We start from the raw sequence: 144,179 nt of genomic DNA, 5'->3' as shown, positions 1-144,179 counted from the left end.
GGAATTCAAAAGGCAAAAGGAGATTTCACGACGAGTCACCGCTTCCGCCTTGGAAGAAGTAAATGTGGGTACGGAGTTGGAACCCCGTTTCCTCTCCATCGTAAAGGAATTAAGGCCGGACTAGAGAAACACGATGATCGCACTACTCACGAAATATAAAGATGTGTTCGCTTGGGCTCATGAGGACATGAAGGGGTTAGATCCTAAGTTCTATCAGCATAAGATCAATTTAGCAACAGACGCAAAACCCGTCCAGTAGCGCTGCTACCGCATGAACCCGAACTACGCGACTCGCGTGAAAGAAGAAATTGAAAAGCTCCTGAAGGCGGGGTTCATACGGCCAGTTAAATAAGCGACATGGTTAAGCACGATAGTGGTCGTTCCAAAGAAAAACGGCAAAATACGGGTATGTGTAGATTACCGAAAATTAAACGCCGTAACTATTACGGACGCATTTCGGACTAAAGACGACGCCGGCAACATTTCAACGGACAATTATGAAGATCTTTGGGGAATACATTCCGGCGTTCATGCAAGTTTTTTTAGATGACTTTGCGATATATGGGAGAACAATAGACCATTTTACGCACTTACAATAGACTTGGAACGTTGCTGCACCGCACGCTTAAGTTTGAATCCCGCGAAATGTGCTTTCGCCGTGACCAGCGGGACTCTCCTGGGCCATATAGTCAGCAAGGAGGGGATATCGGTCGATCCGAACAAGATCTCCGTGATTACACAAGCCAAAACTCCGACAAACGCTAAATCGCTCAGCCGGTTTTTAGGACAAATACGGTGGCACAGTCGGATGATGCGATATTTGGCGGACTTCGCTAGGCCATTACATGTTGCCGTACACCGGACTCCTTTCCAATGGATTGCAATGGAGGATAAGGCCTATGAGGCACTTAAGATAATGCTCACACATGCCCCCGTCATAAAACCCCCAGTTTGGGTGAAGCCATTCCACGTGTTCGTCGACGCCTCAGACATAGCAATAGGAAGTGGGTAAAAGCATGCGAGTGGAAACACTATTATAGCTAATTAGCTACTAAAATGGCCATAGCTAATTAGCTATTTGTTTAGCTAGTCTTTTTTGTGGGAAAATCAAATATTTGAAAAACTAATTTATGAAAAAACTCAAATATTTGAACTTCTGTTTCAGACGTAGTGGAACTTGGGGAATAGCACCATCATCTAAGGTCGACTTCAATGTCATCAATTTCCTGTTTAGCCTAATTTTGATTTTGAACGCAGATGGAGTACTTAGAGCACGAACGCAGACGTAGCTCCCGCAACAGCAGAAAATCGACATTGCAGATTGAGAGCTACAACACAGAACCCGCTCGATCATCGTCCAGGTATGTTTCAGTTACAAAAACCCCAAACATTTGTTTTTTCTTTTTGACTATTGTCTGAACTTTGGTGCCAATTCATATTTCCCCAAAATCAAATAAGGCGAAGTCCTTGGAGTCCCATACAAGGATGTCTCGCAAATCGGGGAGTAGCAACAGGTGTGTTTATATTACTTTTTTTTGTGTTTAATCCTGTCTTTAGTGATGATTGGGGTTTCTGATTGAAATTTCTGATTAGGGTTTTTGTTTATAAATTTCTGATTAGAATTTCTGATTAGGGTTTGTGATTGAAATTTTTGATTAGGGTTTTTGATCATAAATTTCTGATTAGAATTTCTGAATAGGGTTTCTGGTTACAAATTTTGATTACAGATTAGAATTTCTAATTAGAATTTCTGAATAGGGTTTTTTGTTTATAAATTTCTGTTTAGGATTTCTGATTAGGGTTTGTGATGGAAATTTCTGATTAGGGTTTCTGATTGAAATTTCTGATTAGGGTTTTTGATTATAAATTTCTGATTAGAATTTCTGAATAAGGTTTCTGGTTACAAACTTTTGATTACAGATTTTGATTAGGGTTTCTGATTTCAAACTTCTGATTACAGATTTTGATTAGGGTTTCTGATTTCAAATTTTTGAAAACAAATTATGATTAGGGTTTCCGATTTGCTAAGTTAAAGATTTTGCACCATTTTTGTTGTTGTTGATTGGGGTTTCTGATTCTCACATATTCTGATTTTGCACTATTTCTGATTTCTGAAATGATATTTCAGATGGCTCGTTCCTCCGTATACGAGAGTGCTAAACTTCGCAAAATTTTGCGAGACAAAGGAGGACTTCCACAACACCTATGGTCTGTCACTCGAGGGTGTTGACCTTGTTGTCCTAAGTGATAAATTGATCAGTGATGTAGACTGGATGACAGTATATACAGTGCCTAGAGTCAAAGGCAAGGTCAAGCTGAAGCATGTACGAGCCGACTTGTACGATGACTGCATGAGACTGCACCAGAAAGTTCATCAGGAGATCCCAGTCAACAATGAGTTGTCAGTTTCATTTGCTAGAGCATTTGCATATGAGTACTGCAAAACAACGAAGGAATCCAGAGACCCTGAAATGTATAGGGTAGCTTGGGCAGTCTATGGTGAGGCATCGGTAAAAAGATGCCGAAAGATGGGGACCTTGGCACAAGAAATAGACAGATTTTGGAGCATGGCAGCTGTTGATGCAACTGCCGACTCCCAGCAAGACCGGGGGCATACAACACACCGACACCCAAGGAAAGCCAATGTCGATGATACAGGTGAGACATTGGTTAGCTATATGCTAAAAAATGTCCATGAAGCCTGTGAGACATTGGCATTTTTTAAGACTGATTTAGAGAAAGCCACAATGGCTTCTGCAATGGAGAGCAAAGTTACTTCCGCTGTTACAACGATTAGAAATAAGATTTAGGTAACTATTGTTTTGCTGCTATGTGATTGTGTTATAAATAACTTTAAGGGTAAAATGTGCTAATCAAGCATTATCTGGAATAGGTTGCGCAACAGGAGCTTGAATTAGAGGGGCCACTGGATCCCCAGCGTAAAATACAACTGCAAATAGAGTTCCAGGTTCTTTCAATGAACCTGGACCTTCTAGGTGTAAATACTGTTGTAGATTACAATTTGGATAAGCTTCAAGTAAGTTAACGATTCCTGAGCAAAGTTGGTGTATCTTTCAACAATAGGAATAATTAATCGGTAAATTTCTCTGTTGCGTTGAAGGAACAATACATTCATCAAGAATAGGTAGTTAGCTGCCTTAAGAAGCAGCTACATTTTGTGGAGGGAATGGTAAGGACCAGACAGGATTTAGACCTGAACATTCTTGCTCCCTTACCAAATGAAGCAGAACCAGAAAATGATTTATTGACAGTTCAAGCACGTTGCATTGCTTGCGGGTTAGGTGTGGAGGACAAAACTGCGTCTTTGTTGGTTCACCTACAACCATGCAACCACACATACCATCTGCTTTGTTTTCAACATGCCTGTCGAATTGCTGCATTCTATTTGGGAGATTGCAGTACAGCTCTACCAAATGAGTGCAGAAAACTAACAGATATACCATACTGTAGCTAATAAGCTTAGTCTTTTCTAATTAGCTATCCTACTAGCTAATTAGCTACTGGCAGCTAATGAGCTACTAGTTAATTAGCTATCCTAGTAGCTAATTAGCTATGGTACTAGCTAATTAGCTAGTACCATAGTTGTGTAAAAAAGCTAATTAGCTATCCTACTAGCTAATTAGCTACTAGCAACTAATTAGCTATCCTAGTAGCTAATTAGCTACTACCATAGTTGTGTAAAGTAGCTAATAAGCTATCCTAGTAGCTAATTAGCTACTAGCAGCTAATTAGCTATCCTAGCAGCTAATTAGCTATCCTAGTAGCTAATTAGCTAGTACCATAGTTGTGTAAAAAAGCTAATTAGCTATCCTACTAGCTAATTAGCTACTGGCAACTAATTAGCTATCCTAGTAGCTAATTAGCTACTACCATAGTTGTGTAAAGTAGCTAATAAGCTATCCTAGTAGCTAATTAGCTATCCTAGTAGCTAATTAGCTATGGTACTAGCTAATTAGCTAGTACCATAATTGTGTAAAAAAGCTAATTAGCTATCCTAGTAGCTAATTAGCTACTGGCAACTAATTAGCTATCCTAGTAGCTAATTAGCTACTGGCAACTAATTAGCTATCCTACTAGCTAATTAGCTATCATAGTAGCTAATTAGCTACTGCCATAGTTGTGTAAAGTAGCTAATAAGTTATCCTAGTAGCTAATTAACTACTGGCAGCTAATTAGCTATCCTAGTAGCTAATAAGCTATCCTAGCTACTACATAGTTGAGAAAGTAGCTAATTAGCTTTCATTGTAGCTAATTAGCTATCCTAGTAAGCTAATTAGCTATCCTAGCTACTACCATAGTTAGTAAAGTAGCTAATTAGCTATCCTAGCTACTACCATAGTTAGTAAAGTAGCTAATTAGCTATCCTAGCTACTACCATAGTTGAGTAAAGTAGCTAATTAGCTATCCTAGCTACTACCATAGTTGAGTAAAGTAGCTAATTAGCTATCCTAGCTACTACCATAGTTGAGTAAAGTAGCTAATTAGCTAGCTATCCTAGCTACTACCATAGTTGAGTAAAGTAGCTAATTAGCTAGCTATCCTAGCTACTACCATAGTTGAGTAAAGTAGCTAATTAGCTATCCTAGCTACTACCATAGTTGAGTAAAGTAGCTAATTAGCTAGCTATCCTAGCTACTACCATAGTTGAGTAAAGTAGCTAATTAGCTATCCTAGCTACAACCATAGTTGAGTAAAGTAGCTAATTAGCTATCGTACTAGCTAATTAGCTATCCTAATTAGCTATCATACTAGCTAATTAGCTATCGTACTAGCTAATTAGCTATCCTAATTAGCTATCGTACTAGCTAATTAGCTATCCTAATTAGCTATCGTAGTAGCTAATTAGCTATCCTAGCTTCTACCATAGTTTAGTAAAGTAGCTAATTAGTTATCCTAAATAGCTGCCATGTTATTGTAGAATCTTGTGGATTAAGGACGGCACATGATGTGTCTGGTGCTGATGACGCTGCAACAGATGAGGATACTGCTGCCAACGTGGCTGAAAGTAAGAGTCCTGCTATCACATCTCCTTCAGATAAACTCCACGCTATTCTTTTGGAACAGTGTACTGAATTAGGCAACGATGTGAAATGCCATGAAATAGTGGAAACAACATGTAAAACTGAGGTTCACAACAATAGTGTTTATGAACACTTGATGCAACATTTCTTCGAATCTCAAGACCTTGATTCCACCCCACCGAGCCCAACTACTGAAAATGTTCAAACAGATCCCTCTGTACTTGAAAAGCTAGTTCAAGAAATGGCTGATGTGCAATTAGCTGCTGAGGTGATGGGAAGGTTGTCGGAGGAGGACACACTTGCGCATTGGGTGAAAGAAGCAAGGCTAAATGGGGAACCGACTAGAAAAAGGCTGAAGAAGGGGCCACAATCGGGAACAAGACCAGTTACTCGGTCAAGGGGCCCAGACGTAGTGGAGCGAAATACTGTTTAGTTGGATATGATTGTTAGCTTAGGGATTTTGCTAGGGTTTTATGAAGTTTTACTATCCTGTTGGACAAGTAAAACCTCAAATTGGTTGTTGCTTGATCCACATTATGTAATGGAACTCTATGATGTTTTTCCAAGATAATTTGAAGAGTGTTGTTCTATGACTGAAACTCTTTGATTTTCAGGATATTGTTTTGTGAGACTGTTAGTTACTTTGTGAGTGTGAATATGTTGGTGTTTTCTGATGTTGCAGAGTCTAAAGGGTTTGATTCTATTGCTCGTAAGGCCAATGGCAGTGTGGATACTGTTGATGTTGCGGCATGTTTAAAGGGCCCCATCTTGAAAGTAGATGTAGCAACTAACACAAGTGATCTGGTCACACAAGTTGATCAAGCATGTTGCACGGATGACTTGGTGTTGTAGGTAGATGCAGCATGTGATACCAGTGGACTGATATCGAACAGATCAGTAGCTACATGCACCGAGGTAATCCAAGGATTGATAACTAAGTCGACAAAACAAGAGCACCAGAATGTGAAGCCAGGCCCAACACAATCGACTAGGGGTTTGAAGAGGAAAAGGACGCCAGTTGTGTCGGCCGAACCTGAGCTGATTGAGATTGATCGTATCCTACCAGAAAATGGTGTAACAACGGCTCAGTTTCAGGAATGGAAACCTAAACCACTAGAAGTCGAAAGAAGAGCCTTGATCTTGGAGCTTGATAAAGTCTTGATGAGTGTGAGATATATGCAACCAAGGAAGGACGCAAATCAGTTTCTAGAGTGGGCTGTGCAATACTTTGATTTGTTTATTTGGAGTGAAAAACCAAAATCAGATGTGTGGAAGTGTTTGGCAAGATTCTTCCCAAAATGGCGAAGTCGTTTTAAAGGTCAATGGGCATGAGAAAATTGTGAGCAAATGGAAGCTGCAAGATACAAGAGACTTTCTGATTTTTGGGCTACTTGGCCTGAATATAATGCCGACAATACATTGATTTTGGATACAGAACATTTCCGGCACTACTTCAATATTCGGAGATGCTGTCTCATTCTACCCGAGGAAATGCCTGAACAGTACCTGGTGCAAACAGTGAGCTGCCAACTAGGTGCATGGTTGTGGACTCCATACCGAGCTCGATATGTGGATAATATATGTAGACTTGTTCCACTGACTAACAAGAGCTTAGCTGTTTATAGGAGATTTGTAGACATTTCCAATGGTAATTTATAAATATGTAAAGAGATGACATTATTCAATGAAGAATTTAATTACTTGTTCCCATTGTACTTATCTACTGTGTAATTTGAGGAATATGTTGCAGATTGTTGATTTCATGCTATTGATGACTATTTAGCTATTGACAGCTAATTAGTTGCATTTGTACAACTAATTAGCTATTGATGACTATTTCGCTATAACTTATAACTTAAAACTTAACAAAAAAGACATGATTTTATTGAGAAAGAAGCACAGAAAGCAAACTGTATACAAGAAATTGATTCCAAACGAATTTATTTAACTGTTTTCGCGAAATACATGTTTGTTTTACAAGAGAACATGGTAAGTGCTACTTGTAGCTACAAATTCCATGGCATACTATTGTAAATACATTCATACACATTAGCACCAACGGTGTATAAACCTGAGCAGCTATTGTATTCTGACATTGGGACGTTGATGCACCTGACCAAATGAGAGTACATGTACGCCACTGGTTTGTCTTCTAACAGCCTGTACACATATTCGTAGTCATCTAGTTTTGCATAAAAAATGCCTTCGATGTAGAATGTCCCGGCAGATACAAAATTTCCCCATGCATCTACAATATTCTGCCTTGCACATTGTTTACTAACCGTGCACTTTAATATATAGAAATCAGCACCCTCTGAATTGCCTTCTTCAGCATTTACAACGAAGTTATCCCCAACATTCAGGACATCACTCAAAGTATCTCCAAGTCCCTCATATGTGAAGTCAGCATTCTGCCCTGTTTCTCCATCAACTGCTTCCTTATCATTCAGAGTGTGATACTCCCAATTCTGAATGTATGCTTTGTTTAGACAATATCTCCAATTTCCCTGCACACAATGGAAGCAAAAACAAGTCAATTCTCTAACCGCAATACAATGACCATCCAACCTGGAATAACCGCGAACAACATGCAGAGATCGCAATTCGGGAATTCCTTGGCACTCCCAGGTCTTCTCCCTATTTACTTCATCTATCTTCACTTCCCAAAATTCACGTTTGATATCTCGGACTTGCGAGGAATAAACACCTGTGGCACTCGTTGACATATTTGTTCTTAAAAATTCAACTACATGTGATGCACAATTCATGTGCACACCATCTGTCTTTAGTTGTTCATGGGTAAGTGCCTGCTTTATAACAGCCCCTGCACCATCATGTTCACCTTTACCATGGCCAGACCCAAAAAAATTCCATCTCATCTCCAAACCTGTTATAGCAGGATACCTCCCCACAAAATAAAATGGACGTCGAGCCTTGAATTGTGATGCAGCTCCGTCAGACCAGACCCAATGTTGAGTAAGCTCCAAACGTTGAGCTAATAACCACTGCCAATGTAACTTAAAACAGTGTTGGACGAACAAGGTATCATGCTTCTTATCATCGGAAATAAAGAAATGAATTACTTTTTTAACATCACCTGAAACTCGAAAATATGTTATGTGCACAAAAATGGTTACCTGAACTGAACACCAATGCATAAATTGAATTTCATTCTGCTGCTTGAAAGTATAATTCTCTGCGAAATCTACTACTGAGACTACTACATCATTTGGGAAATCAGATATGCAAGTCTTAAACTGATGGGCCTGCCATGAATAAATGAAGTTGTGTTTAATGAACTTTCCTAGAGATACTACAAACAGAGACACCAAATCCCTTGGTTTAAGCATCTTCCGAACTAGATCCTTTCTTTTACACACCTTTCCTTCGAAATTGGTGTTCACTGACTCAAAGAACTTCACAGAGATCAATATTTCACTACTCAATTCATTTGGACACCACCTAAATCTAGTAGGGCCACAATCTTGACATAAACCCATGACACATTTATGAATATGGAAGATAGCGTCAGTTTCTCTCGGACACAATATTGAATCTAATAAATAACTCATGGAAGAGATAACGTGCTCAGATGATTTACACTCCTCTTGCGGGCTTGATCAACAAATTGGGCACCCACATGTGCAAACTGTATTAGTTAGGGATGCGCTATGGTGACGTAGTAGATTAACAGAGTCCTTCAGAAAACCCATCTGTACATGGTAAATGCAACAACATGTGTATCGATCCTTTAAGCGTCTCACAAAGTGTGTCTTAAGAGACTCGAATGTTTGTAGTTGAACTTTGATAGTTGGATGCATTCGTTTGAACCTAGTAAATAAATCGACCTGCGTAATAAAGGGGAATTAGTTATTCTCGTAACTAGCTAACTATCCTAGTAGCTAATTAGCTATTCTAGTAGCTAATTAGCTATTCTAGTAGCTTATTAGCTATTCTAGTGCTAATTAGCTATCATGGTAGCTAATTAGCTGTCCTAGTAGCTAATTATCTATCATGGTAGCTAATTAGCTGTCGTAGTAGCTAATTAGCTATCATGGTAGCTAATTAGCGGGTCTAATAGCTAATTAGCTATCATGGTGGCTAATTAGCTATCCTAGTAACTAATTAGCTATCATGGTAGCTAATTAGCTGGTCTAGTAGCTAATTAGCTGGTCTAGTAGCTAATTAGCTAGTCTAGTAGCTAATTAACTATCATGGTAGCTATTTAGCTGGTCTAGTAGCTAATTAGTTGGTAATAACGAAATAGCTAACTAGCTACCATGATAGCTAACTAGCTACCAGTACAACTAATTATCTAGTAGTACCTAAATTAGCTATTGAGAATAGCTAATTAGCTATCATGGTAGTAGCTATTGAGAGTAGCTAGTTACCTATGTAGTAGCTATCCTAGTAGCTAATTAGCTATCATGGTAGCTAATTAGCTTTCCTAGTAGCTAATTAGCTGGTAATAACGAAATAGCTAACTAGCTACCAGTACAGCTAATTATCTGGTAGTACCTAAATTAGCTATTGAGAATAGCTAATTAGCTATCATGGTAGTAGCTATTGAGGGTAGCCAGTTACCTATGTAGTAGCTATCCTAGTAGCTAATTGAGGTAAATGTAACTGATAAGCTAATTAGCTTTTCTGCTAACTGAGCTAATTAACTTTCCGTGTAGAGTCAAAACAAATGTTGAGATAAATGTAAATACCTGAGGTACATCAAGAAGATGAATGGGATGGTCCTCGTATTGATTTCTTCCAACACGTTTCCTGCATAAATCCTTTTTATTGGGTGAAACCCTACTCTCATTAGTCCAAAACATTGTGATTACATCCTTGATTTCAAATGTTATGGGTGTCATTGGCTTACATCTTGTAGTTAGCTTTAGTAGACTAGTTCCTTCACCCGAGGAAATTATACGGTTCATTGTATTGTACACTGTTTTTCTACTAACACCGATTACCTTAGATAGCTCACTGATGTTTATATCGTCAACATCACTATTAAGTAACATCATTAGACTAGACCTTTTTAAGACAAGATCATCTTCTGACCTGCTCATGGATACGAAACTATTACGAAGATTATTTACTAAAATAGATGATATGTTTGCATTAAGACCATCACAATCAACTAAGTCCTTTATCGATGGATCATTACATATTCCATAAAGTACTACCTTCTTTTCTTCATTGCTGATGTGCTTGGTTTGAACATTGAAATAGTCTACAACCTTTCTCTCTATGATGGTAGTCGCATTACTTACATTCTCAGCTAAACTATCCTTACCTTTACTGAGTGTGGCTTTCGTATCCTTCAACAATTGGCGATGTTTCCTTTTTTTTCTGCCCAATAGTTTCGTATGGCTTGTTGTGTCCTGATAGCATCATCCCTATCCTTATGATCATTGAGGGGTAATTCTAAACACCCTTCTTCCCCTTCCATTTGGCTGGACATGTTAAAACCCTAAATTTCTAGAAAAAAAAACAAGTATTAAAGATGGCTATGGGCAACAACAATACACAAAAATATTCCACAATACACAAGATTAGACACAACAATACACAAGATAATCAATAGACAGAAAAGTTATTGCAATCCAAGACCGAACAGTAGAGGATTTCACTCCGTTGGATCAAACCGTTGAGGAGGCAATCCAAGACCGACCAATGGCGACAACTGAGTGTAGAATGTTACCGTTGGATGAGTGAACTCCGTCAAATCGAAATGTGGAAGCAATCCGGGACTGGACAGTAGCGGCAACTGAGTATAGAATGATGGCAATGGAGGAGAGAATCCCGTCAGATTGAACAGTTACCGATGAGGCTTGGAACGCACATAGAAGGCACCTGAGAGTAGAGTGGCACAGAGAAGAGAACCCCGTCAGATTGAACAATTACCAATGATACTTGGAACGCACAGTAGCGGCCCCTGAGTGAGAGTGGCACAGAGAAGAGAACCCCGTCAGATTGAATAGCTCTTTGATGATGCTTGGAACGCACAGTAGCGGCCCCTGAGTGTAGAGTGGCAAAGAGAAGAGAACCCCGTCAGATTGAACAACTCTTTGATGATGCTTGGAACGCACAGTAGCGGCCCCCGAGTGTAGAGTGGCGCAAAGAAGAGAACCCCGTAAGATTGAACAACTCTTTGATGATGCTTGGAACGCATAGTAGTGGCCCCTGAGTGTAGAGTGGCACAGAGAAGAGAACCCTATAAGATTGAACAACTCTTTGATGATGCTTGGAACGCACAATAGCGGCCCCTGAGTGTAGAGTGGCACAGAGAAGAGAACCCCGTCAGATTGAACAGCTCTTTGATGATGCTTGGAATGCACAGTAATGGCCCCTGAGTGTAGAGTGTCACAGAGAAGAGAACCCCGTCAGATTGAGCAGCTCTTTGATGATGCTTGGAACGCATAGTAGCGGCCCCTCAGTGTAGAGTGGTGGCAGGTGGACTCGATAGGGTTTAGCAACAGTGGTAGCAACTAACCCACAGTACTCAACTAGAGATGGCCTACGTGATGTGGCAAAGGATCATGCATAATGGACCTAGGAATTCGATATATAATTTATGGTACACATTTATGGTGCACACATCAATTTATGTTGCACATTTATGGCATTCATTTACATATGTAATTAAAACACTGTAGTATTTTCAATGGTAGTTTTTTGCATACTTAATTTATTAATGATGGCTTTTTACTAAAATGACTATTTATCAATGGTAGCTTTTTGCATAGCTAATTAGCTATGTCAAGGACATAGCTAATTGTTTCCACTCGCATGCTTTCACCCAAGTGCACTAATGCAGCTCATCGAACCAAACTGGTACCGGCTAGTGTACTACGCTAGTCGTAAATTATCAACAGCAGAGCGTAATTATTCCACAATGGAGCGGGAGGCGCTAGGGATGATCTATAGCATTAATAAATTCCGGCATTATTTACTAGGGAGGAAATTCACGTTCCACGTGGATCATTCGGCGCTGCTGTATTTGGTGGAGACACAAGCCTTGACAGGGAAATTAGCGCGATGGATGCTGCTGCTCCAAGAATTCGATTTCGTAATCCAGCACCGACCAGGGGCGCAACACACAGTGGTAGATTTTTTGAGCAGACTTGAGAATGAAGAAATAGTACAGAAAGATGACGACGATTTTCCGGACGCCGACATCCTGCGGGTAGCAGCACTAGCAGAAAGAACGGAATCGACCTTTCCGGACCGGTGGCTTATGGAAATGACGTACTTTTTGACTATGGGACTGCCTCCAGCACAATTACGCATGGACGAGAAGAAACAACTAGCCGTTCGAAGCCGTCACTTCTGCCTCATAGAAGGAGTTTTATATCACAAAGGAAGTGACGACATTTGGCAACGTGGGGTACGTCAGGATGAGAAGGAAGCAGTTTTACGGGAGGCGCACTGCGGCACGGCAGGTGGCCATTACGCAGGCGATGTTACAGCCTAGAAAGTATGGTAGGCGGGCTTATGGTTGCCAACAACGCAAAAGGACGCATCCGAATATTGTAGAAAGTGTGATTTGTGTCAACGGATGGGCCAGCCCGCGGAGGGCGCAAGGATGCCACACCAACCCGTATTACCGCTAGACCCCTTCCAAAAGTGGGGATTGGATTTTGTGGGCCCCTTCACACCGGCGGCAGCCCGTATGGGCAATAAATACATATTGGTAGTTACGGATTATTGCACCAAGTGGGTAGAAGCAAAGGCACTACGTGAAAATACAACAACCGTCACAGCCAGATTCCTTTACGAGCACATATGGTGCCGGTTCGGCTGTCCGATCGAGCTCATCAGTGACCAAGGGAGTCACTTTCTCAATACGGTGGTTTGGGAACTAACAAATAATTATGCCGTAGTCCATAAAAAGAGTACACCATATTATCCACAAGCGAATGGGTTAGCGGAATCCACCAACAAGACGTTGTAGACCATCTTGAAGAAAATCGTCAATGAAAATAGAACGGACCGGGATACCAAATTACAGAGTGCGTTATGGGCGTATAGAACTAGCTACAAAACAAGCATACAGTCAAAACCATTTCGACTAGCGTTTGGGCTGGAGGCTGTGATGCCAGTCGAATTTTAGGTACCCAGTTTGCGAATTCAGGTATGGGACTGACTATCGAAAGCCAAGTCGGAGGAGGTATGGCTCCACCAGCTACTTGAACTTGGGGAAAAACGCATACACAACATGGCTGTGTTGGAGCAGGAACAACGACGGCGTAAAGCGTTTGTGGATCGACATCGGAACGCAAGAGAAAAGGAGTTCGCCGTCGGTCGGGCGGTGCTGGTTTTCCAAACCCGCATGCCATATGCCAGGGAAGTTAGGCTTCCGCTGGACCGGCCCATACTAGATAATTGGAGCGGAATAGGGCACATTCCAACTAGGTACGCTGGCCGGGGAAGTAGTACGACAAAAGGTGAATGGGTTTCGCCTTAAACCTTGCCTGGGCTCTACGCCACCTAACCCATTCACCGCCAAACAGGACAAAGCCGGAGAACCCGCGGCGTAAATAGGCGGCCCCACTTGTACCATAATGTAAAAATAGGCTGTATATAACCGTTACGAAAAAAAGAAAAAGAAGAAGAAGAAGAAGAAGAAGAAGAAGAAGAAGAAGAAGAGGAGAAGATAGCGACTATTAAAAGGACTAAATGCATGCACAGACTCCTAGTTCAAGAACACGCGGCACCACGATGGCTCACCGCCCAATGAACCCTAAGCCACAAAAAGAAGGAAATAGAAGATCTTCTGCACAAAACAGAAACCCACCTTCTAACTATCAGCGCTCCCATCGCTCCCCCTCACCTTCTCCTCCATCCTATCACAGAGCTTCAACCCACCGCAACCACCAGTCTCCTTCCCACGAACCTACTCTGGCGATGCTGATCTTCATCTCTACTGCCTTACGTTGATGGCTCGTGGAGAAACGCCTGGACGGGTACATCCGGGTCGCAGAGGCACCCCCACACCCGGATGCCATGGACATCGCTAGGAAACTGAACATCGACACGGTCACCAACTCTTCCATCCAGAAAAAGTTGGACCTGTCCTCCCTAGGCGAAAGGCATTTCGAAATCCCTCTTGTAGAGGCACTGCAACGATATTTCGGGCCATACTCCTCCTCCGACCCGCCCAGCCAGACACGCGGACAACACCTCCCGCCTAGCCAAACACACGGGCAACGCAAGAGGAACAGCCGACACGTTCCGTGGCAGCAACCCCAGAGCCCGACACCGAAACATGGCAGGATAGCCCTAGACCAAAACGATGTAGATTGGACAGGAAAGATGGGTGGGGATTGGTCAAAGACGTCCCCACGGTGGTAGAAACAACGACTGACGGCGATGGCTCCACAGCTACGGAGCACAATACCACTTTCAAAATCATCCAAGAGCCACGACCGATCATTACGACCCATGAGTTGGCATATCCAGATATCCTGGATACGACCCATGAGTTCAGCGCCCTCTTACAATTCGGAACCTTTTTTGAGATCATGGAATTCCTGGCAACACAATAGATAAAAGTCTCCCAATGAATGGCCGAGGAGCACGCAGAGTGCCAGATGATCGAGCGCGCCTTGACACAAACGACGGAGAGCGACGTTGAGGACTGGCTAGCCAGGGTCAGCAGATAGAGGAACGCCGGGGTACGCCGAGTAGGGATGGAGCTACCCCCATTAAATACGGACCTAGTCGAAATCCATAGGGAACTGGCAAAGGTCAGCCGGGCGCCAAGGAGATGGCCATTAAAAATAAGAATGTCTGGAAGAAGGTGAAAATGACCCAAGCCGAACTGCAAAAAGCCAACAAACGCATCGCGGAGTTGGAAGCTAACGCGACTACGGCGCAACACACAACTCCGCCACCAAACCACGCCATCGACTCTTTGAAGGAAGAAATTGAGGCTCAGACCGCCATCGCCTCGAAAGCAAAAAGGGCCGTGCAACTTGTGGAATCAGAAATTGACCGCCTTCGAGCTGAACTGCGCCAATCCTCAGACAGAGAAATGGAGATATGGGCTAACGACCAGAAGGCAGTAAAAATCCTTGAAGACAAACTTGCTACGGAGGTAGCTCAGTACATCCGGACAAAAGACGAAAACACCCAATTACAGGATGAAGCGAAGAAATCGGAGGCGGCAATCGTAGGACTTCGGGCCTTATTAGAGAAAAAGAAGGTATGGTTCAACGAGCAACTAGTGGTCGAAAAGGAAAGAAGGCATCAACTCGAAATCCGCCTAAACAATGAAATGGGGAAATTAGAAGAACAACATGCAAAGGAATCCCAGTTATGGGCGGGCCTGAAGGCCACGTACGAAGAAGCGGCGGTGGTTAAACAACAAGAAATTGCAAACCTCTAGAAGTCAATGGAGGATGCACGCAACTGTTGCCAGGCCATCACAGAAAACGTGCGTATCCTTCTCCAAACAAATTGGGAGAGGTTCACAACGCAATTGAAAACGGTGCTGGACAAAGGATGGATGGCGTGGGCAACCCAGGCAACGGAATTGCACGCGTATCGTGCGGACTGGGAGAATCGGCGAAAAGATGGCCGAGGTTTCTATAAACTAAATGACAAGAGCATTGCGGCAGTACGAGAGGACCTAGCGCAAGACTATCGTGCGCTAGCGGACCAACACTCCGAAGAACTCGCGCAACTCTTAGACGATTTTGGTGAAAGCCAGGAGGAGCTATTTCACCAGATCACACAAACCGGCAACACGTGAACAAATGAGGAATCCTGCGCGACGCCAATTCCGGGCACGACCGAAGAACAGGAACCTCAGGCCAGATCACCAGAAATTACAACGACGGTGAACAACGTGGACCGACGAGCGGAGTCCCCCATAGTACCAGAAAATGAAACCACTACCCAAGAGGAGGTTCATCTGCACGAGCCCACGCTATCATCGGACCACACGGAGAACGGTGTGGGCTAGGCGGAATCGCAGCCCCAGTCCCTGGAACGTACAAAGATGGCCGACACTACGGAGGAAGTAACGATTGAGACAGAGCCGCGACCGACCGCAAGCACAACGACGGCGGAGCCCAACCCACTAGCTCAAGAAGAGCCCACCGTACCCGAACCGACCACACACGACGACTGCGACACTGGGAGAAACCATTCCGACCAAATAGGGGAGCCCCACCATGATGCACCTACGGGCCCTATGTCGCCTCCAGACGTGGACACCACAACAGAGCCAAACATCCGGGCCATTTTGGAAGAAGATTAACGGGATGGGTCCGACGTGCCAGGGCACTGTCCCACAGGCGTGCCAGGTGTTGTCCGCCGGAATAGTAACCGACGGACAAGAGCGTAGGAATAAGAAATAATATAAGATCATATAACGCATGTAACGGTTCACGCAGGAAGCGTGAATGGCTAAATAGACCATGCATATATAAAGGGTAGAAAACCTCTGATAGAGGTGTGTGTAATTTTGGAATGTAAAGGAACGTATCATAATAAGAATTCTATCTTCTTTGAAAGTCTGTGTATAGCTACAACTAATCTACTGTATGTCTGGAATACTTGAGCATGTAAGAACATAAGTGTAACCATTGCTAAGGAGTCGTTTGTAGCCGTCTCCCTTATACGCTGATAGGTTACAGGGAACATTCCCCTACGCATTACGCATAGACACCTATTCGTTGTTCGACAACCACTTGGAGGTCTAGGTCGAAGGACTGACCGCAGACCGTGTTCCTAAGCGGTAACAAGCAAGTCATACGCGTTTTGGGCATCTGTTGTCCATTCGAAAGTAGCATCCTTGCGGGTAAGAGAAATGAGAGGTTGTGCGATCACTGAGAATTCTTTGATGAAGCGACGATAAAAATTGGCAAAACCAAGGAATGGTTGCACATCTCGTACCCGAGTTGGGACAACGCACTCTTGGATAGTCTTGACTTTCTGTGTGTCCATTGTGATTCCCTGTGTCGAAATGACATACCCAAGAAACCCTACAGAAGTACGATCAAATTCACATTTTTCAGTTTTAGCATAGAGTCTGTGCTTGCGAAGTTTGGTGAGGATTAACCTGACATGTCGAGTATGCTCCTTGATGTTCGAAGAGAAGACCAAGATATCATCTAGATAGATCACAACAAAGTGATCTAGATATTCTCGGAATATGTCATTCATCATATGCTGAAATACTGCAGGAGCATTAGTGAGGCCGAAGGGCATTACCTTATACTCGAAATGTCCATAGTGCGTTCTAAAGGCGGTTTTCCATTCATCTCCAGGTTTGATCCGTACTAGATTGTATGCTACTCGTAGGTCAATCTTGTAGAAGATCTTCCCAGTCCGGAGTCGATCCAATAGCTCTGGGATGAGAGGCAGTGGGTAGCGGTTGTGAATAGTAATCTTGTTTAGACCCCGATAGTCGACGCAGAGGCGTACAGATCCATCTTTCTTTTTCACGAACAAAATAGGAGCTCCTGTTGGTGATTTTGAGGGTTGAATAAAACCCTTTTCAAGGTTCTCGTTGAGATATGTTCGGAGTGCCTGGAGTTCTGGTTCCGACAACCCATAAATTGGGCCAAAGGGAGGACTGGCACCTTCCTGCAGATCGATCAGACAGTCATAGCGTCGATGCTCAAGCAAGTGATCAACATTCTTTTTCTCAAATACGTCCTTGAAGTCTTCATACTTGGATGGTAGTGAGTCAATAGTTGTCCTCATTGGATTGCTCGATGAGGCACTATGCACTATTTTCCTTGTTGTGACTGGGATGTGAGCATCCGCTTTGGAGTTGATTCCTGCATTAATGGGAAGGTGAGCGCATGCAACAACATGAGATATTGCTTGCACCTCCGAGCTGGTTTGGTAGAAAGTAATTGAGTGATTGCACCAATCAACAAGTGGATTTTGTGCCTTAAGCCAAGACAAACCGAGGATGACTGGATGTCATGATGAAGTGATAACATAAAACATTAAGGTCTCCTGGTGGTCCTTGAGCTGTAAGATAAGTGGGACAGTGGCTCCGGTGACTGCTCCACTGGATTGGCTTGGACATCGGACAACTGGGAATTTGTGTTTAAGAACGAGCATTTTGTCCATAAAACACATTGTTGCCCCAGAATCTAGAAGTGCTAAGGATCTAATTGAAATCGATTTGAAATGGATGCTTACCGGAAAGGAGAAATCTTCTATCGATGTAGCCGAACTATGGGAGCGACATGAATGCGGATTGTCCAACCACATGGCTCCTACTGTAGTTGGACATCGTCGTTTTCCCGTTGTTGGGGCCGTCTTGTCGTATTGTTTGTAGATATTTGTCATTGATTATTCTTGATTGGGCAAAATGAATGAGATGGGTGGATGCACCACAATATAAACATAGTCCGTTGGTTCGGCGATACCTCCGTTCACCCTCGATGAGTGGCGGGGTGCGAGCTCGATCAATTTCCATCGACACAGGGTCATCATATGATGACGATGGAGAAGATCTCGAAGAGGGTTTCCACCTTGAAGTTTCTTGTTCCTCTTGACGAAGCTCAAACAACCGATTGTCACAACTAACTGCTTGCGACAATGACGTAGGCTCCGGAAAGTTGAGTAGTAAATTTTTAATCTCGCTTCGAAGGCCCCAACGAAAATGGTCGCAGAGAGCTTGGCCATCCCATTGAACATCACATGCTAATTGTCTAAATTTAGAGGCATAAACGGATACCGGATGCATACCTTGATGTAATGAATAGAGTTTGGTGATGGCAGTTCGGCGTCGGTCCATATCCCCAAATGTTGTCTCAAACTTTGCCAAAAAGGCAAGAAAATTTTGTAGAAGTGGTGATGAAGTTTCGACCAACGGTGCAAACCAGGCTTGTGCAGCTCTGGACAGAAGGGTCCCGATGAGACCAACTTGATGAAAATCACCCGTATACCGTTGAGGTTGTAGTTGGATAATAAGCTTGATCTGATTTATGAACCCTCAGAAGTGCTTCCTCGTGCCATTGAACTTGTTAGGTAAACTAATATTGGGCTCCAAACTTGTAGTGGGATGGGAAGGAGTAAGAGAAAGCATAGATGAGGAACCAGGCTCTATAGGTAGAATATTTGTTGATGTAGGAGGAGAGTTGTTTTTTTCTTCGAGTTCCATCGGTGTTCCAACTTGAAGCTTCCGTAATGATTCCCAAAGGTTGTCATTCTCAAGTTGAAGTTGATGCATGGCTTCCATGAGGTGATTTATTCTCTCGGTAAGATCCGACATGTTGAGGCTTAGAAAATGGGTAGGTGAATAAAACTGTCACGAACAGGTGGAATGAGGCTAAGTACTAAGAGAGAGCGAGAGCATAAGCAAGATCACAAGATTGTTAAGGACAAGTAGAAGAGGCTCAATATTAAGAGATAGCGGGAGAGAGAGCATAGACAAGAGAATGAGCAAGAGAGAGGATAGACAAATAAACAAGAAATGTATATGCTTTCGTAACTGGTGTTGTTCACCTTGAATGTAATCAAGGTGCACCCCAGTATTTATACAAGAATGTGGAGGTATGCACGAAAGCTAGAAGACTTCTAGAGAGTGCATGAAGATGCATTCTCTAGAAGGTTCTTGAAAGTTCTAGTGATCAATCTATAATGAAATAAGTTGAGTCTTGCACAATACAATGATGCGTAGATGGATGTAGCTCAATTGGTAAGGTTGCCCAATAAGACTAGAAGGTCATGGGTTCAACCCCCACCATTCCATGTGGCATCCTGTCTATGACACCTTTTGCGAACAACATGGTTTCGGCTTGATTGGTGTCGAGGATGAATATCCTCCCTTCACGGCGCCCTTGCACGATAACTTGGTCTTCCTCACGTGAATCGAACTTGCATCCCTTGGTCGATGATCTTACCGATCGACACCAGGTTCTTGGTTATTATCGGGACATGCAACACGTTCGTAAGTTTCCCTTTCTGCCCGACATGGTTGAGAGGAACTTCTCCGACATGTTCGATGGTATGCGGAGTGTTGTCTCACGTTTCGACCACTCCTTGCTTTTCCAGTTTCTCCAAATATGAGAACCATTCCTCATGACTCGTCATATGATTTGACACTCTAGAATCAACATACCACACCTCACTCGATTTCGAGGTGTTCACGGCCATCGAATTGGCCTTGTGCTTCATTATGAACGTTGGGCCCGATCCATTTCCAGCTCATTCGGAGCCTTTGGCGTAGTGTGATTTTTGATGCCTTCCTGTGTCTCTTCTGCTTTATTCAGCTTTGTTCGAATCAGCTCTCTTCTTCCAACACTCGCTCTTCTTGTGGCCTTTCTTGCCACAATACCAGCATTTTGTCGCGACCTTCTCTTGCCGACTTTCGACGCCACTATGACTCCCCCTGCTTCCGGCATTTCGATTATGCCACACGTTCTGCTCTTTTCGGCTGCCTCCACTGTGCGCTGATCCTCCTCGTCCACCATGACCACAGGGCCTATCTTCCTCCGTGTACAACATCCCACCGTCGGCGTGCGTACTTGTAGACGCACCCGCGTGATTTTCCTCCACAAGCAACGACTGAAGCTCGAAGAACAAAGGCGTAATCTCCCTTGTGCAGACCACCGTCTGAAACGCTCCGAACTTTGATGCTAACCAAGCAAGACACACCTGCACCATTTCGTCCTCCTCAACGTTTACGTTGATGGAGGCGAGAGAGTCGCAAATCTCCTTGATTCGGGCTGTGTAATCAGCCACAAATAGATCTTTCTGTCAGACATTGTTGAGCTCCTACTTGAGCTGCAGCTTCCTAGTCGTTGTGCTAGCGGCGAGAATCCTCTTGAGATTCACTCACGCGTCCTTTGGTGTCTTAGCATCCCGAATGTAGCTCAAGAGCTGGTCGCTGACATAGGATGCGAAGCAGTAAAGAGCTCTGCTTGCCGCTTGGTCCCAAGCCGGAAAATCTCTGTGTGTCGATTCAGGTGCTGCATCATTAGCTCCATCGACATAACTCTAGTAACCATGACCAAGTAGATACTGGTGCATCTTGTATGGCCAAGATGCATTGTTGCTCCTGTCGAGCTTCTCAGTCGGTAGCGAGCTTCCCATTCCTTTGTCCATACTGCTGTCTTATCCTTTCCGATAAAAAACAATAACTTAACTCTGTCTTTATCGCAAGCTTTTTTGTCAGTTGCAGAGGAGTTTCAACCCTCGCACTCTGATACCATGCAAAAGAGTACATAGTTTGGAATTACGACAGATAGATAAAACACAGAAATCATAGAGAAGGAGAGGGAGAGAGAGAGAGCAGAAACATAACTATATTAAAAAATAATTCTCTGAATATTCTCTGTACATACTTGGTGCTTAGTGAGCACCTTTTATACAAGCCCTGATGATTGGTCTGACACAAGTACTTACAGTACCTGACTACTCATAAATGAGCATCCTACACTTACACCCAAAATTATTCCTTACAAGTAATAACATTCTAACAGATTCTCGGTTTACATATTGCTATAGACATATTTTGCACACGGTTTTACGCATCCAGTCTAGGCACTGGGTTATGCACCCATTTATGCTCCCAATGTTGAGCTTGTCTCTAAATACATGCAATCCATTAGTGGTGCATTGGTTCATGAGATAGACGGCTGTGGATGCCTCTTCGGCCCAATAGAAGTTCGGCATGTGCTTCTCATGCATCATGGCGTGTGCTACCTCGAGTATGTGCCGATTCTTTGTTTCGGCGTCTCCATTTTGTTGGGGTGTGTGTCGGCATGAGAATTCTCTCCGAATGTCTTCACTTTGGAGGTATGAGGCGAATTCATCGGAGAAGTACTCCTTTCCTCCGTCTAATCATAGGCATCGAATGTGCTGATCAGTTTCTTTTTCGTCTTGGCCCTTGAGTTTTTGGAAGTGGGAGAGCACTTTGCTTTTCTTCTTCATCGGAAAGATCCACGTGTAACGGGATTAGTCGTCGATGAAGGTGATGTAGTATTGGCATCTGCCGATCGTCGACGTTTGAGCTGGTTCCCATACATCTGAGGAGGCCTTTTCTTGCGGAGCTCTCCTTCGGGAATGAAAGTTGATTTTGTTTGCCAAGTTGGCATGCTTCGCACAATCGATCAACTCGTTTCGACTTGAATTTCGGAAGTCTGATGACGACTCCCTTTGATTGCATAGCTCGGAGCCGTTGGAGGTTTATGTGGTCGATTCTCTTGTGCCACAACTCGATGCTTGTCTCGGTTTTGAGGCCTTTGGAATAAATGGCCCATTTCACCTCATTCGAATCAAGGATGAACATGCGACCATCTCTCCGTCCCTTGGCTATGAGTCGGCCATCTTTCTCAATTAAACAACCTTCATTGTTGAAGCACAACTTCCATTCCTTGCTCCACGATTTGGTGTACTGAGACCAAATTCTTCGTTATCGTAGGCACGTGCAAGACATTCTTGATGCAATTGTTCTTGTCGTCGTTGCCGAATGGAACGTTGCCGATGTGCCGAATGGGATGTGTGGCGTACGCAAATGATTGAACCACTCTTTGTGGGATGTCATGTGATGTGAGGCGCCGGAATCGATGAACCACACGTCTTCCGAATTGGAGGTGCTTGCAGAGTCCGAGGCCAACATAGAGTTCACTCTATGCATCATTACGAATAGTCCGCTGTAGTCGTCGTATTCGGAGTTGGTGGCGTAATTCGTGAGTTGTCGACTTGTCGGAGCCAATTCGCTTCTTTTTTTTCGGCACTCCTCCTCGCGGTGGCTGATTTTTCTGCAATAGTTTGCAAGTTGCAGGCCTCATTTGCCGACCTTGTTCAGCATGAAAGCTCCCCCTTCTTCCGAAGGTTCCTCGATGGCTTCCGTGAAGGTTTGAGTTCCCTTTGTGTGATGGACCGAATTGACCTCTTCTACCGTTGTGACCTCATCCGCCATGACCTCGTCCTCGGCCACCGTCCAAACTTGAGGAGAACATTTTTACTTCTGACTTCTTCGTCTTGGTTCGGACGTGGTTCTCTTTGACCAATAACATTGATTGGAGGTCGAAGAATGAAGGAGGGTTTTCTCTCACCAAGATTGCCGTCCGTAATGGATCGAATCGTTGTGTGAGGCCGCCCAAGCATACTTGAACCATCTCGTCTTCATTGAAATTTATTTTGATGGAACCAAGCAAGTCACAAATGGTCTTGATTTTGGCGGTGTAGTTTGACGCAGACATGTCGTTTTGCAGAATGTTGTTCAACTCTTGTCGGAGTTGAAGCTTTCGGGCGGTTGCGTTGGCGACGAACATCTTCTTCAAGTTCCCCCACGCCTCTTTAGGTGACTTGGCGTCTCGAATGTGGCTAAGCATGTGATCGTCGACACATGTTGCCAAGCAATACATGACTCGACTCGCTGCTTGCTCCCATGTTGCGTAGTCGGCATTTTTCAGGTCGGGTCGATGTTCTTGTGCGTTGTTGATGTAGCTCCAATACCCTTGGCCAATGAGGTATTGGGTCATCTTGTACTCCCAAGTTGAATAATTGGTTTGGTCTAGTTTTCCACTAGGGAGCGAGCTACCCATTTGTGTGTTCATTTTGATGTAGTATCTTCCTTTTTCGATTTCCTTCCCTCAATCACGTACTCGTGCTACGTAGCGGCACTATGGTAGTGTATAACTGGAATTTGTCGTCGGCGTTTCAAACACACAATTACGAAGAGGTGGATGGGCTTAGTGGATGTGCTAAACCACACTCTCTGATACCATGTTAAGAATTAGGTAATTAAGCAAAGGTTAACTAGTACCTAATTATGTGTTTAAGTTAAGCGAAAGATTAAGTGATATGTGTGTGAGAGGAAGAGAGAGAGAATTACACTTATGAGCAACACAAGATGGGGGATGATTAACTCTATATTAAATTAGCATCATCAAATACAAAAATACCCACAATGAGGTATATATACAACACATGTGCAACGGTGCACATGTGTGAGTAGAATATAGGTACTGTCAGGAACTCTATTAAGGCAGAGAAGGAATTAGTACTAAAAGAAGGATTAGTACTATTGTTGGGGAATAGTACTAAGACAGAGAAGGATTAGTACTATGAGAGGAGTCGAACTTTGAGAGAAGGAATGAGTGAGTGAGAGAGAGAGAGAGAGAGAGAGAGAGAGAGAGACAGAGAGAGAGATGATGCGAAAGATATATGTATTATATGAAGGAAGATATACAACAGTAGTTAGAAGGCTTAAGACTGGCGTTGAACCGATTTGGTTCGAACTAATGCCTTGCGCCTCCTTTTATAGTGTCTTCAGGAATACTCCTGAAGTTTCTAGAATGTTCCAGAGAAATCTGGAATATACATCAATTTCCAATAAAACCTAAATGAAAATAATATCCTTCAAATTACAATTCATAACCTAATGGTAAAGTCTCGACCCGTGTAACAAAAGGTTATGGGTTCGAGTCTAGTTATGACACTATCCCCCCTTTAAAACGACGAGTTCCATGAGTCGTTTTGGATTGAGGACCCGGTTTCTCGGGATATCGTCGATGGAAGTCTTCTAGAAGAGCACGAGCATTGGTCACATTCTCGATCGGTTCCCAAGTACGCTCGCTGGGACTATATCCTAGCCAATCGACTAGATAGTAGAGCTTGTTGCGAACAATCTTGGAATCGAGGATGGCAGCGACCTCATACTCAGGTCCATCTTCGAGCTCGATAGGAGGTGGTGGTTGTATAGTACGTCCTGGGATAGTGCTCTCGTGATAGGGTTCGAGGAGAGAACTATGAAACACCGGATGTATCCGAAGTTGCGGAGGTAGCTCGAGACGAAAAGCGACATCATTAATCTTCCCGATAATACGGAAAGGACCTAATCGCCGATAATCCAACTTTTCACATGGGCGAGTAGTCTTGATGTGTCGTCGTAGCAGCCACACCCGATCTCCAATGTTAAAACTGGATGGAAGTCGATGACGATCTGCGTAGTCCTTGTGTGATTGTTGAGCTTGCTGGAGTTGAGTAGATAAATCCGCTTGTATCTTGCGTAACCGCTCCAAACGATCCTCCGCGCAAGGATTTGTGGACACTTCTGGGGTTTCAAGGATACACCACCGGGGATGATATCCCGTATAAGCGTAGAATGGCGTGACTTTAGTCGATGCGTGGATAGCGTTATTATAGGCAAATTCGGCGAACTGAAGAATATCTGCCCAGTCATCCTGATGATAGTTGAGAAAGCACCGCAGATACTGCTCCAGTGTTTGATTTGTTCGTTCGGCTTGACCGTCGGTTTGTGGGTGGTAGCCGGAGGAGAGGTTACAAGTGACCTTCAGCATTTTAAAAAGGTGCTTCCAGAATTTTGACACAAACTGGGGTCCACGATCGCTGATGATATTATCAGGGAGTCCATGATGCCGACATACTTCCCGCATGACAATTTCGGCGGTGTCTTCACTAGATATTTCTTTAGTACATGGTAAGAAATGAGCCATCTTCGTATATCGATCCACCACTGTGAGAATCGCACTGAATCCCTTAGAGACTGGAAGATCTGTAATGAAGTCAAGAGCAATGGATTGCCATGGCTTGCTTGGAATTGGTAATGGTTCTAATAAACCATATGGATGATGTCTTGGCATTTTCGCTCTGCAGCATGTATCGCAAGTCCGAACAAAATCTTCGACAAATTGTCGCATACGGGGCCACCAGAATGATCGTTGTACTAAATCTAATGTTTTAGTACTACCAAAATGTCCTGCTGTATATGTGTCATGGCAATTTTGTACTACTCGAAGGCGGCAAGAACCATTAGGAACATACAAAAGTTCTTTAAAGAAGAGTAATCCATCACAGTATTTGAATTGCCGATAATCCGTACCTGGTGATTGTGATTGTGAACATGACGCTCGAGAGGGGTCAATTTGTGCTAGTATAGCTTGGGCGAAAGCGTCAGTCTTCAAGTCCTCACGTATAGTATTGGTAATGTCGGAATCCACGGGTATGTCAAAGACCTGTGCTGCTTGCAGTCGTGCTGGACCCAAGATTACTTGCTTCTGGTTATCGAAAGCTGGCTCACCGGGACGTGGTGTTAGATACGAACGCCGTGATAATGCATCTGCCTTCCCTTGGTGCTTCCCCGGACGATATGTAATTTTGAAGTCGAAGCGTGTGAGGAAGTGGGCCCACCGAGCTTGACGTCGATTCAGTACACGAGCATCTTGAAAGTAGGCAAGGTTCTTGTGGTCACTGAATACAGTGACCTGATGAGGAGATCCCTCCAGGAAATGCCTCCATTGCATAAAAGAATCAACTATTGCTAATAGCTCTTTATCATGAATTTCGTAGTTGATTTCGGCGGCGTCAAACTTACGGGAGTGGAAAGCCACAGGATGTAGCTTCTCGTCGTTACCCTGTTGTGACAGAATGCTCCCCAATGCGAAATCCGATGCGTCAGCTTCGATAATGAATGGTTTTTCCGGATCCACATGACCTAAAATTGGAGCTGATGTAAACGCCTTCTTAAGACTCTCGAAAGCCATGTCCGTCTCTTTAGACCAAATGAATGATTGTCCCTTCCTGGTGAGCTGTGTGAGAGGCAGCACAATTTTTGAGTAATTTTGTATGAACTTCCGGTAAAAATTTGCAAAGCCTAGGAAGCATTGCACATCCCGCACCGAATGCGGAGTGTGCCATTCTATCACCGTTTTGACCTTGGCTGGGTCCATAGATATGCCTTCTGAGGAGATGACATAGCCGAGAAATTCCACTTGGTTGCACCCGAAACTACATTTCTCTAACTTTGCATACAGACCATGTTCTCGAAGTCGTTTTAGTACTAATAGTACATGAGAATCATGTTCTTCTTGGGTCTTTGAATAAACCAGTAGATCATCCAAATAGATGATCAAAAAATCATCCAAGAGATCTCGAAATATATCATTCGCCATGTGCTGGAAGACTGCCGACGCATTAGTGAGTCCGAACGGCATGACCGTATACTCGAAGTGCCCATATCTGGTGCGAAACGCGGTCTTCCATTCATCTCCTGGTCGGATCCGTACGAGGTTATAGGCTCCTCGTAAGTCGATCTTCGTGAAGAACCTGGCACCGTTGATCCGTTCTAAAAGACTTGAGATAAGGGGAAGAGCATACCTATTTCTTACTGTGACCTTATTCAAGCCACGGTAATCTACAACGAGTCGAAGCGAGCCATCTTTTTTCTTGACGAAGAAAATGGGTGCGCCGGCTGGAGATTTCGAATGCCGAATGAAACCGTTCTCCAAATTCTCCTCTATATAGGCTCGAAGGACTTCTAGCTCGGTTGGTGACAAATTGTAGATCGGCCCCCATGGCGGCTCTTTTCCCGGTTGTAAGTCGATGGCGCAATCGTACGGCCGATGATGAGGAAGTGTGTTGGCTTGTACTTTATCGAACACATCAGCATACTGACGATACTTCTCGGGAAGTTGAACGGTGGACTCCTCTTTGGTGGTGCTGGAGGGTTGTACTGATATTGCGAAGAGAAACATTTCCTCCTTGCGCCCTTCCTCACGCAACTGACGTAGCGAAATGGTTGCAACCTTCTGGGTAGGTCCTTGGGTTTGTTGCAACCGGATTTCCCTTGTCCTCCAATCTATGTCTGGGTTATGTAACTCGAACCATGGTAATCCTAAAACTATGGGGTGTTCTGGAATACTAATAATATTAAATGATACTACACATGTTAAGTTATCTAGGACAATATTAACGGGTTCCGACTCTTCTATGATATTACCAGAAGCAATGGGACGACCATCAATGACTACTACTGAGGCTGGACATGGGAGCTTTCTGAGAGATATCTGATGAGCTCGGGCAAAATTCCTATCCATGAAGCAAGAATTAGCTCCGGAATCTAGAAGGGCTAAGGTATGTACTGGAGGGGTACTTTTAGTACTAACTGCTACTTGGGCTACGAACACATCACTAACTTGCTTAGAGGGAATGGAACCACTAATGGGCTGCACAGATCTAGGGCTGTCCAACCAAACGGCTCCTATTTTGGCTGGACTTAGTCGTTTAACTCTTCTTCTAATTGGCTAAGGACATCAAATTTGTTTGCGAGATTATTAGTACTATTAGGACTATTATGACTATGAGGACTATCAGAGATTCCTACTGAAATAGACTCGGGTTTAGTATAGTCAGAACTAACAACGACTTGGTTTACCTGCCTTCTTGGTCTATGGGGACAGTTTATCGCGATATGCCCTGGTCCACCGCAATAAAGGCATAATCGGTTTGTTCGGCGTCGTTGCTTTTCCTCCTCCGATAGCGGCCCACGACGACGTGTAGTGTCAATTTCCATTGGAGTTGGAATACTTACTGGAGGCGCATTATGTGACTCCCTTTGAAAAGGTTTTGCTACCACTGAGGCATAGGTAGGCTCGGATCTTGCCCTTGGCATCTGAAATTGTCGTTCCGAACGTCGCTCGAAGAGGCGGTTGTCACATCTGACCGCTCGACTGATTGCTTCTGTTAATGATTTTGGCTCTTCAGGGAAAGTCAAGAGTAAATCCTTGACATCGTTGCGTAGACCATAGCGGAACTGCTCCATCAATGCTTGATCATCCCAGGGGATATCGGCGGCGAGTAGGCGGAAATCTGCAGCATATGCGGAGGCTGGACGGTCACCTTGGCGTAATCGCCGGATTTTGTTGATTGCAGTCCTTATGCTGTCAGTATCTCCAAAACATGCTTTAAACTCACTTATGAATTCTTCAAAATTATTTAGTACTGGAGATTCCTTTTCTAGTAGCGGAGCGAACCATGCTAATGCTGAGCCATTTAACAACGTGCCTACTAAACCCACTCGTGATGCATCGGTGGGATATCGGGACGGATGCATTTGAATAACTAACCGTACCTGGTTAAGAAACCCTCTAAACTGCGATCGCGTTCCATCGAACTTCGTGGGAAGGCCAATCTTGGGTTCTTTATGAATCCCTTGTGCTCCGTGCCCTTGTTGTTGCATTGCTACGATGGTTGCTTCGAGTTGTTGCACGCGTAACGCAAGTTCCCCATGCTGTTGTTGCGTTTGCTGCTTTTCTAAGGAAATTTGCTGAAGATCCCCCAACAAGCGTTGATTTTCTTGTTCCAAAGCATGAAACTTCTCTTTCAAGCATTGAAATTCCGAGAAAACGGATTGATACTCTTCAGCGCTAACGGTGGCCATGGGATGAAGAAAAAGGGAAATAAGAGACTAGTAGGAAAGGAGGGAGAGAAAAGACCAGACAGGAAATCGGTTCAAACTGTCAGGAACTCTATTAAGGCAGAGAAGGAATTAGTACTAAAAGAAGGATTAGTACTATTGTTGGGGAATAGTACTAAGACAGAGAAGGATTAGTACTATGAGAGGAGTCGAACTTTGAGAGAAGGAATGAGTGAGTGAGAGAGAGAGAGAGAGAGAGAGAGAGAGAGAGAGAGAGAGAGAGAGAGAGATGATGCGAAAGATATATGTATTATATGAAGGAAGATATACAACAGTAGTTAGAAGGCTTAAGACTGGCGTTGAACCGATTTGGTTCGAACTAATGCCTTGCGCCTCCTTTTATAGTGTCTTCAGGAATACTCCTGAAGTTTCTAGAATGTTCCAGAGAAATCTGGAATATACATCAATTTCCAATAAAACCTAAATGAAAATAATATCCTTCAAATTACAATTCATAACCTAATGGTAAAGTCTCGACCCGTGTAACAAAAGGTTATGGGTTCGAGTCTAGTTATGACAGGTACAAGGATGTAAGTCTTATATTCAATATACTTGGTAGTGGAGAATCCTAAATGTATCCCCACTTACGTACAAGTACAAAATCCTATTTAAGGGTTTATAGTCAACACTCCTAACTAGATTCTATCTAGGTAACCACGAAGTTACATGGTTGACTAAATAACTAAACTAAGTTGAGATTGATCTCCCAACATTTGTAAATACTAAGAAGGGCAGTTGCCCTAAGTCAGTCATTATATAAATTGACTTTGCAACCTAGGTTGAGCATTGATGTATTTGTTCATTCTATATATATTGAGCCGTTGAGCCTGAGCAAAAAGGGGTCATCTTGTGCCTAATGTTTTGTTCTCTGTTGGGAAATTGGTCTCTCCGGATGGGATCCGGTGATGAATAAAGAGGACCCGGTGAGAACCGGAAGAGATCCGGAAACCGGAGGAGACCCGTTGAGAACCGGAAGAGAAGACATATCTATAAATATGTCTTGAGCAAGTCTATTGAGGCTATATTTGTAAATAGCCCTAAGTTCATATAAGTATAAATATGACTTAGGGCAATCACTTTGTAAGGTTGTTGATATTATTGTAGGCGTATAACTACTGTACAAAGAGCGACAGAGCGGGAGAGAGAGGTATAGAGCGATACTCTGTTGTAACCGCCGCTTGGCGAAGATACAGAGCTCGAGGTCGTTGCCTACGAGTCTCTGATTGTAACCCTTTTCTTTATAGTGATAGTTCGAAGTCTGTGGGCTCCCGTGGTTTTTCCCTATTAGGGTTTTCCACGTAAACATCTTGTGTTCACTCTTTAGTTCCCATTTATGTGTTCTCCATTCTCATCGAAGTGTTCAAGTCTCAGTTGTGGCCGAGCAATATTCCGCGCTGTTTCTCAACAAACTGGTATCATAGCGAGCAAAATAGGAAATGGAAGAATCATTTGGCGGCATGTTCAAGCTTACAGGCTCCAACTACTCAGTGTGGAAGTCGAAGATGAGGGATATGCTGGTGGTTAAAGATATTTGGTTGCCAGTTCAGTTCGGGGCCAAAAGACCGGATAAGATCGATGCTACAGTGTGGGAGGTGATGCACATGAAGACGACGACATACATTCGGTGTTTCATTGACATAGGCCTGTACAACAACTTCCATGAAGATAGCAAGGCTCATGAACTCTGGGAGAAGATCGACATCATGTTCCAGAACAAGAATGTCATTAATCAGGTTTCGGTACTCCGGAAGGTAGTGAGGCACCGGTACTAGGACGACTCTAGTATGGTGGAGCACATGAATGCCTTCCAGGGGCTGATACACCAAGCAACCTCATTGGAAGTACCTCTCGCCGATGAGGTACTTGCATTGCTCCTACTCAGTTCCCTCCCGGATAGCTGGGAGACATTAGTTGTCACGTTGGGCAATGTCGGGCCGGAGGGAAAACAACTGTCCCTAGCAAGGGTAAAGTCAAGCTTGCTAGATGAAGAAGCTCGCCAGAAGAACCGGGAGTCCGAAACCGATCTGAAGTCCTTGGTCACGGAAGATGACCAGAACCGGGGAAAAGGCCGGTATCAAAGTCCCCAAAACCAGGACAAATCGGGGACGAGGTCAAAGTCAAGGGGGAGGCCCACGTGCTTCTATTGTGGGAAGCCGGGACACTTCCAGAAGAACTGTCGGCATTTCCGGAAAGAGAAGGAAACTGGCACAACCGATTCGAAGAAGAGTTCGGACAGAAACGGTTCGGACCAGAGAGGCCCGGATCGGAAAGGAATGTCGGCGATCGCGACAAGTGAAGAGGAATTGATGCGCATTACCGAAGAGAATGAGTTAAACCTTGTCGGCGATAAGACAATGTGGGTTGTCGATTCCGGAGCCTCTTTCCACTTAACACCGAACCGGATATGCTTCTCATCCTAGATAGTCGGTGATCATGGTTGTGTCCGGATGGGGAAGGAAGGGACATGCCGAATTATCTGACAGGAACTACACGCTCCTGATGAACAACGCTCGGCCACAACCAAGCTTAAAATCAAACACAGAAAAAACGGGAATGAATGTACGACACAATGGAGAGAAGAGTACACAGGATGTTTACGTGGAAAACCCAAACACGGGAAAAAACCACGGCAGTCCACTGACTGCTAACTATCACTATGTAACAATATACAACAGTGAGCGCATGGAGGCAACGACCTCGTGCTCACGATCTTCGCCACAGGCGGCGGTTACAACAGAGATACGAACTCTTCGTCTCTTACTCTCTCTCTCTCTCTCTCTGTACACTGTTGCGCTCTAATCTTGCGCCAACAAGAATGACTACAACTACAACAACAACAACAACATAGTAAGTTTGCCCTAAGTCATATTTATACTAATATGACTTTTCTGCTATTTACAAATATAGCCCCGATGGACTCTCAAAAACATATTTACCCAATATGTCCCTTCATCCGGTGAGCATTCCTCACCAGGCCTGCATCATCCGGCGCTTGCCGGGCACAAGTCATTGGGTTCTCACCGGGTCTTCCGTTGCCAGGTACTCCTCATCCAGTTCTCACCGGGTCTTCCGTTGCCGGGTACTACACATCCGGTTCTCACCGGGTCTTCACCATCCGGTTCTTGCCGGGTACTCGTCATCCAGCTCTCATCGGGTCTTCCATTGTCGGGTACTCCATATCACTGTTCTTTTCACTTCCCATCCGGAGGGACCTGTTTCCTAACAAACTCCCCCTTCACTCCAGCATGGGATGTCTTACTAGTCCGATCCGCTTCCGACATGCATCCAGCTTGTCAGGTATCAGTACTTTGGTCAGCATATCTGACCCGTTCTCGGCCATGTGGATCTTCGTCAGCGCGAACTCCTGGTCATCTACTCTTTCCCGGATCCAGTGATACCTTCGCTGGATATGCTTCGTCCGGGAATGGTAGGCCGCATTCTTAGCAAGGTGGATGGCACTTTGATTGTCGTAATAGAGCCGGTATTCATCTTGCCGGATACCGAGCTCTCTGATGAAGTCCTTCATCCATAATATTTCCTTGCCGGCTTCCACAACCGCCATGTACTCCGCCTTCGTGGTTGACAATGCAACCGTCTTCTACAGCCTTGACTGCCACGAAACAGCTCCCCCTGCATATGTCATTACATACCCGGATGTAGACCGGCTGGTATCCACATCAACCGACATATCCGAATCGGTAAAACCGTCAAATTGAGGTTTTCCGGAGCCGAATCGGAGACACATATTTGAAGTGCCCTTCAAGTACCGGAGTATCCATTTGACTGCGTTCCAGTGCTCCTTGCCGGGATTGCTCATAAACCGGCTCACCACTCTGACTGCATATCCTATATCCGGTCGGGTACACACCATTGCGTACATTAAGCTCCCGACGGCAGAGGCATATGGAACCTTCATCATATCAGCCTTCTCCGCTTTCGTCTTCGGGCTTTTCTTACTGGATAGTCTGCAGTTTGCCGGGAGTGTCGATCTGACCGGTTTCGCTTCTAACATGTTGAACCGCTAAAGCACCTTTGTCACGTATTTCTCCTGTGAGAGCCATAGTTGCTTCGTTGGCCGGTTCCGGATGATATGCATCCCCAACATCTGTCTTGCCGGACCCAAGTCTTTCATCGCGAAGGTTCGGTTGAGAGCCTTCTTCAGCATCCGTATTTTGGCTTGGTTCCGTCCGACAATCAACATGTTGTCCACATACAGAAGGAGTATCAGGAAGTCGCCTCCTTCGAACTTCTTCACAAACACGCCGTGATCGGCCTGCGTCTTGTGGTACCCTTGATCGGTCATGAAGGAGTCGAACTTCCGGTACCATTGTCGGGGGGCCCGCTTCAGTCCGTACAAGCTCTTCTTCAACCGGCAAACCAGATGCTCCTTCCCTTTCTCTACGAATCCTTCCGGTTGCTGCATGTAGATCTCCTCTTCGAGGTCACCATGAAGGAATGCCGTCTTCATGTCCAGATGCTTTACCTCGAGGTCCATGCTTGCCACTATACTCAGCACCGTCTACATGGAGGTCATCTTTACTACCAGGGCAAATATCTCGTCGAAGTCCACGCCCTTCTTCTGCTGGAACCCCTTTACCACGATCCTGGCTTTGTATCTCGGGGGGTTTCCGGCATCTCCCGGTTTCAACTTGTACACCCACTTGTTTCGGAGTACCCGCTTTCCTTTCGGCAACTACACCAATTTGTACGTATGGTTCTCATGCAGGGAATCCATCTCATTCTGTATGGCACTTAACCATTTGCGGCTATTGGTGTCATCCTTCGCTTCTTCGAAGCTTTCTGGCTCCCCCTCATCGGTTAGCCGCACATGCTCTGCATCCGGAAATCCCCAGGCAGTCCTTCTCTCTGTGAGAGGATATCTCCGTCTTTGGGCTTCGGTAACCGGCTCCTCCATTTGCTCTTCATCCGAATCCGATTCGGGGTCTTGGCCGGTTCCGGTTTCAGCTTCCTCTGCTTCTTCTTCTGCCGGTTCGGTATCCTCACAGTTACCGGCTGGTTCCTCGAGTGCTAACCGGTCTCTTGCTGGTTTGGTCTGCTCGTCGTAGAATCGATCCTTACCGGTCGACTCGGAGTTCATTATCTTCTTCACCGACTCCCATTTGGCGAGCGTCTTGTCCTCCATGAAGATAATATCTCGACTCCGGAATACCTTCTTGTCGACCAGGTCCCACACTCGGTAGCCGAACTCATCGTCGCCGTAACTGAGGAGTATGCCTGGCCAGGTCTTTGGATCTAGTTTTCCTCTTCGGTCCTTAGTTACATGCACATACGCAAGACACCTGAATACCTTCAGATGCCGGTAGGACACTTCCTTACCGGTCCAGACTCTCTGTGGTGTGTCTCCGTCCAAGGGTACTGAGGGTGATCTGTTTATCACATATGTCGCCGTCGACAGTGCGTCAGCCCAAAACTTCTTGGGTAGTTTTGCATGTGCCAGCATACTACAGACCCTCTCCATTATGGTCCGGTTCATCCTCTCGGCCATCCCATTTAGTTCCGGCGTCTTCGGCACGGTAAATTCGAGCCGAATTCCCTTCGAGCGACAATACTCCTTGAACTGCCCCCGGTATTCACCTCCATTATTTGCTCGAACCGCCTTCAGCTTCTGGCCGGTTTCTCTTTCCACTCTCGCGTGGAGCTCTTTGAAGACGGATAACACCTGATCCTTCGTCTTCAATGGTCTGGCCCACAGCTTCCGGCTGTGGTCATCTATGAACGTCACGAAGTATTGCGATCCAGCATGTGACTTTGTGTCCACTTGAAATACATCAGTATGCACCAACTCCAGTGGTGCATTACGTCTGATCGGTGGCCTCGATCGGAAGGAGGTCCGGTTTTGTTTACCGGCCAGACAATCAATGCACTTCTCCAAGTGCACGTTCTTCACTGGAATGAGGTTGTCGTCTGCAAGCCTCTCCATCCCCTTCTCGCTCATGTGACACAACCTGTTGTGCCGCAGCTCATCGGCAGTGTTGGATGCCACGTTCACTTCTCCCGGGCATAACTGGGCCTTCATCAGGTACAACGTGTTGACCTTCTGGGCCCGAGCCACAATCAGGCTCCCTTTGCTGAACTTCATAACACCGTTCCGGATGCTACCCGTATAGCCTTCATCATCTCGCCGACCGGCTGATATCAGGTTCAGACGAACCTTCGGAACGTGTTGGACATCCTTCAGCAGCAGCTTGCATCCGGTTGGTGTTGTCAACCACACGTCTCCTAAGATGACAATTCAGATGTACCTTCATTCCCCATCCGGACACAGCCGTGATCACCGGCTGAGTAGGATGACAAGCATTTCCGGTCCGGGGTAAGGTGGAACGACGCTCCGAAGTCGACCACCCAAGTCATCTCGTCGCCGGCAAGGTTTAGCTCACTCTCCTCGGTGATGAGCATCGACTCTTCTTCACTTGCCACGATTGCCGTTGTTCCCTTCCGGTCCGGCCCCCTCCGGTCTTTACCGTTCCGGTCCGGTGTCTGCTTCGAATTGGTACTGTCAGTTTCCTTGTCTTTTCGGAAGTGCCGATAGTTCTTCTGGAAGTGTCCCGGCTTGCCGCAATAGAAGCAAGTAGGCCTCCCCCTTGACTTTGACCGTGTCCCCGACTTTTCCCGGTTCTGGGGGCTACGGTTCCTTTGTCTTCCGCGTTCTGATTCGGTAAGGAGCACTTTGGAGTCGGAGCTCATATCCTTATCTTTCCGACGCGCCTCCTCATCTAGCAAGCTCGAGTTCACTCTTGCTAGGGATAACTGTTTCCCTTCCGGCCCGGCGTTGCCCAAAGTGACAACCAACATCTCCCAGCTATCTGGGAGGGAACCGAGTAGGAGTAGTGCTAGTACTTCGTCGGCGAGAGGTACTTCCAATGATGTTGCTTGGTGGATCAGCCCCTGGAAGGCATTCATGTGCTCCGCCATGCTGGAGCCATCTTGGTACCGGAGTCTTACTAGTTTCCGAAATACCGAAACCTGATTAACAACATTTTTGTTTTGAAACATAATGCCGATCTTCTCCCAGAGCTCATGAGCCTTGCTCTCTTCATTGAAGTTGTTGTATAGACTCATGTCAATGAAGCACCGTATGTACGCCGTTGTCTTCATGTGCATCACCTCCCATATCGTGGCGTTGATTTTGTCCGGTCTCTTGTCCTCGAACTGAACCGGAAACCAAAGATCTTTAACCACGAGCATGTCCCTCATCTTCGACTTCCACACTGAATAGTTGTAGCCGGTAAGCTTGAGCATGCCTCCCAACGATTCGTCCATTTTCTTTGTCGTTTCGCTCTGATACCACTTTGACAGGAACTGCACGCTTTCGATGAACAACACTCGGCCACAACCAAGCTTAAAATCAAACACAGAAAAAATGGGAATGAATGCACGATACAATGGAGAGAAGAGTAAACAGGATGTTTACATGGAAAACCCGAACACGGGAAAAAACCACGACAGTCCACTGACTGCTAACTATCACTATGTAACAATATACAACAGTGAGTGAATGGAGGCAATGACCTTGTGCTCACAATCTTCGCCACAGGCGGCGGTTACAACAGAGATACGAACTCTTCGTCTCTTACTCTCTCTCTCTCTCTCTCTCTGTGTGTACACTATTGCGCTCTAATCTTGCGCCAACAAGAATGACTACAACTACAACAACAACAACAACAACAACAACAACAACAACAACAACAGCATATTAAGTTTCCCCTAAGTCATATTTATACTAATATGACTTTTCGGCTATTTACAAATATAGCCCCGATGAACTCTCAGAAACATATTTACAAATATGTCCCTTCATCCGGTGAGCACTCCTCACTGGGCCTGCATCATCCAGCGCTTGCCGGGCACAAGTCGTCCGGTTCTCACTGGGTCTTCACCATCCGGTTCTTGCCGGGTACTCGTCATCCGGCTCTCACCGGGTCTTCCGTTGCCGGGTACTCCATATCACTGTTCTTTTCACTTCCCATCCGAAGGGACCTGTTTCCTAACATTATCGGCATAGGAGATGTGCTGTTGACGACATCAACCGGATGCAACCTGTTGCTAAAGGATGTCCGACACGTTCCGGAGGTTTGACTGAACCTGATATCAACCGGCCGGCTGGATGATGAAGGCTACACAGGTAGCATCCGGAACGGAGTCATGAAGTTCAACAAAGGGATTCTAATAGTGGCACAAGCCCGGAAGGTCAACACACTGTACGTAGTATCCGACACTACCGGTGAGCTGTGGCACAAAAGACTGTGTCACATGAGTGAGAAGGGGATGAAGAGGCTTGCTGATGACAACCTCATTCCGGTGAAGGATGTGCAACTTGAGAAGTGCATCGATTGCTTGTCTGGAAAGCAAAATCGAACCTCCTTCCGGTCAAGACCATCGATGAGACAGAATGCACCACTGGAGTTGGTGCATACCGATGTGTGTCAAGGGGACACGAAGTCACATGCCGGATTGCAGTACTTCATGACGTTCATTGATGACCACAGCCGGAAGCTATGGGTCTTGCCGTTGAAGACGAAGGATCAGGTGCTATTCGTCTTCAAGGAGCTCCACGGGAGAGTGGAAAGAGAATCTGACCCGAAGCTAAAGGCGGTTTGAGTACATAACGGAGGAGAATACCAGGGGCAGTTCGAGGAGTACTGCTAGTCGAAGGGAATTTGGCTTGAATTCAGCGTGCCGAAGACGCCGGAATTGAATGGGCTGGCTGAAAGGATGAATCGGACCATAATGGAGAGAGTCTGGAGCATGCTCACACATGCCAAGTTACCTAAGACGTTTTGGGCTGAGGCGCTGATGACAACGACCTATGTGATAAACAGATCACCCTCAGTACCCTTGGGAGGAGACTCACCTCAGAAAGTATGGACTGGTAAAGATGTCTCTTACCAGCATCTGAAGGTGTTCAGGTGTCTCACATATGTACATGTGGCAAAGGAAGCTGGATCCGAAGTCCAGGCCATGCATATTCCTTGGATACGACAATGATGAGTTCAGTTACCGGGTGTGGGATCTGGTCGACAAGAAGGTGTTCCGAAGTCAGGACATAGTCTTCATGGAAGACAAGACCATTTCCGACTGGGAGTCGGAGAAGAAGATGACTAACTCTAGATCATCCAATGAAAACTGGCCTGAGGACACAAGGACCTACCCAGTTGGAAACCAGATGTTAGCCGGAAACCAAATGACACTCGACGAGTCGGGCGGATAGGGACAAGAAACCGAACCGACAGAGGAAGAAGAAGAAGAAGAAGAAGAAGACACCGGAACTAGACAAGATCCCGAATTGGATTCGGATTCGGAACAAACGGAGGAATTGGTAGTCAGAAGCCAAGGACGGAGATATCCTCTTTGTGAAAGAAGAGCCCCCCGGAGATTTCCGGATGCAGAGCATGTGTTGCGAACTGAGGAGGGGGAGCCGGAAAGCTTCGGAGAAGCAAAGAGATACACCCACAACCGCAAGTGGATGAGTGCCATGCAGGAAGAGATGGATTCCCTGAATGAGAACCACACATATGAACTGAAGGAGTTGCCGAAAGGGAAGAGAGCACTCCGGAACAAGTGGGTGTACAAACTGAAACCGAGAGACATCCGGAATCCACCAAGATATAAGGCCCAAATCGTGGTGAAGGGATTCCAACAAAAGAAAGGAGTGGACTTTGATGAGATCTTTGCGCCGGTAGTAAAGATGACATCCATCCGAACGGTATTGGGCATAGCAGCAAGCATGGACCTCGAGGTAGAGCAACCGGACGTGAAGACAACATTCCTCCATGGTGACCTCGAAGAGGAGATCTACATGCATCAACTAGAAGGATTTGAGAAGAAAGGGAAGGAGCACCTGGTGTGCCGACTGAAGAGAGCCTATATGGACTGAAGCAAGCCCCCCGGCAATGGTACCAGAAGTTTGACTCCTTCATGACCAACCAAGGGTACCACAAGACGCAAGCCGATCATTGTGTGTTTGTGAAGAAATTTGATGAAGGAGACTTCCTGATACTCCTATATGTGGATGATATGCTGATCGTCGGATGAGACCAAGGCAAGATTCATATGCTGAAGAAGGCTCTAAACCGGACCTTCTCAATGAAAGACTTGGGTTCGGCAAGACAGATATTGGGAATGCACATCATCCGGGACCGGTCGAAGAAGCTATTGTGGTTGTCACAAGAGAAGTATGTGACAAAGGTGCTTCTAAGATTCAACATGTCGGAGGCGAAACCGGTTAGATCGACGCTTCCAGCAAACTGCAAGCTATCCGGGAAACGAAGCCCGAGGAAAAAGGCGGAGAAGATGGATATGATGAAGATACCATATGCTTCTGCCGTTGGGAGTTTGATGTACACGATTGTTGAGAATCAAGCTCAACTTGGTCTATTGTGTGAACTCACCTTGAGAGTGAATAGACACTCCAACGGTTAGGAGTCACCATTATGTCACCACTTTGTATTCTAGCATTTAGTATGAGTCATAGAATCATATTCTATGACACATAACTTATGAGCTTTCACATTCCCCATGCTCTATGAGTCTTGTAGTTAATGAAGAGAGAGGGTGACTATATAAAGCACCCTCCTCCCACCTTGTATAATGTTGAGTCTTTGTCCTTTGTTAATATACTTTACCTTGCGTATTCTCTATGTCTTACTCCTTGTCTCTCTCTCTCTCTCTCTCACTCTCTCATACATACACAGAGTTCATATCTATTCCGCTGCACAGAATCCATCTCTTGATTCTTTACATGGTATTAGAGCGGCTTGGTAGCTCGATCTAGCCCATCCGCGTGCGTTGTGTCCTATGCCGACGACCAAGAACCAACCCATCGCTATTGTAGCTTTGCTACATAGCTCACATTCGAAGAGAGAAGAAGAAGAAGAAGAATCGACATAATGAATACTCAAATGGGGAGTGCTCTCCGTACTGAGAAGTTGGATTGAAACAATTTTGCATCTTGGGAGTACAAGATGCACCAATACCTTGTCGGACAAGGCTATTGGAGCTACATCAAAGGAGCGCACAAAGACCGACCCATTGAAACGGCTCCCGGATACGCAACATGGGAGCAAGCCGCAAGCCGCATGATGTATTGCTTGGCGACATGTGTTCACGATCACATGCTCGGCTACATTCGCGAAGCCAAGACACCGAAGGAGGCATGGGAAAATCTACGAAAGATTTTCGCAGCGAACACAACCGCAAGAAGGCTTCAACTCCGCCAAGAGTTGAACAACATTAAACAAAGGGACATGTCCATCACGGCATACACCTTGAAGATCAATGAGCTTTGCGACTCGCTCGGCTCAATAAGTGTAAACATTGATGTTGATGAGATGGTGCAAATATGCCTCGGCAGCCTTGCACCATGGTTCGGCGCGATACGAACCGCCGTTCTAGCAAGGGAGAAATCTCCCTCCTTCTTCGCCGATGAGAAGCGTCAAAAGCTTGACACGGTGTTGGAGAAATGTATCCTCATAGGATACTCACTGGAGCAAAAGGGGTACAAGTGCTACAATCCCTCAACTCGAAAATCTCGAGTAAGTCGAGACATCGTTTTTGACAAGTCCGCATCCTGGTACGCACCAGAGACAACTTTGACTCCGACTTCGCTCGACCCAGAATCCGCCGAACAAGAGATAGAGGATGAAGATCGCCTTACGCGCATGTTCGAAGAAAGTCTGATCACGACCCGACTAAGCGGACCACAAGAGCCTTTGAGCGATCAAAGCACATCACGGCCTAGCCCGAAGATGGACAAAGGCAAGGCAAAAATGTCGGAACACGAAGATGATCGCTTCGATGACGATGAATTGATTCACTCACTTGACAGTGACTTCGGCGGCTTCGATGTACCAATCGGAGCTAAGAAAGCCCTCATCTTTGCAAATGAAAAGCTCTGTCGCTCCACCCATGATAAGAATACAGTCAGCCGATTTGGCTACAACGACTACATGGCATCTCACTCTGCCTTTATGATGAAGGTGGCGACAGTACGTGAGCTGGAAACATTATCCGAAGCAGCCAAGGATCTGTGATGGATCGAAGCCATGAACGAGGAGATGTAGGCACTACGCAATAACGAGACATGGGATCTCGTTCCCACCTCACCACACAAAAAGGCAATCAGATGCAGATGGATTTACCAAGTGAAGTACAACGTCGACGGTTCCGTCAACCGCTACAAAGCGCGAATCGTAGCGAAAGGCTACGCACAAACACACGGGAGTTGACTACGAAGAGACCTTTGCCCCGATGGCAAAGATGACGACAGTACGGACCGTAATTGCGCTTGCCGCGGCGAAAGGGTGGCACCTCCATCAAGTGGACGTCAAGAACGCCTTTATACAAGGTGAATTAGAAGAGGAGGTGTACATGATACAACCACCCGGCTTCAACTTGAGCACCCATCCGAAAATTGTATGCCGACTCAAAAAGCCACTCTATGGCCTCAAGCAAGCACCATGTGCTTGGCATTCGAAGATAACGCAATATCTTCATGAAATTAGCTTCCGTATGTCAAAATCGGACAACTCCCTCTACATACGAAGCGATTCCACAAGTCCGATCATTCATCATCTTATATGTGGATGACCTAGTCATTGGAGGTGAGCATCTCGTTGAAATCAATAAGGTCAAATCCCTCCTTTTCGACAAGTTCGAGATGACGGACATGAAGGAGCTCCACTACTTCCTCGGTATCGAGGTAATTCGGATTCCGGCCGGAATTATGATCTCTCAACGACACTACATCCTCACCTTGTTATACAAGTTCGGTATGGTTGAGTGCAAATACGTGGAAACTCCGCTCGATCGCAATCTCAAACTAGATGCGAACTCCGGCACCAAAGTGTGTGAGCCGACTCAGTATCGGCAACTCATCGGGAGTCTCATCTACCTCACGATCACACGACCCGATCTCAGTTATCCGGTCGGTCTCCTTAGTCAATTCATGCAAACACCACGTGATACTCATTTGGATTGCGCTAAGCGAGTTCTACGATACGCGAGCGGCACAATGGATTGCGGCATCCTCTACAAGACCGCGATGCCAATACGACTCGAGGGGTACACAAATGCCGATTGGGCCGGCTACAAAGCTGATAGAAGATCAACCTCTGGATTTGTTTTTTCCCTCGGCAGCGGAGCAATATCCTCGAGCAGAAAAAAGCAACCAACCGTCGCTCTTTCGAGCATAGAGGTGGAATACAGGGGCGCGGCAATGGCCGCATGTGAAGCCGTATGGCTCAGAAGGATACTCAAGGATCTGGGCGTACCCATCAAGGATCCAACTTCCCTTTATTGCGACAATATGAGCAATATCTATCTGGCTTGGAACTCGGTGTTCCACGCGCGGACAAAGCACATCGAAGTGCACTATCACTTCATCCGAGAGCGCGTTCTACCTAGCGATGTTGACCTACAACACATTAGCACAAATCTTCAAACGGCTGACATCTTCACTAAAGCCTTAGGAGCCGACAAGCTATGGCAATTCATGACTGATCACGGATTGACGATCCCTGACTTGCCGAGCTTGAGGGGGAGTACTGAAGACACTACGCAATAACACCTGGATTCCGCAACCGCGCAACGGATCCGAGAAGATCTGATCTACCGCGCAAAGCCGCGAAGAAAGACGCAAGCCGAAGCAAAGACTTCGCAACTACGCACAATGCAAGCTGGAGCACGGATTCCGCAACTCCGCATAAACGCGAGTTGACGAGGACTCTGGAACGCGAGTCGAAGCGGATTACGGATATTGTCTGAAACCAACCCGACTTGAGCTTGAGGGGGTGTGTTGAGAATCAAGCTCAACTTGGTCTACTGTGTGAACTCACCTTGAGAGTGAATAGACACTCCAACAGTCAAGAGTCACCATTATGTCACCACTTTGTATTCTAGCATTTAGTATGAGTCATAGAATCATATTCTATGACACATAACTTATGAGCTTTCACTTTCCCCATGCTCTATGAGTCTTGTAGTTAATGAAGAGAGAGGGTGACTATATAAACCACCCTCCTCCCACCTTGTATAATGTTGAGTCTTTCTCCTTTATTAATATACTTTACCTTGCGTATTCTCTATGTCTTACTCATTGTCTCTCTCTCACTCACTCTCTCTCTCTCATACACACAGAGTTCATATCTATTCCGCTGCACATAATCCATCTCTTGATTCTTTACAACGATGGTATGTACTCGACCGGATATTGGATATGCAGTCGGGGTGGTGAGCCGGTTCATGAGCAATCCTTGCAAAGAGCATTGGAACGTGGTGTCGTGGAGAAAACCGTCCCTAGGAGGAATTGGAGAATAATGTGCGCGAATTTGCCCTTATACGTAGGCACACGTTTTGTTGTAATATATATATTTAGGTACAAGTCGGCAGATGTGAATATCCTAGGTAGCACGCATTTGTTAGGTAGAAAATTGAGGCGAATCTCTGTCCGAAAGGTATGTACTCCATCGCCATCCATGGGAAGCTCGAAGAGATTGGATGGCCTAAAGAACTCGATTGGCACCAATCGATCTCTGTTACCTTTGACATCAATGATGCAGAGGTCAATGTGAACACGATGATATCACTAAAAAAGATGGCTTTCTACACTCAAGATCTTGACGAAAGTCATGAAGTTCCAAGTCTCTCAAAATTCCTTTTTTGAGACCTGTTGACTACTATGCAGAGATGCTGAAGAGCGGTGTCCATATGGTGGAGGTGAAAGAGTTGCTTTTGTCTGAGTAGAAGCAAATAAAAAGGATGGTGGCCATAGCCATGTGGTGTGCACATCCACAACTGAACATACGGCCATGGCCAGCCGGTAGAGGCCGTCGGACAGTCTGTGAGACAGTTGGTAAAACGAAGGTCCAGCAACCAGCAACCGACGAACGACGATGGCAACGGCCGGATAGAAGGTTTGACAGCCAACCGAACAGAGAGAGGGTCGGCAAGACAGACAGCGACGACCTAGAGACATTCGGCAAACAATGAATGACGACAACCGACAATCAACGACGACAGAGACGGTCTGACGGTCTGACAGCAACGGCCAGAAAGGCACGGCTGAACCAGAGAGCCGGCCGAATAGAAAGACGACCATGACCAGAAGGCGGAGACAGTCGGACAGAACCGACCGACGGCAAACGGTCACAAGCAGAGCCGACCAGCCGAGCTGACCAGTGAACCAGACGGCGTCGACTGACGTCCGACAGAGAACGGCCGGAGAAACGGTGACAACCGTCGAACAAAGGGTCCCATAGGTGGCCGCAGGACAGAGCGGACAGAGACAACCCACAGAGAGACGACTATGGACAGCCTACGAACCGAGACGGCCAGAGATAGACAACAAGCGGGAGAAGAAGGTGATCATCAAAGAATGAAGAAGAAGAAGATGATGATCATGACCACCGCCACCACAGAAGATAGAGGGCATGACTGAAGCAGAGAAGAAAAAGAACAAGAAGAAAGGGTATACATGAGGGAAATCATTGATGTCACCACAAAATCAATTCCTTTAGCAAACTCTCTACACTTGTCTCTCTATGATATCAATTCGATCCAGACAACCTAGGCAAAACCATATGAGGCCTCACATCAAGCGCAAAGTTCTGGACGGAAGATAGACTGCAAGTGGGCGGCCATAGTAAAGCTCATCCCGAGCAGACAGCCACACGGCCGTGATGCGCGACCAAGAGTACGGTCGAGTGACAACCGCGAAGACAGCCAAGCAAAAGACGAAGAGATAACACGAAAGAGAAGAGGGGTATGAAGAGAAAATTCCAAAAGTTGGAGGGCAGAATACAAAATTTTGAATATTAAAGGGCCAAAAATAAAATTTCAAAAAAATTAAGGGTAAAAAATTTTAAAGACCAAAAGGTTAAAAATATAAAACTCACTTCACATGATGAAAGAAAGAATACACAAAAGCACAACATGATTTCACGACCCATGCCACATTGTACTAGCCGATTGATGTATGATGCAATCGTGACTTGTGATGACTGAACGAGAAGGTTCGAGTCAAGCAAAGCTCCGATCGAAGTTATCGATCATAGAGCAGTGATCCGGTCGAGGGATTTCCGACCGTTGAGACGACCGATGCAGTTCCAGTCGAGAAGAGTTGCCCTAGAGAGTGGGTTCATCCTGCAATGCACTGTCCCACAGGTGTGCCATGTGTTACCCGTAAGAATATACGGGGAAGCATAAGGGTATGTGTAATGATGTGGTTGATGTGTATGTGTAAAGTAAATGAGTGTGTGAGGATGAGTATGTGTATGGACACATGCACAATTATGTGCATGTGTACAAGAATGTGTAACGGTCTTATTTATAACGGTCATGTAATCGTTACATTGGATGTATTATATAAACCCCCTATGGGGTATCTAATGAATAACTTTTTCCCTCTTATTTTGGTGTCGTTCTTATTTTCACTCTCTCCTTCTCTCTCTCTATCGTAACCCCCTTGGGAGGGGGGTGAAGCCATTCTAGGCTTCACCCCCCACCCCAACAACACGGTGCTCCTCCTGGAGTTTGAAGAACGCTTCGCGTGTCTTTCGGCGCTGAACCAGACCGTACTGGATACAAGTCGTGTCCTATTGTTTGTTAAATTGGTGGACGTGAGGGACCGGGAGCAAGTGGGCCTCCTGCTGGAGACCAACGACGGGCTGACGGCCGACTGGACCGTGGTGAAGAGAGTCTGCGGCCATTTCGACAAACGACGAGATTGGGTCGATAAAGGCTCGGCGGGAGCAGGCTCTGTTGCGGCAAGGAAGCTCAAGGTACCCCCATCGACGCGAAGGGAGGAGACCCGAGACTGGCTTGAGGCTGGCTCGACTTCGACCGGCGTGGTCAGAGGCCCGTCCGGAGGAGCGGCTCTGGAGGAGCTGACTCAAATGGTGAGGGACCTCTAGATTGCACAGGCATAGAGGGACGACAACGAACTAGCCCGTGATCGAAGGCATCCGACTGGGCATCGATGCTTGTGGTGCGATGCGGTCGGCCACGCCTGAAAGGACTGCAGAGACTTCGCCGAAGCGATAAGGGCCAACGTGGTGTACCTGTGGAATGGACGGATACACGCTAGCGAAAGCCGGAGGGCCCTGGATTTGAACGTCGGACGAGGGGGAATGAAACGGCTGATGGAGGAAGCGGCGACTCGCCACACGGAGACCATCCACTACTCGGCGTCAGTAGGAATCCGAGTCGGGAGTGATGAAGTCCAGAGAACAAAGGACTTCGGGTTCTGGTAGCTGGTGCTGGAAGGCCTAGCCGGCATACGAGGCATACGACTAAGGAAAGAGGAAGCGGACCGCGCGGAAAGACGGGTCCGGGAGGTAATCGGGTGGAGTGATCCGGTCGAAGAGAAGACGAGCTTCGTGGAAGCCGCATGCTAGAACTACGAGGTTCTGGTGGAAGATAAGCGCGTGAAAGGAGGGGGGGGGGGGGGGGGCTGGGCCCTCACAACTGTATGAGACCCGGTTCGGGCCGAAGCAGAATGATGTCAGTGCATCCGGCGCACCGGACAAGGCTAAGAAGGCCGATTACCGGCTGAGCACAGAGATTGAAAGGACCACGGACCTACAAAAGGTCCTGGAGGAACGGATCCTCGATAGCAAAGTGGAGTTGTCGCTGAGGGAGGTGCTCGGTATTGCGAAGAAGGAGTTCCACGACTCCATCGTAGACTTGGTGAAGCGGAAAAGGCTTTCGATGGAGCCGGTGCCAGAGAAGCCGGTGGAGGTGCAAATGACGCACCTAGAAGACATGGCCCTGGAAGACGAGTTGGCGGAAAGCCACTACTCGAGGCTACATTGGGCTAGGGCCACTACGGAGACCCCCATTAAGATCGGAGATGTCTAAGAACCGGTGGTGGCATTGGTAGACTACGGTTCGGAAATCAACTTGATGTCCATGGACTTTTACAAGAACGGCAAGGGGCCGATCAACACCAAGCACGAGTGGAGAATACGAGCGGCGACACGCGCCACGAAGGAGCTACACGGAGCCTGCTCGAATGTACGAGTGAAAATCGGTGATGTCGAGATCGATCATCACTTCTTTGTGCAGGAGACATCCTCGCATCCGGTGATACTCGGGGAACCGTACATCACAACGGCACGAATGGAGATGAAGGTGTTGGACAACGGTTCAGCGTACACACGAGTCAAGAGCCAGGACGGGCATCACTCCGTCCAGTTTCTGACGGTACGACCGAACCATGAGCGGAACCGAGAGACCCTCGGCGGCGAAAGCCGAGGGGATTTTTAGAGAGGGCTATCAAGGCGTGGGGCCGCGATAGTCCGAACACCTCGAGAAAACCCCATGGATGTACTGTAGGGAAGAAACCTTGTACCATAGGTAGGAAGTTTTGGTTCTCCGACAGCGGAGGTTGTACAATAACCGGCGTCATTGGCCGGGAGAAGAAGCGGGCAGAAGAGCGATTCAGGGCATGTGGAGTCCTCGCCCCTGAAGAGGAAATCAACGGAGCTGTGGGGGCGATCTCTCTTGACAACACCTTGGGGAAGTTACGGAAGGTATTCGGAGAGGGTCTTAGTGAAGACCAAACAATTCCGGTATGTTCGGAAAAGATGTACGAAGTCATCGCCGACTTCGGTAGAGGACTCGAGTCGGATCGGACGGCCCGAGTCGACACGAAGTAGAAGACTGTGGACCGGAAGGTGAGGCCAGTCGTGGCACCCTTGCCGGAGGGCAACGAGTTACAGATGAAAGGGGTCGCGTTGGACCCAACTTTACGCGATCCGGACAGCATAGGACATCGATTCACCGACATAACGCTACATCGGAGTGTATAAGGTCGAGCTGGTTCTGGCTCTGGTTTCGCTCGTTGGGGAAAGGAAGTCGGTGTTGCTTCCCGAGCTGGCAGGCTTCACAAATTTGTGCCTTTCGGCCAGTAAATTTTGGCAATCCGAACACTACCTGTTTTGATTGCAAATCTTGAAGTCGCTGGTAGTTGACATGGCCTATCCGCTTGTGCCACAAGTTGATGTCTGACTCGGATTTTCGTCCCTTCGCGAACATTGCGGTGCCACCGTCAGTGGAGTCAAGGATGAACATCCTCCTGTCTTTGCGCCCTTGCGCAATCACACGGCCTTCTTCCTCAATGAAGCACCCGAGGTGTGTAAACCAAACCTCCATCCCTTGGTCGACGATCTGTCCGACCGATACCAAGTTCTTTGTGATTGTCGAAACGTGCAGCACGTTCATGAGTTTCCCTTTTTGCCCGACATGGCTAAGGGGAACTTCTCCAACATTCGCGATCGGATGCGGAGTGTCGTCTCCAGTTGCGACTACTCCAGGTTGTATCGGTTTTTCAAGGTACGAGAACCACTCCTTATGGCTCGTCATGTAGTTTGACGCGCCGGAGTCTACGTACCACACCTCGTCCGATCTCGGGGTGGTCCGTTTCATTGAGGTTGTTTCGTGTCTCGTCACGAAGGCAGACCCTTCTCCGGCTCTCCCGGAGTCTTCGGCGTAGTGCGATCGCTGCCGATTTCCCTTGTCGGTATGTCCGGAGCCGTTTCCAGAACCGGTCCTCTCCGAATCGGTGCGCTTCTTCCAGCACTCACTTTCCCTGTGGCCGTTCTTGCCATAGTACCAGCACTCCGCGATGGCCTTCCCTTGCCGGTTCTCATCGCTTCGACTCCCCCTGTTTCCGGAGGGTCCGGAGTTGCTGTCGGCATCACTTCGGTGCCTTCTTCCTTGATCTCGTCGGCCGCCTCCATTGCGCACCGACTCGCCTCGTCCTCCACGTCCACGGGGCCTATCTCCCTCCGCGTACAACATTTTGCTGTTGGTGTGCGTGCTTGTAGACGCACCCACGTGGTTCTCCTCTACCAGGAGCATTGACTGTAAGTCGAAAAAGGACGGCGTATTTTCCCGGGTACACACAGCCGTTCGGAACGCTCCGAACTTCGACGCCAAACCTCCGAGACAGATCTGGACCATCTCGCTCTCCTCGATGTTCACCTCTATGGAGGCAAGGGAGTCGCAGATATCCTTGATCTTCAAGGTATAGTCTGCCACCGACAAGTCGCGTTGTCGTAGGTTGCTCAACTCCTGTCGGAGCTGAAGCTTCCTCGCTGTTGCCAACTCATGCATCTTCGCCAAAATCAGGTGTGTAGCAATTGCAAATAATAATGGACTCAATGGGCACCATTGTCTAAGTGATCTTTTCAATGGTATTGCCTTAGTAACTCCACCATTTAACATAATGTGTGACTCTACATCTAATCCCACCAACAGTGATATTCGAGACATCCTTTCCCCAAAACCCATATAAGACATAAGTTGAGTAATAAAAGACCAACTTAAATTATCATATGCCTTTCCCACGCACCCTTCGACGTCTTTGCATCCCGAACATAGCTCAATAGCTGTTCACCCACACACGACGCGAAGCAGTATAATACCCTGCTCGCCTATTGCTCCCACGACGGGAAGTCTCTGTGTGTCGATTCGGGTGCCGCGTCATTAGCTCCTTTGACATAACTCCAGTAGCCGTGCCCGAGCAGGTACTGGTGCATCTTGTAGGACCAAGACGCGTAGTTGGTTCTGTCGAGCTTCTCTGTTGGAAGCGAGCTCGCCATGCCTCTATCCATCGTTCTTCTTGTTCTTCTTCGTCAAGCTCTGTCGGCTGCAGAGAGGTTCTCAACTCTCGCGCTCTGATACCATGTAAAAAGTAGCGTGCGGAAGCAACTATGAAGACCGAACAAAAGGAAGAACACTCAGGTTTAATGGAGAGCTTGAGCTTACGCAGTATACGCGGGAGAGACAGAGAGAAAAACACAAGAACTATATTCAACCTCTATTCTCGACTCTATACATATGTGTGTTCAATGAACACTTTTATACAAGTCCTAGAAGGACTGACCGAAGTACTGACAGTACTTCAATGCTCATTGAGAGCTCCTACACTAACTCCCAAATATATTCCTCACGGAATATCTTTCCTAACAGCCTCCCGGTTTACGCACCGATCCGGCCCTACCTACGCACCGGTCTGCGTATCGGTTTACGCATTCGGCCTAACCGATCGGTCCCAACCGATCCGGTCCTCGGCTTCTTCAGCCGATCCGGCCGATGTTGAGCTTGTCTCTCAACATATATGATAGCAACCTCAATAACCAGCACAAGGCAATGCGGAAGTTCGCAAGGAGATGGTTCGGGCCTTACGTGGTGACGAGTGCCAATGACAACGGGACCTACCATCTCGCGGAGCTTGACAGGACAAGGATGGCAGTAAGGCGTCCGACGACTAGATAAATAAATATATAAATATATATACATATTTACATATACAAGGAGGGCAAGTAAGGATTCAAACCTTGCACCTCCAAGTTAGGAGTCAATTGGCTTACCATTAAGCCATGCTATTTAGTTGAAATTATATTTCTATCATTGTACTTTTACATGTAAATTCTCATACATGAGAACTAAAATGAGTGACATGGTTAGCATGCACCACATGTAATACTTAAGCGCCAAATGGCAAACATGCAATTTATGCATGTCTTGTACCCTCACATGCATCATATGCATGAGAGCATCTATAAAAGAGGGAAGGGGGAGGAGAAAAAACACAGTTTTTTTTATGAAAATTAAGAGGAAGAAATTCGTTTTCAAATCAATCGTGTAATCTCAACTTCTCTCTTTCCCAATCTATCTTAAGTACTTTCTCGCCAAATCTTGTATCGACTCTAAATCCTTCTGGTCCAGAACCCCGGCGGTTCCGCCTCACGATCCGCGCATAGTGACGGATCTTCACGACATAATGAAGTGGTGAACCCGAGGTGAAAGAGGCGGTAGGAAGGATCAAGTCGAGATTAATACTTGGAGATGGCGTCCTCAAGCAACCAAGCAGGAGAGCTCGAAAGGATGATGCTAATCGTCGAGCAAATGATGAGATCTCGGGACAACGACGCGAGCGTGGAGAAGGCTGTCGATCGTGTCGTAGAGCTCGAGGGCCAATTCGATGGAAGGAACGTTACGAAGTTCCTTGATGCATATAAGAGGGAGATGAATCAAAGGGACGTGTCCGAGGCACGTCAAATCGCAAGCTTCAAGAGAGTTGTCGCCAACAACATCCAAAGACGCGTCATCGAGCTTCAAGAAGGAAAGACAACATGGTCCGAGTTCGAGAAAACGATACTAGCGGAGTTCGTGACTGAAGACTCAACGAGGATGACTCGACATGCCCTGATGAAGTGGATAGAGAAGAAGAATAATAAGATGAGCGTCTCGAGGGTGTACGACGAATTCGACCAGATGTTTAGTCGTCTCCCCAATACGGACCAAGTGTTGCTTGAAGAGGACAAGACTTTGTACTTCTTGAAGGCCGTGGACATAAAGGATAGACGGGAGTTGGGGACTCTTCTCGAAGATGATACCCAAGAAAATGGGCTCGTAGCGAACTAGATCGCGGTGAAGCGGGCATGCAATAGGCTCGACAAGCATCGCCAATGGGTTGATGACACCGACTTGACGGGACCGACTACCACGGAGAAAGTAAGACCGCCGAAAGTAGCTGAGCTGCCAAGACAAAGTAACGTGGAAGAAAAGAAGATTGATGACGACATCATTGAAGAGCTAACGAAGAAGTTCGAGAAGGTCACTCTAGCCAACATGAATCGTCGGGGCCCTAAAGGAAAAGAACCCTTTAGATGCGTGTGGTGCGATAGCATGTAGCACATGAGAAGGGATTGTGCGAGCCTTCGAGAGGCGATTCGACAAAATATCGTATACATAGAGGACAACATGATCTGCTCAAGCGAGACTAGAAGACCCCTACGGGTGAATTTCGGAAGAGGAGGAATGAAGAGATCTATGGAGGATGCCGATGCGACTCATGTGGATGCGATGCACTATGCTGCGTCGGCCGGAATAAGAGTCGGGAAAGACAAGACTGAAATTGTTAGAGCGGGAGCAAAGTTTTGGACTTCCGTTCTCGAATATGAGAAGAAGAGAAAAATCACATCGAACGAGGTAGAGCTTGCGAACCGAAGCGTGCAAAGCATAACCGGGTGGTCGGATCCGGTGGACGACAACACCATACTCGCAGAGGTGATGTGCGACAACCACGAGGTGTTTGTCGACGAAAAGAGAAAGAGAATAGATGAGCAAGGGCCATCAAAAAGACATGAAACAAGGAACGCGAAAAAGAAGGACGATGCGGAGATGAGTCGACCTTTACAAATGGAGGAACGAGAATCAAGCCGAAAAGGGGAGCCGAGCATACGAGTTGAAGAAACGGTTCGGCCCGTGAAGGTTGGTGTCGAAGACCCCGCTCGGAGGACAAGGACCATACCTACTTATAAGCTAAGGTCGGACATAGAGCAGACGATGGACCTAAAGAAGATTCTCGAAGAACGAGTTCTTGATAGCCACGTAACTCTATCCTTGAGGGAATTGCTTGGCATTACGAAGAAGAAGTTCCATGACACGATCGTGGACCTTGTAAAGAGAAAGAGACAACAATCGGACGAGGAAGAAGAGAAGCCGCAGAAAGCAAAAACGAATGCCATAACAATGGCAAGAGACGAAATCGATGAAGATATGGTGGACAACCACTACACTCGACCTCATTGGGCACGAGCGACAACGGAGACGCCGGTGAAGATCGGGGAGAAGAAAGAGACCGTCGTAGCCTTGATCGACCACGGCTCGGAGATCAACCTCATGTCAACCGACTTCTACAAAAAGGGAAGATGGCCAATCAATACAAACCATGGATGGAAGATTCACGTGGCAACAAAGTCTACGGAGGACTTGTACGGAGCTTGTCCCAATGTCAAAGTCACGATCGGGGATGTGGAGATGGATCAACACTTCTTCGTACAAGAATCGGCGTCACATCCTGTCATCCTAGGGCAACCTTATATCACATCATCTCGGATGGAGACCAGAGTGTTTGATAATGGAGCAGCCTTCGCACGAATAAAGAGTCTTGACAACCAAAGATCAGTCCAATTCCTAACGGTGAGAGCCAATCATGAAAGGAATCGAGATAGTCTCGGAGGCGAATCCTCGGATTTTTAGAGCGGACTATTGAAGCATGGGGCACAAATAGTCCGAGAAATCACAAGACCCCACAAGAAAGAAGAGTGCGTGGATTGCAAGGAGAAGCAACATGTGTCACACCTAGTGGCGCATGTAAACTAGTACTACCCGACAAGAAGCACAAGCGCCGGATACAAGAATTCGAGAAGATGCTGAAAGAAGAGAATATAATAGAAGAAGGAGAGTTCATGACTCATATTATGGAAGAAGCCTCATTTAATGACACCATCGGCGAAATCGAGGACGTCGTGGACTTGAGCTATCTTCACAACCAACGCGCGATTTCGGTTAACTCCGTCAACATGTACGCTATCATCGATGAATACTGTCGTGGCATCTCGATGAAGGAAGCTGACATCAACACGAAATATAAAACGGTGGATAAGAAGATCAAGCCAGTTGCGGTTCCGCTACCGGAAGATAGCTGGCAAAAGATGAAGGAAGTCGCTAACGATCCAAGCTTAAGAGATCCGAAGAAGATAGGTCATGACTTCACCAAAGAGAAGAAGGGGAAGCTACGAGTTGGAAAGGAGGATTTCCTTCTCCCTAAAGAGGAGTGAATGTTTCGCGATATGCTTGAGAGACATGGGAAGGCTTTCGCATTCTTCCCACGAGAAATCGGATGCGCCGACCCAAAGGTTATAGAGCCGAGGGTGATCTTCACGGTGCCTCATGTGCCTTGGAACTTGAAACCGATACCGGTTCCGAGAGCACACCTTCCGAAGCTGATCGAGCTCTTAAAGGAGAAGGTGAGTATGGGAATTCTAGAACCGTCGAATGCTCCTTATTCCAATAGGTGGTTCACGGTGCCGAAGAAGAATGGATCATTGCGATTCATCCAAGATCTTCAACCCGTCAACAAGGTGACAATTCGAAATGCCGGAATCGGTCCGAGCGTGGACGAATTTGCCGAAGCGTTTGCGGGCCGGTCCATCTACTCCATTGGCGATCTCTACTCCGGATATGACCAATTCCAATTGGCGATCGACAGTCGGGACATTACAACCATGAGGACTCCGCTCGGGCTTGTGCGGATGTGTACCTTACCCCAAGGCGCAACGAACTCGGTGGCTCATATGGTGAATGCCATGAATAAAGTCTTGAAGGATTGCATTCCGGACATCACGATGCCATTCTTGGATGATATTCCGATAAAAGGATGTTCAGATGAGGAGAAAGATGAATCAAAAGATAAGGAAGGTTGTAGAAAGTTCGTTGCGGATCATATGAAAGATTGCGAGAAGGTGCTTCAAAGGCTCGAAGATGCGAATTTGACATTTTCGGGAGAAAAATCCGCATTCGGGCAACCGGAGATCATGGTGATAGGTCACTTGTGTGGAGCATACGGCCGAAAGCCCTCGCCATCCAAAGTGAACACAATCCAAGACATGAAAGAAGAATGCGAAAACCAAACGGAGGTTCGAAGGTTCCTTGTGTTAGGAATCGACGCTTCGATTCTCCTTCTTCTCTCGGCCACAACCGAGTAAGCGCGAATCAATGCAGCAGAAAATAGGAACCACAAAGAGAAACAAAACGCGAACACACAGGGATTAACGTGGAAAACCCTGTACGGGAAAAACCACGGGAGTACAAGACTCCAAACCAACACTATACAGAGAAGTATACAATGGCGAGCTACAAGGCGACGACCTTGAGCTCGCTATCCTCGCCACAGACGGCGGAAATACAGAGAGGCGTCTACCTCTTCCTCTCTCGCGCTCTATCTCTCTCTCTCTCTCTCTCACGGCTGCTCTCTCTTCACTCCTCTTGAGTGGAAAAACAAGAAAATGAGAAGCAACAGTAAAACTGTTTGCCCTAAGTCATATTTATACATATATGACTTTGGGGCTATTTACAACTATAGCCTCAGGGGGCCCTTAGCAAACATATTCACGGATATGTCCCTGCATCCGGATCTCTTCTTCGGGTACATTCGTCATCCGACTCCGAAGTCGGGGTCTTCATCATCCGGTTCCGAAACCGAAACCGGGCTGGTCGGTATTCATCTCCGATATCCGACCATCCCATCCGAAGGGACCGTAATCCCAACAAACTCCCCCTTCACTTCGGCATGGGATGTCTTTCCAATCCGATCCTCTTCCGGCATGCGTCCAGTTTGTCGGGTGTGAGCACCTTGGTCAGCATATCCGACCCGTTCTCGTCCGTGTGGATCTTCGTCAGCACGAACTCCTTGTCTTCTATCCTTTCCCGGATCCAGTGATATCTTCGCTGGATGTGCTTCGTCCGGGAGTGATAGGCCGCGTTCTTCGCAAGGTGGATTGCACTCTGACTGTCGCAGTAGAGTCGGTACTCCTCCTGCCGGATACCGAGCTCTCTAATGAAGTCCTTCATCCATATTATTTCCTTGCCGGCTTCAACAGCCGCCATGTACTCCGCCTCCGTGGTCGACAACGCAACCGTCTTCTGCAGCCTCGACTGCCACGAAACGGCTCCCCCTGCATACGTCATCACATACCCTGATGTGGACCGGCTGGTATCTGCATCAGCCGACATATCCGAATCGGTGAAGCCGTCGAGTTCGGGCTTACCGGAGCCGAATCGGAGGCACACGTTTGCCGTGCCCTTCAGGTATCGGAGTATCCACTTGGCCGCGTTCCAATGCTCTTTGCCGGGATTGCTCATGTACCGGCTCACCACTCCGACTGCATATCCGATGTCCGGTCTCGTACACACCATGGCGTACATCAAGCTCCCGACGGCTGAGGCATACGGCACTTTCATCATATCCTCCTTTTCAGCCTTTGTCTTGGGACTTTGCTTGCTGGACAGCTTGCAGTTTGCCGGGAGGGTCGATCCGACCGGTCTTGCTTCCGACATGTTGAACCGTTTAAGTACCTTTGTCACGTACTTCTCCTGTGACAGCCACAACTGCTTCTTGTTCCGGTCCCGGATGATGTGCATCCCTAGTATTTGTCTCGCCGGACCCAAGTCCTTCATTGAGAAGGTTCGGTGAAGAGCCTTCTTCAGCATCCGTATCTTGACCTGGTCCCGTCCGACGATCAACATGTCGTCCACGTACAGGAGGAGTATTAGAAAGTCTCCTCCTTCGAACTTCTTCACAAACACGCAGTGGTCGGACTGCGTTTTGAGGTACCCTTCGTCGGTCATGAAGGAGTCGAACTTCCGGTACCATTGCCGGGGAGCCTGCTTCAGTCCGTAAAGGCTCTTCTTCAACCGGCATACCAGGTGCTCCTTCCCTTTCTTCTCGAATCCTTCCGGTTGCTGCATGTAGATCTCTTCTTCGAGGTCACCGTGAAGGAATGCCGTCTTCACGTCCATCTGTTCTACCTCGAGGTCCATGCTTGCCGCTATGCTCAGCACCGTCCGGATGGAGGTCATCTTCACTACCGGGGCAAATATCTCGTCGAAGTCGACGCCCTTCTTTTGCTGAAACCCCTTCACCACGATTCTGGCCTTGTATCTCGGGGGGTTTCCGGCATCTCCCGGTTTCAGCTTGAACACCCACTTGTTTCGAAGTGCCCGCTTTCCTTTCGGCAACTCCACAAGTTCATATGTGTGGTTCTCATGCAGGGAATCCATCTCGTCCTGCATGGCACTCAACCACCTGCGGCTTTGGGTGTCATGTTTTGCTTCTTCAAAACTCTCCGGCTCCCCCTCGTCGGTTAGCAGCACGTGCTCTGGATCCGGAAATCTCCGGGGGGCCCTCCTCTCTCTTAGAGGATATCTCCGTTCGGGAGCTTCGGTAGCCGGTTCTTCCGATTCTTCTTCTTCATCCGAATCCATTTCGGGATCGGGGCCGGTTCCGGTATCATTTTCATCTTCTTCAGCCGGTTCTGTTTCTTCACCGTCTTCGGCCGGATCTTCGAGTGTTAACCGGTCCCTTGCCGGTCGGGACTGCTCCTCATAGAGTTGATCCTCACCGGTCGACTTGGAGCTCTTCATCTTCTTCTCCGACTCCCAGTCGGCGAGTGTCTTGTCCTCCATGAAGATGATGTCTCGACTCCTGAATATCTTCTTGTCGACCGGGTCCCATACTCGGTAGCCGAACTCGTCGTCGCCGTAACCGAGGAATATGCATGGCCGGGTCTTTGGATCTAGCTTTCCTCTCCGGTCCTTTGCCACATGCACGTATGCGAGACACCCGAACACCTTCAGATGCCGGTAGGATACTTCCCTACCGGTCCACACTCTCTGCGGCGTGTCTCCGTCTAAAGGTACTGAGGGTGATCGGTTTATCACATATGTCGCTGTCGACATTGCCTCAGCCCAAAACCCCTTGGGTAATTTCGCATGCGCCAGCATACTCCGGACCCTCTCCATTATGGTCCGGTTCATCCTCTCGGCCAGCCCGTTCAGTTCCGGCGTCTTCGGCACAGTAAACTCGAGCCGGATTCCCTTCGAGCGACAGTACTCCTGGAACTGTCCCCGGTATTCCCCTCCGTTATCCGCTCGTATCGCTTTCAGCTTCTTGCCGGATTCCCTTTCAACTCTCGCGTGGAGTTCTTTGAAAACGGACAACACTTGGTCCTTTGTCTTCATCGGTGCCGTCCACAGTCTTCGGCTATGATCATCTATGAATGTTACGAAGTACAGGGCTCCGCCATGTGACTTCGTTTCTACTTGACACACATCGGTGTGCACCAACTCCAATGGTGCGCTACGTCTCGTCGGTGGCCTTGAGTGGAAGGAGGTTCGGTTCTGCTTACCGGCCAGGCAATCGGTGCACTTCTCCAGGTGCACATGCTTCACTGGAATAAGGTTGTCTTCTGCAAGCCTCTTCATCCCCTTCTCACTCATGTGACACAGTCTTTTGTGCCACAGCTCACTGGCAGTGTCGGCTGCCACATTCAGCTCTTCCGGACATAACCGGGCATTCATCAGGTACAGTGTGTTGTCTTTCCGGGCCCGAGCCACTATCAGGCTCCCCTTGCTGAACTTCATTACGCCGTTCCGGATGCTACCTGTGTAGCCTTCATCGTCTAGCCTCCCGGCCGAAATCAGGTTCAATCGAACCTCCGGAACGTGTCGGACATTCTTCAGCAGCATTTTGCATCCGGTCGGGGTTGTCAACCACACGTCTCCTATGCCGGCAATCCGGCACGTACCTTCGTTTCCCATCCGAACACAGCCGTGCTCACCGGCTGTGTAGGATGAGAAGTATCTTCTCTCCGGGGTCAGGTGGAATGATGCTCCGGAATCGACCACCCAGGTCGTCTCATCGCCGGCAATGTTTAGTTCACCTTCTTCGGTGATGACCATGATTTCTTCCTCACTTGCCGCGAGTGCCGTCATTCCTTTCCTGTCCTGTCCTCGCCGATCCGAACCTCTCCGGTCCGTGGCTCCCCGGTATGCACCGTTTCTCTCCGGTGACTTCTTCGAATCGGTGTCGTCGGCTCCGTTGTCTTTTCGGTAATGCCGACAATTCTTTCGGAAGTGCCCCGGCTTCCCACAGTGGAAGCATGTGGGCCTTCCTCTTGACTGCGACCGGGTCCCCGACTTCTCCCGTCTTTGCGGACTCCGGTTCCATTGTCTTCCCCGATCCGATTCGGTAAGCAGCGCCTTCGAGTCGGAGGCCGGTTCTTTATCTCTCCGACGCGCTTCTTCGTTCAAAATACTTGTCTTTACCGTTTGTAAGGACAAGTTATCTTCGGTACAGGAGGTGCTGAGAGTCACCACCAAGTTCTCCCAGCTCTCCGGCAAAGTACACATCAGGATGATGGCTTGCATTGCATCCTCCAACGGGAACTTGATCGCCGCAAGCTGATTCACGAATCCCATGAACGTGCTTACGTGTTCCACCATACTCTCGCCGTCCCAGTACTTGAGATTCACTATCTTCCTCATCAGGGAGGTCCGGTTCAATGCATTCTTCCTCTCATAGAGGCCCGACAGCTTCTTCCACATCTCATATGCGTTGGTGTCGTTCGCCACATGTTGTAGGACGCTTACATCGACATATTGTCGGATCGTCGCTACGGCTTTCCGGTTCAGGAGCTTCCACTCCGACTCAAGTACCCCCTTCGGTATTTCTGACCTGTCAATCGGTTCATACAGGTCCCGAACAATCAGAAGATCCTCCATCTTGATCTTCCAGTCGGCGTAATTCTGCGCAGTCAGCACCATCATCCCCGGCTGCCCGCTGCCGCCGCCTTCCATTTTCTGCAGCAACCCGCTCTGATACCAGTTTGTTAGGAATCGACGCTTCGATTCTCCTTCTTCTCTCGGCCACAACCGAGTAAGCGCGAATCAATGCAGCAGAAAATAGGAACCACAAAGAGAAACAAAACGCGAACACACAGGGATTAACGTGGAAAACCCTGTACGGGAAAAACCACGGGAGTACAAGACTCCAAACCAACACTATACAGAGAAGTATACAATGGCGAGCTACAAGGCGACGACCTTGAGCTCGCTATCCTCGCCACAGACGGCGGAAATACAGAGAGGCGTCTACCTCTTCCTCTCTCGCGCTCTATCTCTCTCTCTCTCTCTCTCACGGCTGCTCTCTCTTCACTCCTCTTGAGTGGAAAAACAAGAAAATGAGAAGCAACAGTAAAACTGTTTGCCCTAAGTCATATTTATACATATATGACTTTGGGGCTATTTACAACTATAGCCTCAGGGGGCCCTTAGCAAACATATTCACGGATATGTCCCTGCATCCGGATCTCTTCTTCGGGTACATTCGTCATCCGACTCCGAAGTCGGGGTCTTCATCATCCGGTTCCGAAACCGAAACTGGGCTGGTCGGTATTCATCTCCGATATCCGACCATCCCATCCGAAGGGACCGTAATCCCAACACCTTGGAGCGTGCGCGTTTTATCATATATGGATTCCTCACTACGCTCATGTCGCCAAACCGTTATATGGACTACTAAAGAAAAGAATAAAGTTCGAATGGCGAGACGAGCACACAGAGGCGATGCGAAGATTAAAGAAACTGCTTCTTGAAGCTCCGGCACTAAGGAAGGCCGACTATGCTGAAGGGAAACCAATTTACGTGACCGTAGATACGAGCCCAACCGGAATCGGGTGGGTCATCAATCAAGAAGGTGAAGATAATGCGCGATATGCCGTCCGGTTCGGAGCAAAGGTTCTCAGCGAACAGCAACAAAGATATGCCCAAGTCAAGCGGGAACTTTGGGGTATTGTGTCGGCAGTGAAGACGGACAAAGATTACCTGATCGGGTCAGAAGTGATAATAGAGACAGATTGTCTCCCAATTCTCGGAATGGTCTCGGGATGTGCGACCCCAGATCTTGCTATGCTAAGGTGGATCGCCTACATCAAGTCTTTAAACCCAGAGATCCGTCACATCGCAGGGAAGAAGAACGCCATGGCTGACATGCTGTCGAGGGCAAGATTTTCAAATGGAAGTAACATGGTTTCGGAAGATGAAGATGTCGCCCTCGACTTCTTCAAGATGGCTCGATTGTCGGCGGAAGACCAGGACACGCAAACCCTCCACGCCTTCAACGAGAACGAGTACGAAGGAGAGTGGTTACTCATCGGTAGATTCCTAAGAACATTGACGACAGATGCTTCGTTGACAAAGGAGGAGGCCCTACGAATCCGAAAGAAAGCTTATTGATACTTCTTGAAGGGAGGATTCCTTTGGCGACATCCAAAAAGAAGGATAGGAATACCACGTCGAGTGGTGGTAAAGAAAGAAGAGCAAGAGACGCTGATGACCGAATTCCATGAGAGTGCTTGGGCAGGTCATAGAGGAACATGGGCGACGTTCGAAAAATTGAAGGAGAAGTACTGGTGGCCAAGCATGTACAAAGATGTACTCCATTTCGTGTCCACATGTGAAACTTGCCAAATATATTCAAATATACGTCATCGTGATGAGTTAAAGCCGACATACCCACTCACCATTCACTTCAAATGGATGGTGGATCTGGTCTCGATGCCAATGGGAGTGGGACAAATGAAGTACTTAGCGCTCGCAAGGGAAGACTTGACAAATCAAGTGGAAGGACGAGCCTTGACAAATAAGATGACTTCAGCCGTTTGTAAATTTTTACTTGAAGACGTTGTTTGCCGATATGGATGTGTAGGGAAGATAGTGGCCGACCGAGGGGAGTTGGACGCGCACGAAGCGACGGAGCTCTTCGAAAGACTAGGCGTGAAGCTCTCCCTCACGACTGCCTACAATCCGGAAGCAAATGGGAAGATCGAGCGAGGGCATGGACCTATCGTTAAAGCCATCGTACGGGCATGCAACCGTCGAGTCGGGAATTGGCCACGATTATTACCCTATGCCTTGTGGGCCGATAGAACGACACATAGCTCGGTGACAGGGTATATGCCGACAGAGCTTATGTATGGACAAAAGCCGATTATGCCCATCGAAAGGACGATCGCCTCATGGGTAGCGATACCGTGGGAGAATGAGATGAGCCGAGAAGAGTTATTAGCGGCGCGGATAAGGCAACTTGAAAGAAGACCTGAAGATTTAGAAAAAGCGCAAAAGATGATGAAGGCAGCCCGAGTAAAGAACAAAGTTCGGTTCGACAACACGCATCGACTTCGTCCCAAGAAGATTGAAGAAGGGGATTGGGTTTTGGTTTACGACAGCACCCTTGACAATCAACACAGTACAACAAGGAAGTTCGCAAGAAGATGGTTCGGGCCGTATGTGGTGACAAGTGCCAACGATAATGCCACATACCACCTTGCGGAACTAGACGGATCAAGGTTGGTTGTACCCATTGTGGGAAAAAGAGTAAAGATTTTCAAGAAAAGACAAGACAAGGATCCTGACCTCGATTACCTCGACGATGAACATAATAGGGCGGATGAAAATGAAGACATGGAGGAATCTAATTGATCATCGTAGCCGAAATCTCACTTCTTCTCTTCTTGGCACGTACCGGAGGACGTGCGGTTTGGTGGGGGTGGATGTCGTGAAGATTTTCGGCAATAGTGTGAAAATCCCATAAAACGTACGAAATCGAGTATGAATCATGTAATACAATAATTGTGAAGATAACATTTTTAATATCTAAGTACAAAATGATGGAGGTTTCAAATGCACTTTATTACACGAGAAATGGACAACTAAATGTCAAGATATGAGGGTATAAAGTTTGTGAAAAGAAAAGAGAAAATTGTGAGATATCCCACATAGGCACGACAAATACGGCTCTCATCATATATAAGGTGGAGCAAAAGATATTATCTTTGTGTCTATGTGTGGAGCATAGAGAGTTCAAGGTAACTTGAACTAAGAGTGGAGGTGGCTAGCTACTCGTAAAGGGTTTTGGCCAACCAAAACTGGACCGGCGATGGAGTCGGTGATCTGACAGCATCCGACCGCAATCCGACGGCGGCATCCGGCACCGGTATCCGGCGAGGCACCGGTATCCGACGGCATCCGGCACCGGTAACCGACGGCATCTGGCGGCGGCACCGGTATCCGGCACCGATGTCCGACGAACCGGCGTCCGGCGACTAGATAAATAAATATATAAACATATATACATATTTACATATACAAGGAGGGCAAGTATGGATTCGAACCTTGCACCTCCATGTTAGGAGTCAATTGACTTACTATTAAGCCATGCTATTTAGTTGAAATTATATTTCTATCATTGTACTTTTACATGTAAATTCTCATACATGAGAGCAAAAATGAGTGACATGGTTAGCATGCACCACATGTAATACTTAAGTGCCAAATGGCAAACATGCAATTTATGCATGTCTTGTACCCTCACATGCATCATATGCATGAGAGCATCTATAAAAGAGGGAAGGGGGAGGAGAAAAAACACGGTTTTTTTTATGAAAATTAAGAGGAAGAAATTCGTTTTCAAATCAATCGTGTAATCTCAACTTCTCTCTTTCCCAATCTATCTTAAGTACTTTCTCGCCAAAGCTTGTATCGACTCTAAATCCTTCTGGTCCAGAACCCCAACGGTTCCGCCTCACGATCCGCGTGTAGTGACGGATCTTCACGACAACGCATTTGTTAGGTAGAAAATCGAGGTGAATCTCTATTTGAAAGGACAGAGAGTAAAGATGATGTAACGAGTTGTGACTGTCTCCCTCCTTGGGCTATAAAAGAGAGGGAGAGGAATCGTAATGGGGATTGCTGTTGTCGAGGACAAAGTGTTGTCGGACTAGGACCGAGCTCTTCTCCTCCGACTTTCTCTGTGTTTGCGTTGTGTAGGTTTTCGGGAGGCTGACTCTGCTCTGCGGAACGCCCGAGTGCTTCCGGTAGAGTCTCCATGTCACGTCTGTGTGCGTGTGTGCGTGTAGGCGTCAGTGTTTGTCGCTCATCGGCCCGCCGGTTGTAACCCCTTTCATCTGATATATATATATATAAATATACATGCATTCATCTTGTTCTAATGGATTGCGGTTTCTGTGTATTTGTGTGAGTGTGAAGCACGGTTGTTGTTTTTTCGCTCCCCTCCTGCTCTCTTGCTCCCCGGTCCAAGACCCCCGTGGTCCCCCCTCATGCTACATGCACGCGCGTAACAAAGCGACATCGGTCAAGTGGATACTCTAGTATCTGAAAGGCACTTCGAGTATGTGCCTCCGGTTTGGCTCCGGTAATCCCCAACTTGACATATTCATAGATTCAGATATGTCGGCTGATGCGGATACCAACTGGTCTACATCCGGATATGTCATGACTTATGCAGGGGGAGATGTATCATGGCAGTCGAGGCTGTAGAAGACGGTTGCGTTGTCAACCCACGAGGCGGAGTACATGGCAGCTGTAGAAGCCAGCAAGGAGATAATCTAGATGAAGGACTTCATCGGAGAGCTAGGGATCCAACAGGAGGAATACCGGCTCTACCGCGATAGTCAAAACGTCATCCACCTTGCAAAGAACGCGGCCTACCATTCTCGGATGAAACATATCCAACGTAGGTACCATTGGATCCGGGAGAGAGTAGAAGATCAAGAGTTCGTGTTGACGAAGATCCACACGGAGGAGAACGGGTCGGATATGCTGACCAAGGTCCTGACAACCAACAAGCTGGACGCCTGCTGAAAGCGGATCAGGCTGACAAGATATCCCATGCCGGAGTGAAGGGGGAGATTGTTGGGAAATTGGTGTCTCCGGATGGGATCCGGTGATGAGTAAAGAGGACCCAGTGAGAACCGGAAGAGATCCGGAAACCGGAGGAGACCCGATGAGAACTGGAAGAGAAGACATATCTGTAAATATGTCTTGAGCAAGCCTATTGAAGTTATATTTGTAAATAGCCTTAAGTTCATATAAGTATAAATATGACATAGGGAAATCACTTTGTAAGGTTGTTGATATTATTGTAGGTGTATAACTACTGTATAGAGAGCGACAGAGAAGGAGAGAGAGATATAGAGTGATACTCGATTGTAACCGCCGCCTGGCGAAGATACAGAGCTCGAGGTCATTGCGTACGAGTCTCTGATTGTAACCGTTTTATTCATAGTGATAGTTCGAAGTCTATGGGCTCCCGTGGTTTTTCCCTATTAGGGTTTTCCACGTAAACATCTTGTGTTCACTCTTTAGTTCCCATTTCTGTGTTCTCCATTCTCATCGAAGTGTTCAAGACTCGGTTGTGGTCGAGCAATATTCAGTTGTTCTCAACATTCTCTTCCTCTTGCATTCGTGCTGATCTTGTTACATATTTTAGTTGCTTGTAATCATAAATAATCTTGACTTGTACTTGTTAATGATCTCTCAAAGGAGGAGTACTGACATTGTTCTACTGTAGACAACAACGTTCTCAACATTGGGTATTAGAGCTTGGTGTTTTCGATTCTACCACTGTTGTCTACTTAGTCTCCGTTGGTAACTCTTCCTCAGTACACCTTGAAGATTTTGGCTGGAAACTCCTTACAAGATCATCCTGTTTCTATGAAGAAACATCTGCAAAACCTGCACTCCACTATTCTAAATCACCATTAAAGTAAGCCAGTTAGTTGGTTGTACTTTACCCCTGTGATCGTAGCCACTCAGAGTGAAATTTTGTTTTTTGAAGACCCTATCTGAATCATGCTACATCAGATTAGACAACAATCGAATAGGTCAATCAACGCTATTTACTCACTCGTCGTAATCACTTGTAGTATCTTGGGTTCCAGGTAACAACCCCAATCTGTGTTTCATTCGGTTGAACGACATTCAGGAGGACCAGTTGGTTCTGTCCCTCTCATCGTTGCAATCAGCCGAAATAGGATCAACCTGGATAATCGGCAGATAATCTGTGATCGGCATCTTAAAATCGACACTCGAAATCGAAATCAGCTAATTCGGCTAAGTGAATTGACTACAGTCACTTCGGACCGAACTTGCCAATAGTCGAAGTTCATTCGACTAGTGTCCAAATCCGACTAGAACGATATCGGGTGAGCTAGTCGGCTGCACTCCACCACTATTCGTAGTCGAACTTCGAACATAGTCTGCCAAAACCGCTATGGATGGCATCAACATCAACATCCAGCTCGTTAGAGATGAGTCTGAGGAAGTTCAATGGATCGAACATCAACTTCTAGAAGGAGCAAATGCAGGACTATCTAATAGTGAAGGGTCAGATCAATCCAATAGAGAACGAAAACTCTCCTGAAGGATACAAGCTGATTGAGTGGCAGAAGCTGGACAAAATTGTTCGCGCCACAATTCGGATGCACTTCTCGGAGTCTGTGTATTTCACGGTGCAATCGTGTTCGACTGCCTTCCAACTGTGGAAGATATTCTCGGACACCTACGAGAAAAAGGTAGCCGCCACAAAGATATATCTGATTCAATGCCTTTGCAATCTTCGGCTGAAAGAATCGAACTCGGTCCAGACACACTTGAATGAGTACGAAAGGTAAAGCTCCCAAATTGCAACTTAGGGGATGAAAATCAAAGATGAATTAAGAGCAATGTTGCTCATGAGCAGTCTCCCCGCCTCGTTGGAAACTTTCATCACCACAGTGTGCAATGCGTCGACTATTGCCATTAAATATTCCGCAATCACGAGCGCAATTTTGACTGAAGTAGTTCGGAGGAAATTGTTCGCAAATGATTCGGCCAATGACGCGTATGGAGTACAAGGTTCGACTGACCAATCAAACACAACCTAACAACCAGCGAAGTCGGAGCAAGTCCCAAGATAATTGTGTCTGCAATTATTGCAAGAAACTCTGACATATCAAAGCCGATTACCGTGCACTCAAGGCAAAAAATGTTAAGGCTCAGTGAGCTAATCCGAAAAATGGCTAGCATGAGGAGGTCAATTACGTTGGCTCTGCAGCTGAAGTACTGTCGAACGACCCGAACATACTATCGATTGAGAATCCAGTTGAATAAGAAGTTCTACTTACGACTGAGGAATCAAGCACATGGCTCTTGGATTCCGGCGCTTCATATCATGTGACCCCTCATCGATCTCAGTTTCGGCAATACTCGACCTGACATTCCGGCTTAGTTTGAGTCGGAAACTCGCAACATTGCGTTATCATCGGAATCAGCACAGTAGAGCTCAATCGTCCGGGTGGCTCTACATTGGTACTACACAATGTCCGACATGTACCTGAGCTCTCAAGACCATTGATCTCAGTCGGACAATAGATGTCATCACTATGGCACAGACGACTCAGACACCTTAGCAAGGCCAACATTACGCATCTATCTAGAGCCGGATACATCCCTAAACTCTCCTTCTCTAATCATCAGTTCTGCGAGCATTGCCAGTACGACAAACAGATAGCTGCATCACATCCGACATCAGCACTGAGAGAATCGAATCCACTCGATTTGGTCTAGTCGGACGTGTGTGGCCCTATGCCACATCAGTCTCTTTGGTGGTGCTCTGTACTTCGTCAACTTTATTGACGACTCGACTTGAAAGGTGTGGGCTTATCCTATCAAAACCAAAGATCGAGTGTTCTCGATTTTTTCCGATTGGCTCGCTATGGTTGAGAATCAGTCTGGTTGAAAATTGAAATGCTTTTGGGGCTGACAATGAGGGAGAGTTCAAATTTGAAGAATTTGTCAGATTCTACCGACAATGTGGCATTCGACATGAATATATGGCACCCTATTGTCCGGAGCAGAATGGAATTGCTGAGCAAATGAATCAGACAATTCAGGAAAGGATATTATCCATGCTCCAACACTCTATATCGTCGGATGGCTTTTGGGCGGAGGCCCTACTAACGGCAATACACATAATCAATATGTCGCCCAGCAGGCCTCTAGAACTTCAAATACCTTAGGAATTATGGACAGGCAATAAGCTGAATTACGACAAACTAAGGATTTTTGGGTGCGAGGCGTACGCCCTCATACCGAAAGATGATCGCCGCAAACTTTCACCAAGGTCCAAGAAATGTATTTTCCTCGATTATGGACCAGATGGAGAAATCGGATACTGACTCTGGGACCCTAACCATAGACATATCGCCCGAAGTTCGGACGTAGTGTTCAATGAGTTGGCTATGTATAAGACGACCGAAAGGCCTATTGAAGTCCAAAGGGAAACTTTTTCCGAAGAGCCGACCCTTCATGAAGGCTCAAAACACACCACAAGGTCAACCTCACAGGTAGCCAAAACCTCCAGCACTGACTCAACACAGTCGAATGCTTGGTTATGGAACATCCGACCCTAACACCTGATGCGACTAGTCCAGTCATACCTCGAAGATTCGAGAGACTGTCGTAGCCCCTAGAGAGATACTCTCTTGGAATCTTCTTTACGGACGTCAAAGAACCGACGTCATACGAAGAAGCATTAGCATCCGCTGATTCGGCCACATGGCATCTGTCTATGGAGTCGGAAATGAACTCCATTCAACAAAATAAGACTTGGGACTTGGTCGAATTACTGAAAATCAACGTGCTCTTCCATGCAAGTGGGTCTATAGACTAAAAGAGACATCCGATTCGGCCACTCCAAAATTCAAGGCCAGATTAGTTGCGAAAGGGTTTTGACAAGAATATGGCGTTTATTTCGACAAAATCTTTTCCCCAGTGGTAAAAATAACAACCCTGCGATTCATGCTCGGCATCGTGGTAGCTGAAGTTTTGGAGCTGATCTAGCTAAATGTAAAAATGGCCTTCCTCCATGGTGACTTAGAAGAGGAAATTTGCATGGAGTAGCCAAAAGGCTTCATGGCACCCGGCCAAGAACATCTAGTCTACCGACTTAGGAAGAGTCTATACGGCCTGAAACATGCACCGTGACAGTGGTATAAGAAGTTCGATGACTTCATTCAGTCGGTCAGCCCCTCGAAGAGCGATGAGGACCACTATCTCTTCATTAAAACAACTCGAGATGGGTGATCCATCTTCCTCATCATCTACGTGGACGACATGCTAATCTCCGGTCGGCAAGCCGGAGAGCTTGCCGAACTCGTTCGACAATTGCGGTTGAAGTTTCCCATGAAGGACCTCGGATTGGCAAGACACATTCTCAACATGACGATTAGTCGTAATTGAAATCAAAGACAATTGTTTTTGTCCCAATCTAACTATATGAGACGTGTCGTCGAATGTTTTAATATGCAATCGGCAAAATCTGCTACGACCCAGCTCCCCATTAGCACTCGACTGTCTCAACGAGACTGCCTGACATCCGGTTTGGAGGGGGATATTATGAACTCGGTATCGTATGCATCGATAGTTGGCTCCCTGATGTACGCGATGGCCGTGACATGGCCTCACATTGCTCACGTCGTAGGAGTCATCATCAGATTCATGCATAACCCTGACTGAGCACTGCAATGAAGTAAAGCACGTGTTCAGATATCTAGTGGTTACAAAAGACTATGGCATTCTTTTTGACCCGAACAAAAACTCAGGCGTAGTCGGTTACACCGACTTAGATTTCGTTGGCTATGTGGACAATCGAAAATCAACAACTAGATACTGCTTCAAATTCGGCAATGGAGTAATCTGGTGGAAGTCGAAACATCAGGAGTGCATTGTCACATCAACAACCGAGGCTGAATACATAGCCGTGTTCGATGCGGCGAAAGAGGCTCTATGGCTCGGTCGGCTAGCGCACACGTTTCGAGAAGTCAAATCTGACTTGGCTCCAATTTTCTATAGCGACAGTTAGGGCGCCGTCGCTCAGTCAAAAAATCCAGTCCAACACAACGCCTCGAAACATATCGACGTTCGATATCACTATGTTCGGGACTGCATCATTCTAGGGAAAATCGGCCTCGAGAAGATATCTACACCCAATAATGTCACAGATGGAACGAATAATCGGTCTGATTAAGTCAGACATTTGTAATGGTTTCGAACAATCATCATCAATAGTTCAAAGTTCGGTCTTAGTTCTTACGACTTCTATCGATTCGGCCTTCTGTTTTTCGGAGTTTTTTGACTTGAACTAAAATCCGATTTGTTTGACAACTTTGTGCAAATCTGTATCATTCACATATATTGCAGATTCCGGATGTATACGCCCAGTACAGGGGAGTGTCGAATACAGGTCTCTAATGGACGTATTCACATTTTCCTATTTGTACACACCAGGTTTAGGACATCTTTGTAAATACTAAGAAGGGCAGATGCCCTAAGTTAGTCAGTATATAAACTAACTTTGTAACCTATGTTGAGCGTTGATGTATTTGTTCATTCTATATATATTGAGCCGTTGAGCCTAAGCATAAAGGGGTCATCTTGTGCCTAACTTTCTATTGTCTTCCTCTTGCATTCCTACTAATCGTGTTACATATTTTAGTTGCTTGTAATTGTAAATCATCTTCACTTGTACTTGTTAATGATCTCTCAAAGGAGGAGTACTGACATTGTTCCGCACTAGATGGCAATGTTCTCAACACTTAGTAGCTACCTAGATAGAATCTAGTTAGTGTGTTGACCTTAAAGCATTAAATAGGATATTGTACTTGAAAGGGATACATTCTAGATCCTGCACTCACATGTTCATTTAATATAGGACTTACACCTTTGTACCTATATTCTCCTCACAAATGTGCACCCTTGCACATGAGATGTATATATACCTCATTGAGGCTATCGTTGTAACTTGATTATGCTTATTAATATTGAGGAAAGGTCTTTAACTACACTCTTGTTAATCATCCCCCATTTATTGTTCATAAGAGTATCTTTCTCTCTCTCTCTTCCTCTCACACATACACACATACACACACACAAATCACATAATCTTTCATTGCTTTATCAATACTCACATAATTAGACCCTAATTACCCCTAGTTAATTACCTAATTATTAACAAGTGTCAACGTAGAGGATGATGGGATGGTGCAAATATGCCTAGGCAACCTTGCACCATGGTTCGACGCAATGAGAATTGTAGTCCTAGCAAGGGAGAATCCTCCCTCTTTCTTTGATCTTCAATCAATGTTATTGGTTGAACAAAACCATGTTCGAACAAGGAGCAATGCCTCAGAAGGCTAAATGCTCTTCACACATTCGGACAGAGGAAGATGACGCGGTCGAGCAAGAAGAGGCCGATTCGGCCAAGGATGAGGCGGACATGGTCCGAACTATGAAAACAACTCCCAACTTCGGCAAGAAAGCGGAAACAATCGAGGAACATCTGGAAGAAGAGGGAGCTTCCATCCCGGTCCAAGCCGACAAAACTGAATCGAGTGTGGATATTGTGGCAAAATCAGCCACCACGAAGAAGAATGCCAAAAGAAGACGCGTGAGTCGACCTCCAGAAGCCGACAACTCACCTATTATGCCACCAAGTCCGACTACGAAGACAATGGCGGAATGTTCACGATGAGAGATAGAGCAAATTCTATGTCGGCTTCTACTTCAATTAGTGCCTCCGGTCCAGAAGATGTATGGTTCATCAACTCCGGTGCTTCGAACAATATGACATCTCATCAAGAATGGTTCTGAGACTTATGAGAGTCGGATCGATCTGGTTATGTCGAAACCGGAGACGACACTACACATCCGATTTGGCATATCGGCAATGTCCCATTCCGGGAAAGAAGGTAAACGAACTTGCATCAAAAACGTCTTGCATGTACCGACCATAACAAAGAATTTGGTCTCAGTCGGCCAAATTGTCATATATAGGATGCCACATGGAATAGTGGGGATTGAACCCATGATCTTCTGGTCTTATTGGGAAACCTTATACATTATTGTATTGTTTAAGAAATTCAACTTATTTCATTATAGATTGATCACTAGAACTTTCAAGAACCTTCTAGAGAGTGCATCTTCATGCACTCTCTAGAAGTTTCCATGCACTCTCTAGAAGTCTTCTAGCTTTCATGCATACCTCCACATTCTTGTATAAATACTAGGGTGCACCTTGATTACAATCAAGGTGAACAACTCCAGTTACAAAAGCATAATTCAGTTCTTGTTCATTTGTCTATTTTATCTCTCTCTCTCTCTCTCTCTCTCTCTCTCTCTCTCTCTCTCTCTTGCTTGTTCTCTTGCCTATGCTCTCTCTCCCGTTATCTCTTAATATTGAGCTTCGTCTACTTGTCCGTGACAATCTTGTGATCTTGCTTATGCTCTCACTCTCTCTTAGTACTTAGCCTCATTCCACCCTTACGTGATAGTTTGTTCACCTTCCCATTTTCTAAGCCCCAACATGTCAGATCTTACCGAGAGAATAAATCAGCTCATGGAAGCCATGCATCAACTTCAACTTGAGAATCATAACCTTCGGTAATCGTTACGGAAGCTTCATGTTGGGACACTGATGGAACTCGATGAAAAAAACAACTCTCCTCCTACATCAACAAATGTTCTACCTATACAGCTTGGTTCCTCGTCTAGGCTTTCTCCAACTCCTCCCTATCCCAATACAAGTATGGAGCCCACGATTAGTTTACCTGACAAGTTCGATGGCACGAGGAAGCACTTCTGAGGGTTCGTAAATAAGATAAAGCTTATTATCCAACAACAACTTCAACGATATGCAGATGATTTTCGTCAAGTTGGTCTCATTGAGACCCCGAATCGGATTCAGATGAAGAACAAATGGAAGAACCAGTGCTCGATATCCTCTAAGAGAGAGAAAGGCCCCCTAGAGATTTTCGGATGCCGAGCATGTTTTATTGACCGATGATGGGGAGCCGGAAAGCTTCAAAGAAGCAAAGAAAGAGACCCATAGCCGAAAGTGGTTAAGTGCCATGCATGATAAGATGGATTCCCTGCATGAGAATCACACATATGAACTAGCGAAGTTGCCGAAAGGAAAGAGAGTGCTCTAGAATAAGTGGGTGTACAAGCTGAAACCAGGAGAAACCGGAAATCCATGAAGATACAAAGCCCGGATTGTGGTGAAGGGGTTTCAACAGAAGAACGGAGTGGATCTTGACGAGATCTTTGCCCCGGTAGTCAAGATGACATTGATCCAGACTGTGTTGAGCATAGCGGCAAGCATGAACCATGAGGTCGAGCAACTAGACGTCAAGACGAAATTCCTACATGGTGACCTTGAGGAGGAGATCTACATGCAGCATCCAGAGGCATTTGTCAAGAAAGGGAGGAGAATTTGGTGTGTCGGCTAAAGAAGAGCTTATACGGATTGAAGCAAGCTCCCCGACAATGGAACCGGAAGTTTGATTCCTTCATGACTGACCAATGATACCACAAGACGCAAGCTGATCACTAGGTGCTCGTGTAGAAACAAATAGTGTGCGGAAGCAATAGAAAACAGAAAGCAGAAAACAGGTTTAATGGAGAGCTTAATAGTATGCGGGAGAGACTGAGACAGAGAGAGAGCACACAGAAACTCAATTCAAAAAATACTACTCAATCTATACATAGTATGTGTTCAGTGAACACTTTTATACAAGTACATCCAGATTGACAGAAGTACGGTGTACTTTAATGCTCACACGAGCATCTGACACTAACTACGAGATATTAACTCCCTAGTAGACTAGATGCTACTTGGCTTCCGGTTGCTGCTTGATCTAGCTAACCGGCTCCCCAGCTCACTTGCTCACCAGTTCACCCTTCTAGATGTCGATCCGGCTCAGGCTTATTCAGGCGATGTGGATCTGGTTGAGGTTGCCGCTCAACACTCCCCCTCAAGTTCAATTTGAGGTCGGATAGTAGTGTCAGTCTCTATGGCAGCCGGTCCTTCCACCTGGCTCCTTCTGGCGTCACTCCGCCTCGCTCACGCTCCTCGACTGTTCTTGCGCACCTCGACTTCCTTGGTCGGCTTGTCTGCTCAACAAGCCCAATTCAGCTCCCTCGCTGTTGTGACTTTGGCTTTTGCCGATTTGCCGATCCCTTCGTGTTGGCGTCGACTTTTGCTGCCTTCTTGTCCTCTTGGCCTTGAATTGATCCGGTTCTTTCGACTCCTTTTGTAGAACCGAATCGGTTGTCTCCGATTCGTTCCAGCTCTTGTCTGAATCAATTGCTCCCAATTTGTCTTCTAGTTCCAGGCCCTTCACCACATCGGACCATGTCCAGGTCTTGGCCTTCTTCCGGTCGACTCTGTCCTTCTTGGCTCTGCCTCCGCTGCCGCTTGTTCCGACTTGTTCGGATGTGTCAACTTCCTTTGTCGATTTGGCTCCTTTCTTCTCCATGTCTCTCCCCTTGTCGGTTCTTCCCCCACCGGCGCAATCGGTAGTCTCTTTGCCTTTGCCCGTTCCAGTGGTGTCTTTGCCCATTCTCCCCCTCAAGTGTGGCACATCGTAATGCTGAACACCAAGCATTTCGGTGAAGTGCTACAACTTGTTTGATTCGAGTGGTTTGGTGAAGATGTCGGCAACTTGCCGATTCGTATGAACATACCGAAGTTCGAATTCACCGCTCAGGACACGCTCACACACAAAGTGGTAGTGCACTTTGATGTGCTTTGTGCGAGCATGGAATACAGGGTTCTTGGCGAGTTGCATGCTACTTATGTTGTCGCAGTAGATCAGGATTGGGGTTGGCACCTCGATCCGTAGTTCCTGCAGCAGTCGCTGAAGCCAAATGGCTTCACAGGTGGCAACGGTAGCGCCCCGGTATTCAGCCTCAGTGCTTGACAGAGCCACTGTTGACTACTTTTTGCTGCTCCACGCAACAACTGCACTACCAAGGGAAAACATATAGCCAGAAGTGGAGCGGTGATTTGATGCATCGCCGGCCCAGCCGGCATCCGTGTAGCCGACTAGGTCTTCGGTCATACCTCGCCGGTATAACAGTCCCCGGTCCTTCGTGCTGCTCACATACCGCAGTATTCGATGTGCGCACTGAAGATGATCGACGGTCAACGTCTACATTAATTGACTAATCATACCGACAAGATAGCTGATGTCGAGTTGGGTGATGGTCAAATATATAAGGCGTCTGACAATTTGTCAGAACCGTTTCTCATCGCAGGCCAGTCCGGAGTTGGGACAGAGCTTCTGTTTCCGGTCCAAGGGTGTAGAAATAGGGTAGCATTCCGTCATGCCAAACTTGTACAGCATATTCAACACATAGTGTCTTTGTGAGAGCAATATGTCGTCGGGGGTTCGGATCACCTTGATTCGAAGGAAATAGTGAAGGTCCCCTAGGTCCTTCATCTCAAATGCGTCCGACAGCTGGGACTTGAGTCGGCTGATTTCATCGAGTCCTGGTCTGGTGATGACTAGATCATCAACATACAACAAGATGCAAATTGGACCGTCCGGACCTTGCGGGATGAACAACGAAGAGTCGGAATTGGAGGCCGCAAACCCCAACTTACGCAACCGGTGCGTAATCTTTGCATTCCAAGCTCGGGGGCTTGCTTCAGGCCATAAAGTGACTTCTTTAGCCGGCATACAGCCGACTTGTTCATGTCCGACTGAAAACCGGGAGGTTGGGTCATAAAGAACTCTTCTTCTAGATCATCTTGAAGAAATGCATTCTTCACGTCCATCTGGTGAAGATGCCACTCCCTTGCCGCAACAATTGCCAGCACTACACGAACCGTCGTCATCTTCGCTACCGGAGCGAAGGTCTCGTCATAGTCGATTCCGTGGGTCTGCGTGTATCCCTTTGCCACTAATCGGGCCTTGTACCGGTTAACTGAACCGTCAGCGTTGTACTTTACCTTGTACACCCAGTTGCATCCGATCAGTTTACTGTGACGGGGAGGGTCAACCAGGTCCCATGTATCGTTGGCATCAAGTGCCCGTATCTCTTCCTCCATAGCGGCATGCCAATTTGCATCCCTTGTTGCTTCTGCGTAGCTCTCCGGCTCACGCACTTCCACCACCTGGGTCATGTACGCATAGTGATGCACCATGTACTCATTGTACCCGTACCGCTTAACAGGTTCCTTTTGGCGAGTTGACCGGCGTAACCCACGTTACCCAGTTTGAGGCCCTTCTTGGTCGGTTCGGTCTTCGGTGCCGAAGAGCCGTCATTTTCCTTTTCGGAGTCGGATCCGCTCTGATCTGACTCATCATTACCGGTTTCATAATCCGGCATCTTCTTCTGCCCTTTCTCTTTGCGCGTGAATCGTCTCCTTGGTTCCTTACGCGGGGAGAGCACGACAGAGTCTTCACTACTCGCCGGTTCCTCTTTTGACTGGTCGGATTGACCCAGTCTCTCGTTCGGCCACTCAACCGAAACGATTCCAGACTCTCTTCTTGAGTCCCGGATTCATCATCTTCTATCTGAACCGGTTCAGGCTCACTAGCCTCATCCTCCGATATTGGGTCGGGGTTCAAAGTCGGAGCCGGTAAGGCATACCATAATGCTGTCTCATCAAACTCAACATCGCGGCTAACTCGGACCTACTTCTTCCGGGGGTTATAACACTTATACCCCTTTTGCTCATGTGAGTAGCCGACGAGGATGCACTTCTTTGATTTTGCATCCAACTTCCTCCCATTCTCATCTGGCACATGCACATATGCTATGTTGCCAAAAACCCGAAGGTGTCTCAAATTTGGCTTGCGCCTGAAATATAGCTCATGCGCGGATACCTTGTCACCAATCCAGTTTTGGATGTAGACGGCCGTACGAACCGCCTCCGCCCAGTAGAAATGGGGCATGCTCTTCTCTTCCAGCATTGCCCTTGCCGCGTCGACAAGCGACCGGTTCTTCCTTTCGGCCACACCATTTTGCTCCGGTGTGTATCTGCAGCTGAACTCTCTCCGAATTCTTGTTTGTTGCAGATAACTGTTGAACTGGCCGGAAAAATATTCTTTTCCGCCATCTGACCATAGGCACTTGATCTTCCTCTTCGATTCCCGTTCCATCATGCTTTGGAGGTTCTGGAGACAGTTAAAGACTTCGCTCTTCCGCTCAATGAGGTAGATCCATGTGTGTCGGCTATAGTCGTCGATGAAGGAGACGAAGTATCGACTCCCGCCAAGACTCATGTTCTGTGCCGGTCCCCATACATCCGAATGAATAAGGTCGAGCTTGTTATGGCTACGGTTTTGTTCGGTGGGGAATGGAAGCTGGTGTTGCTTCCCGAGTTGGCAGGCCTCACATACTTGGCTCTTCCGGCCACTGAACTTCGGCAAACCGAAAACAACTTGTTTCGTTTGCAAGTCTTGAAGCATTCGGTAATTGACTTGGTCGATCCGCTTATGCTAGAGATCGATGTCCGATTCAATCTTCTGTCCTTTGGCGAACAAAGCGGTGCCGACATCATTGGTGTCGAGGATGAACATCCTCCTATCTCTGTGCCCTTGCGCAATAATCTGGCCCTCCTCCTCGATGAAGCACCCGAGGTGCGTAAACCGCACCTGCATTCCCTGGTGGATGATCTGTTCGACCGACAGCAGGTTCTTCGTGATAGTCAGAACGTGTAATACGTTCATGAGCTTCCCCCTCAGTCCGACGTGGCTCAAAGGGACTTCACCGATATGCACGATTGGGTGAGGAGTGTCGTCTCCGGTTTCGACAACTCCTAGTTATTCCAGTTTCTCCAAGAAGGAGAACCACTCTTTGTGGTTCGTCATGTGATTTGATGCACCGGAATCAATGTACCACACTTCCTTCGATTTGGAAGTGGTCTTCTTTATCGAATTTGCCTCGTGCTTCATCACCAAGGTTGGCCCCTTACCGGTCATCCCGGTTCCGGATCCTTTTGATCCTTGCGCGTAGTGCGAGCTTTGCCCGTTCTCCCGACCGGTTTTGTTGGATCCAGATCTGTCCGAATCGGCGCGATTCTTCCAGCACTCGCTTTCTCTATGGCCCTTTTTGCCACAGTACCAACATTCTGTGGCGGATTTGTCTTGCCGGCCTCCGGTGCCACCTTGACTCCCCCTGGTTGTGGAAGTCCCGGAACTGTTGTCGGCACGGTCTCTGTGTCGTCGGTCTTGCCCTTGTTGGTCGCCTCCATTGTGTACCGACCTGCCTCGTCCACCACGCCCACGGGGCCAATCCGCCTCCGGGTATAACATCTGGCTGTCAGTGGGTGCACTTGTTGACGCACCGGCGTGGTTCTCCTCTAGAAGGAGCATCGACTATAAGTCGAAAAATGATGGCGTATTCTCCCTCTTACATATTGTTGTCCGGAAAGCTCGGAACTTAGAAGCCAGGCCCCCAAGATAGACCTATACCATCTCGTCTTCCTCTACTGTGACGTTGATAGAGGTAAGCGAGTCACATATCTCTTTGATTCGGGCCGTGTAAACAGCCACCGACATGTCCTTCTACCCGGACGCAAAGCAGTACATCACTCTACTTGCCGATTGTTCCCACACTAGGAAGTCCTTGTGTGCCGCATCAGGTATTGTGTTGTTAGCTCCATCGACATAGCTCCAGTAACCATGCCCAAGCATGTACTGGTGCATCTTGTATGACCAAGATGCGTAGTTGGATCTATCGAGCTTCTCCACCGGGAGCGAGCTAGCTATTCCTCTATTCATTTGTTTTTTTTTGTTCTTTACAAAGGTTAGGTTTTCTTCTTGCGAAAGCAAATGTCGGCTGCAGAAGTTCTCAACCCTCGCGCTCTGATAACATGTGGAAACAAATAGCGTTCGGAAGCAATAGAAAACAGAAAGCAGAAAACAGGTTTAATGGAGAGCTTAATAATACGCAAGAGAGACAGAGACAGAGAGAGAGCACACAGAAACTCAATTCAAAAAATACTACTCAGTTTGTACATCGTATGTGTTCAGTGAACACTTTTATACAAGTCCATCCGGACTGATAGAAGTACAGTGTACTTCAATGCTCACACGAGCGTCGGACACTAACTACGAGATATTAACTCCCTAGTAGACTAGCTGCTACTTGGCTTCCGGTTGCTGCTTGATCCAGCTAACCAGCTCCCCAGCTCACCGACTCACCCTTGTGGATGCTGATCCGGCTCAAGCTTATTCAGCCGATCCGGATCCGGTTGAGCTTGCTGCTCAACAGTTCGTGAAGAACTTTGACAGAGGCAACTTCCTCATACTCCTATTGTATGTGGACGACATGTTGATCGTCGGACTAGACCGAATCAAAATCGGGATGTTGAAGAAGGCCTTGAACCAAACCTTCTCAATGAAAGATTTGGGTCCGACAAGATAGATACTGGGGATGCCCATAGTCTGGGACTGGACGAAGAAGCTATTGTGGCGGTCACAAGAGAAGTATGTGACGAAGGTGCTCCAACGGTTCAACATGACGGATGCCTAGCCAGTCGGATCGGCACTTTTGGAAAATTGCAAGCTGTCTAGAAAACAAAGCCCGAAGATGAAGGCAAAGAAGTTGAAGATGATGATGGTACCATATGCCTCTGTAGTCGGAAGCTTGATGTACGCAATGGTGTGTACTCGACCGGATATCGGATATGCCGTTAAAGTGGTAAGCTAGTTTATGAGCAATCCGGGAAGAGAGCGTTGGGCTGCCGTCAAGTGGATCCTCCGATATCTGAAAGGCACCTCGAACATGTGCCTCCAATTCGACACATGTAAACCCCAACTGGAAGGCTTTACGGATTTGTACATGTCGACTGATGTAGATACTAGCTGGTCCAAGTCTAGATACATCATGACCTATATATGGGGAGCAATATCATTGTAGTCAAGATTGTAGAAATCTGTGGCAGTGTCGACAACGGAAACAGAATACATGGCGGTTGTAGAACCCAACAAAGAGGTAATCTAGATGAAGGACTTCATCGGAGAGCTAGGGATCCGATAGGAGGAATTCTGACTCTATTGTGATAGTCAAAGAGCCATCCACCTTGCAAAGAACGTTGTCGCGGTATTCCACGTGCATGTGTCGGATCGGGCGGGACCACCGAGGTCACGTACCAAGAAGAGATGGATATCGAGAGACCGAGTCTCTCCGGAACTGGCTGCGTCGGCCGTGACACTAACCGGAGCGATTCCGAACGCATTGTTGTGGAGAAAACCACCCCTAGGAGGAATCAAGGGAGGGGAGGCATGGCCCAATCCTTTTCGCGCGTGTGTGTGTTTATGAATTGTACATAGCTAGGAATAGATCAGCTCATGTGCATATGTACTAGGAAGGGTATTAATTGTCTAGGGAATCGATGCAAATCTCTATCCGAGGAGATAGAGAATAAAGTTGAGGAGATTGATGTAACAACGTCCTGAGTGACCTATAAAAGGGAGGGGAGAAGACGGAAGGACATGGCGTTTTTGGGGGGAGGACGAAGTGCTGTCGGATTGGGAACCGAGCTCTCTCCTCTTGAACCATTACTCTCCACTATGTTTCTTTGTCGGTTGCCTCTACTGTGTGTAAACCCGTGTGCTTCCAACAGAGGCCCCCACCATCGTTCTCTGTGTCGTCTCGGTGTGTGCGTGGGACCTCCGTTTTGGGTCTGTTACCGGCTTGCCAGTTGTAATCGTTGTTGACATTGTAATTGAATCTTCCGTTCCCATCTCTCTCTATGTGTTTCCTGCGAATCACTCTCCCTCTTCTTTCTCAGGCTCCTTGGTTCAGGGCCCCCGCGGCCCTGCCTCTTTTCACACATGAGAGTGTAACAACATGACATATTTGGTGAACCCAATGTGAAAGAAGGCGGCTTCCTGCGAATCGCTCTCCCTCTTCTTTCTCATGCTCCTTGGTTCAGGGCCCCTGCGGCCCCGCCTCTTTTCACACGCGAGAGCGTAACAACATGACATATTTGGTGAACCCGACGTGAAAGAAGGCGGCAAAGGAGTTGAAGATGAGGGTATCTGAGCTTGCTAAAGCTATGGCAGTAGTTGTCGACCGGCTAGTGAGAGCTCGTGAGGGAACGGGTGCCCTTGATAGGGCCATAGAATTGATTGTCGGCACCATAGGCCAATTCGGTGGGAAGAATGCCACGAGCTATTTGGAGGCCTATCGGGCCGAAATGATCATGAGGAACATCCCGGAGGACAGAGGGCTATCCGGATTCCCTCGAGTGGTGACGTTAAGCATCCACGCGGAGGTGCTCGAGGTGCTGGTCGGATGTCAGGCTTGGGTGGAGCTCGAGGGGCGGCTCCTCGAGAAGTACGGGTACGACGATTCGCTTCAGCTGTCAAAGCGAGACTTCATGGCTTGGGTTGTGAGCCCTGGGAAGGGAAGCAACACGTCGGTGCTCCTCCAAGAATTCAAACAACGGTTCGCTCGGCTATCGGTCCTAGATCGGACCATGCTCGACACGAGCAGGGTCTTGCTGTTCGTCAAGTTGGTGCACGCGTTGGATCAGGAGAAGGTGGGTCTCCTATTGGAGACAAATGAAGGCCTCACGGCCGACTTGGACGTGGTCAAAGGGGTTTGCGCCTGCTTTGACAAGCGGCGCGAGTGGAGCGATGAGGGCTCGTCAGCGTCGGGACCGGTCCCGGCGAGGAAGCTCGAGGAGCCGGTATCGGTGCCGGCTGGGAAGGAAGAGACTCGGAATTGGCTCAAGACGGGCCCAACCTCAAGCGGAGTGGTCAAAGGCTCTTCCAAAGGAGAGGCTCTGGAAGAATTGACGCAAATGGTGCGCGACCTCCAGATCGCACAAGAACGGAGGGACATCGGCGATCAACCACGTGACCAGAGGCCATTGATGGGGCAGCGATGCATGTGGTGTGACGTTGTCGGTCACATTCGGAAAGAATGCACGGATTTCGCAGAGGCACTTCGGACCAACATGGTGTACCTCTGGAATGGGCGGGTGCATGCCGACGACACGCAAAAAGCCCTAGAATTGAACAACAGGCGCGACGGTATGAAGCGCTTGATGAAAGAAGCCGCAACGCGGCATGCAGAGGCCGTCCACTACTCCACATCGGTGGGTATCCGGGTTGGTGGTGACAAGGGCCGGAAAGCGAAAGACTCCGGATTTTGACCGCTGGTGCTGGAAGGCGTCTCCGGGGTACGGCTAAAGAAGGAGTAGGCGGAACAGCGGATTCGGGAGGTCACCGGATGGGACGATCCGGTTGAAGAAAAGTCTGGCTTCGTGGAAGCCGCATGCCAGAACTACGAGGTTCTAGTAGAAGACAAGCGCGCGGGAAGTACTGGAGGGGCCGGTCCCTCACAATGGTATGAGACCCGGTGCGGACCAAAGCAGAACGATGCTAGCAACACCGGGGTGCCGGATAAAATGAAATGGGCTGGTTACCGATTGAGCACAGAAATTGAGAGGTCAACGGACTTGGGGAAGGTCCTCGAGTAGCGGATTCTTGACAGCAAGGTGGAGTTGTCGCTAAGGGAGGTGCTCAGAATCGCCAAGAAGGAGTTCCATGACTCCATTGTGGACTTGGTGAAGTGAAAGTGGCTCTCGACGGAGCCGGAGTCGGAGAAGCCCGTGGAGGTGCGGACGACGCACCTAGAAGACACGGCCCTAGAGGATGAGTTGGCGGACAGCTACTACGCGAGGTCGCATTGGGCTAGAGCCACTACGGAGACCCCTGTTCGGGTTGGGGACGTGTAGGAGCCGGTGGTGGCATTGATAGACCACGGCTCAGAGATCAACCTGATGTCCATGGACTTCTACAAAAAGGGGAAGTGGCTGATCAACACCAAGCATGGGTGGAACATACGCGCGGCGACACGCGCTACGGAAGAGCCAGGACGGACAATGCTCCGTTCAATTTTTGACGGTGAGGCCGAACCAGGAGCGTATCCGTGAGACCCTTGACGGTGAGGGCCGAGGGGATTTTTAGAGAGGGCTATCAAGGCGTGGGGTCGCGATAGTCCGGACACCCCGGAAGAACCCCACACATGTACCTTAGATAGGAAATTTTGGTTCTCCGATAACAGAGGTTGTATTATAGCTAGCATAAGTGGCCGGGAAAAGAAAGACTTAGGGCGTACGGAGTGCTCAGCCCTTGCGAAGAGATTGGCAGTGCCGTGGAGGCGGTCTCCTTCGATGACACCTTGGGGGAATTACGCGAGGTTGTCGAAGGAGGCCTTAGTGGAGACCGGGCAGTTCCGGTTAGTTTAGTGGAGATGTACAAAGTCATCGCTGACTTCGAGGAAAGGGTCGGGTCCGGTCGGGCGGCCTGCGTGGATACCAGGTACAAGATTGTGGACCGGAAGGTGAGGCCAGTTGCGGCACCCTTGCCGGAAGGCAGCGAAGGGCGGATAAAGGGGGTCGCGTCGGACCCAAGTTTACGGCAACCGGTCGGCATAGGGCACCGATTCACCGACATAACGCTACTGGAGCTCAAGGTCGGTGGGGGTGGGTTTCTATTGCTGACAAAGGAGGACCTATTTCGGAGGATGCTCGGAAGGCACGGGAAAGCCTTTGCATTGTCACCAGAGGAGATCGGGTGCGTAGACCCGACGATCGTGGAGCCGATGGTGATATTCACGGTGCCGCATGTGTCGTGGAATCTCAAGCCGATTCCGGTACCCAGAGCTCACATCCCGAAGTTGATGGAGCTACTGATGTAGAAAGTGGAGATGGGCATCCTCGAACCGTCGAGTGCCCCATATTCGAATCGGTGGTTTACTGTGCCGAAGAAGAACGGCACGTTGCACTTCATTCAGGACATGCAACCGGTCAACAGGGTGACCATTCGTAATGCAAGTATTGGACCGATGATAGACGAGTTCGCGGAAGCCTTCGACGGAAGGTCAATCTATTTGGTCAGTGATCTGTATTTGGGGTATGATAAGTTTCAACTAGCCGTGGAGAGCAGGGATATCACGACGATGCAGACCCCTCTCGGCTTAGTGCAAATGTGTACCTTGCCGCAAGGAGGGACAAACTTGGTGGCGCACATGGTGAATGCGATGAACAAGGTGCTGAGGGACTGCATCCCGGACATCACCATGCCAATGCTGGACGACATCCCGATCAAAGGATGTCTGGTGGAGGATAAGGATGAGGCGGTTGGGCTAGACGGATGCCGGAGGTTCGTAGCGCACCACATTAATGACTGCGAGAAGGTGCTGCAAAGGCTGGAGGACGCGCGACTCACCTTCTCCAGAGAGAAATCGACGTTCGGCCAATCGGAGATCCTTGTGGTTGGTCACCTGTGTGGGCCCTACAACCGGAAACTGTCTCCGGAAAAGATAGAAGCCATCTTCGTAATGAAGGAAGAATGCAAGTCGGTTATGGAGGTGCGGTGGTTCCTGGGTGCGTGCGCATTCTACCACATCTGGATTCTGCACTACGCACATGTCGCGGAACCACTCTACGGGTTGCTGAAGAAGGGGTGCAAATTTGAATGGGGCAAGGAGCATACGGAGTCAGTCTGGAGACTGAAGGAGGCGCTTTCTGCAGCACCGGCTCTCAGGAAAGCGGTTTACGGCAAGGAGATCCCCATCTACATAACCGTTGACACAAGCCCGACCGGAATCGGATGGGTGATCAATTAGGAGGACGAGAGCGGCGTGCGGTTCCCGATCCGGTTCGGGGTGAAGGTTCTCAGTGAGCGACAGTGAGGATACACCCAACTTAGGCGCGAACTATGGGGTATCGTTTCAGCGGTTAAGGCCGACAAAGATTATCTTATAGGGACGGAGGTAATAATCGAGACGGATTGCCTACCGATTCTCGGTATGGTCTACAGATGTGCGACTCCGGACCTGGCAATGCTCAGGTGGATCGCGTACATCAAGTCCCTAAATCCGAAGATACGGCACATCCTCGGGAAGGACAACGCCATGGCCGACATGCTGTCGAGAGCACAATTCGACGACAAGGAAGTCGGCGTAGACTTCTTCAAGACGGCATACATAGCAAGGGAGAGGAGCACTCTGGCGCTTAATGTATTTCATGAAGACAAGTATGACGGGGAGTGGCTCCAGATTGGTAGGTTCCTGAAGACAATGACACCAGACGCAGCGTGGACAAAAGAAGAGGCTAACCGGATCCGAAAGAAAGCTTACCGGTTCTTCCTACAAGATGGGAATATATGGAGGCACCCTCAGAAGCGAGGCAGTGTCCCAATCCCCGTAGTAGCGTTGCTTACGGCGTACCATGAGAGTCCCTGGGCCAAACACCGCGGGACGTGGGCCTCGTTCAAGAAACTAAAAGAGAATTATTGATGGCCGGGGTTGTATCGGTATGTGTACCAGTTCGTCATGACATGTGAAAATTGTCAGATACACTCCGCAATCCAGCATCGAGACGAGCTGCACCCAACCTACTGTTACGAAACAGGTCCCTCCGGATAAGGAGTACCCGGCTACGAATGACCCGGTGAGAACCGAACGATGAAGACCCGGTGAGAACCGGATGACGAGTACCCGACTACGGAAGACGAGTACCCGGAAACAGAAGACCCGGTGAGAACCGGATGAGTGCCCGGCAAGCGCCGGATGAAATAGGCCCGGTGAGGAGTGTTCACCGGATGAAGGGACATATTCGTAAATATGTTTCTAAGAGTCCATCGGGGCTATATTTGTAAATAGCCGAAAAGTCATATTAGTATAAATATGACTTAGGGCAAACATTAGAGTTGTGGTCTTTCTTGTTGGCGCAAGATTAGAGCGCGTAACAGTGTACAGAGAGAGAGAGAGAGAGAGAAGAAGAGGTTGTTGCCTTTGTTGTAACGACCGCCTGTGGCGAAGACAATGAACAAGAGGTCGTTGCCTCTATGTTCATCTATTGTATATTGTTACATAGTGATAGTTAGCAGTCTGTGGACTACCGTGGTTTTTCCCGTGTTTGGGTTTTCCACGTAAACATCCTGTGTACTCTTCTCTCCATTGTGTCGTGCATTTATTCCCGTTTTTTTGCTGTGTTTGATTCTAAGCTCGGTTGTGGCCGAGCGTTGTTCATCGGGAGCGTGTAGTTCCTGTCAAAGTGGTATTAGAGCGAAACAACACAGAAAATGGACGAATCGTTGGAAGGCATGTTCAATCTCACCGGCTCTAACTATTCAGTGTAAAGTCGAAGATGAGGGACATGCTCGTGGTTAAAGATCTTTGGTTGTCGGTTCAGTTCGGGGACAAGAGACCGGACAACATCGACGCCACGATATGGGAGGTGTTGCACATGAAGACAACGGCGTACATACGGTACTTCATCGACATGAGTCTATACAACAACTTCAATGAAGAGAGCAAGGCTCATGAGCTCTGGGAGAAGATCGGCATTATGTTTCAAAACAAAAATGTTGTTAATCAGGTTTTGGTATTTCGGAAGCTAGTAAGACTCTGGTACCAAGACGGCTCCAGCATGGCGGAGCACATGAATGCCTTTCAGGGGCTGATCCACCAGGCAACATCATTGGAAGTACCTCTCGCCGATGAGGTACTAGAGCTACTCCTACTCGGTTCCCTCCCAGATAGCTGGGAGACGTTGGTTGTCACTTTGGGCAACGCCGGGCCGGAAGGGAAACGGTTATCCCTAGCAAGAGTGAAGTCGAGCTTGCTAGATGAGGAGGCGCGTCGGAAAGATAAGGATACGAGCTCCGATTCCAAAGCACTCCTTACCGAATCGGAACGCGGAAGACAAAGGAACCGTAGCCCCCAGAACCGGGAAAAACCAGGGACACGGTCAAAGTCAAGGGGGAGGCCTACTTGCTTCTATTGCGGCAGCCCGGGACACTTCCAAAAGAACTATCGGCATTTCCGAAAATACAAGGAAACCAACGGTACCGATTTGAAGCAGACACCGGACCGGAATGGTAAAGACCAAAGGGGAATGGACCTGAAGGGAATGATGGCAATCGCGGCAAGTGAAGAAGAGTTGATGTTCATCACCGAGGAGAGTGAGCTAAACCTTGCCCGCGACGAGATGACCTGGGTGGTCGACTCCGTAGCGTCGTTCCACCTTACCCCGGACCGGAAATGCTTCTCATCCTATTCAGCCGGTGATCATGGCTGTGTCCGGATGGGGAATGAAGGTACATGCCGAATTGTCGGCATAGGAAACATGTGGTTGACAACACCAACCGGATGCAAGCTGCTGCTGAAGGATGTCCAACACGTTCCGGAGGTTCGTCTGAACCTGATATCAGCCGGTCGGCTAGATGATGAAGGCTACACGGGTAGCATCCGGAACGGTGTTATGAAGTTCAGCAAAGGGAGCCTGATTGTGGCTCGGGCCCGGAAGGTCAACACGTTGTACCTGATGAATGCCCGGTTATGCCCGGAAGAAGTGAACGTGGCATTCGACACTGCCGATGAGCTGTGGCACAAGAGCCTGTGTCACATAAGCAAGAAGGGTATGAAGAGGCTTGCAGACGATAACCTCATTCCAATGAAGAACGTGCACTTGGAGAAGTGCACTGATTGTCTGGATGGTAAACAAAACCGGACCTCCTTCCGATCAAGGCCACCGATCAGACGTAATGCACCACTGGAGTTGTGCATACTGATGTATGTCAAGTGGACACGAAGTCACATGCCGGATCGCAGTACTTTGTGATGTTCATAGATGACCACAGCCGGAAGTTGTGGGCCACACCGTTGAAGACGAAGGATCAGGTGTTATCCGTCTTCAAAGAGCTCCACGCGAGAGTGGAAAGAGAAACCGGCCGTAGGTTGAAGGCGGTTCGAGCAGATAACGGAGGAGAATACCGGGGGCAGTTCGAGGAGTATTGTCGCTCGAAGGGAATCTGGCTCAAATTTACCGTGCCGAAGACGCCGGAACTAAACGGGCTGGCCGAGAGGATGAACCGGACCATAATGGAGAGGGTCCGGAGTATGCTGGCGCGTGCAAAACTACCCAAGAAGTTTTGGGCTGAGGCACTGTCGACAGCGACATATGTGATAAACAGATCACCATCAGTACCCTTGGACGGAGACACGCCATAGAGAGTATGGACCGGTAAGGAAGTATCCTACCGGCATCTGAAGGTATTCGGGTGTCTTGCGTATGTGCATGTAGCTAAGGACCGTAGAGGAAACCTAGATCCGAAGACCCGGCCATGCATATTTCTCGGTTACGGCGACGATGAGTTCGGCTACCGAGTGTGGCACCTGGTCGACAAGAAGGTATTCCGGAGTCGAGATATTATCTTCATGGAGGACAAGACGCTCGCCGATTGGGAGTCGGAGAAGAAGATAATGAACTCCGAGTCGACCAATAAGGATCGATTCTACGAGGAGCAGACCCAACCGACAAGAGACCGGTTAACACTCGAGGAACCAGCCGGTTATGGTGAGGATACCGAACCGGCAGAAGAAGAAGTAGAGGAAGCAGAAACCGGAACCGGCCAAGACCCCGATTCGGATTCAGATGAAGAGCAAATGGAAGGGCCGGTTACCGAAGCCCAAAGACGGAGATATCCTCTCAGAGAGAGAAGGCCCCCCCGGAGATTTCCGAATGCAGAGCATGTGCTCCTAACCGATGAGGGGGACCCAGAAAGCTTCGTAGAGGCGAAGGATGACACCCACAGCCGCAAATGGTTAAGTGCCATGGAGGATGAGATGGATTCCCTGCATGAGAACCATACGTACGAATTGGTGGAGTTGCCGAAAGGAAAGCGGGCACTCCGGAACAAGTGGGTGTACAAGTTGAAACCGGGAGATGTCGGCAACCCCCCGAGATACAAAGCCAGGATCGTGGTGAAGGGGTTCCAACAGAAGAAGGGCGTGGACTTCGACGAGATATTTTCCCCGGTAGTAAAGATGACCTCCATCCGGACGGTGCTGAGTATAGCGGCAAGCATGGACCTCGAGGTAGAGCAACTGGACGTGAAGACGGCATTCCTTCACGGTGACCTCTAAGAGGAGTTCTACATGCAGCAACCGGAAGGATTCATGGAAAAAGGGAAGGAGCACCTGGTTTGCCGGTTGAAGAAGAGCCTGTATGGACTGAAGCAGGCTCTCCGACAATGGTACCGGAAGTTCGACTCCTTCATGACCAATCAAGGGTACCACAAGACGTAGGCCGATCACTGCATTTTTGTGAAGAAGTTCGAAGGAGACGACATGTTGATCATCGGACGGGACCAAGCCAGAATACGGATGTTGAAGAAGGCTCTCAACCGAACTTTCGCAATGTAAGACTTGGGTCCGGCAAGACAGATGCTGGGGATGCATATCATCCGGAACCGGTCAACGAAGCAATTGTGGCTGTCATAGGAGAAATACGTGACAAAGATGGTTGAGCGGTTCAACATGTTAGAAGCGAAACCGGTCGAATCGACACTCCCGGGAAACTGCAAATTATCCGGCAAGCAAAGCCCAAAGACGAAAGTAGAGAAGGCTGATATGATGAAGGTTCCATATGCCTCTGCCGTCGGGAGCTTAATGTACGCAATGGTGTGTACTCGACCAGATATAGGATACGCAGTCGGAGTGGTGAGCCGGTTCATGAGCAATCCCGGCAAGGAGCACTAGATCGCAGTCAAATGGATACTCCGGTACTTGAAGGGCACTTAGAATATGTGTCTCCAATTTGGCTCCGGAAAACCTCAACTTGACAGTTTTAGCGATTCGGACATGTCAGCTGATGTGGATACCAATCGGTCTATATCCGGGTATGTTATGACATATGCAGGGAGAGTTGTGTGCGTGGCAGTCGAGGCTACAGAAGACGGTTGTGTTGTCAACCACGGAGGCAGAGTACATGGCGGCTGTGGAAGCCGGCAAGGAAATATTATGGATGAAGGACTTCATTGGAGAGCTCGGTATCCGGCAAGATGAATACCGGCTCTATTGCGACAGTCAAAGTGCCATCCCCCTTGCTAAGTATGTGGCCTACCATTCCCAAACGAAGCATATCCAATGAAGGTATCACTGGATCCGGGAAAAAGTAGATGACCAGGAGTTCGCGTTGACGAAGATCCACACGGCCGAGAACGGGTCAGATATGCTCACCAAAGTACTGACACCTGACAAGCTGCATGCATGTCGGAATCGGGTCAGACTAGTAAGACACCCCATGCCGGAGTGAAGGGGGAGTTTGTTAGGAAACAGGTCCCTCCGGATGAGGAGTACCTGGCTACGGATGACCCGGTGAGAACCGGATGACGAGTACCCGGCTACAGAAGACCCGGTGAGAACCGGGTGAGGAGTACCGGGAAACGGAAGACCCGGCGAGAACCGGATGATGAGTGCCCGACAAGCGCCGGATGATGCAGGCCCGGTTGCTTGCCGGATGATGCAGGCCCGATGAGGAGAGTTCACCGGATAAAGGGACATATTCGTAAATATGTTTCTGAGGGTCCATCGGGGCTATATTTGTAAATAGCTGAAAAGTCATATTAGTATAAATATGACTTAGGGCAAACATTAGAGTTGTGGTCTTTCTTGTTTGCACAAGATTAGAGTGCGTAACAGTGTACAGAGAGAAAGAGAGAGAAGAAGAGGTCGTTGCCTTTGTTGTAACCACCACCTGTGGCGAAGACAGTGAACAAGAGGTCGTTGCCCCTGTGTTCATCTATTGTATATTGTTACATAGTGATAGTTAGCAGTCTGTGGACTGCCATGGTTTTTCCCGTGTTTGGGTTTTCCACGTAAACATCCTGTGTACTCTTCTCTCCATTGTGTCGTGCATTCATTCCCGTTTCTTTTTTATGTGTTTGATTCTAAGCTCGGTTATGGCCGAGCTTTGTTCATTGGGAGCGTGTAGTTCCTGTCACCTACCCACCGACCATCCACTTCAAATGGATGGTGGACTTAGTGACAATGCCGATGGGTGTAGGGCAGATGCGGTATCTGGTGCTTGTGCTGGAAGATTTAACGAACGAAGTGGAAGGCCACGCACTGACGAACAAGACGACTGCAGCGGTGTGCTGGTTCCTAATCGAAGAGGTAGTGTGCCTGTACAGATGCGTAGGGAAAATCGTGGCGGATCGGGGAGAGCTGGATGCACAGGAAGCTGAGGAGCTCTTCGACCGGTTAGGGGTCAAGCTCTCCCTCACTACGACGTACAATCCGGAGGCGAACAGGAAGGTAGAACACGGACACGGACCGATCGTGAAGGCTTTGGTACGAGCATGTGAAGGGCAAGTCGGGAATTGGCCGCGGCTTCTACCCTATGCGCTGTGGGCAGACCGGACTACGCATAGTTTGGTGACAGGGTTCATGCCGGTGGAGTTGATGTACGGGCAGAAACTAATTATGTTGGTGGAATGGACGATCACTTCATGGGTCACGGTGGACTGGAAGGATGAGATGAGCCGGGAAGAGTTGTTGGCGGCGCGGATTCGACAGCTCGAGCGAAGATCGGAGGACGTGGAGCAGGTGATGGCGAAGCTACGCACGACGTGTGAAAGGAACAAAAGCCAGTTTGACCGAACACACCGGTTGAGACTGAAGAAGATCGAGGAAGGCGACTGGGTGTTGGTGTACGACTGTAGTCTCGATAATCAGCACAAGGCGGTGCGTAAATTTACGAGGAGATGGTTCGGGCCCTACACGGTGACAAGCGCGAACGACAACGACACGTATCATCTCGGGGAGCTCGATGGGGCACGAATAGCGGTACCGGTGACCGGCAAGAGGGTCAAGATGTTCAAGAAGTGGCACGAGGGTGAACCGAACCCGGTGAGCGATGGTGGCAACGACGCCCGAATCGGGGAAGGCGAGGGTTCGGAAAACAACGAGTGATCTAGGGCCGGTTTCCGCCAAGGTTGTTCCTACTTGACATGTACCAGTGGACGTGCGGTTTGCTGGGGGTGGATGTCGTGGAGAAAACCGCCCCTAGGAGGAATCAAGGGGGGGGAGGCGTGACCCAATCCTTTTCGCATGTGTGTGTGTTTATGAATTGTACATAGCTAGGAATAGATCGGCTGATGTGCATATGTACTAGGAAGGGTATTGATTGTCTAGGGAATTGATGTGAATCTCTAATCCAAGGAGACATAGAATAAAGTTGAGGAGATTGATGTAACAACATCCTGGGCGACCCATAAAAGGGAGGGGAGAAGGCAAAAGGACATGGCATTTTTGGGCGGAGGACGAAGTGTTGTCGGACTTGGAACCGAGCTCTCTCCTCCTGAACCGTTGCTCTCCACTATATTTCTTTGTCGATTGCCTTTGCTATGTGAGAGAAATCTCGAATATACAATAATTTTCTATAGTAAAATTTAAATGAAAATATATCCTATATATTACAATAGATAATGTAATGGTCAAGATCTTGACCCATATAACATAAGGTTATGGGTTCGACTCTTGCCATATCATTACACTATCTCCCCCCCCTTAAGACGACGAGTGTCATGTCACGAGTCGGCGTTGATTGTGGACCGGTTTTGTCCGGATACTTTCGGTGGAAATCAACAAGAAGATGTTGAGCATTGGCGACATGCTCGACAGGTTCCCAAGTATGTTCCCTCGGACTATAGTCGAGCCAATCGACGAAATAATAAAGTTTGTTGCAAACAAAACTTGGAATCGAGGACGGCAGCAACTTCATACTTCGGGCGGTTGTCCAACTCAAGCGGGGGCGGCGGTGGTGTAACACGATCAGGAATAGTGTTGGCATGATAAGGTTCAAGAAGAGAACTATGGAACATCGGATGTATCTGAAGGTGCAAAGGAAGATCAAGGCGGAATGTCACATCATTAATCTTGCCGGTAATACGGAAAGGACCGAGGCATCGATAATCCAATTTGTTGCACGGTTGAGTTGTCTTGATGTGACGATGTAAGAGCCATACTCGATCTCCAATGGCAAAAGCGGAGTGAAGCCGATAACAATCTGCATAAGTCTTCTGAGTGTGTTCAGCATGACAAAGATGACTAGATAGATCCGTCTGAACCTTGCGTAGCCTCTCCAGATGATCCTCGGCACGAGGATTGGTAGGTAGCTTCGAAGTGTCGATCACAGACCAACGAGGATGAGAACCGTTATAAGCGGAAAATGGTGAGACCTGAGTCGAGGAGTGAATAGCGTTGTTATGTGCAAACTCCTCAAACTGGAGAATATCAGCCCAATCGTCTTGTTGATAACTTAGAAAACACCGAAGATATTGTTCAAGTGTTTGATTTGTTCGTTCCGCTTGCCCATCGGTTTGGGGAAGGTAGCTAGAGGACAGGTTGCAAGAGACCTTGAGCATCTTGAAGAGATGCTTCCAAAATTTGGAGACGAATTGAAGTCCTCGGTCACTGATGATATTGTTTGAGAGGCCATGATGCTGAAATACCTCACGCATGACAAGGGCTACGGTTTCCTCACTAGTGATGGCCTTAGTACAAGGCACAAAATGTGTCATCTTAGTATATCGATCGACGAAGGTTAAGATAGCATCAAAACCCTTCGAGACTGGAAGATCTATGATCAAATCAAGACAAATGGACTGCCACGGCTTACTTGGAATTGGTAAGGATTCCAACAAGCCATATGGATGATGTCGTAGCATCTTTGCTCGGCAACAAGCATCACAAGTCCGAACATAGTCGTCGACAAAACGTCGCATATGGGGCCACCAAAAGGATCGTCGAACTAGTTCCAACGTCTTAGTACTAACAAAATGTCCAACTGTATGGGTGGCATGACAATTTTGGACGATTTGAGAGTGATAGGAGCAATCGGGAACATACACGCGCTTTGTAAAGAATAATAAACCATCATGATATTCGAATTGTCGGTAGTCCATACCTGGTTGAGATTGGGAACAGGATGCCAAAGAGGCATCAATTTGCGCTAGAATGGCTCGAGCAAAACTATCTGTCTTCAAGTTGGCACATATGGCATTGATAATCCGGGAATCTAGTGGAGTGTGAAAAATCCGCATTGTGTGCATACGTGTTGGTTCCAAGATTACTTGCTTTTGATTATCAAATGCTGGATCACCCAGACTAGATGCAAGGTATGAACATCGCGATAATGCATATGCTTTTCCTTGTTGCTTCCCCGGCCAATATGTGATTTTGAAGTCAAAATACATGAGGAATTGGGCCCACCAAGCTTGCCGTCGCTTTAGTACACGAATGTTCTAGAAGTGACCAAGATTTTTGTGATCACTGAAGATGATGACCTGATGAGGAGAACCCTCTAAGAAGTGCTGCCATTGCACAAACGAATCCACGATGGCTAATAACTCTTTGTCATGTATCTCGTAGTTAATTTCCGCGGCATCAAATTTGCGGGAGTGGAAAGCCACAGGATTTGCGGCATCAAACTTGAGGGCGAAATCCAATGCGTCGGCCTCCATGATGTATGATTTGTTTGTATCCACATGAGCTAGAATAGGAGCTGATGTAAAGGCTTTCTTAAGATGCATAAAGCCATGTCCACTTCATTGGACCAAAGAAATGATTGTCCCTTCTTGGTAAGTTGTGTGAGAGGTAAAATAATCTTCGAGTAATCTTGTAGAAACTTGCAGTAGAAGTTAGCAAAGCCTAGGAAAAATTGTACATCTCATAACGAACGTGGAGTTTGCCACTCTAGCACGGTTTGGACTTTAGCTAGATCCATGGAGATGCCTTTTGAGGAGATGATGTAGCCTAGAAATTCCACTTGCTTGCAATCAAAGCTACATTTTTCTAGTTTGGCATAAAGACCATGCTCTCGGAGTCGTTTTAGTACTAATAGTACATGAGAATCATGCTCCTCCTGCGTCTTCGAATAAATCAATAGATCATCCAAATAGATGATCAAACAAATATCCAAGAGATCTTTGAATATATCATTTGCCATGTGCTAGAAAACTGTGGGTGCATTGGTTAGTGTTACCCGGACCCGGACAGTCAGTTTTACCGAACAAGTGGGAAAGCGTCGAAAACGGAGTCGGTTCGGATCAACTGTTCGGATCAATGACTCAGCAGTAAACAAAGAGAACTAAGTTAGTTAGATAATTTTGTAATTCTTGATAGTAAGTAGGAATAGTTCTTGATGAGAAAAGACCTTCGGTATACCTATAAAAGGGAACCGAAGGCATTGTAAGAAAGGTCGTTTTATTTAGTAATATAAGTTTAAGTTAGGAATATCCTGTACGGATTCTGTGTTCTTTCTATTGTCTATGTTGTTAAGTGCAAGCTTCCTAATTTATAACTAAGTAACGATCACGGTAATTACCGATTAATATAGTATAATTCCGTTCGTAAAACACAATTCCTTGTTAGAACGTTGAGTAGCGACGTTCACTCTTCTGTATCGGTAGTAGTTAGTAATTAGCCGATTAACACAGAAGAATTTTGGCACGCCCGGTTACATCTGCAATTAAGCAGAGAACAAATCGAATGGATGTCGTATAAAGAGGAGACACCGGTCAGTTGTAAGCGCCCTCGTACAAGGTCAGTTACGAAGGCAGTGCAGGAAGCGTTCATTGCGCAAGAACAGCCGGAATCAAGCACAAAGTGGTCGAAACTTCCTGACTTATCCGATCAATTACCTTCAGACGAAAAACAGACGGAAGAGGTATCGTTTTACGACATTTGGGACGATATGCCTTATACTTATTCTAAGTTCCGGGAAGGAACAGATGCGGAAGCACATGTTAGGGATTTCTTAACGACATGGGAGATTAACCATGGAGCTCAGCGATTGTCGGTAGATGCCGAAGATAAGTCAAAAATCGCTGAGTTCGTCTTATCATTAGACGGATATTCTGCCAATTGGTTTGCGCAGAACGGTCTTCAAGGATTTCCATCCTTTGAAGTGTTAACTAGTAAATTTTTACAATTATTTCATCAACAAATTCCGCAGAAGGATTTGATTGCGCAATTTTATGCGTTATATCAAGAAAAAAATGAAACAGTATCTCAGTTTGTGATACGATTTCAGAACTTACAGCTTCAGATTTCAAGGCCGATTCCGGATAATGAATTAAAAGAAGTCTTTCTGGAAGCTGTAAAAGAACCATTAAGGACGACATTGAAAGTGTTCGATTTTCGAAATCAGACTGTCGAACAAGTAATTGATAAAGCAATAGAAATGGGTCGACCACCGGTCAATGTTCAGAGTATGGACATGTCGGCATTACACCGTACATTACCGACAATAGAGGAGTTACAATTTCGACAAGCAGTTCAATGCACCACTTGTTTAAATACGGGGCATTCGGCAATTGAATGTACTTTAAGAACACATTGTACAATATGTCATTCAAAATTACATTCAGTAGAACAATGTGAATATAATCTGCTTAATAAGACTACGGCGTCAGTACGACAAATTTTTACTGACAATGGTTACCAAAATAACACTAATCTGTTCAATGGTTATCAAAATAATAATTTTTCACAAAATCAGCAAAATGTACAACAAAATCCGGTTCTACAGACAAATCAGATCTTTTCACAACAAAATATGCAACCCACTCAAGTGACTCAAGCATTTCAACCAGGTTTTGCTCAATCCAACCCACCATTCGTACAGAATCCGAATCAATATTTTCAACAAAATAATCAAAGTTTCCAACAAGGTAACCCACCATTTCAAGGGTTTCAACAGAACTGTCCGAATGTGCAACCGAATTCTACATTTCAACCAAATCCGGCATTTCAACCGGGTAATATGACCTTTCAACATAATACTCAAACCGTTCCACAAAATAATCAAATGTTTCAACAGAATAATTTTCCGCCAAATCAGGAGTTCGGGATAACACAAAATGTAGCACAACCAAATGATAATACTGAACAATTTAGGCAGAATCGGTATAAAAACAAGAGATTTTACAAACCAAAAGCTACACGTCAATACCAACAAAACCCGAGTGGTAATGAAGAGCAACAATTTAATAACGGCCAATTTGCACATGGAGAGACCAGTGCAACATTTGTACCCACTTGTTATATTTGTCGACAACTAGGCCATTATGCTAATCAATGTCCGGTTAAAGGAAAGGGTCCATCAGTTAATATGGTAATACCGGAAGTTCAGCAAGTAACGACACGCAGCAAAAGCAAACAATCAGAGTGGGAAATTCAGGAAGAAGTTCGGAAGGCGGCAAAAGAATGGGTTGACGAAGCAAATCAAAGTAATGTGAATCGAATGTTACAAGACAATAACATTGACCAGAACATCGTTGTACAACAGTCATTGGGGAATAAGGAACAGGAAGAAACTTGGAAACTGTTGGCTGATTGCCAAGTGTCATTGCCACTTACGGGCTTACTTAAGTTAGTACCAAGGTTTACAGAAAAAGTGGCAGCATTAATTGCATATAAAGGTTCCAAACAAATAGCAGTACACTACAATTAGCCAAGTAATAACCCTTCGATCATGGATGAACAGAATCCGTCGATTAAGGTAATACTTTACGGGCAAGAAATCGGAAATGTGATTATAGATGGAGGCTCGGGAGTTAATGTGATCAACAAAGCTACATGTGAAAAAATGGGAATCACGGAATGGGAAGCATGTCCGTTTTGGTTACGAATGGCAGATACAAGTACGGTACGCCCGATTGGTTTGCTTCGACAATTGGATGTAATAATCGGGGGACACAGTTTTCAGATTTCGGCAGTAATTTTGCAGTTAGAAACACAGGGAGCATACCCCTTGTTATTGGGGAGACGATGGTTAAAGACAGCTAATATTAAACAAAATTGGAAACAAAATGTGCTAACATTTAGGAAAGGAAAAACTAAGGTCAGGATTCCGACGCACAACAAAGTGACAACAAGCAAACAGAGTTTACCTATACATGCAGAAGCAGTTAATATGATGGAATGATAATCAGAAAATCATCCCTCTATTTGAGGTAGATATTTTGCAAGCATTAACACCATATGTAGACTCACACGAAGAAGTGCCAATAGATGAGCAAACAATGAAAGAAATACGAATGCAACAAGAAGCTACAGATAAGGAAATGAAGGTATCTCAGAGAGTGCAAGCCTCAGCATTGGAGGAGATCGATTTGGCAGGAGTAGAGGATGCTGAAAGAAAAACAGTCTTGATTGCTAGAGATTTGGCGGAAAATGACAAACGGACATTAACAACATTACTATTACAATATAAAGATGTTTTTGCATGGTCGTTTGACGATATGAAAGGTCTGGATCCCGCTTTTTGTCAACATCAAATCAATTTGCATAAAGATGCAAAGCCAGTACAACAACGCAGGTACAGGTTGAATCCGAATTATGCTATCAAAGTAAAAGAAGAAATCGATAAACTCTTAAAAGTAGGATTTATTCGACCCGTCAAAAAATCAACATGGCTGAGTCCGATAGTAGTAGTCCCGAAAAAGAATGGGAAAATTCGCGTATGTGTGGATTACAGAAAATTGAATGCAGCGACAATTACGGATGCGTTTCCGTTGCCATTCACAGATGGGATATTAGATGCAGTAGCGGGACATGAAATTTATAGTTTCTTGGATGGGTTCAGTGGGTACAACCAAGTACGGATGAATCCGGAAGATCAGGAAAAGACAGCTTTCGTCACAGAATGGGGTGTCTTTGTGGCAGTAGTAATGATGTTCGGTTTAAAAACAGCTCCAACTACATTTCAGCGGGTAATACAGGAAATATTCGGGGAATATATTCCAGCTTTCATGCAGGTGTTTTTAGATGATTTTGCGGTATATAGTCGGAAAGCTGATCATTTTGAGCATTTACGGCTATGTTTAGAAAAATGTCGAAAAGGGCGTCTTAGCTTAAATCCAGCCAAATGCGCATTCGGAGTAATGAGTGGTACGTTACTTGGGCATATTGTCAGTCAAGAAGGGATTGCAGTGGACCCAGCCAAAGTTAAAGCAATTATTGAGGCAACACCACCAACAAATGCTAAAGCTCTAAGTAGATTTTTGGGTCAAATTCGGTGGCACAGTAGAATGATGAGATATCTAGCAGACATTGCTATTCCGTTACACATAGCAGTACACAAAGTTCCTTTTATATGGACAAGTATAGAACAAGATGCATACAAATGTCTCAAGAAGATGCTGACAAAGGTTCCGGTAGTTCAACCACCGGACTGGAACAAACCATTTCATGTTTTCGTCGATGCGTCGGACATTGCCATAGGCAGTGCTTTAATGCAATTATCCGAACCAAACTGGTATAGGCCGGTATACTATGCCAGTAGGAAACTTTCGTCGGCCGAAAGAAACTATTCAACAACCGAAAGAGAAGCTTTGGGAATGATATATAGTGTGAACAAATTTCGACATTACCTTTTGGGTAAGAAATTTACATTTCATGTGGATCATTCGGCTCTACTGTATCTAGTTTCCAAACAAGAATTGACAGGCAAGTTAGCCAGATGGACGTTATTGCTTCAAGAGTTTGAATTCGTCATTATACATCGACCAGGAGCACAGCACGCGATTGCTGACTATCTCAGTCGGCTTGAGTCTGGAGAAGAAGCGGTTGGGGTTAAAGATGATTTTCCAGATACTCAATTATTTCGGGTTGAGGCAGTAAAAGCACAAGAAGTGAATGAGGAAAAAGAGGATGAATGGATTTCCGAAATGACGATATTTCTATCAACAGGAATTCCGGCCGAACACATGTCGACAGATGAAAGAAAAAGAATTGCAGTACGAAGTCGAAATTTTTGTTTATTTAATGACATGTTGTATCATAAAGGAGCGGATGGAATATGGCGAAGGGCAGTACGGAAATTTGAAAAATCAGCCATATTAACAGAGTCACATTGTGGAATTGTTGGCGGTCATTACGCAGGAGAAGCAACAGCCAGAAAAATATGGAATAGCGGGTTATGGTGGCCAACGGTGATGAAAGATGCTAACGAATACTGTAAGAAATGCGATTTGTGTCAAAGAATGGGGCAACCGACCGAAAAGGATCGAATGCCTTTTCAACCGGTTTTACCTCTTGAGCCATTTCAGAAATGGGGCTTAGATTTTGTTGGCCCATTCAAACCAGCAGCTGCAAGAACCGGTAATCGATATATCATAATTGCGACTGACTATTGCACAAAATGGGTTGAAGCAACAGCTCTCAGGGACAATACAGCAGCATCCACAGCAAAATTCCTATATGAAAATATATGGTGTCGATTCGGTTGCCCAATAGAATTGGTAAGCGATCAAGGCACTCATTTTATTAACAAGTTAATTAACGAATTAACCAATTACTATGCCGTAGTTCATAAGAAAAGTACGCCTTACTATCCCCAAGCTAATGGATTGGCAGAATCGACAAATAAAACAATTCAAACAATTTTAAAGAAGATAGTGAATGAAAATTGTACTGATTGGGATCAAAAGTTAAATAGTGCATTATGGGCATATCGTACTTCGTACAAAACATCCATTAAATCAACACCTTTCCGAATGGCATTCGGACTTGAAGCCGTTATGCCGATCGAATTTCAAATTCCGACACTTCGTATCCAAGCGACGAATAAGTTAAATGAAATAGAATCGGAGCAGATACGCAAAGAGGCTTTATTAGTATTAGAAGAAGAACGGATTCAATCAATGTCAGCACTAGAACACAAGCAGAGACAAATCAAGGCATTCGTAAATCGACATCGAAGGAAATCGGAAGAGCAATTCGAAATTGGGAAACCGGTATTGGTATTCCAGACGAGAATGGGACTTATGCCTGGGAAACTCCGGTATAGATGGACAGGTCCAGTATGGATAATTAATAGTAAAAATGGTACGTATCAGCTGGGATCATTAACCGGAGAGGTTTTACCGAAATGGGTAAATGGATTCCGGCTTAAACCGTATTTGGGAGATATGCCGGTGAATTCGTTTATTCAAACGGAAGAGTAAAAAATAAAAAAAATAAAAAAAAAAACTAACTAACTCACTCAATAGTTCTTGTCAAATGCAGAAATACAATCTTGCCATAACAGTCTGAATCGACTATAAATAGAAAGAGGAATTGCATGATTATTAGTAAGTAGTACAACCACTACACGTAGAGTTAATACTACTTAATTCCTACATTAATAGCAATTACTATTCTTTAGTCATAATGCATAAGTTAATATCTTTAAAGCATATTTCTGTATCGTCTGTGTCGCCAAAACAACAGAAATGAGTGCAGATATCGAAACAGTTTGAACCTTCGTGCCCTAGTTCGCCCAAACTCTTTTTTTCTGATTTTCATCGCTACAGAAGCTGTGCAGATCTCCAACCCGCATCAACAAGTGATTCAGAACAAGCAAACACAGAAGTCATGCCGATTCCTGTGTCTGAAGAACTGCGACTATGGCTTCATGAGAGAAACTTACAAGGTTTCATCAAAGTAGCAGAAGCGGAACCTCATCCGCAGGCGGAAGAATTGGTACAACAGTTAGACATCACCAAGGTCACCACAAAGAAAATACGAAATGCATTACAGATGCCAAGAGGAGGCTTTGAGGCAGTTAAAAAACCTTCATCAGAAGCACTCCAATCGTATTTCGGGGAATACTCACCCTCGGCAAAAGCATATCAGACTTATGGAGGTCGGTATGAGTTTTTCCATGAAGTGGCTAGATTTTTACTAGAGGTGGGATTTGTCAGTCCCCGTTTTTATTGTATGCCGAAAAAAAGGGTTGGGTTTATCATAGCCGCATACGAAAAGGAGGATTTCAACTGGCCACTATTGTCGGGGGAAGCTCTGAGAGAGCAGCTACAAGGGGTGAAAACAGGAAAACCAATGAAGCAAATTTTTGGTCGTTGGCTATCGGTATTGTTTCCGATTCAAGAATCGGAAATTCCTGTTCAGTCAAGAAGACCACCGATAGTACAAGCACCGCGAAGACACCGACAGGTAGTACATGAAGAATGGATAGAGGAAGAATCGGCACATGCCGATAATATACAAACGAATACGCGTCAGTCGGAACCACCAAGACCAGAGAATTCCGAAAACAGGCAACCAGCAGCCGAACAAGAAACAGTTGACCATTTGATAAACAAGCAGCAGCCGACAGAAAATCGACAACAACCAGAGAAGATGCGACAAAGGACAAGGGTTAAACAAAAGGCTAATAGGCAATTCCAACCAGAAAACAGTGATGGGTCAGCACCGAAAAGGCAACGCACAAAGGAAAATTCGAATACGACTGTAGTAGCAGAAGTAATAAAACCAGGGAATGAGAGCGTTTCGACACAACCTCAACAAGGCCAATCTTCAAAAGTAGCAATTCGGGAAGCACATGGGTACTTGGATATTCCACCAGCAGCACATGAATTAGCTGCCATTTTACAGTTTGGAACTTCATACGAACCGGTTGAATGGTTGGCTAAAAGATTGACAGAAGTATCAGAACGGCTGGCTCAAGAACATAATGACCGAATAATGATACAGAAAGCCTTACGAGGAGTGTTGGAACCTCAAGAAAAAGCAGAGATAGAGAAAATCGGCCGGAAAAGAAGTGCACAGAATAGAGGGGAGGCTATTGAAATGCCACCATTACATGAAGCACTGGTCGAAATTCATAAAGAATATGAAACGGCACGCAAAGCAGCCAGTGATATGGCTGAAAGATACAAAAGTGTATCAGCATCGGCGGAGGTGTTGAAACATCAGTTTTGTAACATACAGGCAGAAAATAAAGAACTAAAAGAAAGTCTAAACAAATGGGAAACGCAGGCACGGCTTATGGCGTCGGAGTCAGAATGGCAGCAGAAATTGGAGGATGCTGAGAAAGCACGACAAGCAGAAACAACAAGGGCCAACAATGCTGTATTTCGAACTACAGAATTAGAAAAACAAATAGAAACCATTCAGAATGGCCAATACAAAGTTCTCGAAGAAAAAAATCAATTAATAAACGAATTACAGAAAAATCTGGAAGAAGCTAAGACGGCCAATCATACATATACCGAACAAATTGAAGAATTCGAAAGGTATATAGTGTCACAGGAAAGTCAATTGACAGAAAAAGAGCGGAGTCTTGAAGAAGTCAACAGAAGAATTACGGAACACCAGGAGGAATGGAGCAAAGAGAAATCGACATTCGAACAACAACTAAACGAAATTCGGAAGATATCGGAACAAAGGCGGCTGGACATATATGTAGTCGAATCCAAACTAATGCGGGCTGAAAGTGAAAACCGAGCCACTATTACGGATTTACGGAAAGAGTTGCAAGCTGCTCAATTCGTCGCAAGCATCACTAGGGACAAAGTGCAGCGCATCATAGGGAAACATCGAAACCTAACAAAGGAAATGATCAATGAATCCCTTGCGCAAGGATGGAAGTTATGGACGGCACAAGCGGCGGAATTACAGTTATTACGTGCCGACAAAAATAACCGTCAGGTCCAAGGTGCAGGTTTTTTTAAAATAGCACAAAAGGATATTGACAATATCCAAGAGGATATCATGAAAGATATGGACGAAATTGCGGCATTTTACAGAGAAGAAATTCAACGTATTATGCAAGAATTCGACAAACATGATATAGGCACTTCCGTTCAGTTGGATAAAATTGAAGCTGAAAGAACCAGCAAGACTCCTGGTCTTCAAACTCCTGGAAGAAGTGAACCAAAGCAGCCAACCGAATCACAACATTCAAAACCTGCTCCGAATGACGACTGTGACACAGAAGAAGAGGAAGATATAGAGGGAATACATCCAAGGCCAGAAGAGCCTTCGATTTTTGATATTCTGAACGATTCGGATGAAGAGCTACAGGAATAGGCGTGGGTTCGCTGGACAAGGTCCTGGCCCACGGACGTGCCAAGTGTTACCCAGACCCGGACAGTCAGTTTTACCGAACAAGTGGGAAAGCGTCGAAAACGGAGTCGGTTCGGATCGACTGTTCGGATCAATGACTCAGCAGTAAACAAAGAGAACTAAGTTAGTTAGATAATTTTGTAATTCTTGATAGTAAGTAGGAATAGTTCTTGATGAGAAAAGACCTTCGGTATACCTATAAAAGGGAACCGAAGGCATTGTAAGAAAGGTCATTTTATTTAGTAATATAAGTTTAAGTTAGGAATATCCTGTACGGATTCTGTGTTCTTTCTATTGTCTATGTTGTTAAGTGCAAGCTTCCTAATTTATAACTAAGTAACGATCACGGTAATTACCGATTAATATAGTATAATTCCGTTCGTAAAACACAATTCCTTGTTAGAACGTTGAGTAGCGACGTTCACTCTTCTGTATCGGTAGTAGTTAGTAATTAGCCGATTAACAGTTAGATTGAACAAGATAACGGTATACTCGAAGTGCCCATATCGGGTGCGAAACACAGTCTTCCATTCGTCTCCCAGTCGGATCCGCACGAGGTTATATGCCTCGTAAGTCGATTTTTGTAAAAAACTTGGCACCATTTACACGTTCTAATAGACTTGATATAAGGGGAAGTGCATACCTATTCCGAATGGTGACCTTATTAAAGCCATGGTAATCAATGACGGGACGAAGGGGTCCATCTGTCTTTTTGACAAAGAAAATGGGTGCACCAGCTAGAGATTTCGAATGACGAATAAACCCGCTTGCCAAATTCTCTTCTATGTAGGCTCGAAGGACTTCCAACTCGGTTGGCGTCAAGTTGTAAATCGGTCCCCACGGTGGCTCTGTTCCTGGTTGTAAATCAATAGGACAATCATAGAGACGATGATGAGGAACAGTACCAGCTCTAACCTTGTCAAATACATCGGCATAAGGATGATATTTCGCGGGAATTCGAACTAAGGATTCCTTTTTAATAGTGTTGGAAGGATGTATTGATACTGCAAATAGAAACATTGACTCCTTGCGTCCTTCTTCTCGTAATTGATGGAGCGAAATGGTCGAAACTCGATGAGTAGATTCTCGGGGTTGTCGATACCGGACTTCTCTTGTTCTCCAATCTATGTCTAGATTATGTACCTCAAACCAAGGTAATCCCAGGACAATGGGATGGTCTAGACTACTGATTATATTAAATGATACCACACACACAAAGCTATCTAGGACAACCTGAATGAGTTTTGACTCTTCTACGATATTCCCAAAAGCAATGGGATGACCATCAATGACTACTACAGATGTGGGGCAAGGAAGTGTTTTTAAGGATATCTAACAAGCTTGGGCAAAATTCCGATCCATGAAACAGGAATTGGCTACGGAATCTAAAAGTGCTAAGACATGTACTGGTGGGGTACTTTTAGTACTAATCATATCTTGGGCTAAGAACACATTGCTAACTTGCTTAGAGGGAATGGAATAACTAATGGGCTGCACAAATCTAGGGCTGTCCAACCAAACGACTTCTATTTTGGCTGAACTTAGTCGTTTAAATCTTCCTCTAATTGACTAAGGATTTCAAATTTGTTTAAGATACTTGGGCTATCAGTACTATTAATACATCAGACACTCCTAAGGGAATTGACTCGGGTTTAGTACAAGCTACGATTTGATTTACCTGTTTTCTTGGCCTATGGGGACAGTTGATGGCGATATGCCCTGGTCCACCACAATAAAGACATAATCGATTTGCATGTCATCGTTGCTTTTCTTCTTCCGATAATGGGCCACATCGACGCATCGTGTCGATCTCCATTGGCGTCAGAGTATTTGCCTGAGATACATCTCATGCAACTGGTTTAGCTACGACTGAGGCGTATGTGGGCTCTGGCCTAGTCCGTGGCATTTGAAATTGTCATTCCGAACGTTGTTCGAAAAGGCGGTTGTCGCATCGGACCGCTCGATTGATTGCTTTTGTAAGAGATTTTGGGTTCTTCAGGAAAGGTTAAAAGTAAATCTTTGACATCGTTTCGCAGGCCGTAGCAGAACTACTCCATTAGTGCTTGATCATCCCAGGGGATATTTGAGGTGAGTAGACAGAAATCCGTCGTGTAGCTAGAGGCTGGACGATCGCTATGACGCAATCTTTGGATTTTGTTGATCGCTGTCCTAATGCTGTCGGTATCTCCAAAGCAGGCTTTAAACTCGCTAATAAAGTCTTCAAAGTTATTAAGCAAGGGCGATTGTTTTTCCAAAAGCGGAGCGAACCATGCTAAGGCTGAGCCGCTGAGCAACTTGCCTATTAGGCCTACTCGGGATGCATTAGTGGGGTATCGGGAAGGATGCATTTGCATGACTAAGCATACATGATTAAGGATATACTCTGAATTGTGAGCGCGTTCCATTGAATTTCACAAGAAGACCAATCTTGGGCTCTTTATGAAGTCCTTGGGGACTTGATCCTTGTTGTTGTAACGCTACGATGGTTGCTTCTAGTTGTTGTACGCGTAATGCTAACTCCCCATGTTGTTGCTACGTTTGCTATTTTTCTAAAGCAATTTGTTGAAGATCCCCTAACAATTGTTGGTTTTCTTGTTCCAATGCAACGAAATTTTCTTTTAGACACTCTAGCTCGGAAAAAAAAGATTGATATTCTTGGGTGCTAACAATAGCCATAGTATTGGAAAAAGGGGTAAGAGGATGAGGGAAACCGAAAAGAAGACCAGATAGAAAATTTGGTTCAAACTGTCATGAATAGTACTAAAATAGAGAGAGAGTTAGTACTAGAGAAGGGAAGTACTATTAGTACTAAGAGGACAGATTGCGTAAGACTCACGAGAGAGAGAGAGAGAGAGCGAGAGAGCGAGAGAGAGAGAGAGAGAGAGGATGATGATAACAGATGATATATTATGTGAAGAGTAAGTACAAATAGCTATGAGGCTTAAGACTGGCGTTGAACCAATTTGGTTCGAAATAATGCCTTGTGCCTCTTTTGATAGTGTTCTCAGGAATAGTCCTGAAGCTTCTAGAATGTTCCAAAGAACATCTGGAATATACAATAATTTTCTATAGTAAAACTTAAATGAAAATAATATCCTACGTATTATAATAGATAATGTAATGGTCAAGAGCTCGACCCATATAACATAAGGTTATTGGTTCGAGACTTGCCATATCATGACACTGTTTTGGCCATGACCTCCGCATCCTTGTCACCAGTTTCCGTCTCTTAGGTCTTCCGTTGGTTCTTAGATGCAACCGCCTAAGTCTCGGGAACGAGTGTGAAGGATCCATACTTCGGTCTACCGTCTCTCCCCGTCACCATCGATGCCCTCCGTGCTCACTACTCAGCCCTTACACGGCCATATTGCACGAACCTCGTTCCGCTCTTCATTGTGTACTTCTTCGGGTCAACACTCATTTTCCCTGACTCCCAAGTCAGTCCCCTCTGGTTTGGTGTCGTCCGCATCCTTTGATAACGTTGCTCTGCTACGAGGAAAACCCTCTTCGCTCGATTGGCCCTCATGGCCTCCATTGCAGTCCGCTCGATTCTCCCGGTGCCTTCGCCTACTGCAACCTATGTTAATCCGCAATGGCCGAAGTCCCTAGGTTAGGTGTGGAGGATCCCTATCGGGTCTTCTATTCGGGCCATTGACTTCGCTCATTCCCTTTTTGCTTCTCTCCGGATAGGTCATCTGGAATTCGGCATTCCCGTTTCTCGTCCGGACTTGTCTCCTACCGATCAGGCTCAACTGCCTCTATGTTGTCTTCCACATCTCGGCCCAGTTTTGGCCGAACGATCCATGCGCGGATCGTCCGAATCAAAATTCTGACCGGATCAGCTCCTGGTTGGGCCGACTTCCAACTCTACTTCTTTCGGCACCTTCTCTTGCCTCTATACTTCGCTCTACCGTGGCTTTTTCCTTGGCCTCCTTGTAGACCATCTCCCATCCATCTTCGCTGGCATTGTGCGAGGACTCCTTGCTACCGCCTTTCATCTCTCCAGTCTTACGCTGCCCTGTCGGCCGAACTTCCGAAGTCTCCGGAAACGATGTGGAGTGCTCTTCTCCGCATCCGTCTTTGTCTGGGCTCACCGGCCCTGGTTGCATCTTTCTCCGGCTGGGCCGACTCATCATTTGCTCGAATCGGTCTCAGTTGATTTCGTCTTCCGCATTCGCCATGGTTTCGTCTTTGGCCGCCTTGCCGGCCTCATCCTCCCTTTCACGCATGCTGGCCTCAGGCCATGTCCTCTCACCGCCACCTTCCATCTCTCCGGTCTCTCGCCGGCTCTCGGGCCCGACTACTGAAGTCTCTGGATCCGGTGTGGAAGGACCATTCCATCCGCGCTTCGCCGCATCGTCGATTCCCGCTCTCCAGCCGCCACCATCCATCTCTCCAGTCTCACATCGGCTCTTGGCCCGACTACCGAAGTCTCCAGATCAAGTGTGAGGAGACACCTAGGATCATCCTTCATTTCACCACTTCCTTTTTTACTTCTCTCGAACCGAGTTGCCTCGCTACCACCTTCCTTCTCTCCGGTCTCACATTGCCACGTCGGCTGAACTGTCGTAGTCTCTAGAAATGGTGTGGAGGGATCTCTCCGTCCGACCTCCAACTCTTCCATAGCCTACGTCTCTTCAATGGTTTTGTCGGTGGCTTTCTCCTCTTCGATCGCCCAAGCCCCACCTTGGCTTGCTTCTCCAATGTCCGGAGTTTTGGGTAGTCATGCCCGGAACTATCAGTTCCGTTCCAAACTAGCAATTGTCTTCTTCCCGACTCCGACCTTATCCTCTGTCGGTCTTTCTCCAAGAGCCGAGAGGGTGACTTGGTCCACACCCTCTCCCGTGGTACTGTGGTACTGCCTCCACATGGGCCACGTCCGCCTTCCCTCGGAAGGCTGACTAGCTCCGAGTATTCGGACTCCGGCCGCGTGCCGGATCTCTCCTCCTTTTCGACATTCATCTTCAGAGCCTCGAACGCTTCTCAGACAAGGGCTTCGATATCAAGCCTCGCCGCTCCGTCTCATCGTGCGACTGTTCCCTGCTGTGATGGCGTGCCATCGCACGTCTTCTTCCCTTTTCCTTTCGCAGGCCGTTCCTTATCCAACCTTCGGCATACCTGTTTGACTTCCAACTAATCCTCCGTAAGGCCATTCGCTCCGTCGTCATCTTTGAGCTCGATTCCGATGGCCTCCCATTCTGTCTGGTCGATCGACCTAATGAATAGTAGGAATTTGTCCACCCCCACCAATCTTTGTTTCCGTTCCAGGAGCTGAGCAAAGCGCCGCCCAAACTCTAGGAACATCTTTCTTGTGCCCTAGTGGGTCTTTGCCGATGCAACCCACTAGTCGAATTCACGCCATCCTCCGTATGCCTGTAGGAGCGCCTCTTCGAAGGCCTCCCATGAACTATGAGCTTCTCAGAGCTCTTTTACTTCCACGTGCATCTGGTCCGTTGGGACGCGACAAAAGAACTCCAGCCTCAATGCCTCGTTTATACCTTGCACCTCCATTTCCGCATTGTAGACTTCCAAGTAGAATGGGACTTTGTCCCCATTGAAACAACTGACTCTTTCTACCACACCCCTCACCGCTTGTTGCATTGCCTCTCGTCTCATCGTCACTCAGTCGAACTCCATCACCACTTTGACCACCATCTGTACGAAGTCATCATCTTCCAACTCCATCCTCCCTTGCCGCCCTTTCACGTTGGGTTCACCAAAGATGTCGCGGTATTCCGTGTGCACATGTCGGATTGGGCGGGACCATTGAGGTCACAGATTAGGAAGAGATGGATACCGAGAGACCAACTCTCTTTGGAACGGGCCGCGTCGGCCGTGGCACTAACCGGAGCAATTCCGGACGGGTATCAGAGGCTACCGAACAGAAGAGAGGGAGAGAGAGAGGGCACACGCGCAACACCGACTCAACACACGCTTCCTATGTACAGAAGCCGAAAAGAAGGAAATGCACCCGACACCAATAGAGAAACAGATATGCACAACTTCTTATGAATGTATATACAAGACCACAAAATTACAACGCCGGTTTCAAGCCGGTCCAGTACCGAACATATACAACAACCATCTACACGCATGCACCAATCGGGGAGCACTCGGGCTCACGTACGCGAGTGGAAGCCTTGCACTGAAGATGAGCCTTCTAATCAAAGGGCAACAACTGTCTGCTGCCAAGCTGCTAGTCGAGGAGCACTCGGGCTCATCTACACGAGTGGGGACTTGCATAGGAGACAGAGCTACGAATAGAAACCCTCAGAGCATGTGAGCTCTAAACCGTACAAAACCCTAACAAAGAAGAGAGATAGGAACTGAGAGAAACCCTAAACCTCCACTCCAAGAAGAACACCCAAAAGAAAGAAGAAGAAGAATGCTACTAAACCCTAAAGGAAAGTAAAAGGAATATACAAGACTATTGTACCTTAGATCGAAGTGGTATACCCTCCTAACTCAAAATGGACAACCCCTTCACAAGAGACCCCTCCCTCCTTTTATAGTCCAAAGAGGGAAGGATGTTACAATGTGGAATAATTATCCCCCTTATTATTTGTATACATTTCCTAATGTACATGTGCACATGTTGCACATTGACAACTTGGCCCATTCCATCTAGTTTTCACACCATAGCCAGAAATCTTCATGACAACGCAACCTACCACTCCCGGACCAAGCACATCTAGAGGAGATATCATTGGCTTCGGGAGAAAGTAGAAGATAAAGAGTTTTTGTTGATGAAGATCCATACGGAGGAGAACAGGTCGGACATGCTAACCAAGTTGTTGTCAACCGACAAGCTGGACATGTGTCGGAGATAGATAGGATTGGTGAAACATCCCATGCAGGAGTGAAGGGGGGGTTTGTTGGGAAACCGGTCCCTACGGATGGGATGCAGATGAGAACCGGACAAGCCGGATTGGACGAGTCGAAGGAAGGAATCGGATCGGATGGACCTGGAAGGAGTCTGGTCGGATCCAGTATGAAATGGAAGAGAGACAAAATCTCATGTTTCTCATGGGGTGTTGAGACTACATCTGCAAATAGCCCATAAGTTATGTAAGTATAAATATAACTTAGGGCAATAAATATGTATATTGTTGGTAGTTGTTGTGGTATAAATAGAGACAGAGAGAGATAGAGATATAGAATGTTGTTTTTGTTTGTATCCGCCAGTTGTTTATGTTTATGACTATTACTGTAATACCTCCTTCCTATACTGATCCTGTTCGGAGTTCCAAGAACTCCCATGGTTTTTCCCGATTAGGGTTTTCCATGCTAATATTTTGTGTCGTCTTTTTTCTATTTTCTATTTCTTCCATTGTGAGAGTGAGACTCGGTTGTGGCCGGGCACTATTATTCGTCATGCCTCTCTCTCAATAGAAACATGAAACTCTTTAAAAACATCAAATACTTGATCTTTTGACTTCAACATTCAAACCTAAAGCTTCCTAGAATGATCATCAATGAAAGTAACAAAATAAAGTGCTCCACCTATTGACCTTACCTTCAAGGGTCCACACATATCGAAATGCACTAGCTCGAGTACACTTTCTTGTCGAAGAGAAGAATGCTTAAAGGAAACCCTTTTAGCTTTGATGCCAAACAATGATAGCATGTATCGAATTTCATATCTTTTAAACCTAGCAGTATGTTCTTCTTAGCTAGAAAGTCAAGTCCCCTTTCACTAATATGGGACAATCTCTTATGCCACAATTTTGAAACATCTGGATTCTCAACTACTTGACAAAGTCAGTGGAGATAGAAGCTTGCAAAAGATATAAACCATTGTGACAACATTTATTAGCTTTAGCAACAATCAAAGAACCCTTACATACTTTCCACTTACCATTTTGAGACGCATGGCTATAGCCCTCGTCATCTAATGTACATGTGGAGATTAGATCCAATCTAATATCGGGCATGTGTCGTACTTGATGCAAAATCAACTTAAATCTCGAGTTGGTTTGCAAGCAAATGGTTCCTCCGTTGATTACCTTTGCGAATCCATCATTCCCCATCTTCACAACACCATAGTTAGTTGGAGTGTAAGATGAGAAAAAATCCCTTCTAAACGTAACATGGTGGGAGGCACCACTATCAAGAATCCAAGTGGTTTCATGGCTACTTATGTTAATTTCATTGTAACTATTACATACAATAAGTAAATCATTAAAGGAACCAACATTAACAGAATCAATATTGTCATTTACATTCTTCTTATCTTTCACGTAGTTCGACTCTTTATTCTCCTTCCATTTGAAGCAATATTTCTTTATGTGACCTGTCTTACCACAAAAATGACAAACTAAATCTTTGTATTTAGACCTTCACTTACTTCTACTTCTACCTTTGTTGTTTCGGCCATCACTTCTGTTTTGGCTTCTTCCTCTAGTTTTAGCAACCAAAGCTTCCGAGTATGATATTGTTCCTTGCGTCCTCCGTCACATTTTCATTTAGAATTCCATTCTTCACATATTCCATTGTCACACCTCCCTTAGGAGCCGTTGTCGTGATGTTTTTGACAGATAGTGTGAAACCACCCTTAAAAAGAGAATAAAATAGTAGTACAAATAAATTAATGTTGTTAAGTCAACTATAGTAATAAATGAAAGGATAAAAAGTTAGAAGAGGTTTTCAAAAGTAGAGAAAAAGATGGGGAGAAAAAAAGAAGAAGCACGCGTGGATATGAGGAGCAAAGTAGAGAAAAAAGTTCATAATTTCCTCGTCAGATGTCCAAATTAGAAAAGAAAAGATGCATAAGAAAGCTTTCCAAGAATATATTGCATGTGAAATTTGAGGTTAGAAAACAGAAATAGTGAGGAAAAGAAAAGTCGACTCATATAGACAAGCTTTTTTTAGGGGAAAAAGGCAAGCAATCCTAAACCTATAAATAAGAGCCTATTCTAGTGAAGAGAGGGGGAGGGAGAAGGGATGCAGAAGCTCTACTCAATTGGAAAGCGGAAGAAGAAGGATCAACAACATCGAGAGACATCATCAACAAGGAAGCTCCTTCTATACTCCACTCTCTTCTTTCCTCCACCTCTCTTCCCCATTCATTTATAAACAATCCTTCATATTCGCATCCAACCCATTGTAACCTGATTCTTATATTATAAAAGAATCTATTATATGGATATAATAAACTAATGTTTTCTTTCATCTACTTGTGTTATGTGTAAATCTTGATTATGCTTATTTGTTATCGTCATTTGTGCTTATTTGTTGTGTCTTGTGACAATGGAGCATTTCGGGCTTGCCCATGTACCTCTCCTTTCACAAAGGCATTCAAACCTATGTGTCTTATATGTTATCGTCGTTTGTGCTTATTTGTTTGTGTGTCTTGTGACAAGGGAGTGTTTCGGGCTTGCCCATGCACCTCTCCTTTCACAAAGGCATTCAAACTTATGTGTCTTGCGTGTTAGTGTAAATCTTGCTTGTGTGTTCGTGCTACTTGTGGCAAGGGAGCGTTCGGGCTTGCCCATGCAACTCTCCTTTCACAAAGGCGTTCGAAATCGTGTCTTGCGTGTTAGTGTAAATCTTACCTGTGTGTTCGTGCAACTTGTGGCAAGGGAGCGTTCGGGCTTGCCCATGCACCTCTCCTTTTACAAAGGCGTTCGAAATTGTATCTCCCGTGTGTAAACCTTGGTTGTGTGTTCGTGCGACTTGTGGCAAGGGAGTGTTCAGGCTTGCCCATGCACCTCTCCTTTCACAAAGGCATTTGAAATTGTGTTTCCCGTGTGTAAACCTTGCTCCGTTATCCGGTATGGATATAATGAGTACATGGCACATCATGACCAAAGTGGAGGAGATATTTGAGCCAGAGAACTACTTGGAGGCGGCACAAGATGCCAAGTGGAGAGCAACCATGGAGGAAGAGATGCACGCTCTAGATGACAACGACACATGGGACTTGGTTGACCTAGTTGACCTCCCCAAAGAAGTTACGTTGATTGGATGCAGGTGGGTATTTAAGGTAAAATACAAATTATGTCGATGGATCGATCAATAGGTACAAGGCTAGACTAGTGGCCAAGGGCTATGCGCAGTAACACGACATTGACTACGATGAGACGGTTGTGCCGGTCGCGAAGATGATGACCGTTTGTGTCTTGCTAACGGTAGTCGCAGCAAAGGGGTGGCATTTACATGAGATGGATGTAAAGAATGCGTTCTACAAGGCGAGGTTGAGGAACATGTGTACATGGTACAATCCCCTAGATTTCTATCCGAGTTGAACACATCAGTAGTTTGCCAGCTGAAGAAGTCCTTGTATGGACTCAGGCAAGGCCCCAAATCTTTGAATGCCAAAATCACGCAACATTTGCGTAAGATGGGCTTTGCACCGTCCAAGCTAGACTCTTCATTATTCATTCGGCAAGGACAAAATGGGTTGGTTAGCATATTGCTATATGTTGATGATCTAGTCATCGCCGACCCCAACTTGGAACAAATTGGTCGCGTGAAGCCTCTATTAGCGGCATCATTGGACATGAAGGATCTTGAACAAGTTAGGTGCGGAGGCGTAGACACAACCGGCTCAGCCGGACAACAACAAACAATACGCAAGTTTAATGGAAACCTTCATAATACATTGTACATGGGAGAGACAGATAGAGCAGAACATAAACTCTGTTTCAAAATAAACTCAAAACTCTGTACATCGACTGTGCTCAGAGAGTACTTTTATAAAAGGAGTGACACAAGTACTATAAGTACTTGAATGCTCATAAATGAGCCACTACACTAACTCCTAAATATTTTCCTTCACAGAATATCTTTCCAATGGCCTTTCGGATCCCACCAATCAAACCTCGCCGATCGGTCTCCGTCCGATCTAGCTCCAGACTTCTTCAGTCAATCTGGGCCTAACCGATCGGTTCAATCCAATCCAGTTCTCGACTTCTTCAGTTGATCTAGCCCAAGTTGAGCTTGCTCGTTCAACAGATATGGGGGACCTTCATTACTTCCTTGGAATCGAAATGATCCGCACCTCGGAAGGCATATAGATCAGCCAAAGGCACTATGTGATGAGTATGCTCTTCATGTTCGGGACGATAGATTGTAAATCCGTCATAACTCCTCTAGATCGAAATGTGAAGCTTCGCCAAGAATTAGGAATGGCATGCAACCCGACATGATTTTGATAGATTGTTGGAAGCCTAATATACTTGACCATCACTTGGCCGGACCTGAGCTATCTAGTCGGACTAATTAGTCAATTTATGTTGTAGCCAAAGACCGAACACCTTCAGTGCATGCAAAGGATATTGAGATATGTTAGCAGCACTAACAACAAGGCATTGTTATATCAAACCAGTGTTGTTGAACAATTGGTTGGCTACATGGATGTTGATTGGGCTGGAAATGTTGGCAATCGCAGGTCTAGATCAGGGTTTGCCTTCTCACTTCGGAAGCATCACGATCACCTGGAGCAGCAAGAAGAAGGCGACAATAGCACTGTTGAGCACCGAGTATCGAGGAGTGGCTATCGCAACATGCAAAGGCATATGGCTAAAAAGGCTCTTGAAGGATTTGCATGTGGAGGTGTCTGAGTCGACAGTTATATATTGCGAGAACCTTAGGATCATTCAACTAGCAAAGAAGCCATTTGCCACGCCCGGACCAAGCACATTGAGGTGCACTATCCTTTTTTCTATAAGTGTGTCCTCCCTGATGAAATGGAACTCATATATGTTCTAACAGATCAACAAGTAGCCAATATCTTCACTAAACCTCTTATCCTAGACAAGTTGTGGCAACTCTCGAATATGCTTGGTCTACAACATCTCGACTTGCTGAACTTGAGGGGGAGAAGCAAAAGCCGAAGCAAGGGGAGAGATGACCAAGGAGCTAAATGAGACAAAGAATTCGATTTCTGAATGACTCAAGAAGTCAGAACATCCGGACCGGCTGAAGAAGTCGAGTACATGACAGATGGGTGGACAGATGTAAGGAGCTAGCTAGAAGTAGGGGGAGTGGCGCCAAGAACGAGCCGGAGTCGGGGCCAACCAAACAAGGGGGAGACAGAGCTGAAGCAGGCAGAGCAGGTGGCATAGCCAAGAAGGGTAGAGCTGACCTGAAGATAACGACTAGGACCAAGACATGGTCAGATGTGGTCAAGGGCCTGAACGAGGACAAATTGGAGACAACCAATTTAGTCGAGTGTGGCAAGAGATCGGAGACAACCGATCTGGGAGAGAGAAGCGAACTGACAAGACAGATCTTATACAGGCTAGATGGACAAGGAGGCAACTGAAGTCGATGCCGATAAGGAGGAGCCGATGGGTCGAAGGGTGCCAATGTCGTGACAACGAGGGAGCTGAGAAGGGCCTAAAGAGCCGACGTACCAACTATAGGGGTCGAGGAGCATGGAACCAGATGGGTCAAGGAGCATTGAACCAAAGGGGTTGTTGGACGCGGGACTAGACCGGACAAGGAGCGCGAGCAAGGCAAGAAGATGCCAGGAGAAACAGGAAGCTAGAACCGGTAGATGCTGAAACAACAAGCCAACCTCAAGTTGAGGTTGAGGGGGACTGTTGAGCGAGCAAGCTCAACTTGGGCCCGATCGGCTAGGCCCGGAATAGGTTGAATAAGGCGAAAGCCGAATCAGCTGCTAGGCCGAGTCGGATGGAATCTGACAGGCTGTTAGGGGCCTATATTCCTATGTTAGTAAATAGGAATATTTGTTGGGAAACATGTCCCTTTAGATGGGAAGAGAAGTACTGTGTTGGTGAGTATCTACAACTGGAAAGCTTTGAAGAAGCTAAGGAAGATACCCACATCCGAAAGTGGTTGAGTGCATGCAAGAGGAGATGGATTCCTTGCATGAGAACCACACATATGAACTGACCGAACTGCCTAGAGGAAAGAAGGCACTTCGGAATAAATGGTTATACAAGTTGAAACTGGGAGATGGCGGGAATCCATCCAGGTACAAAGCACGAATCATCATGAAAGGCTTTCAATAGAAGAAGCGTGTCGATTTTGACAAAATATTTGCCCCGGTCGTAAAGATGACGTCAATCCAAACCGTGCTGAGGATCACGGCCAGCATGGACCTCGAAGCGGAACAACTGGACGTCAAGACTGCCTTCCTCCATGGAGATTTGGAGGAAGAGGTATACATGCACTAGCCGGAAGGATTCGTGGAAAAAGGTAAAGAAAATCTAGTATGTCAATTGAGGAAGAGCTTGTACGGGTTGAAGGAAGTTGCTCGGCAATGGTACCAAAAATTCGAATCCTTCATGATCGACAATGGGTACCACAAAACGCAAGGTGATCATTGCGTATTTGTGAAGAAATTCAACGGAGGATATTTCTTCATCCTCATGTTGTACGTGGATGACATGTTGATTGTTGGATGGGACCATACGAAGATCTGAGTGCTGAAAAAGGCCTTGAGCATATCATTCTCGATGAAGGATATGGGTCCAGCAAAGCAAATACGTGAACAAAGAAATTGTTGTGGCTGTCACAAGAAAAATACGTGACAAAGGTGCTCTAGAGATTCGGCATGGAATGCGCGAAACCGGTCGGCTCGACACTACCGACGAACTGCAAGCTAAGCAAAGAACAACGTTTGAAATCGAAAATTGAGAAGACTGAGATGTCAAAAGTTCCTTATGCCTTGGCAGGTTGAAGCCTGATGTATGCGATGGTATGTACCAGGCCGGACATAGGATACGCAGTTGGCCTGGTTAGGCGATACATGAGCAACCCTGGAAGAGAGCATTGGGCTGCCGTGAAGTGGATACTTTTGTATCTAAAAGGCACCTCGAACGTGTGTCTTCGTTTCGGTTCAGGTAACCCCACACTGGAAGGTTATACTAACTCAGACATGTCGGCTGATGTGGATACCAACTGATCCACATCCGGGTAAGTAATGACTTATGCAAGGGGAGCCATTTCGTGGTAGTCGAAGATGTAGAAGGCCGTGGCGTTGTCAACCACGGAAGCCGAATATATGGCCGCATCGGAAGCCGGCAAGGAAATCATATGGATGAAGGATTTTATCGGTGAACTGGGAATTCGGCAAGAGGAATTCCAACTCCATTGCGATAAACTAAGTGCCATCCACCTTGCGAAAAATGACGCCTACCACTTGAGGACCAAACACATATAGAGAATATATCATTAGCTTCGAGAGCGAGTCGAAGAAAAAGAGTTTGCTCTAGTGAAGATCCACACAGCCAAAAATGGATCGGATATGTTGACGATCAGCCAAAAAGCTAAACGTGTGCTGATAGAGAGTTGGTTTGGTGAAGTACCACATGCTGGAGTGAAGGGGGAGTTTGTTGGGAAACATGTCCCTCCGGATGGGAAGAGAAGTACCAAAACCAAAATCAAAAACCAAAACTATTTCAGAAGACTATAATTGTAAATAGTCTAAAATGCCCATTGTGGGCTATACTTGTGAATAGCCAGAAAGTTGCTTTTGATTATAAGCAACTAGGACAAACTTTAGTAATGTGGTAGTTGATCACTATTGTAAAGTTAGAACGAGGTAGTTGCCTCTGTAACCGTGAGTGAGAGAGTGAGAGTGTATTTCACTCTGTCTCTTTCACTATGTATCTCCATTCTCTATGTTTACTTAACTGTTGTCTGTTATTCAGCATAGCCGACTGTGTGGTTAACTCGCAAACTTCCACACGTAATCTTTTGCATGAACCAACTCGCAACAACAAAGTTTTTGTTGTCTTTACAAGTGGTATAGACAAGTATCCTTAACGAAGAGACAAGAAGAAAGGACAAGGGCGTTCCATCCCAATCGGAAGCGAATGTGGCACAAAACATTTGTATAGGAAGAAGCAAACATATAAGTCCACAAAATAGAGACAAGTCTCATGCCAAGTCCAAGTCCATAGGAAGACTCACATGTTTCTATTGTGGGAAACCTGCTAGACACTTCCAAAAGTATTGTCGATATCTTAAGAAAGACAAAGGTGTTGCTAATGATGTCGAACACAAGAAGATATCTGAGGAGAAAAGCACTTCAGCCAATTCTATCAGTGAAGAAGAGCTTTTATACATTTGCAAGCAAGGGAGTGTAAACATTGCAAATGAAGAAAAGAATGCTCTTGGGTGATTGACTCTGGTGCATTGTTCCATTTAACTCCCGCAAGAGAATGTTTTTCTTCTAACACAACTGGTGATTATGGTTATGTGAATGATGGAGAGATATCGAAAAAAGATAGAGAAGAGAAGATGAAGAGAAAGGAATACTTTAATATACTATTAGGAAAACAATACCATCTCCTTAGACTCCAAAAGTAACAACCACAAAGAATTACCTTAATCTCAATCCCACTAATTCATAATAGTCTTCTTTCTTCTCTCTTTCTTCTACTAAAATGTCTCTCACTTCTTCTAGCCTTCTTCTTCCTCCTCCCCAATAGTTAAGAATACCGTCCTATTTATAGGTTTTTAGTTGTGTTATTCTTCCTTTTTTCTTTTCTTTTCTTTTTACATATCCTCGAATATATGTGAGACGTTTTTTATATCACCATTTATGCTTTGTCATCCCAAATTTATCATATACAAGAAAGACCTCTTCATCAACTTTGTTATGATTAATCTTTTCTTTTGAAATTTGGATATGAGATGAAGAAGTTATAAGCTTTTTCTCTGCCTTTTTTCTACGTCTTTTTTTCTTTCTGTTTTTTCCTTCTTTTTCTACTTTTGAAAAATGCCTCTAACTTTATGTCCCTTCAAGTTCCTTCTTCTTTTCACTCTTGAACCTTTCATATTGTGCTTTATTCTTATACACCTTAGCATCCAATGTATTTGCCAAAGTCTTTTCATATGAGCAAAGATTGACTCCATAGTGAAGATGGGAGATAATGGAGCATGAAGATCTCTAGTATTCAGAGTGTGTTTGACAACATAAACCGGTTGTGAGTTAGTATTGAAGGATGTATGACATGTGCCGGATGTTAGACTAAATCTGATATCAACCGAAAGACTAGACGACGAATCCAACTATGGTAGCTTTCAAAATGGTATGTGGAAGTTTTGCAAGGGAAGTCTCATAGTGGTCCCATCACGAAAATAGGGTACACTATATGTGATGCATGCCAAGTTGTGTAAAGATGAAGCAAATGTGGCAGCGGGCTCAGATGGTGAGTTATGGCATAAGAGGCTTGATCACATGAGCGAGAGGGGCCGAGAGAGGCATGCATATCCTGGTCGAGAAGAAACTTCTTCCAAAAGTAAAAGGGGTGCATTTTGAAAAATTTATGGATTGTCTAGCCGCAAAACAAAACAGAGTTGCATTTGACTCTAGGTCACCAGAGAGAAGAGAATGTGCAATAGAATTGGTCCACACGAATGTATGCTACATGGATGCTCAATCACATCATGGTGGACATTAATTTGTGACATTAATTGACGACTACAACAGAAAGTTGTGGGCTTTCATGCTAAAGTCTAAAGACCAAGTGTTGTCGGTCTTTAAGGAGTTTCAGGCTAGAGCAGAAAGAGAGTCGGGAAAGAAGTTGACAGTTGTCCGGACAGAGAATGATGGAGAGTACAAAGGACAATTCAAAGAGCATTGCAAGATCCAAGGCATAAAACTCGAGTATACAATGCCAAAGACCCCTAAATTGAATGGTCTTGCAGAGAGGAGGAATCGAACGATAATGGAAAGGGTGAGGAGCATGTTGTCACATGCAAAGCTTCCAATATCATATTGGGCTGAAGCTATGATGAAAACGGTCTATCTTATAATCAAGCCTCCCTCAGTGCCCTTGAAAGGTGATGTCCCATGGTGTGGACAGGTAAAAGTGTGTTTTGTCAACACATGAAAGTGTTTGGATGCTTGGATAGCAAGTTGAAGCCATGCATATTCCTGGGGTACTCTGAAGATGAATTCGGCTACATGATGTAGGATTTACTTGATAAGAAAGTGGTGAGGAGTCGAGACATTGTATTCATGGAAGACAAGATTATTAAAGACTGGAAACAACAGAAGTCAGGGTTGTCTTCCCAATTGACTCCAACCACTATGGACTTAGCACTAGCCAACTCTAGACATTCGGCTCATAGGAGACAATTAGTCGATACAACAAAATCTGAATTGGTTGACTCTGAGCAACCAGTTGATATATGAGTCGGATTTAGTTGACCAACTGAAATCGACTAAGGCATATGAGTCGGAATTAGTCGACCTTCAACAACTGATTGACATGTATGAACCCAAGCTGAATGACACATCCGAACATAAGCCAACCATGGGAGGTAGAAGATATCCACTTAGAAAAAGGAAAGCATCCTCTCGAAACTCCAAGCAATATGTCCTATTGATTGATGATGATGATCCGGAATGTTATGAAGAATCCATCAAAGGTGAGCACAAGGAGAAGTGGGAGAGTGCAATGCAAGATGAAATGAACTCCGAGCATAAAAATTATACTTACGACTTGGTAAAGCTACCGAAATTTAAGAGAGTCTTGAGAAACATATTGGTCTTCAAGCTGAAAAATGGAGAAGATGGCCTCTCACCCAGATAGAAGGACTGAATTTTACTAAAGGGATTTCAACAGAAGAAGGGGGTTGACTTTGATGAGATATTTGCACTAGTCGTAAAGATGACATCCATTCGAACTGTACTGAGTATAGTAGCTAGTATGAATCTGGAAATAGAGCAATTGGATGTAAAAACAACACTATTGTGAATTGGACGAAACTGTTGAGATCTAGATATGAGATATCTTCTAAAAATAAGTCTTATTGAATGGTGGGGGTAAGCCCCCTTTATATAAGATGAAGCATGCGAGCATGTTCGCCACATGCTCACCACATGGCTTCATGTATGCATGACATTCTATGCATTACATGCTAGTATGTTTATCGTATAATAATAAATGATACATATCATTATTATAAGTTCTATAATATATAAAGTAAAGGTACAAGGTTCAAATCCCAATGTGCTTGATCCTCAACACTCCCTCTCAAGCACATTAAGATCATAAAGACCAAGTTTTCTTCTAAACTTGAAAAACTTCTCTTTTGGTAATGGCTTGGTGAAGATATCAGCAACTTGATCCTCTGTTTTGATATGTTTCAAATCAATAAGGCCTTCGACTATCTTTTCACGAACGAAATGATAATGAACCTCAATATGTTTTGTACAAGCATGAAAAATAGGATTCTTTGCTAACAAGATTGCACTTATGTGATCACAATAGATAACTAATGGTCTTTGTATTTTGACTCCAAGATCCTTTAATAACATCTCTGACCATGTAGCTTCACATGTAGCTTGGGTTGTAACTCTATACTCTGCTTCTGTGGTGCTCAATGCAATAGTTGGTTGTTTCTTTGATAACCATGACACAACTCCACTACCAAGTGAACAACAATATCCACTTGTACTTCTTCTTGTCTCTTTATCTCCAGCCCAATCTACGTCACAAAAGAAACTAGGAGACACCTCATCATTAGAATACAAAAGACCATATTCTAATGTTCCTTTTATGTATCTTAGAATTCTTTTTACTATCACCATGTGCGCTTTCATAGGCTCTTGCATATATCTATTGACAATACCAACAAAAAATGCAATATCTGGTCTTGTTATTGTCAAGTAGATAAGCTTTCCAACTATCTGTTGATACATCTTGAAATTTGTAAGAGCATAATTTTTAGTAGCATCTAATGTGATTCTTCCTTGCATTGGTGTTTGCATCAGCTTACAATCGTACATACTAAATTCTTTTAGCATATCAACCATATACTTTTTCTGAGAAAGCATCCAACCATTAACACATCTAATCACTTCAATGCCCAAGAAGTACTTAAGCTCTCCTAAATCCTTCATCTCAAACTCATTTGACATATTATGTTTTATTTTTTATACAAGTTCATCATTATCACTTGTTATAATTAGATCATCTACGTATAAAACAATAATGATTTTACCATTTGTACCTTCATTCATAAAAACTGATGCGTCTACACAACTTTGCTTAAAATTCATACTTTTCAAGTAGTTTCCCAACCTTTCAAATCATATACTTGGTGATTGTCTTAATCCGTATAAGCCCCTCTTCAATTTGCACACATAATCAGGGTTAACATTATCCTTAAAACCATGTGGTTGTTCTATGAACACTTCTTCCTTCAAAATACCATTCAAAAAAGCATTTTTTACATCCATCTGATATAAATTCCATTTTAGAGATGCTGCTAAAGAGATAACAACCCTAATAGAGGCCATTTTAGCTATTGGTGAAAATGTTTCTTCATAATCTAGACCATATGTTTGAGAATAACCTTTAGCCACTAATCTTGCTTTACATCTATTCAAAGTACCATCAGAATTGAACTTAGACTTATATACCCACTTACAACCAATTACCTTTTTATCATTCGGTCTAGGCACTAGCTCCCATGTATCATTCTTGTATAATGCATCAATTTCTTCCTGTATAGCACACTTCCATTCTCTATTTTTATATGCATCTTCAAAACAATTAGGCTCAATAAAATCATTAACTTTTTCCATAAACAGATAATGTTGTGCAATGCAACTATCATATATTAACCTCTGAACAGGTTTTCTTATTCTACTAGATCTTCTTAATTGTGAAGTTGTCCCACAATTTATGTCAGCTTCTTCAACGTAATCATCTATTTTCCCATTCTCGGTATCAACATCATTTTCGTGATCCACGCTACTTAGCTTACTTGACAAATGTAAATGATTACTTGCAGAAGCGTTAGAAAACAGAGAAAGTAGGGAATACACAGAGTACACAGGAGAGACAAGGAGAGCAGAACGTAAAAGCTATATTCAAAACGATATAATCACTCTGTCCCATACAACTGTGCTCAGTAGCACTATTTATACAAGTCCGCATGGGACTGACAGAAGTACCACATACTTCAATGCTCACACGAGCTTCTGACACTTACTACGAGACTATAATTGCCTAGTAGTCTAAACTAATTCTAGGCTTCCGGTTACCGATTGGATCCGGCTAACCGGCTCCCCAGCTCACCGGCTCTGTTGCTTGCCGGCTCCGTTGCTCACAGCTTACCGATCCGGCTCTAGTTGAGCTTGCCGCTCAACACTCCCCCTCAAGCTCAACTTGAGGTTGGATCCTAGTGTCAGTCTCTGTGGCAGTTGGTTCTTCCAACCGACTTCTCTTGACGTCGCTCCGTCTTGCTCGCGCTCCTCGTCCGGTCCGGTTGTGTTTGCCACGACCCCTCTTGTTCTGCGCGCCTCGACCTTCTCGGTCGGTATGTCTGGTCAATAGGCCCCTCTCAGCTCCTTCGCTGCTATGCCTCCGGCGCTTATCAATCCGTTGGTTCCTTCGCGATGGCATCGACTTCCGTTGCATCCGTGTCTACATGGCCTTGAATTGATCCGGTTCTTCCGAATCTGTCTTTTGAACCGAATCGACTGTCTCTAATTCGTTCCAGCTCTTGTCCGAATCGGTTGCTCCCGATTCTTCTTCTGGTTCCAAGCCCTTCACCACATCGGGCCATGTCCAGGTCTTGGCCTTCTTCCTTCAGTCGGCTCTGTCCTTCTTGACTCTGTCGCCTTCTGTTCTTCCCTCACCGGTGCAATCGGCAGTCTCTTTGCCTTTGCCCGTTCCGGTGTCTTTGCCCATTCTCCCCCTCAAGTGTGGCACATCGAGATGCTGAACACCAAGCATTTCGGTGAAGTGCTACAACTTGTCCGATCCGAGCGGTTTGGTGAAGATGTCGGCAACTTGCCGATCCGTGTGAACATACCGAAGTTCGACCTCACCGCTCAGGACACGCTCACGCACAAAGTGATAGTGCACTTCTATGTGCTTTGTGCGAGCATGGAATACGGGGTTCTTGGCGAGTTGCATGCTGTTGATGTTGTCGCAGTAGACTAGAGTTGGGGTCAGGACCTCGATCCGTAGGTCTTGCAACAGTTGCCAAAGCCAAATGGCTTCACAGGTGGCAAGAGTAGCACCACGATACTTAGCCTCAGTGCTCGACAGAGCAACTGTTGGCTGCTTTTTGTTGCTCCACGCAATAGCCGCGCTAGCTAGGGAAAACATGTAACTAGAGGTTGATTGGGGATCTAATGCATCACCGGCCCAGTCGACATCCGTGTAACCGACGAGCTCTTCGGGTATACCTCGCCGGTATAACAGTCCACGGTTCTTCGTGCCGCTGACATACCGCAATATCCTTTGCGCACATTGAAGGTGCTCCACGGTCGGCTTCTGCATGAACTGACTTATCATTCCGACCGGATAGCTGACGTCGGGTCGCGTGATAGTCAAGTAAATAAGGCTTCCGAAAATTTGTCGGAACCATTGCTCGTTGCAGGCCGGTCCGGAGTTGGGACGAAGCTTCTGGTTCCGGTCCAAGGGTGTGGATACAGGTCAACATTCTGTCATGCCAAACTTGTACAACATATTCAAGACGTAATGTCATTGTGAGAGCAATATGCTGTCCGGGGTTCGGATCACCTCGATCCCTAGAAAATAATGGTCCCCCAGATCCTTCTTCTCAAATGCATCCGACAACTGGGACTTGACGCGGTTGATTTCTGGAACACCCGGTCCGGTGATGACTAGATCATCAACATACAGCAGTATACATACCGGACCGATTGAGCCTTGCCGGATGAGCAATGAAGAGTCCGATTTGGAGGCCACAAACCCCATCTTACGCAACCGGTACGTCATCTTCGCATTCCAAGCTCGAGGGGCTTGCTTCAGGCCGTACAACGACTTCTTCAACCGACATACCACCGACTTGTTCATCTCCGATTGAAACTCGGGAGGCTGAGTCATAAAGACTTCTTCTTCAAGATCACCTTCAAGAAATGCATTCTTCACATCCATCTGATGAAGATGCCACCCCCTTGCCGCAGCAACCACCAGCACTACTCGAACCGTTGTCATCTTCGCTACAGGAGTGAAGGTCTCGTCGTAGTCGATTCCGTGGGTCTGCGCATATCCCTTCGCCACTAACCGGGCTTTATACCATTTAACAGAACCGTCGGCGTTGAACTTTACCTTGTATATCCACTTGCATCCGATCAGTTTACAGTGACAAGGAGGGTCAACCAGGTCCCATGTCTCGTTGACATCAAGTGTCCGCATTTCTTCCTCCATAGTGGCACGCCAATTTCCGTCCTTGGCCGCTTCTGTGTAGCTCTCCAACTCACGCACTTCCGCCACCTTAGTCATGTACGCATAGTGATGCGCCATGTACTCATTGTACCCATACCGCTTGACGGGATCCTTCTGGCGGGTGGACCGGCGTAACTCACCGTTACCCGGTTTGAGGCCCTTCTTGGCCGGTTCGGTCTTCGTTGCCGAAGATCCACCTTTCTCCTTGCTAGAGTTGGATGCACACATATCCGACTCATCGTTGCCGGTTTCGAATTCCGACATCGTTGCCGGTCTCCTCGGTTCCTTGCGTGGGGAGTGCACAACAGAGTCTCCACTATTCGCCGGTTCCTCATCGGACTGGTCAGATTGACTCAATCTCTGATTCGGCCCGCTCAACCGGAACGATTCTAGACTCTCATCCTGAGTCGACGCTTCATCATCCTCTACCTGGGCCGGTTCAGGCTCACTAGCCTCATCCTCCGGCATCGGGTCAGATTCGGAAGTCAGAGTTGGTAAGGAGTACCACGATGCCAATTCATCAAACTCGACATCTCGACTAACTTGGATCTGCCTTGTCCGGGGGTTATAACACTTATAACCCTTTTGCTCTTGAGCATAGCCGACGAGGATGCATTTTTCCGATTTTGCATCCAGCTTCCTCCGCTTCTCATCCGGTACATGCACATATGCAATGCTACTGAAGATCTTAAGGTGTCTCAAATTCGGCTTACGCCCGAAATACAGCTCGTGAGCTGACAGCTTGTCACCGATCCGGTTCTGGATGTAGACAACCATTCAGACTGCCTCCACCCAGTAGAATTTGGGCATGCTCTTCTCCTCTAGCATTGCCCTTGCCGCATCGATAAGCGACCGGTTCTTCCTCTCGGCAACACCATTCTGTTGTGGTGTGTATCTGCAGCTAAACTCTCGCCGAATTCCCGTTTGCTGCAGATAACTGTTGAATTGGCCAAAAAAGTATTCTTTCCCGCCATCCGACCGCAGGCATTTGATCTTCCTCTCCGATTCCCATTCCACCATGCTTTGGAGACTCCGGAAACACTCGAAGACTTCACTCTTACGCTCAATGAGGTAGATCCATGTGTGTCGCGTATAGTCGTTGATGAAGGAGATGAAATATCAACTCCCGCCAAGACTAACATTCTGTGCCGGTCCCCACACATCCGAATGGATTAGGTTGAGCTTGTTACGGCTCCGGTTATGTTCGGTAGGGAATGGAAGCCGGTGTTGCTTCCCGAGTTGGCAGGCTTCACATACTTGGGTCTTCCGGCCGCTAAAGTTCGACAAACCGAAAACAACTTGTTTCGTTTGCAGGTCTTGAAGCCTCCGGTAATTGACGTGGCCTATCCACTTGTGCCACGGGTCGATGTCCGATTCGACCTTCTGTCCTTTTGCAAACAGAGCGGTGCCAACGTCATTGGTGTCGAGGATAAACATCCTCCCGTCTCTGTGCCCTTGCGCAATAATCTGGCCCTCTTCCTCGATGAAGCACCCAAGGTGCGTAAACCGCACCTGCATCCCCTGGTTAACAATCTGTCCGACTGACACTAGCTTCTTCATGATTTTCGGAATGTGTAATACGTTCATCAGCTTCCCCTTATGTCCAACGTGGCTCAAAGGAACTTCTCCGACGTGCACGATTGGGTGAGGAGTGTAGTCTCCGGTTTCAACTACTCCTGGTTGATTCGGTTTCTCCAAAAAGGAGAACCACTCTTTGTGGCTCGTCATGTGGTTCGACGCACCAGAATCAACATACCACACTTCCTCTAATTTGGAAGTGGTCTTCTTCATCGAGTTCGCCTTGTGCTTCATTACCAAGGTTGGCCCGTTACCCTTCTTGGATCCTCCCGATCCCTTTCGGCGTAGTGCGAGCCGGATCCAGATTTGTCCGAATCGGCTCGTTTTCTCCAACACTCGCTTTCTCTGTGGCCCTTTTTGCCACAATACCAGCATTCCGTTGCTGACTTCTCTTGCCATCTTCCAGTGTCGCCATGACTCCCCCTGCCTGTGGGAGTCCCGAAACTGTTGTCGGCACGTTCTCTGTGCCTTCTCTCTTGGTCTTCCCAGACGCCTCCATTGCGTGCCAACCCGCCTCGTCCACCACGCCCACGGGACCGATCTGCCTCCGTGTACAACATCCGGCTGTCAGTGGGTGCGCTAGTTGACGCACTGGCGTGGTTCTCCTCTACAAGGAGCATCGACTGTAAGTCGAAAAATGATGGTGTATTCTCCCTTGTACACACCGCCGTTCGGAACGCTTTGAACTTAGACGCCAGGCCCCCAAGACAGACCTATACCATCTCGTCTTCCTCTACGGTAACGTTGATAGAGGCAAGCGAGTCACAGATCTCTTTGATCCGGGCCGTGTAATCCGCCACTAACATGTCCTTCTGTCAGACATTGCTCAACTCCTGCTGGAGTTGTAGCTTCCGGGTTGTAGTGCTCGCGGCGAAAACCTTCTTCAAGTTCCCCCAAGCCTCCTTCGGCATCTTGGCGTCTCGGATGTGGCTCAGCAGCTGGTCTCCGACACTGGACGCGAAGCAGTACATCACTCTGCTTGCCGATTGTTCCCACACTGGGAAGTCCTTATGTGCCGCAATAGGTGTTGTTTCGTTGGCTCCTTCGACGAAACTCTAGTAGCCATGCCCAAGCAAGTATTGGTGCATCTTATACGACCAAGATGCATAGTTGGATCTATCGAGTTTCTCCACAGGGAGCGAGCTAGCCTTCCCTCTATCCATCACTTCTATGTCTACTGTTTTACGACCTGTTAGGGTTTGCCTTCAAGCATTTGTCGGCTGCAAAGGAGGTTCTCAACCCTCGCGCTCTGATACCATGTAAACAATTACTTGCGGAAGCGTTAGAAAATAGAGAAAGTAGGGAATACACAGAGAAAACGGGAGAGACATGGAGAGCAGAACGTAAAAGCTATATTCAAAACGATATAATCACTTTGTCCCATACAACTGTGCTCAGTAGCACTATTTATACAAGTCCTCATGGGACTGACAGAAGTACCGCGTACTTCAATGCTCACACGAGCTTCTGACACTTACTACGAGACTATAATTGCCTAGTAGTCTAAATTAATACTAGGCTTCCGGTTACCGATTGGATCCGGCTAACCAGCTCCCCAGCTCACCGGCTCTGTTGCTTGCCGGCTCGGTTGCTCACGGCTTACCGATCCGTCTCGCTTACCGGCTCAGGCTTATTCAGCCGATCCGGCTCCAATTGAGCTTGCCGCTCAACAACAAAGGCATTTGCACATCACATTCTAATGTTTTCCTATTTTGCATTTCATCAAATTTTACACTCTTTGAGATGTATCTATATCCTTTTTTTATGACATCAATAGGAAAATACACTTTATAGCCTTTTCATCAAGCTTCTTCCTTACTTGACTAGGAACATATACATAGCAAATACATCCAAAAGCTTTTAATGTATCAACTCGAGGCTTTTTATTATAAAACAATTCATAAGGAGTATTATTAACAATTATGGTTGTTGGCATTCTATTTATCAAAGTCACTGCATAGTGACAAGTATCAGCCCAAAACCTTTTTGACAAATTTACTTCAAATAGCATAGCTCTAGCTGTCTCTAGTATATGTCTATTTTTCCTTTCTGCAACTCCATTCATTTGAGGAGTGTATCTAGGTGTGACTTGCCTTATAATACCATTTCTATTAAGAACTTATCAAATTCATTTGACATATACTCAGTTCCTCCATCACTTCGAAGCATTTTTATTTTTCTATTACATTGATTTTCAACCATTTTCTTGAATTCAATGAACTTTGTAAAAATGTCACTTTTCTTTTTTACAAAGTATATCCACACCATTGTAGAATAATCATCAATGAATGTTACAAAATACCTTGATACTCCAATGCTTGTTACTGTGAAGGACCCCAAACATCCGTATGAACCAACTCCAATGGGTGCTTGAAAGTTGGATTCCTCATCGGCATTACCGTCCTTGTGAACTTTGCTTTACTACACGGCTCACAAAAAGGTAGAACACAATCTCTATTAATCTTTGGCAATCCTTGAACCAAATCATTATTACTCATATTTAACAATCTTTTTGCACTCACATGTCCCAATCTTTTATGCCACAACTCAAACTCATTTTTTTTATTTGCAATCATGCATTTCTTTTCTGTGTCATTCAATATGAACATTTTTCCTACTTTTCTTCTGGTTACAAGCACTTCTCCCGTGTTTGAACTTGTTATTGTACATCCATACTTATCAAACAATACATCCATATCTTTCTCAACTAGTTGACCAATAGAAATTAAATTCTTTTTAACACCAAGTACGTACCACACATCTTTTAGCTTTTTGGACATGTCATTCGACAAATGCAATTGAACATCTCCACAACTTTTTACATCATAATATGTATCATCACCCATACAAATTTCAATTGGAGTGGACAAACCCTTTGTTGCATCAAACAAACCACAATCTCCTGTCATGTGATTTGAACAACCAGAATCAAGATACTAAGCATTATTTGCATTCTTACCAATTGTAACTGCAAGTGCATTTTTATCACATGTATTCTCATCATGTTCATCTACTTGAGTAATACTACTGGATGCATAATTACTTTCACTATATTTTCCATTCTTTATATCACTTTGTCGAATCCAATAGTCTTGCACATGATGCCCAATCTTATTACAATAAAAACACTTAATAGTTGAGGCTGAATAACCATGAAAATTACCTTGATTATTCTGAAATTTTCGTCCTCTTTGCATTCTCCCTCTCCCTCTATTATTATTGTTATTGTAGTTCTCACCTTCTTGTTCATTTTCATTGTAAATTTGTTCATTTTGCCATCTTCCACGAGCTTGATTTCTTCCTCGTTGTTGCCACCTTCCTCCTCTTCCTCTTAGAGATTTTCCTCTATTAGCATAGAAAGATGGTTCTTCACTCCAATCCTTACCACTCTTTGATAACCTTGTAATTTGTTCTTCTTGTAGCAAATGATGGTATTCCAGCAACATAAATGGATGTTTTAAATATATTAAAGTTTGATGACAATCCTTTCAAACATACACGCACAATATCATCATCATCCACAATACAATCTATCAATGCCAAATCATCCACAATTTTCCTAATTTTTCCAACATAATCCATGATTGTCATGTTTCTATCCATTTTAACATTTTGTAATTGGCACTCTTTTAGTTGCATTTTTCTAGCCGAATATACATTCGAAAAAATCTTTTCTAATGTATTCCACATTTCCTTAGTAGTATTACAATGCTTCATATGTGGAATCAAAGATGATGAAAGAGTGTTTGAAAGTATTACCATGGCTTGTGCATCATTTTTATTCCAATCCTTTGCATCCTCAATAACACCAGATTCTTTTTCCTTTCCCTTTCTATCTTCTTCTTTTATTGTAGGACTAGGTTTATCATTAACAGCTATATGCCACAATTCTTCTACTTTTAAAAACAACATGACTTTATACTTCCATGATGCATAATTATCTTTAGTCTAATTTTGAAGTTTCGATACTTGAACAGACATATTGAATGCAAGTACGTAAGGATCTTAATTAAAAGTGTTTACCAAAAAACTATTGTTGTTGAAGAGCTTGCGTGTTTGTGATAGCTTGATGCTTGACGGCCTTTCGATGTGTCGTTGCAATAATCGTAGAAGAAATCGCTTATTGTTGAGATGTTGATATTGATAGTTGAGATGAGGAAGAAAAGGTTGTACAAAAGTTGGCTATGGTGTTGAGATGTTGATATTGATGGTTGAGTTTGTGGAGAAGTAATAGAGAAATGATGGGAGAATCTTTGGCAAAGAGAAACGGTTGATTATGGCTCTGATACCATGTTGAGATCTAGATATGAGATATCTTCTAAAAATAAGTCTTATTGAACGGTGGGGGTAAGCCCCCTTTATATAAGATGAAGCATGCGAGCATGTTCGCCACATGCTCACCACATGGCTTCATGTATGCATGACATTCTATGCATTACATGCTAGTATGTTTATCGTATAATAATAAATGATACATATCATTATTATAAGTTCTATAATATATAAAGTAAAGGTACAAGGTTCAAATCCCAATGTGCTTGATCCTCAACAGAAACCTATATGCAACAGCTTGAAGGTTTTGTGGAGAAAGGAAAAGAGAATATAGTATGTTGACTAAGGAAGAGCTTGTATGGTCTAAAGCAAGCTCCACGTCAATGGTATAAGAAGTTTGAATCCTTCATGTTGGAACATGGATTCCATAAAACACAAGCTTATCACTGTGTTTTTGTCAAAAGTTATAGTGAAGATGACTTCTTGATTCTCTTACTCTATGTGGATGACATTTTGTAGTCAAACAAGATATCAAAAGGATTGCGAGCTTAAAGAAAGCTCTAAGTAAATCGTTTTCCATGAAGGATCTTGGTCCAGCTAAGCTAATCTTACAAGCCAAATTGACCATCCTACGCCAACCATCTATTGCAAATCACAAAGTGCAATACACCTCATTAGAAATCATGTCTACCACATGAAGACAAACCATATTGAGCTGCGGTTTCATCATATTCGGGAGCTGGTAAATGCGAAGAAGCTCGACATCTGGAAGATCGACACCGAGGTGAACATCATCAATTGCCTAATGAAGCCACTCCCAAATCAACACTTTAGAGCACTGAGGACAACAATGGGACTATTGAATATGGGTATATAATGGTCGTATTCAAATTGTCCCATTGGACACACTATGTTTAGGCTATTTCAGTAAATTGTTGAAAGGGCAGTTGCCCTAAGTCAGTTGGTATTTAAACTGACTCTTGTAACCTAGTCTAAGGTTGGTTGTTCATTATGTACATTGGGCTATAGTAACTCTCTGAGAATAATATAATTACATCTTGCTTGTGCCTAATCTATTGTCTCTCTTCCTTTGTTCCATTACAGTTGATCTTGTCTCATGTTTCAGTCGTCTATTGTTATCAATATATTTGTTTGTACTCAGTGAAGATCTTCAACTCAAAGAGTGTTGAGATTGTTCCGCACTAGACGACTGATTCCAACATCTGGTTTCAACGCATGGTTTTTTGATTTTTTCAGCCAATCATCCTTTTGTCTTCATCATCATTTCACCTTTTGGCAACCCTTGAAGATCTCTTTGTTACCTTACCTTCACCTTGATAAAACAAATTCTGAGATTTCAATCGGACTAAAATTTCTCAATTAGCAACTTCTACAAGATCATCTTCAAATAAGATAAAACACCTAGAAAGTCTGCACTCCACAGTTCTAAATCATGCTTGAAGTAGGCCAGTTGGTAGTACTTTACCACTGTGATTGTAGCAGCTCGGAGTGAGACTTTGTTTCGCAAGTTCGGCCTCAATCGTGATTCATCAGGTTAGACGGCAATCAAATAGGTGATTCGATTTTATTCACTCACTTATCGTAACCACTTGTGGCAGATTGGGCTCCAAGGAACAACCCTTATCGATGCTTCATTCAGCTAGACGACATTTGGGAGGACCAATCGGCTCCATCCCTCTCATCGTTGTAGACATTCAAAGCAGGATTGGCCTAGAAAATGGCACAAAGGCATGTAACCTATGATCGGCCAACTGAATCGGATTGATAGTTAAATGTGCTCAATTTGGTTAGGTGATATTCAGGAAGACCAGTTGGCTCTGTCCCTCTACTCACTCAGTCACTCTGAGCAAGTTTTGTACCTAGCTATCATCCGAAATTCAATCGGCTAACTAGTTGGTGCTTTCATGTCCAATTCGGCGAAGTCGATCGACTGTAGCCACTTCGGACAAAACCCACAAATAGTCGAAGTCGATTCAACTCGTGTCCAAATCCGACTAGAACGATATCAGGTGAGCCAGTTGGTTGCATCCCATCACTAATTCCAATCGACTTAGGACAAAGTTTAGTAGCCCAACACAGATGGCATCAACATCTGACTCATCAGAGATGAGTCTAAGGAGGAGATGGAAACACTCTATCTAGAAAAGAGGAGATGCGGGACTATCTAATCGTCAAGGGTCAGATCGATCCAATCAAGACAGAAAACACTCTAGAAGGATACAAGCCGAATAAGTGGACAAAGCTAGACAAAATCATCATTCGGATGCACTTTTCGGAGTTGGTTTACTTCAGAGTCTAATTGTGTTTGACTGCCTTCCAACTCTAGAAGAAAATCTCTGACACTTACAAAAAGGACGTTGTTGCAACAAATATATACCTGATCCGATGACTCTACAACCTTCGGATGAAAGAATCTGACTCATCCAAGGACACCTCAATGAGTACGAAAGCTTATGCCCCCAAATTTCGGCTCAAGGGACAACAATTGAAGACGAGCTAAAAGCAATGTTGCTCATGAGTAGTCTCCCCCCTTTGTGGGAAACTTTCGTTACAACTATGTGCAATGTGTCGACTGTTGTAGTGAAGTACTCTGAAGTCACGAGTGTTGGGGACAAGGCCATCAATGCGGAAGTGCAAGCAACATTCTGTGATGAAGCAGAACCTGTGTATGCGCATAAGCAAGATAGACACACACAGAGAGAGAGAGAGATAGGCACAAAACAAGTCGTTATATTCCAATAGCAACAGTTACAAAAGAATGACAGCCAACAACAACAACTAAAGGTTACAAAGTCACTTTATATAGTGACTGTCCTAGGGCGACTGCCCTTTATGCTATTTATAGAAATGGCCCAAACTTGGGTTGTCCAAAGGTTTTTCTTCTCTCTTCTCTGTTCTTCATGAGGTTACAAAAACAGAATGTTGTGTGGTGTACTATGACGGTCGGCAACGCGTTGAAGAACCTCCAACGCTCTGATACCAAATGTTGGGGACAAGGCCATCAATGTGGAAGTGCAAGCAACATTCTATGATGATGCAGAACCTGCGTATGCGCATAAGCAAGATAGACACACACACACACACACACACACACACACACACACACAGATAGGCACAAAACAAGTCGTTATATTCCAATAGCAACAGTTACAAAAGAATGATAGCCAACAACAACAACTAAAGGTTACAAAGTCACTTTATATAGTGACTGTCCAAGGGCAATTGCCCTTTATGCTATTTATAGAAATGGCCCAAACTTGGGTTGTCCAAAGGGACAGTGTTAATACGGCCATTATACACTCGTATTCGACAACGAGCTCAATCCTAATCGAAGCAGCTTGGAGGAAATTGTTTGTAAACGATTCAGCCAACAACGCTTATGTAGTACAAGGTTCAAACAACCGACTGAACAGTCGTGGGAGAAGTTCTTCCCAACCGCCGACAAATCAGTGAAGCCAAAGCAAGTCCTAGGACAATCAAATCTGCAACTATTGCAAAAAACTCAAACACATCAAGGCTGATGGTCGCGCCCTTAAAGCTAAGAATGATAAAGCTCAACGGGCTAATCCGAAGGGTGGTTGGCATGAAGAGGTCAACTACATCAGCTCTTCAAGCGAAGTATTGATGGACAACCTGAATATCCTTTTCATAGAAAAGTCAAGCGAATCAAAAGTTATGCTTATGACTGAGGAATCGAGCACATGCCTCTTGGATTCATGACCCCTCATTGATCCCAATTTCAGCAATACTCGGCCCAACATTCCAACTCAGTTCGAGTCGGAAATTCACAGCATTATGTCATAATCAGAATTGGCACTGTAGAGCTCAACCTTCCAGGTGGCTCTACACTTGTATTATACAATGTCCGACATGTACATACCTGAGCTCTCAGGAGCGTTGATCCCAGTCAGACAACTTGACGAAGACAACATCTGTGTCGGTTTCTCATTAGGAGGGTGGATACTCCATAGGGGGAACCTCCTACTTGCTTGAGGACCAAAAGTACATTCATTTTACCCGTTATATGTTACACTCAGAGAGGGTGACTTGTTCTTGGTTGATGTCCCTATGTCATCACTATAGCACGAATGATTCGGACACCTCAGCAAGGCTGACATAATGCATTTATCCAAAGGTCGATATATCCCCAAACTCTACGTCTCAGATCACCAATTCTGCGAGCATTGCCAAAATGGCAAACAAGCCACAACCTCACACCCTATGACCACACCGAGAGAATCAAGCCCGCTCGATCTGGTCCACTCAGACGTCTATGGCCCTATGTCACATCAGTCTCTCGATGGTGCCTTCTATTTCGTCAACTTCATTGACAACTCGACCGGAAAGGTGTGGACATATCTGGCCAAAACCAAAGATCAGGTGCTCTCAATCTTCCAAGAATGGCTCACAATGGTCGAAAATCGGTCCAGTAGAAATCTGAAATACCTTTAGACTAACAACATGGGAGAATTTAAGTTCGAAGAATTCGTTAGATTTTGTCGGCGGCGTGGCATCAGACATGAATACACAACACCATATAGTTCAGAGCATAATGGAATTCCCAAGTGGATGAATCGGACAATTCAAGAACTGATAGTATTGATGCTCCAAAACTCCGGATTGTCGGATTACTTCTAGGCTGAGGCCCTACTTATAGCAGTACACATAATCAATATGTCACCTAATAGGCCTCGTGGACTTCGATTACCTTAGGAATTATGGAACAACAGTAAGCCGACTTGCAACAATTCGAGGATTTTCGAATGTGAGGCATACACCCTCATACTGAAGGACGATCGCCGAAAACTTGAATCAAGGTCCAAGAAATGCATGTTCATTGGTTATGGACAAGATGGTGATATCGGATACTAACTCTGGGACCCCGAGCACAGACTGATCATCCAAACTTCGAACGTGGTGTTCCATGAGTCGACTATGCATAAGATGGCCAAAAGGCCTACTAAAGTCCGAAGGGTAACTTTCTCTGAAGTGCCAGCCCTTCATGGCGGCCCAACCCATAACATGAGGTCGGCTTCACGAGTAGCCAAATCCTCTAGCACTGACTCTGCACCGACCAATTAAGCACAATCGAATGATTTGGCTTTGGACCATCCGACTCAAACACCCGATGGGACTAGCCCAATCTTACCTCAAAGATCTGAGAGACTGTTGCAGCCCCCGAAGAGGTATTCTCTTGGAGTCTTCTTCACGGATGCCAGCGGACCGATGGCATACGAAGAAGCATTGGCATCAGCCGATTCGGCCACATGACATCTAGCAATGGAGTCGGAAATGAACTCTATTTAGCAAAATCATACTTGTGACTTTGTCAAATTACTGAAGAATCGACGTGCTCTTTCATGCAAGTAGGTCTATAGACTAAAAGAGACATCTGATTCGACCATGCCAAAATTCAAGGCCATACTAGTAGTAAAAGGGATTTGACAAGAATATGGTGTTGATTTCAACCAAATCTTTTCACCAGTGGTGAAAATGACAACCCTTCGCTTTATGCTTGGCATTGTGACAACCGAGAATTTGGAGCTAATTCAACTAAATGTCAAAATGGCTTTCCACCATGGTGACTTAGAGGACGAAATTTATATGGAGTAGGCGAAAGGCTTTGTGCTATCCGGCCAGGAACGTCTAGTCTGTCGTCTCAGGAAGAGTCTATACGGCCTGAAATAAGCACCGAGACAGTGGTACAAGAAGTTCGACGACTTCATCCAATCAATCGGGTTCTTCAAGAGCGTTAAGGAACACTTCCTCTTCACCAAAATAGCTCAAGATGGTTCAGCCATCCTCCTCATTATCCATGTGGACGGCATGCTACTCTCCGGACAACATGTTCGAGAGCTTGTCGAACTCGTTCGGCAACTACGGTTTCAGTTCTCCAAGAAGGACCTCGGTCCGGCGAGACACATTTTAAGGATAAAGATAAGTTGGGTTTCGAATAAAAGACAAGTGTTCTTGCCTCAAGCCAACTATACTAGACGTGTCTTAGAACGCTTCAACATGCAATCGGCCAGATCTGCTTCGACCCTGCTCCCAATTAGTCTTCAGTTATCTCAATGAAACTGTCTGACATCTGGTTCGGTGGGGGAAATTATGAAGTCAGTACCGTATGCGCCAGCAATCGGCTCCTTGATGTACATGATGATCGTGACAGGGCCTGACATTGCTCATGTTATACGATTTGTCAGTAGATTTACTGGCAATCCCTATCAATTGCATTAGAACATAGTAAAGCATGTCTTTAGATATCTGGTGCACACAAAAGACTATGGCGTAGTCGGTTATACCAACTTGGATTTTGCTGGCTGCATGGACAGTTGAAAGCCAACAATCGGATACTGCTTCAAATGTGGCAATGAGGCAGTTTCGTGGAAGTCGAAATTGCAAGAGTGCAATGCTACATCAATGACCAAGGTCGAATATGTCGCCATGTCTGACGCGGTGTTGCGTTGTTATGCGCGTGCGTGGAGAACGAGGCGGGAGCACGATGGCCTTGGACCAAGAAATAACCGAATGAGAAGAGGGGAAGGAAACTACCGAAGCACTTCACACATGCGCAGACACACCGATTCACAGGAGTTGCAACCAACTCTGAACAATGGAGACAGAGCAAATGTATATATATAAATAAACCAAGGAGTTACAACCGGCAGGCCGGCGAGTGATAGGCTCTGACACCTGCCCACACACAAACACACACACACACACACGACGCGAGATGGAGACTCTGGCGGAAGCACTCGGGCGTTCCGCGGAGCAGAGTCAGCCTCCCAAAACCTGCATAGAATGGCTATGGAGAAGACGGAGGAGAAAAGCTCGGTTCCAGTCCGGCAGAACTTCGTCCTCCACAAAACACGATCCCCCCCCTTTTTCTACAATACCTCTCCCTCTCTTTTATAACCCAAGGAGGGAGGTTGTTACCACCCGTTACATCATGTTTATTCCATGTCCTTTCGGATAGGGATATGCCTCGATTTTCTCCTAATGAATGCATGCTACCTAGGATTTCACCTCACCTGACTTGTACCTATCCGCATACTATACAACAAAACTTGTGCCCACATGTAAGGGCCGGTTTACGCATGTTACACTTGGTTTCCACCTAGGGACGGTTTTCTCCACAATATCCGCCCCCACCTAACCGTGCATCCACCGGTATGCGCCAAAATTAGACTCTTGCCTTAGAAGACCGGCCCACGCTTATCCTTCGTCTTCCGGATCGACATCCATTCCGAGCCAGTCGTTGTCGTTGTCCAGGTCGACTGGGTCCGGTTCAGCCTCATGCCGCCTTTTGAATGCTTTGATCCTTTTCCCCGCCACCAGTACCGCCATCCTTGTCCCGTCGAGCTCCACGAGATGGTAGGTCCCATTGTCGTTGGCGCTTGTCACCACATAAGGCCCTAACCACCTTCCTGCAAACTTCCGCATTGCCCTGTGCTGGTTGTCGAGGCTGTTGTCATACACTAGAACCCAGTCGCCTTCCTTGATCTTCTTCGGTCTCAGTCGGTGAGCCCGGTCGAACCGTCCTTTGTTCTTTACCCTCGCCACCCGTAGCTTCTCCGCAGCTCGGTTCATGTCCTCCGGTCTTCGCTCTAGCTGCCGAATCCGTGCCGCTAACACCTCCTCCGGGCTCATCTCGTCTTTCCAGTCCACCGTGGCCCAATATGAGATTGTCTGCTCCGTTGGCATGATCGGCTTCTTCCCGTACATTAGCTCTACCGGCATGAACCCGGTTACCGAACTGTGCATAGTTCGGTTCGCCCACAACGCATAGGGTAAGAGCCGCGGCCAGTTCCCAACTTGGCCTCCACACGCCCGTACTAACGCTTTGACGATCGGCCCGTCTCTATGTTCCACCTTCCCATTAGCCTCCGAATTGTACGTTGTGGTGAGTGAGAGTTTAATCCCTAGCCGGTCAAACAACTCTTCCGCCTCTTGCACGTCCAATTCTTCGCGGTCGGCCACGATCTTACCTACACACCCGTACCGGCATACCACTTCTTCGATCAAAAATCGGCACACGGCCGTGGTCGTTTTGTTTTGCAACGCTCAGCTAGGTCCTCCCGAGCCATCAGCATCCTCACCAGATCCACCATCCACTTGAAGTGGACGGTCGGAGGGTAGGTCAGCATCTGCCCTACCCCCATCAACATCGTCAACAGATCCACCATCAGCATCTGCCCTACCCCCATCAGCATCGTCACTAGATCCACCATCCACTTGAAGTGGACGGTCAGAGGGTAGGTCAAGTGAAGCTCGTCCCGATGCCGGATTGTGGAGTGTACCTGACAGTTTTCGCAAGTCGTCACGAACCGATGCACGTCCCTGTATAGTCCCGACCACCAGTACTTCCCCTTTAGCTTCTCGAATGTGTCCCACGTCCCGCGGTGTCCGGCCCAGGGACTCTCCTGGTATGCCGTCAGAAATTCTTCCTGTTCCTCTTTCTTCGCCACCACTCAGAGCGGGATGCCGTTTCTCTTCTTCGGGTGTTTCCATATGCTCCCGTCCCGTAGGAAGAATCGGTACACTTTCTTCCGAATCTGGTTGGTCTATTCCTTCGTCCACGCCATGTCCGGTGTCATTGTCTTTAGGAACCCGCCGATCTGGAGCCACTCCCCATCGTACTTGCTCTCATCGAATTCGTTAAGCGCCGGAGTGCTCCTCGTCCCAGTTGCCAAGTTAGCTGACCCGAAGAAGTCCTCACCGACTTCTTCGTTATCCGAAACCATGTCGTCCTCATCGCTGAACCGCGCCCTTGAAAGCATATCGGCCATGGTGTTATCCTTTCCGGAGATGTGCCGTATCTCCGGGTTCAGGGACTTGATGTATGTGATCCACCTGAGCATCGCCAGGTCCGGAGTCGCACATCCAGAAACCATACCCAGAATCGGTAGGCAATCCGTCTCGATGATCACTCCCGTTCCGATCAGATAGTCTTTGTCGGCCTTGACTGCCGAAACGATACCCCATAGCTCGTGCTTGATTTGGGCTTATGCTTGCTGCCGCTCACTCAATACCTTTGCCCCGAACTGGATCGGGAACTGTACGCCGTCTTCATCTTCCTAATTAATCACCCACCCGATCCCGATGGGGCTCATGTCTACCATCACGTAAATGGGAACTTCCTTGCCGTAAACTGCTTTCCGGACAACCGGTACCACGGCGAGCACCTCCTTCAGTCTCCGGACCGACTCCATGTGCTCGTCTCTCCACTCGAATTTACGCCCTTTCTTCAACAACCCGTAAAGTGGTTCCGTGACATGCGCATAGTGTGGAATCTAGATGTGGTAGAACACATGCCCCCAGGATCCTTCAGACCTCCTTGACCGACCCACAATCATCCTTCATCGCGGAGATGGCTTCTACCTTTGCCGGGGACGGCTTCCGACCGTAAGGTCCGCACAGGTGTCCGACTACCAGGATCTCCGGCTGTCCGAAGGCTGATTTTTTCTCCAGAGAAAGGGAGTCGCAGTCTCCCGAGTCTTTGTAGCACCTTCTCGCAATCGCAGATGTGATCTGTGGCAAACCTCCGACAACCGTCGGGCCCGATCGACTCGTCCTTGGCCTCCACCGGACATCCTTTGATCGGGATTTCGTCCAAAAACGGCATGGTGATGTCCCGGATGCAGTCCCCCAACACCTTGTTCATCGCATTCACCATGTGCACCACCGAGTTAGTTCCCCCTTGCGGTAAGGTACACATCCGAACTAGGCCGAGAGGAGCCCGCATCGTCGTGACATTCTTGCTCTCTACGGCTAGTTGGAACTGATCGTACCCTAAGTACAGATCACCGACTAAGTAAATCGACCTTCCGGCGAAGGCCTCCGCGAACTCGTCTATGGTCAGTCTGATTCCTGCATTCTGAATGGTCGCCTTGTTAACCGGCTACAGGTCTTGAATAAAGCGCAACGTGCCGTTCTTCTTTGGCACGGTAAACCACCGATTCAAGTATGGGGCACTCAACGGCTCGAGGATGCCCATCTCCACCTTCTGTTTCAGCAGCTCCATCAACTTCGGGATGTGAGCTCTGGGTACCATAATCGGTTTGAGATTCCACAGCACATGCGGTACCGTGAAGATCACCATTGGTTCCACAACCGTTGGGTCTACGCACCCGTTCTCCTCCGGCGAAAATGCGAAAGCCTTCCCGTGCCTCCCGAGCATTCTCCGAAACCGGTCCTCTTCTGCCGGCAGTAGGAAGCCACCCACACCGATCTTGAGCTCCCGCAGCGTTATGTCGGAGAACGTGTGTCCTATGCTGGCCGGATCTCGTAAACTTGGGTCCGACGCAACCTCCTTTATCCGTAACTCGCTGCCCTCCGGCAAGGTGCTGCGACTGGCCTGACCTTCCGGTCCACAGTCTTGTACTTCGTATCCACTCGGACCGTCCAATTCAACTCGAGTCCATTACCGAAGTCGGCAATGACTTCGTACAACTCTTCCGAACATACCGGAATCGTCTGGTCCTCATTAAGGCATTCTCCGAGCACCTCCCGTAACTTCCCTAAGGTGTCGTCAAAAGAGACCGCCTCCACGGCTTCGTTGATTTCCTCTTCAAGGCCGAGGACTCCGCATGCCCGAAGTCGTTCCTTCTCCGGTTATCGTACAACCTCCGCTATCGGAGAACAAAAATTTCCTACCTATGGTACAGGTGTTAACTTGTCCATCCTAGCTCTTAACTCGTGCATATACCGAACCATTGTCCAACACCTTTGTCTCCATGCGTGCCACCGTGATGTACGGTTCTCCGAGTATCATCGGATACGAGGACATCTCCTGCACGAAGAAGTGTTGATCGATCTCGACATCACGGATTTTCACTCGTACATTCAGGCAGGCTTCGTGTAGCTCCTCCATGGCGCACGTTGTTGCCCATATCTTCCACTCGTGCTTGGTGTTGTTCGGCCACATTCCCTTCTTGTAGAAGTCCAATGGACATCAAGTTGATCTCCGAACCGTGGTCTACCAACGCCACCACCGGCTCCTGGATGTCCCCGATCCAAACAGGGGTTTCTGTAGTGGCCCTAGCCCAATGTAGCCTCGAGTAGTGGCTTTCCGCCAATTTATCCTCCAGGGCTATGTCTTCTAGGTGCGTCGTTCGCACCTCTACCGGCTTCTCCGGCTTCGGCTCCGTCGAAAGCCTTCCCCGCTTCACCAAGTCTACGATGGAGTCGTGGAACTCCTTCTTGGTGATACCGACCACTTCCCTCAGCGACAACTCCACTTTGATGTCGAGGATCCGTTCCCCCAGGACCTTTCGTAGGTTCGTGGTTCTTTCAATCTCCGTGCTCAACCGATAACCGGCCTTCTTGGCCTTGTCCGGTGCGCCGGATGCACCGACATCATTCTGCTTCGGCCAGAACCGGGTCTCATAACGTTGTGAGGGCCCAGCCCCCCCCCCCCCCCCCAAGGTCTTTCCCGCGCGCTTGTCTTCCACCAGAACCTCGTAGTTCTGGCACGCGGCTTCCACGAAGCCCGTCTTCTCTTCGACTGGGTCACTCCACCCGGTTACCTCCCAGACCCATCTTTCCGTGCGGTCCACTTCCTCTTTCCTTAGCCATACGTTGGCGCGGCCTTCCAACATCAACGGCCAGAACCCAGACTCCTTTGTTTTCCAGACTTCATCAATTCCGACCCGAATTCCAACCGACACCGAGTAGTGGACGGTCTCCGCGTGGCGAGCCGCCGCTTCTTCCATCAGCCGTTTCATACCCCCTCGTCCAACATTCAGATCCAGGGCCCTTCGGGTCTCGCTAGCATGCACCCGACCATTCCATAGGTACACCACGTTAGCTCTTATTGCTTCGGCGAAGTCCCCCCAATCCTTTCGAGCATGGCCGACCACGTTGCACCACAAGCACCGGTTCCCAACCGGAGGCCTTCGGTCACGGACTTGTTCGCCGCCATCCCTCCGTGCTTGTGCAATTTGGAGGTCCCTCACCATCTGAGTCAGTTCCTCCACAGCCGCTCCTCCGGACGTCCCTTTGACCATGTTGGTCGAAGTCGAGCCGGTCTCAAGCCAGTCTCGGGTCTCTTCCCTTCGTGCCGATGGGGGTACCTCGACCTTCCTTGTCACAATAGAACCCGCCCCCGTCAAGACTTTATCGACCCACTCACGCCGTTTGTCAAAACGACCGCAAACTCTCTTTACTACAGCCCAGTCGGTTGTTAGGCCGGCATCGGTCTCCAGCAGGAAGCCCACTTGGTCCCAATTTCTTACGTCCACCGATTTAACGAACAATAGGACACGACTTGTGTCCAGTACGGTCTGGTCCAGTGCCGAAAGACGTGCGAAGTGTTCTTCAAACTCCCGAAGTAGCACTGACGCGTTTCTCCCCTTTTCGGGGGTCTCCACCCATTCCATGAGTTCCCGCTTCGATAGCCGAAGCGCGTCATCAAGCCCGTATTTTTCAAGGAGTGGACCTTCAAACTCTTCCCAGGTCCGACTCTCAGCCCGTACCTCAAGCACCTCCACGTGGATGCCCAACATCGCCACCTGTGGGAATCCGGCCAGTCGCCTATCCTCGGGGATGTCCCTCATCACCATTTCGGCTCGGTAAGCCTCCAAACAGCTTGTGGTGTCCTTCCCACCGAACCAGCCTATCGTGTTGACGACCGCTTCAATAGCCGTATCGAGGCCGCCTGTGCCTTCGCGCGCACTCACTATCCGATCCACGGCCGAAGCCATGGCTTCTAAAAGATCCGACCCTCTCATCTTTCTATTCCTCTGCCGCATCTTCACATCGGGTTCACCAAATATGTCGCATTGTTACGTGCGTGCGTGGAGAACGAGGCGGGACCACGGGGGCCTTGGACCGAGAAATAACTGAATGAGAAGAGGGGAAGGAAACTACCGAAGCACTTCACACGCGCACAGACACACTGATTCACAGGAGTTGCAACCAACTCTGAACAATGGAGACAGAAGAAATGTATATATATAAATAAACTAAGGAGTTACAACCGGCAAGCCGGCGAGTGATAGGCTCTGACGCCTGCCCACACACACGCACCCATGCACACGACACGAGATGGAGACTTTGCCGGAAGCACTCAAGTGTTCCACAAAGCGGAGTCAGCCTCCTGAAACCTGCACAGAACGGCTATGGAGAAGACAGAGGAGAAGA

General features: G+C 46.3%; 1 long non-coding RNA gene across 1 annotated transcript; it reads right to left on the bottom strand.

Annotated features, from left to right (window-relative positions):
• Window positions 1-129,671: 129,671 nt before the first annotated feature.
• LOC147860970 (uncharacterized) lies at window positions 129,672-131,054 on the bottom strand. The gene is made up of 2 exons (XR_015530093.1): window positions 130,767-131,054; window positions 129,672-130,088 (listed from the first exon to the last, which is right to left on the bottom strand). It is a non-coding gene; the product is annotated as an uncharacterized LOC147860970 (long non-coding RNA).
• Between the last annotated feature and the right edge of the window lie 13,125 nt (window positions 131,055-144,179).

The sequence above is a fragment of the Azolla caroliniana genome, unplaced genomic scaffold (assembly GCF_043228905.1).
Source record: "Azolla caroliniana isolate FFs.n. ecotype wild unplaced genomic scaffold, voAzoCaro1.0.p SCAF_8, whole genome shotgun sequence".
Taxonomy (NCBI): domain Eukaryota; kingdom Viridiplantae; phylum Streptophyta; class Polypodiopsida; order Salviniales; family Salviniaceae; genus Azolla; species Azolla caroliniana.
The sequence above is the reverse complement of the archived record's forward strand: the minus strand, read 5'-3'. Positions and strand labels throughout refer to the sequence as shown.